The 121896-nt window shown below is 50.2% G+C and overlaps 4 protein-coding genes across 6 annotated transcripts; 3 read left to right on the forward strand and 1 right to left on the reverse strand.

Moving 5' to 3' along the window:
* The first annotated feature begins 19863 nt into the window (after nucleotides 1-19863).
* Nucleotides 19864-21698, forward strand: LOC149311489 (leptin-like). Its single transcript, XM_089526627.1, has 2 exons — nucleotides 19864-20007; nucleotides 21339-21698. Exons 1-2 carry the CDS (start codon nucleotides 19864-19866, stop codon nucleotides 21696-21698), a joined length of 504 nt encoding a protein of 167 aa, XP_089382753.1.
* Nucleotides 21699-44981: 23283 nt separating this feature from the next.
* LOC149311490 (RNA-binding protein 28-like) lies at nucleotides 44982-74033 on the reverse strand. Its single transcript, XM_089527288.1, has 19 exons — nucleotides 73809-74033; nucleotides 70752-70907; nucleotides 69862-69956; nucleotides 69398-69473; nucleotides 68283-68375; nucleotides 67139-67213; nucleotides 66333-66492; nucleotides 65883-66037; nucleotides 64802-64883; nucleotides 60915-61024; nucleotides 59679-59752; nucleotides 58435-58570; nucleotides 56887-56951; nucleotides 55198-55356; nucleotides 53612-53746; nucleotides 49698-49772; nucleotides 47938-48287; nucleotides 46007-46106; nucleotides 44982-45878 (listed from the first exon to the last, which is right to left on the reverse strand). The coding sequence occupies exons 1-19, from the start codon at nucleotides 73954-73956 to the stop codon at nucleotides 45738-45740; spliced, it is 2385 nt and encodes a 794-aa protein (XP_089383414.1). The 5' UTR covers nucleotides 73957-74033; the 3' UTR covers nucleotides 44982-45737.
* Nucleotides 74034-80633: 6600 nt separating this feature from the next.
* On the forward strand, nucleotides 80634-121128 carry PRRT4 (proline rich transmembrane protein 4). Of its 3 annotated transcripts, none has more exons than XM_089527290.1 (4): nucleotides 80634-80776; nucleotides 98676-99405; nucleotides 101221-101301; nucleotides 118553-121128. In XM_089527290.1, exons 2-4 carry the CDS (start codon nucleotides 98724-98726, stop codon nucleotides 120412-120414), a joined length of 2625 nt encoding a protein of 874 aa, XP_089383416.1. In that variant the 5' UTR covers nucleotides 80634-80776; nucleotides 98676-98723; the 3' UTR covers nucleotides 120415-121128. The 3 variants fall into 3 exon arrangements, with proteins under 3 accessions (XP_089383416.1, XP_089383415.1, XP_089383417.1); XM_089527289.1 differs by lacking the exon at nucleotides 80634-80776 and adding an exon at nucleotides 84169-84479; XM_089527291.1 differs by lacking the exon at nucleotides 80634-80776 and adding an exon at nucleotides 84174-84234.
* On the forward strand, nucleotides 106439-108001 carry LOC149311492 (adenylate kinase 8-like). The gene has a single exon (XM_089527286.1). It carries the CDS (start codon nucleotides 106496-106498, stop codon nucleotides 107999-108001), a length of 1506 nt encoding a protein of 501 aa, XP_089383412.1. The 5' UTR covers nucleotides 106439-106495.
* Nucleotides 121129-121896: the final 768 nt, after the last annotated feature.

Below are 121896 nucleotides of genomic sequence, written 5' to 3' on the forward strand. Positions count from 1 at the left end.
GCCCGGGTGCAAGATCCAGGCAAGGAGGCCTCCCTCCGTGGCAGCCTTCGCCAGCATCATAAGGCCTTGTTCTCTGAGGCCTGCCCTGGGCAGGTCCAGCGTTTCCGGCTGCTCCAAGGAGTCTGACTTGCTTGCCTTCCAAAGTGATGAGAGAGTCTCTGCAAACTGGGATGGAGGAAGGGAGCCAAAAAAGAGGAAGGAGGCAGCACCTTTTTAGTTTTTCATGAGCCTTGGTAGCTATAAACCCACTTCTTTGAATGCAGCACCAAGTGGCATGAAGGCCTAGGCCCCATAAAGCAGGGTTACAGCCACAAAATCTCCAGGTAGTCTTAAAGGTGCTGCCCTGTTTTGTTTTTGCCTCCTAATCTAGGGTTGCCATTAATGTAGGACAACATTTTCAAATGGAGGACACAAAAATTGCTGTTTTTTTAAAAAAAATATAGGGTTAGATAGAAGGGGGGTTAAATAAGGGAGTTTGAGAAAGGGGGGCTATAGAAGGAGGGCTAGAGGGGTTTAGGGTTAGATAAAGAGGAGTAAGATAGAGAGGGGTTAGAGGGGGGCTTAGAAGAGACTTAAATAAGGGAGTTATAGAGAGGGGGTTAGAGAGGGCTTAGATCAGGGGTAGGCAACCCTTTTGAGCCGGGGGCCGGGTTGCTGTCCCTCAGACAACTGGGGGGCCGAAGCCAGAAAGTAAATCATTAAATAATTTTTAAATAAATAAATAAATAAATAAACCGGGACAAATGTAGGACAAAATTATAAAATGGAGGACACTTTAAAAAAATGGAGGACATGCAAAAATATTTGCTGATTTTTAAAAAAATGTTAATATAAATGCATGTTTCCGAGGCTTCTATAGACAATTGCCCCCTTGCCCACCGCTTGCCCCCCCTTGCCCACCTCCTCCTGATAGGCCAAAGGCCCCACACCCTCATGCAAGAGGCCAAAGGCTCTGGCAGCAATCGGCGGCAGGACCAGGCTGGGGCTGGTCCCAAAGCCTTGCCAGGCCGCATCTGGCCCGTGGGCCGCAGGTTGCCTACCTCTGGCTTAGATAGAGGGGGTTAGAGGGCTTACATAGAGGGGGGTTAGATGGGCTTAAATTCTAAAGCACCAGAGTTGTTCTCTCTGCAGGGCTCTCAGACTACACACACACATAGGGTTGCCATAAGTCAGGACCTCCAAACCGGGACAAATGTAGGACACATTTTTTTTAATGGAGGACACACAAAAAATTTGATGATTTTTAAAAAATGTTAATATAAATGCATGTTTCTTAGGCATGATCAAAATGGAGGACATTTGGCATTATTTCTAGACAGATGGCAGAAATGTACTTCCCTTTCTGGCCACCACCCCCCCCACCACAATTCCAAAAGACACACAACAGCACATTTGGGCATTTGACATGACTTCAAAGAGGAGGAGGAGGAGGAGGAGAGGAGGAAGAAGAAGAGGAGGAAGAGGAGGAGGAGAGGAGGAAGAAGCAGAGGAGGAGGAAGAGGAGAAGAAGAGGAGGAGGAGGAAGAGGGGGGAAAGGAAGAGGAAGTAGAGAGGAAGAAGAAGGGAAGGAAGGGGGAAGAAGAAAAGGAGGAGGAGGAAGAAGAAGGGGAGGAAGAAGAGGAGGAAGAAGAAGAGGCGGAGAAAGAAGAGGCAAGGCGCTTTTTCTGCTGCCTGGTCTCCGATGCTTGCATTGGGGCCCAGGCAGGAGTCCTGCCGAGGCAAGGCTTCCTTCTCTGCCTGGTCTCTGTCCCTGGAGGCGGGGGGCCAGGCAGGGAAGGAGCCCTCGCTGAGACAAGGCTTCTTTCCCTGCCTGGGCCCCGCTGCCAGGAATGGGGCAGGGCGAAACCCGGGACAAAGGGCAAACCGGGGCGGGACCGTGCAGACCCGCCCCAAACCGGGAAAGTCCCACCCCCAGGCGGGATATGGCAAGCCTACACACACACTGCAGAAATAACCCAGTCTGACAGTACTTTAACTGCCCTGGCTCAATGCTATGGAATTCTGGGAAATGTAGTTTGTTGTGGCTCCAGAGCAGAGCTCTGCTTGTTCAGTGCCAGGAGCTGATCTGCCCGTGTAGTTTGGCTATCTGTGAATTTCACAAACCGCTCGGATTCCCAGTGATTGGGCGGTATATAAATAAATTATTATTATTATTAAATAAGGGGGTTAGGGCAGTGGTTCCCAAACTGTGTCCTTTTAAGAGATTTTGGACTTCAACTCCCAGAAGCCTCAGACATGTTACTCAATAGTCTGAGATTCTGGGAGCTGAAGTCCAAAATTACTTCAAGAGCACAGTTTGGGGATCATTGGGTTAGAGAGAGGGGGGGGTAGATAGAGAGGGGTTGGAGGGGGGTTTAGATGGAGAGAAGGAGGTAGATAGAAGGGGGTTAGAGAGGGCTCAAAGTGGGGTAACAGGGGGAGTCAGAGAGAGGGTTAGAGAGGAGAGGGGTGTGTGTTTGGGGGGCCTTGGGGAGGGGGCTTCCAATGTCCGACGGGGGCGATCCTGGGGGGAGCCTGGGGCCCAGGAGGGGCCTGGAAGGTGCCCTCTTGCCTCTCCCGGGTGCCAGCCCCTTCCTCCTCTTCTGAGCCTAAATGCCGAGGCTCTTCCTCCTCTTCCTCTCCAATGACGGCTGGGTCCCTGAGGCACCCCTCCCCTTTAGTGAGGCAGCTCTCCTGGTGCTTCAGAGCCCCTTCCTTGCAAGAGCAGCAGGAGGAGGAGGGCTGGGGGGCAGGGGTTCCAGGAAAGGGCCCTTTCCTTCCCCAGGCCGGGCTGCCCCAAAGGCCAGCAGGGCCCTTTCCTCCCCTCTCCCAGCGGCCTGCCTGGAAAGGCGGGGGCCACTGCTGCTGCCCACCTGCCTGGCCCTGCTCCTCCTCCTGGCGCCTTGTTGCCCTGCCTGACTAAGCCTGCTCCTTGGGAGGGCTGGCCAAGAGGGGCAAGGCAGAGCAGCAGAGCCCTGGCTGTTGCGCTCATCACAGGGCCAGGAGCTGGGCAGCCACCCGAGGGCCTGACGGGACCGGGAACGCCCCCTAGAAAGCGGGGGAGTCACGCCTCCCACCCGGTTATGGCAACCCTATCCCAATCCCATCCTGCCTTTTATGTTGTGAGAGACTAATAAGGCAGCTACTTGTCCAAAGACTCTCTAAAACTGGCACTCATTGAGTTCATCCCCAACTGCTGCCAAGTGAATGTGGGCTAAGGCACCCAGACACCCGCTGCCAGCCGCTTTGTATTTTATGGCCTCTGGAAAAGGAAGGTCACTCTGGCCGCTGCGGCTGCTGAAGGCGATGCAGAAGGGACAGAAGGGCTGGCCTCGTCCTGCAAGCCTTGCTCCATCAGGGACAACCACAACCACAACACCTTCTTCCCATGCAAAAGGCCCCAGAAAGCTCTGTGTGAGCAAAAAGTGGCTGCGTCCAGAACCGTAATTCCTTGAGCACATCTTGGATCCTCTGGAGGCTTTTCTCATTCCAGACCACTCTGAGCTGCAACTATTCCTGGAGAAAGTACTTAAGGAAGCAGCCAGAATTCCAAGGCTAGTGGGCCTTGGAATGACATTCCAGGGCTGAGCTTCTCAAGCTATCTCTGGCCGGGGAAGAGGGGCACATTTCCTTCCCCCAGTGTGCCAGGGACCGATGCTGCCAGACCTGTGCCCATTTGTTCCTTGCTTTTATTGAAACGCGCCAGGGACCCTGGCAGCGGATGGCTTGCGGACTCTCACCGGTCCAGGGACCACTCCTTTGGGCTTGGATTCAAGCGAACAGAGAGAAACTGTGTTAAATTTGCCACTCTCTGCAGGCTGGTAAATGGACATTGTTAACATGTTTGTGTCCTGCATCACAAGAGCTGAGGGCAGCTTGCAATAAAATCAAAATGGGGAATAATTTAAACAGTTGAAAAGCATATTATGCAAGCTGGAAATTTAAAGCTAGTTAAAACATTGAATTACAGGATCCTAGCGTTGGAAGGGGGTCCAGAGGCCATCTATTCCAACCCTCCGCTGAATGGAAACCTCCAGCTAAAGCATCCCCAGCAGCAGAAAGGGTTCCCCAAAATACACTCACAATCCATATTTACAAGGAGAATTTGGTTAGCAGCTGAGAGGGATCAAGCCGGCGTCTATTGGTTCCAAGGAAGAGAACTCCAGAATGCAAGGTCCAAATGTAGTTTTATTTGCAGATCGGAGGGAATCACTACAGGAGCCCTGGTGGCGCAGTGGTTAAATGCCTGTACTGCAGCCATTCACTCAAAACCACAAGGTTGCGAGTTCAAGACCAGCAAAAGGGCCCAAGCTCGACTCAGGCTTGCATCCTTCCGAGGAGGGAGCTAAAATGAGTACTCAGACTGTTGGGGGCAAATTAGCTTACTTGCAAATTAGCTTACTTGCTGTTCACCACTATGATCTTTGGAATAGCGGTATATAAATAAAACAAATTATTATATTACAGTATTATTATTATTATTATTATTATTGTTATTACTCAGACACAAAAGCACCTCTCGCACACACACTCACAAGAACTAATGATATAAAAGGGGTAGCAGAGGGCAATATTGTCCCAGTTCCAGAAGCAGAGGTTCCAGTCTGTGAAGAGAAATGGATCGGCAACAGATGGCTGTAGCGAGATACTGAGGCGTTTATCAGGCAAGGGGAATGGGAAGTATAACCCAATGGCAATCTCAGCACAATCGTGGGCTTTCACGTTATTGCATGATAGACCGCCACACGCAAATCCGCTCAATGGCATGCTATTTTTGGGCAATGGGGAGCCAGTTCGAATGCAATCCAAATTCAAGTACTTTCGCTAACTAGCGAATTCATGTGAATGCGTTCTGGCCCCACTTTGTTTTCATTCGAGATTAAGAGCAATTCCTCCCGTGGGATAAACTCATAGGTTTCTGTCTGAATCTCAGCAAGACTAAATTGTGGGTGCCTTGGCAAGAATATTCCTAGGGCAAAACATGTCCCAGGACAGATTTTTGGGAGAGAAGACTGAGAAGGGAACTTGGCTGGACAGTCAGTGCAAATGTCTCTGGAGAACGGAGGATCACTTCCAGAGGGGAGGACTGTTAGGTTTTTGTTCATTTGTAAACACAGGCTCTATCTCCATCATCCTCATCATCCTATCAGTGAAGGGCTGGCAGATTCCAATCTTGATTGATCTGTCCTGGCCTTTGAGCTTCCCCCATGATGACCCTCGCAGGTCTCCAAATGTGGCCACGGAGGTCCTTGCATGGCAGGGCTAGTTCCCTGCATTGGGGATGCCCTTAGGGTATCAACTTGATATTGAAAAAGAGAAGAAGGCGCAGATAGCCAGACCTGGGGTAACAGTAGCCCCCAGCCTCTTTTGGGGAAGGGTCCTCCACCGCACTCCCTGGCAATTGCCTCCATTGCTAAACAGCTCTCAGTCTCAAAAAGTCCCTTCTGCCATCCTGGAGTCGGAAGGGACCCCAAGAAGGGCCATCCGGTCTAAACCCCTCTCTCTATTTTGCCATGCAGGAACTCTCAATCCAAGCATCCCCAAAAGATGGCCATCCAGCCTCTGTTTAAAAACAGCCTCCAAAGAAGGAGAACTCCACCAAAATCTCCATTCAGGGATTGTGTTCTACTGTCAGTATTAGGAAGACTCTCCATAATTAAAATGGCAATCCTCCCAAAAATCATGTTTAATTTACCAATGACAGTGGGACCTTGTTATCCTCCGGGGTTTTGGTCCCAGGCCCCACCGTGGATAACAACATCCATAAATGCTCAAGTCCCATTAAATACAATGGCAGAACAAAATGGTATCCCTCATATAAAATGGAAAATCAAGGTTTGCTTTTATATATATTCAATCCAGGGATGCTTGAATCCGTGGATTAAAAATTAAAAATCCATGGATAAGGAGGGCTGCCTGTACAGCTATTGAAAAGACATTTAAAGCCTGGGACAAGGAATGAAAGAAGTTGGTTTGGAAAGGGAACAAACCCAGAATTAAGTGGGGAAACCGGAAAGAGACCAAGAGACAGGAGGATGCGCATTATACCAGGCCTAGGCCTTGGTTTTTGGGCTGGTAGTTTAATTTGGCCACAAGAATGGCTGGCGTTAGAAGATACTAGTAGGGAAGGGTTGGACCTGGCTGTGCTTTGGATGGCACTCCTCCTACCTGGGCTATAATGAAGTCATAATGAATAAGGGCTTCAATAAGCCTCCGGTTCGGAAGGAAGGCCTTGCTAAACGTCTGGAGGAAGATTAAAGAAAGATTCTGGTTTAAGTGACCATTTTGGGTATCGGTTCAAGAAGCCTTTTTGGAAGATGGGCCCAAGATCAAAAATGGTTAACCGGCTGCGGAGATGTAATAAAAGCAGACAGTCAAGGAAACATACAATTAAAAAATAGGGAGGAATTAAATAAGGAACAAAATAATAATATCCAATGGTTTATTTACTTGCAAATAAAACAAAAGTACATGGAAGGCATGAAAAATGTAGGAACGGGGGGAATGGAAAGGAGGTATTATAAAAGGAGAAAAGGGGGGAGGTTCCTATAACGATGTAAGCTTTGTGGTTTTTATTGTAAAAATGACATTAATAAACATATTACTTTTAATCCATTATTTCATTATTAATGTTAATGTTAATAAAAATTAATAATTTTATTAATATTAACAAAATATTAATACAAATTCATTAAAAGGCTAAACAGACCACGAGACACTAGAAAGCACAGCACCCATCAAAAGCCGGCCCCATTCAGTTTCCAAAGGCCTGGTGGCCAAAGGATGCTTTAAGGTGGCCCTGAGCCCCCCGCCGCCATCTTTCCTGCTGCGGGGGGGGGGGCCTTCCGAAGAGGGTCAGCATCTTTGCTTCCAAAGGTCCAGCATTATTGGCTGGATGTTCTGGCCGCCAAGGGGTCCCTTCACGGCTCCTGAGCCTCTGGCCCAAGAAGGGCTAGCAAGAGTGGCTGGGGGCCACAAGGATTTCTTGCAGGACTGGCGCTACCCAAAATACTGGGGTCTCTGGGAGCAATGTGTTCAGCCGTGCCCCCATCAATCGTATTTATAGGGAGACCTATAAATTTAGTCACTCTGCTTGGACATGATCCAGTTTCTTAACACCCTTTTTGGATTGTCCAGGACTGGACTCATTGTGATTCCAGGACAGGGCTGACCAGAGCAGAATAGAGGGGCACTATGACTATTAGTTCATGCATTGAAGCAGAAGTTACCCATCCGAGGTCTTTTGTCGGAACTGAAGGGCTCTTCCCAAAATCGAAGTGTAAAAGTTGCCCTCCCCCACCCCCCCTCCGCCGGGACTTTGATCCCAATCTCCAGCCTTTGATCCAGATCAAAGCAACCTTTCAGGTTGTCCCCTTCTCCCTGTTCTGTTTTATCATTCAGTCTTCCTTAGAGAGGAAGGAAAGCACCCTTCTTTGCACCTCGATCCTCTGGCAGGAAAGGCAGGGTCATCAACCCATAAATCTTCACCCAGTTCCCCTTGCCTGGCTCCTCGGTCCCATGCTCAGAAGGCACCTATGGTCCATATACAAAACACTTTGATATTAGCAATAGATTTGAAAGAAAATGATTGCCAAATACAGTACAAGTGATGCCTGCAAAGTGAAGGAATGAGGGGGGAGTAGAAAACAAAAGGGATGTAAGGCCTCTCAAATACCACCCTGCAGTTGAGGATAGGGAGCATATGTATGTGTAAGTTGCATGTATTTTAATGCATGGCTGTGTCTAGATTTGTCTGTGGCATGTCGTGTCTGGTAGTGTAATGTTGAATTTAAAACAAATAATTGAAAATATAATAAATATAAGTGGAAGAATGCACTTAGGATCCATATACAAAACACTTTGATATTTCCCAGGACCCTAACCATCCTCCCGATAACCCACAATGTCACATATCATCACAGATATCAACATGACTTCCTGACAAAACCATGGGTCTGTGCGATGTTTGCCATGCGTATGGGTCTGACACCATTAATAGCAAAGGCTGACGGGGCGACGCTTCAGCGCCACTGAGCGCCAGATTTATGGCTGATCTTTAGGACGTCCCATAAAATCCATGAATCAATAGCAGTAATGAGTTGGAAAGAGGCCGGCATTGCCTTAGATTCCTGGCTTCTGGTGACTCTTCTTTTCTGGGGGGAACCTGGGCTTTTTGCTGTGATGTGGATCAAGGGCTGCAGCCACATTGGAGACATAATCTGGTTTGGTACCGCTCTCTCTAAGTGTCCTGGCTCAAGGCTATGGAATTCTGGGAACTGAAGTTTGTTGTGGGGTCCAGAGTGGAGCAGAGCTCCGCTCTGGACCCCACAACTAACCCCAATTCCCAGAATTCCATAGCCTTGAACCAGGTCAATTAAAGCAGGTTGTTCCTCCAGTGTGGATGCAGCCAAAGACAGCGACAGTGGGCCAGATCCAGCCATGCACAGGCGCCATGTGCAGCCCTTCCTTCCTGATGTGGGTTTGCATTGAATCATAGAATCATAGAGTTGGAAGAGACCGCAAGGGCCCTGATCCAGTCCAACCCCATTCTGCCATGCAGGAAATCTCAATCAAAGCATCCCCATTGACAGATGGCCATCCAGCCTCTGCTTAAAGACCTCCAAGGAAGGAGACTCCTCTACACTCCGAGGAAGGAGTGCATTCCACTGTTGAATAGCCCTTACTCCCAGGAAGTTCCTCCTAATGTTGAGCTGGAATCTCTTTTCCTGGAGCTTGCATCCATTGTTCCGGGTCCTGTTTTCTGGAGCTACAGAAAACAAGCTTGCTCCCTCCTCAATATGACATCCCTTCAGATACTTAAACAGGGCTCTCATGTCTTTAAACAGAGCTATCCTATCATCTCTTAACTTTCTCTTCTCCAGGCTAAACATCCCCAGCATCTCCCTCAGTCTCTCCTCATAGGGCTCCATGGTTTCCAGACCTTTCACCATTTTAGTCGCCCTCCTTTGGACATGGCTCCACTTTCTCAATGTCCTTTTTGAATTGTGTGCAGTGTTGCCAACATTCAAGCCTTCAAGATAATTCCCCAAAACGTTTTTCCCCCCGATCCCACGGAATATTCAGCCACAATTCCCGGAAGATTCCCATAATGTTAAAATGGCAGATGTTTTGCAAATAAACGTAAACATAATTGAATAAAAATAACTGTAACTTATTTCAACTCTCAAAATCACCATTGAACCAAAGAAAGAATCTTTCAGTCCTTTTAAGATATTTATTTTGACATGAAGGGGGTTCAGGAAGCTTTGTGCCAAATAGAAACGTGTTCGGCTGCAACCGCACTGCAGAAATAATCCAGTTTGAGACTGCTTTAACTGCCCTGGCTCAGTGCTACGGAACCCTGGGAAGTGTAGTTTTGTGAGAAAGAGCTCTGGTGCCAATGAACTACAGTTCCCATGCATCTGAGGAAGTACGCTTAAGTCTAAGAAAGCTAGACTTAAGAGGGAGTCGGGGGCTGAGAGAGAGAGAGAGAGAGAGCGCTTCCTGAGGGCGGGGGCAGCGACCACTCTCCAGTCCTCTCTCTGATTGGCTGAAAACTGTGAGTGTGTGACACTCCAAAGGGTTGGTTGCTCTGTAGCCCCCAGCCTCTCTTTCAGAGTCAGAGCTGGAGCTGGAATGGGCAAAAGTCACCAAAAATGCACTGAAATAGAGCCAGGCACCAAAATCACACCAAAAGCTCTGAAAAGCCCCCGTTTCCGTGTGAAAGTCACCACATTGGCAACTGGACACAATATTATTCCAGGTGGGGCCTGACCAGAGCAGAATACAGTGGCACTATTACTTCTCTTGATCTAGACACTATACTTCTATTGATGCAGCCTAAAATTGCATTGGCCTTTTTAGCTGCCGCATCACACTGTTCACTCATGTTCAACTTGTGGTCTACTTGGACTCCTAGATCTCTTTCACATGTACTTTCATTCAGCAATGTGTCTCCCATCCTATATCTGTGCATTTCATTTTTCTGCCCTAAGTGCAATACCTTACATTTCTCTGTGTTGAATTTCATTTTGTTAGCTTTGGCCCAGCTTTCTAGTCTATTCAGGTCATTTTGGATCTTGATCCTGTCCTCTGGGGTATTAGCTATTCCCCCTAATTTGGTGTCATCTGCAAATTTGATAAGTATGCTCCCAATTCTGTCATCCAGGTCATTGATAAAAATGTTGAATAGCCTTGGGCCCAGGACAGAGCCCCACTGGACACCCCACTGGTCACTTCTCTCCAGGATGAAAAGGAGCCATGGCTGACCACCCTTTGAGTTCGGCCGGTCAACCAATGACAAATCCATGTAACAGTTACCTTGTCTGGTCTGCATTTTAGAAGCTTGTTTGCAAGAATATCATGGGAAACCTTGTCAAAGGCCTTACTGAAATCAAGATCTACTACATCCACAGCATTCCCTTCATTTTATCAAAGAAAGAGATCAGGTTTGTCTGGCATGACTTCTTTCTCTGAAACCCGTGTTGACTTTTTGTGATGATGGCATTGCCTTCTAGATGTTCACAGACTCTCTGTTTAATGATCTGCTCCAGAATCTTTCCTGGGATTGATCTCAGACTAACTGGAGGATCATTGTTGGGATCCTCTTTGTTCCCCTTTTTGAAGATGGGGACAACGTTTGCCCTCCTCCAGTCGGCTGGGACTTCTCCTCTTCTCCAGGAGTCCTCAAAGACTATTATGGCCAATGGCTCTTTCCATGAGTCCAAGGGCTGCTCCTCATCCCCTTTTATTCTCCCCTAAAATACGCAGCAGAGACAGACCCAATGCGCCAAGCGAAGTCATGCGCCAAGGGCCAGCGCCAACAAGGGCTGCTGAGGGATCCTCTGCCTTTCCCTAGAACACTTACAAATCCAGGATCAGGAAAGGAGAGTGAGCCTCAGGAAGACGTTTCACTCTCCCAAGGCCTTTGGGGGCTTAGCTGTTGCCTCTGGCCCATGGCAGCCTTATGGTGAAACCATCACACATTTTACTATGTTTGCCAGATTTGCTCAGAGGGCGGTTTGCCTCTGCTTCCCGCTGAGGCTGAGAGAGAGTGACTTTGCCAGGCTCAGTCTCTGGGTTTGCATGGCGCTGGGATCCTGGTTCCTGGAGCCACTAGGCCTCCTTTCCTCTGCTAGACTTTTCTTGCCCAGATTTAGTCAGAAGATAATTTGCTCTTGCATTTCTCTGGGGCTGAGAGAGTGTGACTTGCCCAAAGCCCAACAATGGAATAATAGGCCTGCTTATCCAGTTGATCAGAATCAAATGTGGCAGGGATTTTGTAGGGGAATTCAAGTTTCCTGAGGCTTCAGCCCTTGTCAAGGAATCCAAACTCTCAAAGGCATCAAAGCCAAGGCTGTGAGGGTCTGGCTTTAGAATCAGCCTTAAGATGCTTCTATAAGGACTGAGGCTGACCCAAGTAGCTTGTAGTTTAAAAAGCAAAGCTTACTAATGGCTTAGATCTCCATGGAAGCTCCATCTTCACCGATGATCTAGAGAATAGTTCAGGTCAAAGAAGGAGTTTGCATCTCAGCATCTTTCGGAGGAAAGAGGATGGAGAGACTGAAGGGAAGCAGGAGAGATCCATTGTGGGAGAGAACTTCCTAAGGAAGTGTCTTAGACCCCATCATCTCTTTTGCAACTTACAAAGGTCTTTGTTGCCCCTGGAATTTAGCAGGACCAAATGGCAGGCAAATGGAGATAGAAGGCAGTAGAGATGCATGCAGGAAACCCTATCTATCTGAGGAGAGGGAGAGAGAGAGAAGGCAATGGTTTCCCAGCAGATCCGTCATTGCTTGACCACAGAAGCCAAAGGGTGCTCAGCCATGGCTCCTCTTCTTCATCCTGGAGAGAAGTGACCACTCTGTCCTGGGGCCAGGGCTATTCGACATCTTTATCACCTGAGAGGCAGGATCTAGACTCAAAAGGACCGCAATAGACTGGAAAGCTGGAGGGGTTTTAGGAAAGTTCCATTCACTTCCAGGAGGAGAAATGCAAAGGGCTGCCAAGGGCTCCGTCTCCAAAAAGGGGGCGAATAAGGACCCAGTCAGAAAAGGAAGGGCAGCCCTTTGCGGGGGAGGGTCGGGGGCCAGGGGTCAGTTGGCGGACCCTTGCTCTGAGAGGTAGATGGGGAGACAGACAGACAGACAGACAGACAGACAGACCAACAAATAGAGATTGAGAGACAGACAGAAAGAAAGATTGGCAAATATATAGATTACTAGACAGACAGATAGACAGACATAGATTAAGAGATAGATAGAAAGATAGACAGACAGGTACACAGGTAGAATAATAGATGTAGGCAGACAGATCGGCAAATATAAAGATTAATAGGTACATAAATAGACTGAAAGTCAGATAGATAGATAGATAGATAGATAGATAGATAATCTGACAGACAGACATCTCGTCTCTTTCCAAAGGATCCGAATTGGAAGGTTGTGTGACTTTTCTGCAAAACGAAGTTTTGTGTGTGTCTATATCTATATCTATATCTATATCTATATCTATATCTATATCTAGTAATATAGCTATAGACAGATCGATATCCGCTCCGCTCTGGAGCCCCCCCACCAACTCCATTTCCCAGAATCCCACAGCATTGAGCCGGGACACTTAAAAAGCGGTGTCAAACCGGGTTATTTCTCCAGTGTGGATGAAAGGGGAAGCCTTGCTCTTTGGAAATCCGAATTATGGGCGGGGGGAGGGGGCTAGGATTTCGTTACAGCCAACGAACCCCCCCCTCCCCCCAGTTTGTGGTTTTGGGAGGGAATACATTCAAGCGACGATGGAGGGGTTTCGAGGAGGAGACCTTCCCCCGCAATTGGTTTTCGGGGGGAGGGCTCTAGGAATTTGGGGGGGAGGTCAGTGCCCCGTTTGGGGGGGAAAGGAACCCCTTTCCCCCAAGAAACTTATCTCCGATGTTGGATCCGATGAGCCACAAAAGGGTTTTATTCGGGAAAGTTTGGGTTTTTTTGGGGGGGAGTGGGGGGGCAGGGAAAAGGGGGGGCTACCCGCTCTGGACCCCTCCACCAACTCCATTTCCCAGAATGCCACAGCCCTGAGCAGCCAGGGCAGTCGAAGTGGTGCCAAACCGGGCTCTTCCTCCCGTCTGAATGCACCCTGAGACCCCCCCCCCAAAAAAAAACCTGCCAGGGAGAGGAAGGGGAGGGGGGCCGGCGACGGAAAGCGGGGGGCTGTCTTCGGGGGGGGGAGGGGCGGGGCGGATTTCGTTTGGGGGAAACTTCCCTCTCTCTTCCGCCCGAAAAGGAAGGCAGGAAGGAAGGCAGGAAGGAAAGGGGCTCCGGAGCAAAGAAGCCCCGCGCCCCCCTCGCGCTTGGCAGCTCCGCACCCAGCTCCAGAGCCCCCCTCCCTCGGGGCAGCCCCCCTCGGACCCCGGAGGAGGTCCCCTCCGCAAAGCTTTTCACAAACGCTGGATGGATGGATGGATGGATGGATGGATAGGTAGGTAGGTAGGGACGCCCTCCGACTCTTCCGAGGGTCACTCTCAGGGGACTCTGGAGCAGCCAGGCGCCTCGGCACCCGAAGCCCAGCCCCAGCGAATAATGTCAAGCCTCCCGCCGTAGATAGTAAGAGTAAGAGTAATAATGCCCCCTTCTTTCCATTCAGTGGGACTTAAGCATCCAGGAAACTTGGTATCCGCGGGGGGGGGGGGGGGGGTCCTGGAAAGAAATCCCAGCGGAGACCGAGGGCCCCCCGGAAGGATTGCAATCATTGTAGTAGTAGTAGTAGTAGTAATAATACTAATAATAATACCCGCTTGTATTTAATGAGCATTTCTGGATGTTGGTCTTGACGGAGGGTCCTGGAACTAAGCCCCAGACGATATCAAGGACCCACAATCCTCCTCCTCCTAATCATCATCATCATCATCATCATCATCATCATCACGATAATACGAATGTGTCTCTATGGGGACTTTGGTCTCGGGGGATTCCACAGAGGACCCTGGAGGCCAAGCCCAGCCGAGAGCAAGGGCTCCCGGGAATACTAGTAACAGCCATCCCAACAACAACGATCTGTCTGGGTCTAGAACAGGACTCTAATCACAAGAAGGAGAATAATCATGATCCTAATGCCCCATTGGACTTAATGGGACTTGAGCATCCACAGAGTTTGCTGTCTTTGGGGGGGGGGGGGGGCTCTTGGAACCAAACCTTAGCGATTCCCTAGTCCCACTGAATTATTATTCTTAGTAGTAGTAGTAGTAGTAGTGGTAGTAAGAAGAAGAGTGGCCCGTTGTCTGGGCGGGGCCTTGGGGCAGCAGGGGTTTGGGTAGATCCAAAGGGGGGGGGCTTAAGGTTGTCCTTTAGGGCCCCAACTCCCCCCCCCCGTTTCCCCTTCCTTTGAATGCGAGGCCAGGAGGGTTGCGTCCCGTCGGGGCTCCGCTCCCGTTCCTCCGAAGCCCTTTTCCTTCCCCAGGGAGGGAGGGAGGGAGGGGGCTCCCTAGGTCCCCCCCAGAAGAGACCCACGGGGGGATCTCCTCCTCCTCCTCCTCCTTTGCCTCCCGCAGAGAAGCCCCTGGACAGAGGAGAGCCCTCTCCCCGGGCTTTCGGGGTCAGGAGGGTGTCTTCCTGGGAGGAGGAGGCGGCAGAGGCGGCGGCGGCGGCGGCGGGGAGGGTGTGTGTGTTGTGTGTGTGTGTTGTGTGTGTGTGTGTCTGGGGGGGGGGTTGTGCAACCTTCCCTCCTCCTCCTCCTCCCGCCCTCCCTCCCTATAAAAAGGGTCCCGGCTGCGATGCGGCTCCAGATTCCGAAGGCAGCCGACGGAGGAGGGACGGACGGACGGACGGAGAAGGGCCAGAGCAGGAGAAGAAGACCCAAGGAAAGCAAGAAAGAAGGAAAGAAGGCAGGAAGGCAGGCCCCTCCTTCCAGGTGAGTCATGGCAGGAGGATGATGAGGAGGATGAGGTTATCCCAGTCTGCCAGGAAGGGAGGAAGGAGAGAAAGAAAGAAAGAAAGAAAGAAAAGGGAAGGGAAGGAAGGAAGAAGGAAGGAAGGAAGGGACGCCCTTCGACGGCCGCATTCCCATTCCCTGCCGGCTCAAGACTGTGGAATCCTGGGAAGGGGGCTTTGTTTCTTGCGGGGCCCGAGCGGAGCGGAGCCTTCCAGCCTTGCCGAAGCGGGCTCCTTCCCCAGCGTCCGAAGGGAGGGCCAGAGTGCCTCTGAGCATAGGCAGAGGGCCGGCAGGGCAGGACTCCCCTTGCCATTGCCATTGCTCGAGTGGGCCCTTCCTTGGGGGTCTCTTGCCCCCCCCCTGAGTTCTTTGGCCGGGAGAGAGGGCCTGCCCCCCAAGGAACCCCCCCCCCCCAGTTTCCCCCTCTTTCTCTCCTTTTCGGGGGAGCGACCAGGGAGGTCCTGAGGGGGGGTCAAGGCAAGGGAACCCCCCAAAAGCTCACCTCAAAGGTAGTGCCCCCCCAGCATCTGTTCCTGAGAGAGACCAGCCCTGGAAGGCGAGGCTTCTCCAGAGCATGTGCAGAGGGCGGCCCACGAGGAGGAGGAGGAGGAGGAGGAGGTGGAGGAGGAAGGGCGGAGGTTTGGGGGCCGGGGGCGGAGGGGCTGGGTGGCTGCCCTTTGGCCCTGCTCTCCGGGGGCTGAGCGGGAGGACTGGCCGGTCGGAGCAGGCTGCCCAGGCAGGGCCTCCTCCTCCATGCCAGCCCCTCCGTTGTGCCCAGAAGGCGCTCCACGAGGTCCTCCTTCCTGGAGGCCTCCCTCCCGTCCAAATGCCACCCTCCCGAGTCCCTCCTTCCCTTCTGGAGGGCAAGGCCAACCCTCGGGCCCAGGGCCTTGCCACCGGCTCCAGGATCGCTCACCCTCCTGCTGCCCTTCTCCTGCGAAGGACCAGGGATCTCTGCCGATCGAGGCCTGATTAGTGCCACCCTCCAGATGCCACCTGATGCCACCTCCTCGCCTGCCTTCGTGGGAAACGGGTGAGCGTGCCCAGGAACAAAGGAGGCCGACGAACAGGTGGCACTGAGCCCCGGGGGACAGGTGCAGCCCTGGGGGCCCTTACCTGGGCAACTTAGATAGGGCAGAGATTTTGCAAGGTGCCAACCTTGCCACCCTCCGGTCTCTGGAGAGGCCAACCCTTTGCTTGCCCTGCGCTGGGGCTTCTCCCTGGCTCTAAAGGCCCTGAAGCATAGTGTAGAAGACACCCCAAGAAGGGCCCTGATCCAGTCCAACCCCTTTATTCTGCCATGCAGGAAATCTAAGTCAAAGCACCCCAGTGACAGATGGCCATCCAGCCTCTGCTTAAAGACAGCCTCCAAAGAAGGAGGCCCCAAGACACTCTGAGGGTGGCCTTCCGCTGCCGGAAACTGTGGAACAACCCTTTCTGCCAGAGGTTCCTCCTAATGTTTTCCTGGAGCTTGCATCCATTGCTCCATTGTCTCTTTTTCTCTGGAAGAGCAGAAAACAAGCTTACTCTATCCTCAGTATGGCATCCCTTTAAGTATCTAAACAGGGCTATCATATCGCTTCTTAACCTTCTCTTCTCCAGGCTGAACATCCCCAGCAATTCCCTAAGTCTCTCCTCCTAGGGCTTCATGGTTTCCAGACCCTTCGCTGCTTTGGTTGCACCCAATCCCACCATAGTTTTGATGCCGCAGTGTCCAGCAGGGTCTGACTGTGGCCCAAGCCCACTCCTCTGAGGCTGCCACTTGCCACCTCCGCTCAGGTTGTGGGTTCGATCCCAGGCAGGGCTCCAAGGCCGACTCAACTTCCATCCTATGTAGGTCAGTAAAGCTGAGTCCCCAGCTTCTTGGGGGCTAAAGCCCTGTAAAGGGCTTAGAGACAGCTGAGTTCACTATGAAGCACTATAGAAATGTAAATGCTCTTGCTCTCAGGCCCTTGGCTCCGTCTGCTCCCAAAAAGGGACCAGACTGAGACCCTTGCGAGCAGAAGGGTTGGCACCGTGGGCCCACTTTCCATGGGCCCAAATGTAGGCAAGGAAGACCACCACTGAGGGGTGGGAGGGAGTGGGGCCAGGCTTCCTCTGAGCCAAACTGGTTCCCAGCTCCTTGGCCTCCGCAGCCGCCTTGGACCTGAACGCAGCACCTCTGAGACCCTTTCCCTGGAAAGAGAACCAAGCAGGCAGAGCTCAGGGGGGTTCCTTTGTGGGACCACAACTCCCATGACCCAATGGGGCCGGCCACAGCCACTCAGTCTCCTCCCAAACACTTTCATAACTGGGCACTGCAAGGCCACCAGCCGGGCCTCAGCAGCAGGCAGAGCCACCGCAGAGAAGGCCCTGTTTAAACACATTGCGGCTTTTTATTTTTTGGCTTAACAGAAAGCAGTGCAATGGGGGCCTGCAACTGGTTCCAGTGAAGGAATGGGTCCCTCAGAGGTTTATTTAGACTCCTTTAGAGAGAAATTGCAGCACCTTTGAGACTCACTGAAAGAAAGAAGTTGGCAGCAGGACCTTTCGTAGACTTAAGTCTACTTCTTCAGATGCATTTGGTCAAGACCTGCGAAAGCTCCTGCTGCCAACTTCTTTCTTTCTTTCAGTTAGTCTCAAAGGTGCTACAAGATCTCTCTACATAATGATTGTACAGACTAACACGGCTATATCTTTGAATTAGAATCATAGAGATGGAAGAGACCCCCAGGGGCCATCCAGTCCAACCCTTCTGCCATGCAGGAATCCACGACCCAAGCCCTCCCTGTGACAGATGGCCATCCAGCCCTTGCTCCCAGGAAGCTCCTCCTAACCTTGAGGTGGAATCTCTTTTCCTGGAGCTTGACCCCATTGTTCCATTGTCTCCTTTTCTCTGGAGCAGCAGGAAACAAGCTTGCTCCCTCCTCAATATGGCATCCCTTCAAATGTTTAAACAGCACAAGCAACTCATCCCTGGGAAAGGCTAGTGCAGCAGTTGTGGGGTGGGCAAGGTACCCCAAAACAGCCTTGGGGGCCACGTGTGGGTTGGACTTGGCCCCCATCTTTTATCCTATTCTGAGAAGCTCCAGGTTGGCCACTGCCTTGGCTCTGGAGGCATCACAAAGCCACCTTCCTGGCCAGCAGATTCCTGCATTTTCCGGGTCATAAAGACTTCTTTGCCCCTCCAGCCCTTTCTCCTCCCAAGGCCCCTGCAGGGTAGGCTTGGCTGAGAGAGTGTGAGGGAACCGGTCTGGGCCCTAGGCCCCCCGGGGCACTTCCCACGGGCGGAGGGGCTTTGAAGTCGGGCCCTTGCCCCCCTCTCCGCGCCACATCCCCTGGGGGCTTCCTCTCGCCGGTTTCAGGCTGGGAATTCTTCTTGCACAATGCGCACTTCATCTGCTCCGGAAGGCAGGACATGAACCGACAGGATCCCAGCTGCAAGAGAGGGAATTTTGGCTGAGCATGAAGGAGAACCGTTCCTGACGGCAAGAAGAACCGTTCCTGATTGCCTTCCTCCCTTGGAAAGCCAGTGGGTTCTCTCTTCCCGGTTTATAGGATCATAGAACCATAGAGCTGGGAGAGGCCCCAAGGGCCCTGATCCAGTCCAACCCCATTCTGCCATGCAGGAGCTCTCAGTCAAAGCATCCCCATTGACAGATGGCCATCCAGCCTCTGCCTAAAGACCTTCAAAGAAGTCTTTATAACCAAGAAACGCAGGGATCGGGGCCTGCTGGCCAGGAAGGTGGCTTTGCATTGCCTCCAGGGCCAAGGCAGTGGCCAACTACCCCAACCCCTGAGGAAAGCAACATGGAGGGCGCTGGTGGTGGGCTTAAGCCCATTGGGGCATCTGCTTTCCTGCTCTTGGAAATGGGAAAGACCAGACTAGGGAGGCCTTCCGTCAGAACTCTGCTTATGCTCAGAAGCTGGGTGGACCACCTGGGAAACCGAGATGGACAAGGAGGCCTTCCAAGTCCCAGGCTTTGTTATTGCATTTTGGCAGGCAAGTGTTGGGACCAAACGCCAGCATGGGTCTGAAAGCTGGACTCAGAGGCCCAGGGAGACCCTGGCCAAGGCCCACTCTCTCAGCCTCAGAAATTGCCCCATAGGGTCATTGCAGGTTGGAGTCACATGAGGACACAGAACACTTTGGGTACAAAGGTCAGGAATTCTTAATTTGACTTGTGAAACTTATGGGACTATTTTTTCCTGGCCAAGGAGGAGGCAGTGCAATGCCTGCCAAGGGCACTTAAGGGATGTATGTGAGAGCCTTCAATTCTCCTCTAGACTTATGGCAACCCCATGAATTTAACAGGGGTTTCTTAAGCAAGGGATCCTCAGAGGTGGTTTTGCCAGTCCCTTCCTCTGAAATAAACCTACAGCCCTTGGTATACATTGGTGGTCTCCCCTCCAAGTACTACCCAGGGTTGACCCTGCTTATCTATGAAGATCAGGTGGGATCTGGTGCCTTTGGGACATTTAGACCCTCTCTAGCTCCATGTGCCTTCAAATTGCCTGTTGATTTATGGCGACCCCATGAATTTAACAGGGTTCTCCTGGGCAAGGCATCCTTCCTCTGAACTATTATCTGCACCACCTGGGGTACATTGGTGGTCTCCCATCCAAGTACTTACTAGGGCTGACCCTACTTATTGTCCAGGATCTGGTGCCTTTAGTGGGAAATTAGGCCCAAGGAAATGTAAAGGCACTGATAAATTCCATATATAAAGCTAAACATCATGATTTCCAAATGCTGGTCCTCCAGGTGTTTTGGACTTCAACTCCCAGAAGCCCCAGCCATCTTGACCAATGGTCAGGAATTCTGGGACCTAAAGTCCAAAACAACCAGAGAACTGAAGTTTAGGGTCACTTTAGCCCTTGGCAGGCAAGGGAACTGGGTAGGGTTTATGCCTCCTTCCACATCCTCGCAACCAGGACCCCCTCCTAACCGGTTGGCCTCCCTCCTTTTTGCCTACAGAGAAGTGGAAGATGCGCCACCCCAGCCTCTCCCTGTTGGGCTTTCTGTGGGCCTGGCTGCCCCTCTTCTACTGCCAGCCAGTGAAGATCGAAAGGGTCATCGCCGACGCGAAAGGCCTCGCCGAGATCATTATTGCCAGGATCCAGGGGCACCAGGTGAGCCACGTGCCAGAAGTGACCACCCTGCACCCCCTGCGTGGCACGGTCTTCCCCTTGCCAGCTGGGCCCTGCTCCTGGGGTCTTCATTACAAAAATCCTCCCCTGCCCAGGTGGACCCACAAAACTGGAAGCGGAAACAAGTGGGGGACCAGTCATCTGGAAAGGGCCCCAAGATCCCGTTGAGTCGCCCGTTTGAGTCTTTCTAGGCAGCATCATCATTCCTTCATTGCTTTTGACATCTTTTGTAGAATCAGTGAATTGCAAAGGAAATAAATAAATAAATAAATAAATAAATAAATAAGATATGCAAAGGGATCTTGCAGCACACTTGAGACTAACTGGAAGAAAGAAGTTGGCAACATGAGCTTTCATAGACTTGCAAAACAACAACAACAACAACAACCAACCAACCCAAAGCCCATGTATCTGGAGAAGTAGGCTCAAGTCTAGGAAAGCTCATGCTGCCAACGTCTTTCTTCCAGTTAGTTTCAAAGGTGCTACAAGATCTCTCAACATTCATCATCATCATTATTGTTAATTGCATTTAAATGCATCTGAGGAAATAGTTTTTAGTCTAGGAAAACTCATGCTACCAGCTCCTTTCTTCCAGTTAGTCTCTAAGGTGCTACAAGATCCCTTGGCGTACTGATTTTCCAACAGGCTAGTCCCAACATCTGCCAACCTAGCAGTTCAAAAGCATGCACATGCAAGTAGATAAATATGTATGACTTCTCAGTGGGAAGGTAACAGCGTTTGGTGCTGCCATGCTGGACACATGACCACCAGAGCAGTCCTTGGACAACGCTGACTATTCGGCTTAGAAACGGAGATGAGCACCAGCCCTTACAGTCGGTTACGACTAGACATTCACATAAAGGGACTATCTTTACCTTTATGTCTTTAACTAAAATGAACCTACTGAAGATTTTTAGCCTATCTGCCCTCGCTGTGCCAAGGCCAGACTGTGTCCACACCAATCGTGGCACTTTGGGCAATTGTTGCATTGGTAGAGCCTTGGAGAAAGCTATTTCTTCTGTGGGGGACTAGAGCTCCCAGAACCTCCAGAATGGCACCCAGAATGGTACCATGTTGGCATGACGTTTCCCAGGAAAGCCAAGGGATGCCCACTCAAAGGCAACTGGCATGCAAATCTGTGGGTGCCCCACTCCATGACCCCAAGCCCTTGGCACAGCCAGAGAGACAGTTTTGGAGAGGATGGTAGTGGGAGACCCTGCTTTAGCTGTGGAGGTCCTGCACTGGCCAAAGGGGATAGCCCTTGAGGGTCCCTTTGAATGGTGCGGGTCTCTGACGCTCTCCTCTCCCCACAGTTCCCTCCGGTGAGCCTAAGGATCCATGGCTTGGACTTCATCCCAGAGGAGCTTCCCATGCAGAGCCTGGAGACCGTGGATGCCGCTCTGGGCATCTTCCACCGCGTCCTCTCCAGCTTGCCCTATGAAGCCCCGGTGGCCCAAATCTCCAACGACGTGGAGAACCTGCGGAGCCTCCTGCGGCTGCTGGGTGTCCTCCTGGGCTGCCCCATCCAGAGACCCCCTTCCTCCGATGACCTGGGCAACCTGACGGAGCTGCTGGCCAATTCTCCGTACACGACGTCCGCCGTGACTTTGGACCGCCTCCAGAGGTGCCTGCAGAGCATGGGCAGCTACCTGGACTATGGTCAGCACTGCTAGGAGTGGCGCAGAGGCCATGGAGCAGGGCACCTTGGCTGGAGAAGGGCTGCTGGGGTCAGGCCTTGTCCACGGGGGGCTCACGGCTCACGGTGCAAGAAGCCATGGCCTCAGGTAGCAAAACCAGCCTCTGAGCGGCCTCTTCCCTTGAGGTGCCAGCGTTGAAGCTGGAGCTGACATATGGAAGGCTACTTTTGCACCACAAATGTAGTCCTGGGAGACGTTCCTGGGATGGGCTTCACTTGATTTGGGGAGGGGGGCATTGCCTCATGCAGGAGGCCGGGTCGAGGCGGTTTTTGCAGGGAGGGACACAGTTTGCAATGGCTTTCCTCAGAGACTGAGAGAGGTCTTCTGGGTGAAGGGAGAGACTTGGCATTTTCCAGAACATCAAATGCAAAGGGCCACTCTGGATCCCTGGCAGTTTCATGCCACTCGCCTCACACAGAAAGGCAAGCCCCACGGATGGCACTGCGCCAACCGGATGTGCAAGTGACTCTCTTGCAAATGCAGGGGAATTTGGAGTAACACGAGGTGCAAGAGGCAGCCACCACCGCAGGGGACAACGGCGTTGGCGCTACGTCATCCCTGTGGAACCGGCAAACCTCATTTTGCATCCTGAGCAGCCTGCAGCTGGGGCGGGGGCAGTGGGGCGGGCGGGCAGCAGGGCTCCCAGATTGGGCAGGGCAGGGCAGGGCTGGGCCCGGTGCCATCCGAGGCGGTCCCTTCTTGCCCCCCGGATACAGACTGCTGCAGAAACGCAGCAGCGGAGAGCAGACGCTGACGCTGTCTTCCCACTCCTCCCAAGGACTATTGTAACCTGGCCCTGCGCCGCAAACCTCTTCCCTCTCTCCCATCGGGAGTGTTTTTAAAGGCTGACAAGCCCAGTAACTCCACTTCTGGAGAGACAGTGTGGCTTAGTGGTTTGAGCATTGGACTATCACTCTGGAGACCAGGGTTTGAATCCCAGCTCAACCATGAAACCCATTGAGTGACCTTGGGCAAGCCACACTCTCTCAGCCTCAGAGGGAAACAATGCCAAACAAACAGTCTTGCCAGGAAAACCCCATGATAGGTTCCGCTTACTTAGGGACATTATAAGTCAGAAACAAAGGCACACAACAACAACAACAACCACTTTGGGGGGGGCAGTCTGCTCTTTGCAGCCACTGCCTGTAATGAAGACCATGCTTTTTAAAAATGTTGTGATTGTGAGGCGCAACAGAACAGGGGAAGTGCAAGAGGCTTTTTCACATCAGCCCTCCTTCCAACCAAAACATACCCCCCCACACAAACACAAACACACTTTCATGCACACATAGACACTCTTTCTCTCTCACACACACAGACAGCAGCTTGCCTTGTTTTACAGATTCACGTTTGTAAATTCAGAAGGGGCCAAAGCGAGTCTTCCATTTTGCACTCCAGAGATGCAAACTCCCTTGGCTTTGGGATCAGGTTGCAACAGGCTCCGGAAAGAGAGCAGAGAGGCAAGGGTGGCTTGAGATTTTGAGATGGAGAGGCCTCACTTCGCATGATGTGGATATGTATTTGCACAGACACGCAAGTGCACACTTGCCTGCATGCATGCCTGGGCTCCTGTGGGTTGGTTCCCATTAGAGTAGACCCACTGAACCCACGGCTGAGTAGTGAGTCAAGACATCAGCATATCCAACTGAGTCAGTGGCCTGGGGGAGCCATGGGATTTCAGCCATGTATCTTTGGTCTCTTTGACACAACACAGTTAGCTGCACTTTTATCACATTTCCATTGCCAGAGTGCTTTCTAGGATTCCTCTGGGAGCCCAGGGTTCAAACCCATGCTCAGCCATGGAAGCTCCTTGAGTGACCAAATCTTAGGACAGTATTAAAGATGGAGCCAGCTTGCGCTCAGCTGCTTCAGAGCAATGGATCCAAACTACAGGAAAAGAGATTCCACCAAAACATTCTGATGATAAGAGGAATACATTGAGACGGTGGAGTCTCCTTCCTTGGAGGTCTTTAAACAGAGGCTGGATGGCCATCTGTCAATGGCAATGCTTTGATGGGGAGTTCCTGTATGGCAGAAGAAGGGGGTTGCGCTGGATCAGGGCCCTTCTTGGGGTCGCTTCCAGCTCTAGGATCCCAATGTCACACTATGCCATTATGGTGCTATTATTCCACTTCAATTGCTATGGTTGCCTCTTGTGGGTTCCTGGGATTTTCAGGGGAGGGGTTGAGGGGGGCATTTATTCATCCTCAGCTAGAGAGCTCTTAGGCCTCAGTAAACTACAAACCCCAGAATTCCATAGCTGTTAAAGAGGAGTAACAGCACTAATGATGGTGTAATGTGACGCTAAGCCTGCTGTCTGAGCCTGAAAGGAAGGCCAGGGCAAGCCTCCCCTGATGCCAAGAAAGTCCCCACCAAGAAATGGAATCAACTGAAAGGCACACAACAACAACAACAACAACAAGGCACCCCAGGCCTTTTGCAGAGAAGGGCCAACAGGAGACCCAACTGCCCACTGCAGTTGTCCCTGGCCTGGAACCAGGGCAGTTGAAGTGGCATTAAAGTGCTGGATCTGTAGGTAATGTGAAAGGCACCATTTTTTCTGCTGAATTCTGGTCAAGCCGGTTTTGGGAACATGACGTTGCAGGAGTGTGTTCGCATTACCTGCAGCACAGGTCCAGTTGGTGCGTAGGTGCAGAGGGACTGTTATCTGTTCGGTGGCGCACTCATTTCCACATGGCATTTGGTTCTCACCATATCCACCCCTTTCTACAAATATATGTATTGCTTCTACAGCTGCACACTGGCTCTGTACCTGAGATTTAACAGGATTCTGGCACCGGGGTACAAATTCAGAATGAATGAAAGCATTTTACCCCTTGTTTCAGGTGTGCAATGCTGCCACTCAGCACAGAGCTTGCAAAATACAATCACTGCATATACAGCAACATAAAGGTTGCACAATACATTGCTGCATGGCTCTGCATGCAGAGATGTATGCTGTGCACTCCCAGTGTAGGATCTTAGCTGGTCTGGATCCACGCTCAGGAAGCCCTGTCTCAAAACCCCCGGACCCTTTAATCCCCCCAGAAACCAAGGGAAGATGGGAGGACCCTCCGCCTGCCTCTGTCTCTTGGGGAGCCTTCCTGACTCCGTTTGGTTGGGGGTCATCCGGGTGCTTGGGATAGGGCCCCAAGGGAGACCCCCACCAACTCCATTGGACTTCAGGTCCCAGCCAGCATTGCCAATAGTTGCCAGGGATTCTGGGAGATGGAGTCCAAACTTGTGGGCCAAAGGTTGAGGACTGAATCCCACTGCCCTCCCTGCATTGGAAGTGACCCCAGGCAGTGGCCCTCAGGGTCTGACCCTCCAGATCAGTGGTTCCCAACCTTTGGTCCTCTCTATTTTGGACTTCAGCTCCAGAAGCTCCAGTCAACATGGCCAACAGTCAGGAATTATGGGAGCTGAAGTCCAAATCATCTGGAGGACTAAAGGCTGGGAACCACTGCTCCAGATGCTGCTGAACTAACTCCTAGTCATCACAGCCAGAGACCCTGGGGATGATGGGAGTTGGGATCTGCTGGGGAAAGGTGCTCTTCTCCATTTACGTTAATTCATTATCTCACGGTTTCTACTAAACCTTTAAAGCTAATTATATCTGATCTAAATCACTTTAATTCCGTCAGTTCAATCAACTGTTCAGTTATTCAGTCATCTATCAGTTCAGCTCCCATTGAGTTCAGTAATTACAAATGCTACTACCAATAATCAATATTCAGCCTATTCACGTACAAATCAACACTTTCAGTTCATCTAACAACAATCTTAACCAGAGTTCGTTTGTTATTCATTAGTCTTTAATCGATTCTTTCTACTAATAAATGCTTATCCTCAAATTAATCTCAGGATTTTGATTTTGGCGCCGGATGGCGCTCCTCCGCCCTTGTTTGCTTTTGTTTTCTGTAAACAAGAACCGGCTCACAGTAATGTACATGAACACAACTGTCGCTTCAGACGAGGGGAATCGGAAAGTTCTTAATTTAAAAAATTAATTAATTTTTAAAAACTTGATGGAAAGCTTGTTCTGATTTGTAGTTTTTCACTGATCTCTCCGTTGTCACCATCCAGATTTACACATTTTTCGCAGCGTTTCCTGACCCTCCGAATACCGTTATTGTAGAAGTCTGCGGATTGCACCTTACGAGGATTTTATACTTCTGGCGCAACCTGTCACAGAAATAAAGGACGCAATGAGCTGAATTTTCTCAACATCGTGAGCTTTAGGGACCGAAGGTGACACTGACAAAATTGCATCAATGTACCATAAAAACCTTCGGGAGATCATTATTACTTTATGATACTCCTCCGTAAAGCGCAATCTGCAAACCTCTTCAATATCCGGTATCCGGAGGGTCAAGAAACGCTGGGGAAATGTGTCAATCTGGACGGTGACGACGGAGAGATAAGTCGGCAACTACAAATCAAAACAAAACTTCCCGTCAAATTTTTTCAAAGGTGATAATTAAAGCTTTACGATACCTCCTTTTATAATATTTGTTATAAAGCATGTGTAAATTAATACTTAGTCAATTAATTAATTAGAAGTTAAATCAAGTTAGCAAGAACCAAGATGTTCAGACTTAATTATGCCTTCTTTTCTTTACCGGTCTTATTACAAATCACTCCTCTTAACGCCCTTCGCCGTCTGATTTAACAGTTTCTTCCGTCTAAATGTTGTCCCGTCCCTTGTTCTCCTTCCTTCCGTTCGGTGTTAATCTATTCCATCTTTTCCATCATCCCATCTCCCTTTCCTCCTTCTGTTGTACCTTTCTTTCTTTCTTTCTTTCTTTCACCCTTAAACGCTCTTCTTCTTCTCCTCCGATTCTCGCTCTTTCTTTCACGCCTCACTTTCTGTTTACTAACTTCTTGTAACTTTCCGTCCCTGTCTCCCTTTCGCTGCTTCGCTTTCTCTTTTGCTCTTTTCTCTCCCCCACTTTCTCCAATTGAAAGTTCAACAGTTGCAGTAACTAAAGACCAGATAACTGTGATTTAGGTAAAACAGTTGAAGTAAAGAATTCATTTTCTGTTTCGAGAAACTAGATCTTAAATCAGGTAAGATTTCTTTGTAAAGAAGAGGAGCAATTAAGAGTAGAGCAGGCAGGGAGAATAATGAACTGGTTGTGAGGGAGAGTAATAGACTGAGTGAATACTGAGCCGGTAATGGATTAAGTCCATGAATTTAGCTGAATTTACCATCGTCATTTGATCAAGGTATAATTTTTAACAGTACTGCTGAACAATAGAGACAGAAATCTAAAATCTTTAAGATGGCAACAGGCTTAAAGAGACCAAAACAAGTAACTTCTACCTCCCAGAGAACAGGATCAACAGACGCGACAACAAAGACAACAAAGACAACAAAGACAACAAAGACCCGTTCCAGGCGATCTTAAAGAATTTCAGAAATTTAAGCAGGACACGAAGAAGGAATTAAACCAATCTAGGAAAGAGGCAAAAGAAGACTTACAAAGAGAATTAGGAGCATATGGGGAAAATAGGTAAGATATCTAATGAAGCAGAAGAACTTAGAAGAGATGCGGAAGACCTGAGAAACAACACTAAGGAACTGAAAGTTAGCATTGAAGGGAGAAGCGAACAACAGAAACAAACAGAAACCTGTTACAAGAGATCAGATACAGAGATAAATGCTTAAAATCAAGAGGAGTGCTGGAAGACCAAAAAGAAGTCTTCTACAATAAAATAACTCTTGCTTTAGCAAACCTTTGTGGGAATTACGGAAGAGGAGGTCCTTAGAGATACAGGCAAGGTCTTCCGAATCTCTTTGGAAGCGGCGCATGAGGAAAACCTCCCAAGGGACATTGCTGGGTCCTTTCTTAGGTCCAGGTTGAAAGGTCAGATTTTGCAAAAGAAAAACCATCAAGACAGATGGCAAAACCATACAAATGTACAAAGATGTGCCAACGGCTGTCGTGAAAACAAGACAGGATCACACACTTTTGGCACAGGAACATTTGCGGAGGAAAATCAGCTGCTCTTGGGAGAGAACTGAGAAGTCTCTTTCTCTTTCAAACCAAGAAGACAGAAAACCCATTCCAAAGGCAAAAGGCTTTCTGAAAAGACTCTGAGGAGCATCAGAGGAAAAGAGAACGAACGAAAGAACGACGAGGAGGTTTTTTCACTTTCACGGGGGTCCCATGGCCCTAAGCCCAGCGGATGCGGAGGGATGACTGTAGCCACACCTTAGAAATACGAAGGAGAGATTTAACAAACAAACCCACGAGTTCAGAGAAACTTTTTCTTTTTAATTGATAAATTACACAGAAAAATAATGACGAAATAATAAATCATCAAAGACTTTGAGAGGAGCAGAGGGGCCTTGATGCCGGGAGCCTGGGAAGAAGAGGGATGAACGGTTATTAATCTGGAATTCTCTAACATAAAAGGGATATGTCTTAGTAAATCTAGGATTTTATGTATATGTGTGTGTGTGTAAGGAGAACAGCTTGTAAATGTGTAAACCAACACTACTACTACTACTACTACTACTATGGTGCTCTCCTCCTCTTCCCTCCTCACCTTTTCTGCCGCTGGAAGGGATTCAGGGATCCCATCATCCCCTCCTAAGGGTCAGCATTGGGGGACTGTCCAGCCAGGACCCCGTGGCCCTTGGGGAAGGCTTTGCTGGAGGCCGGGCTCCGATTTTGGCCTCCGTCCGAGGGATTCGGGACCATTGCTGCTGATGCTCTATTTATTTGTGTTTTGGGGAGGATGGGGCTGTGGGGACTATTTTGTGGCTTTCCTTTCATTCACCTGGAAGAATGTTATTTATGTTTTATAAAGAAGTGATATTTCCTGAATCTGTGTCTGGACTGCCACTTTCCTGGGGTTGGGGGGTGGTGGGGAGGGAGACAATTTGGGAGGAACCCCCACCCCCAGGTTTGGATCCAAAAGAGCGTCCCTAGGGTTGGGGTCACCCGGTGCGGTCACTCATAGGATCATCCCCCCTACTGACCTCCTCCGTACAGAACCCTTAGCAATGTGTTTTTGTCCTTTAGGCTGCTGTCCATGGGACCCTCAGCCCTCTCCTCCAGCCCCACATCATCCCAAATGAATGGCTCCTCTTCCTCGCCGCTTTCTTCCCTGTCCAGCTCTCACATCCCTCCATGGCAATAAGAGGGAATGCAATGGCTTGTGTGATTCTGACGCTTGTGCTAAAATCCTCAGTTGCTCTAACAGCAGCGAAGGGTCTGTGAGGGAGGGCATGCTGGGCTTTCCAATCCCCTTTATTCTCCTGCGTCCGAATCAGACACTTGCATCCCTTCTTGCCAACTCTCTAGAGCCTCTTGGGAAAGGACAGCTCTTTATTGAAGGACAGAAATCAGGACAGACATGGTCAGAACTAAAGGTGAACATAAGCATACAACTTTTGCAATGAATAAAGCACTCCATCCCTCCAAACAACTAGGCAATAGAACCGGATAGGAATTCCCGGGTTTTGTCTTAGGCAACGATGCAACGTTAAAGGGCCCACAGTCCGGGATCCTAGCAGCTTCCAGCAGATTCCTTGAGAAGAGAGATGATCCCAGGCCAATGATCCCAAAGAACGGCACCTGAAACCTTGAGCAGATGTGTCTCATCATAACAACATCTCCTCTTAGTACAACGATCTAACCACATAAACATCTATCTCTAACAACTACCTACCCATATATCGACATGAACATAACCCATTACACTTAACACTATATTATTACATCTCAGCAATTGGCTAATAAAAAGAAATATAAACAATACTAACAAGCCTCCTTTCACAGAAGCCAGCTTTAAAAAGCCAAGCCTCCTCCGCATTCCAACCCCAAAGGGCTCAAGGAACAAACACATCCCCAACTGCAATATCTAACCAGCACCTTCTATCATTTTCTAGCACATTCTATTAAGGCACAGATATTACTTAAACAGCTATAAATCCCATCTTTTAATATCCAGTCCTAAACAGATAAAACTCTTATGACAGGAATCCATGAATGGACCTGACATATGCTTGATAAGGAGATCAGCAATTGCCACTCCAGTGTCACAGTGCTATACAAGTGATGCTATGCAACTGAGCAAGTCCCCTTTGAAACCTCCCTCTTGCCGCCGGATCTCCTCCCATCCTCCCTCGGCTGATAGACACTCAGCGCCAGCAGAAGAAGTGGCAGGCTGGGGTTGTTTATTGTCTGCCCATTCACTTATGGCTTCTCCACCGGAAATGATTAGGTTGCCGCTGGTTGGTTTCCAAGGATGCGGCCCAGTTTGCATCTGCAAAGGCGATCCAAGAAGGCTGGCAGCATCCGCTTGTGATCTGCGCTTCCTTTCAAACTGCCTGGCAACTCTCTCCACTGCAGTTACTTCTCCCATTCTGCATAAAGTCCCAACAGCATTTGCTATTTGAGACCTGGCGAAATTAGCGAGATGCAGACGTTTCCCAGCTGCAGCCCTGTCTTTGCCTACTTCCCCCAAAAGTTTGGATTTCTCAGTGTCTCTTAAGACACTCCCTTCTCTTTGGGATTGACGCATCTTTAGCATCTTTTAGGCCAAGGCACTCAAGAAGACCCATTAGCTTCAGTTTCCGAGAAAGAAATAAACCTCATCCCTGCTCTACGTATTCCAAGATAAAGTAATAATGTCTCCCAAATTTTTAATATCTCCTTCTTGAGATGTTGGTTGCCTCTTCACCATCGGCTTTGTCTTGACTGCAGAGGAAAAGAGCATCAGCATAACTCACAGTTCAAAGACATTGCTGCGTTAGTCTCTAAAACCAGTCTGCAAAGGGATCTTTTAGCACCTTTGAGACTAAAGAATGAAGTTGGTGGATGGAGCTTTCGCAGATTTGAACCTACTTCCTCAGATGTAAATGCTCTTTTCCCCGTTTGCATACAAAACGTTCCTTCCCAGGAATGTGAAATCCTGGAAGCTGCTCCAAGTGAAGTTCTTCATCTAGTTCTCTGCACAGGAAGGATATTTTAACATCCAGATGTCGAACATGCTTTTTCTTGAACGGAGAATTAATGGTTATTTGCATGACTAGTGGAGCAAAAGTCACTTTATAGCATTTACCATATTTTCTGAAGCCTTGCCTTATATCTCTGAATCTCTCGCCGTTTGCATCTTCCTTTGCGGTAAAGACCCACCTTCAGCCGGTTGCCTTTTTGCCTTTGGGCAACTCTGACAAAACCCATGATTCATTTTTATATAAAGATTGCATCTCTTCTCTAACAGCTTGCAACCGCTTCTCCATTTGTGGCTCTGGCAGTCCCTGATCCTTTCCTCTGCGGCTGGATAAGAGCATCTCTCGGAGGCATTCCCCCATTGGATCCTCCTGAGTTTCTCATCTGGGCCTGATGCCTGGCTCTGCCCTTTGCGGGCTGTCGGTTCCTCATCCGTTGCTGGCTTTGCTCCGTCTGTAAACAGGTCCATTGCATTGTGCTGAAATGGCTCAAAGCGCTGGTAGGTTGCAAGACGTCTGAAGGATGAAAGAACACCATAGGCTCCGGTTGCTGGCGGGAGCCTCCTTCCATGCTAAATATATCTGGATAGACATCTTGGCTTGGATTAGCTTTGGGCTTTGATCTTACATTAACATAAGCAACATTTGTTAATTTCATTGTATGTCCATTTGAATCTAGAATCCTGCAATTCTTTGGGAAGTCCGTTCATTCTCCCTCCGCTCCGTTCTGCTCCAGAGGGTAGCGCTGGGGACTCTGATGTTCAATGCTCTCCTACTTCAAACATTCACCACACTGACAAATTCCCTGCCATTGTCAATCCATAGATTCTTAGGATTGTAATTAAATATATTAGATATCAAATCAAAGGATTCTTTGAATTTCTTAAAAGCTTGGTGCTTCTCTCTGAGAAGGTAAAGCCACGCATACCCCTGAAATCACCAATAATAGTCAAAATAAGAGCATTCACCTGCGGACCTTTGACTGAATGGCCCCCAAAGATCAGCTCTCCGAAGATCCTTCAGTTACTGGCAAATGCAGAGTCTGAGTTTCCTTCGGTTTAAATCATTCTATACATCTTTCATGGAAGCTAAAGTCCCTTAAAGGTTAATGCCTGGTTAATTTTTTAATTTACGTGATGCCCAATCTGTCACGCCACAAATTCAGACAGTCTTTATGGTTGCATTGGGCCATGCCTTTTTGCAAATGAATTGATGATTCAAAGCAGGGCTGCTTCCGGAACAGCACAGAGTTATCTCCCACGGTTGTAATATGTACGCTATACAGAGAGGCTCCAAAACCTGGCACAAAGAAAGCATCAGGCATCTGTAAAGTCTCTATCCGGTTAGTGCCACGTTTCTCTTGCAAATGGACTGTGCCTTTTCCTTGTGCATTAACTTCTTTGCCATTTGCAAAACAAACAGCAAGTTCTATATTCATATCAAAGTCTGTAAAGGACTCCTTGCAAATTAACTCCACTATCAATAATACTTACATTGGGATTTTGATTCTCAGCAGTTTGCAGCCATTTCTGTTTAGGCCGACCACCATTATTTGAGATCTAGTTTTCTTTAGTTGCCTTTTCCAGCTGCCTTCGGATCCCTTTTCTGCTGCTGACTCCTAAATTTCCTCCTCATTGTTTTGGAGGCAGAGGAGCCTCGTATATCCAAATCCCTTTCAACCAAATGGGCCAATTCCTCTCCTGAGTCTCTTGTCCGATGGTTAGATTCCCAGAGGCTTTGTCCGTTTGGATATTGTACGATTTCAGAGACAGCTTTCTGCAAAGTCATCCCTTCCTCGTTTAGCCAAGCGCTAATTATCGGAGTGTAATATTTTGGAAGGCTGGCCATGAAGAGCCCAAGTTTTGCAAACTCTGGGAGAGATTCTCCAGGAGACCGAAGTGCAGAAAGCGTGGACATAAATGCGCCAATGTGCTCATCCAAAAACTGAGGGCTGGACAGTTTTGTATTGGCAAGCTTCATGATAAGAGTAACCTGATGGAAACTAGATGGAGAGTCAAACAGTTCCTTCAGTTTATCCCATATTTCTTTGGCGCCTGTCAATCCTCGGATGTGATAAACGATGCTATCCTCCACCGACAGACATAGATAAGCTGCCGCCTTTTCGTCATTCGCGTCAAACTGCTTTTGGGCTTTGCCTGCCTCCGAGGGCCGCTCTTCCTCCACGGCTTCAAAGAGGCCCTTCGTCCTGAGAAGCCTCCACAGATCCCAAGACCAGGACTTATAGTTAGTCCAGTTCAGCTTCTCAACACCGAACACGGAGTTAGAACTAGCCATTGTTGCTCAGTCCTCTGTTGTTTAAGCAGCAAAGCAAGCACCCTTCGGTTGGTTTGGTGAAACGTCGGCCGGTGGTTTCGGAGAAAGCACTCAGAGATTGGGACTGGGCTCCATTAACCCAAACATGCAAGGAAAGGGGATATATCCCAGGATGCTGCCCTTTGGCTGGATCTGATAGGAACCATCGCCTTTAGCAGAAGTAATGGTCTTCCGTAATTCTCTGGAAGCTGAAGCAAAAGGAAAAGCAAGCAAGAAATGTCAAGTTACAAGCTAAACAATTTTGCTAATTGAATGAAAAATGCACATACAATGTGAAGTCGAAGGTTTTCATGGCCGGCATCCATTGTTTGTTGTGGGTGTTTCAGGCTATGTGGCCATGTTCTATGATGCACACGCACTTGAAGCCCCTACTTCGGGCAGAAACAGCTCCAGTGACTTGAACTCACTATTTCGTGGGGTTGGGAGAAAAGAAAAGAGGGCACAGGCTGCATCCACATTGCAGAAACAATCTGGTTTGACGCCACTGTAACTGCAATGGCTCAATGCTATGGAATTCTGGGAATGGTAGTTTGTTGAGGCACCGCTCTAGTGCTACAACAAACGATGGTTCCCAGGATTCCATAGCATTGAGCCATGGCCATTAAAGCAGTGTTAACATGGGTTATTTCTGCAGTGCAGATGCAGCCCAAGATAGAGAAGCTTTTGGTCCTAGGAGTTTCTGAGGTCTGCTGGCTTAGGTACACAAAGTATGGCGGCCTCTCCGCATTCGCTGGGACCCCCTTCAATGTCGGCAACCCCCAAATAAAAAAGCACTATTCTTTTGGCCTGGAAAGAAGGCCTCTCTAGGAACTGCAGGTTCTCCAGTGCAACTCTATGGTCAGCATCTGCCAAAGGAAGATGATGTTGAAGGACCTTCAAATGCCTAGAAAGTGTTTTCTCTAGGAATCTCTCGATCCTCCAGTGCAACTCTATGGTCAGCTTCTGGCAGAGTTGCGCAGGAGGACTAGAGATTCCTAGAGAGGACATATTGATCAAAACGGCGAATAATCAAACCCGCAAAAGTCAAATCCGCAAATGCAGGAGCCGACTGTAGTTCTTGCCATACACTGCAACAGAGAGAAGAGTAAATGGAGAAACCAGGGCTAAAGAACTCAGGATTTGTACAGACATGCAGGGAGCCCTAGACTATCTTAGGCTGCATCCACACTGGAGAAATAACCCAGTTTGGCACCGCTTTAACTCTTTTCTGGCTCAAGGCTATGGCATTCTGGGAGTTGGAATTTGTTGTGGGGCCTTCCTTCCTTAAGCTCCGCTCGGAAGGGCTTTTATTCTCTGCATAGACAGGTGCCAGTTATAGTAGTAGTAGTAGTAGTAGTAGTAGTAATAATAATAATAATAATGCATTTGATTGCTTGCCCATCTCTCCCCAAAGCTCAAGGGGGGGGGGGCAGCAGATGGATTTTCAACAGTTGTAATAGATACACACAATCTTGGATTGATCACTATCACCTGCCTATCAGGGCAAAGGGCAACCTTCCAGGTGTTTTTAGACTACAATTCCCATCAGCCCTAGGACACAAACTGGCTCCTGGATCGATCAATATTGTCTATCAGGACAAAGGGCAGCCTTCCGGATGCTTTTGGACTATGACTCCCATGCTGGGATCTACAGTGCAGCCAGGCCTGCCTGATTCCAAGCCCTGGGGCTACTAGCATTCACCGGGTCCTGGGTCAGTGACGCAATGGGAACTGGTCATTCATTAAAAGGCCATTCTTCTGTGACCTCTTCCACATCACTCCACCTGCACTGGCTTGGCTGGAACTGTGCTTTGGCCACAGGTCCCTTTGGGGTCAAACTGCCCTTTGCAGAACCCTCTGGCCTTAGAGAAGCAATGAGGACAGAAAGAATGCAGAAGACAGGGAAGGGCTGACAGAAGTCCTCCGGGGCCCTGAGCCATTTCTGCAAAGGTTGTGGATGGAACTCCTAGAATCATGAGCCCTGATCCAGTCCAACCCTCTTCTTCTGCCATGCAGGAACTCTCAGTCAAAGCACCCCATTGACAGGTGACCATCCAGCCTCTGTTTAAAGACAGCCTCCAAGGAAGAAGACTCCATCACACTCCACTTATACTGTCAAACAGCCCTTACTCTCAGGATGTTCATTCCGCCTAATGTTGAGTTGGAATCTCTTTTCCTGTAGCTTCTATCTGTTGCTCCATTGGGTCCTATTCTCTGGAGTAGCAGAAAACAAGCTTGCTCCCTTCTCAGTGTGACACCCCTTCAAATACTTAAACAGGGCTATTATCATATCACCTCTTAGTCTTCTCTTCTCCAGGCTAAACATACCCAGATCCCTAAAGGACTACTCATAAGGCATGGTCTCCAGACCTTTCACCATTTTGGATGCCCTCCTCTGGACCCTTTCCAGCTTCTCAACATCCTTTCTGAATTGTGTTGCCCAGAACTGGACACAGTATTGTCCAGCTTTGGGCACCAGATTCCTAGGTGCCACAATCCTGAATGATGCAAAAGTAAAGGTGTTTGTATCTGGCGTTGTGGTGTGGCTTTCTAAACCCCGCTGTATTTGTTGGAGCGGAGGCTGTGGAGGCCTCCAGGGATGACACTGCGAAGGGAAGGCCGGGGAGCAACCCAGGTGCCACTGCCGCCTCCACCTCAGGTGACCTCCCGGCTTCACCTGCACAGCAGCCTCCCCTGTTCCCAGGTGAAGACCTCCTGTCCCTGGAGGCAGCCTGGCTTTGGAGGCGGATCCGGCCCATGGCCACCGCTCCCACCAAGGAGAAGCAGCTGCTTCCAAACCCTGGGGCAGAGGATGGGAAGGGAGGCAGCCCCTTCCTCCTCCTCCTCCTCCTCCTCCCAGCCTTTGCTTTGAGTTCTGGGGAGACAGAGATGTGCGTGCAAAGCCAAGCCAGGCCAAGGTGGGTGTTCCCCGCTTTCCTAAGGGGCAGGTGGGGGCCCAGGTGGGGGCAAGGGAGGCCATGGCCTCACAATACCTGCCCTGGCTCCAGCTGGGAACATCTAAGGTTCCCCCTTTGAAGAGCACCTTGGAAGCCAACTGAAAGGAAGAAGCTGGTGGCATGAGCTTTCCTAGACTTCAGCCTGCATCCTCAGATGCAAGGAGCAAAGCTGGTGGCATGGGCTTTCCTAGACTTGAGTCCACTTCCTCAGGTGTATGGAGTGGAAGGAAGCTGGTGGCATGAGCTTTCCTAGACTTGAGTCTAGTTCAGATTCATGGAGTGCAGATGGTAGCATGTGTGCCACTTCAGATGCCTGGAGCAGAAGGAAGCTCTTAGCATGGGTTTTCATACACTTAAGTCTGCTTCCTGAGATATATGGAGTGGAAGGAAGGTGGCAGCCTGGGCTTCCATAGACCTGAGTCTACTTCCTCAGATGCATGGGATCGAGGGGGGCTGGGAGCATAGGGTTTCATAGGCTTGAGTCGTCTTCCTCAGAGCAGCATAATGAGCTTTCATAGACCTGAGTCTACTTCCTCAGATGCATGGAGTGGAGGGTCCGGGGGCAGATCTGGGGAAGTGGAGCCCAGTCCAGCCAAGCTCCTGCCCCCAGCTTCTTTCTTTCTTTCTTTCTTTCTTTCTTTCTTTCTTTCAGTTAGGCTCCAAGTTGCTACAAGGTCCCTTTGCCAAGTCAGTTTCAGACTCCCTGGCAGCAAGGCCTTTGCAGCGAGCCAGAAGGGAAGGCAGCAGCCTCCTCCCACCCAGTCTGTCCAGGGGCCCCGGGGGCCCAGCAGGGGCTCCAGGCCCTGACCGTCCCATGGTCCACCTCCTGGGCCAATGCCCGGGGCTCCAGCCAGGGACTGGGGAGGGAGAAGGAGGCCTGGGGGTCTCCCTCGGCTGGGACTAGGGTTGGCCAGAAGGGAGGCCCTTCCTTCCTTGGCTCTCAGCCTCCTGGGGCCCCTTCGGTTGCAAACCTCGGCTGAAGAAGCCAAACTCTGGTCCTCCAGATGTTTTGGACGCCTTCAGCTTCCAGAATCCCTCGCTGTGGGCCTGGGGCTTCTGGGAGATCAAGCCTCAAACAGCTGGAGGAGGACCAACGTTTGGGGATCATGGCTTTTAGGGGGAAGGAAGGAAGGAAGGAAGGAAGGAAGGAAGGTTTTATGGGGCCAGAAGTTCACGTGGTCTGGATGCACAGAGAGAGAGAGAGAGAGAGGGAGGGAGGGAGAGAGGGGCTTCCATTGGGGCCAAGCCTTCCATTGAAGCAGCAGGGCTAGGGCCCAAGGGAGCCAGGGATGCCAACTGCAGGAGCAGAGAGTCCAGCTCAAGATTAGGAGGAATGGAAAGGGCTCCTCCTGCCTGGGAGATCTTGCCCTCCTTGGAGGTCTTTAAACAGAGGATGGAGAGTTCCTGCATGGCAGAAGAAGGGGGTCGGACTGGATCAGGGCCCTCCTTGGGGACTCTTCCAGCTCTAGGATGCTGTGCTTCTAGGACTAGGCTCGGATCCGGAGGAAGGCGGCATGGAGACTGGAGGAAGATTGCCTTTTCCAGGGCAGAGGACCCCAGAAGGAACAGCCAGAGCAAAGAGCCAAGGCTTGGAGTGATGGCTGAAGGAAGTCAGGCCAGAAAGCTCAGCAACAACAAGAATGACCCCAGAGGAGTGGCATGATTTTAAAATAGACCACGAAAACATCGAAATAGTCCGTGGTACAGAGAGCTTGCAGCACCTCTAACTGAGAGAAAGGAGCTCATAGAATCCTAGAATCCTGGAGTTGGAAGAGACTCCAAGAAAGGCCCCGATCCAGTCCAACCCCCTTCTTCTGCCATGCAGGAACTCTCAGTCAAAGCATGTCCGACAGATGGCCATCCAGCCTCTGCTTCAAGACAGCCTGCAAGGAAGGAGACCCATCACACTCCATTGAGGGAATGCCTTCCACTGTCAAGCAGCCCTTACTCTCAGGAAGTTCCTCCAAATGTTGAGCTGGAGTCTCTTTTCCTGCAGCTTGCATCCTGCTCCTTCCTCAATATGACATCCCTTTGAATATTTAAACAGGACTATCATATCCCCTCTTGGTATGAGTTGGGAGCAGGAGCTTTTTGTGGACCTAGGTCTACTTCCTCAGATGCACTTTGAATAATAATAATAATAATAATAATAATAATAATAATAATACTATGCAGAGAGATCTTGTGGCCCCTTTGAGACTTACTGACTGAAAGAAGTTGGCAGCAGGAGTTTTGCTAGACTTCTCTCTCCTTCCTCAGATGCATTTGGTGGAGTTCAAATATCGAAAGTGTTTGAAGCTTCCCATCCCTTGGCTCAGCCATGAGTCAGAATGAAGACTGCAGTCAAAAGATTAGGAATGGCAAGGGCAGCTAGGAAGGAAGCAGGCAAGGCCCTGAAGTGCCAAGAGACATCATTCGATGCTAAAGTCAGGATGGATGGGCCATGTCTTGGATTTTCAGTTTCTCTGGATGGATGTGAGAGCTGGACAGCGGAAAAAGTGGACAGGAGGAAAACCAATGCATTTGAGATGCATTCCTGCAGAAGAGTGATGAGGATCCCTTGGACATCCAAAAAGACAAACAAATGGGTCCCTGAAGAGATGGAGCCAGAAATAGCCCTGCAAGCCCAGAGGAGGAAATTAATGCACCTGAGGAAGTAGACTCAAAGCTAAGGAGAGCTCCTGCTCCCAACATCTCCCCTTCATTGAGTGCTCCAAGACCCCTTTCCATACTAAACTGAAGCTGCCATGCTTTGACCACATTGTGAGAAGGGCATAAGAACTCATTGGGAAAGCAGCCAGGAGAAAAGGAGGACCCCGTTGTTCCAGATGGATGCCCTCTGTCCGGGGAGCCTCCGTGGCTGCTGCCCTGGCTTTGCTGGGCCTGAGCTGGGCAGTTGGCGTTGGAGGGCTCTTACTCTTGGGCTCACCGTAAGTCAAAAAGTGGGCTTGAGTAATAAAATAAAGATGGTTAAAAACAAACAACTGTGGGCTTGAGGGCAGCCTACAACAAAAAATGGCAATAGACAGGCAAGCAAATGGGGAAACAATTGCTAAAGCACTCAGAATGGATAGAGGCCAATTCTAACAGCAAGGGCAGTCATTCCCCAGCAAAAAGACTCACCTGTCTTTGCAGCTGCAGTCCCTGCTCCTTCCTGCAAACCCTCCAGGACTGACCCATGGCTCTCTGTCCAGCAAAAGGGGCACCTGGCCTGGGGCAGCAGACCTGGGCCAAGGGAGCTCTCCAGCTGGAAAGGAGGAAAGGAAAGGGGTTCCTTGGAGAGCAGAAAAGGTGGGAGGCCTGAAGGCCAGCCTCTGAAGGCACCATGCCAGGCTCCTTGCAAAAGGGGCAAAGGCCAGCAGGTTGGAGGGCAGCCAGTGGGGCTGGCAGGGCAGCACACACACACACTTGGGGCCTCCCTGACCCTGGCAAGGTCACACAGCCCCTGGATGGAAGATCAGGCCATCCTGGCAAACACAGGTGGGGCAAAATACAGGCAGCAAAAGGAACAAATGGATCAGGCAAGAAAGTTGCCATTCTAGGCTGGATCAAGTGTCCAGATCAAGGGAAGTCATAGTCTTCCACTCTATTCTGCTTTGGCCAGGCCTCCCCTGGAATAACACTGTGTCCAGTTCTGGGCAAAACAATTCAAAAAGGATGTTGAGAAACTGGAGCCATGTCTCCAAAGGAGGGAGACCAAAATGGTGGAAGCTCTCAAAACCATAAAGCCTTATCAGGAGAGACTTAGGGAGCTTAGGGAACTCTTAGCCAGGCTGGGTATGTTTAGCCTGGAAAAGAGTCGGTTAAGAGGTGTATTTGAAGCGGTGTCACATTGAGGAGGGAGCAAGCTTGTTTTCTGCTGCTCCAGAGCATAGGACCCAATGGAGCGGTGGATGCAAGCTCCAAGAAAAGGGATTTCAGCTCAACATTCAGAGGAACTTCCTGACATTCGGGGCTGTTTGACAGCGGAATACACACTTTTGGAGATTTTGGTAAAGCTTTCTTCCTTGGAGATTTTTAAACAGAGGCTGGATGGCCATTTGTTGGGAATGCTTTGATGGAGAGTTCCTGCATGGCAGAAGAATGGGGTTGGACTGGATCAGGGCCCTTCCTGGGGTCTCTCCCAACTCTAGGAGTCTATGATTCTAGCCTAGGCAAGAGACAGTTAAGAAGTGATATGTTAGCCCTGTTGTTGAAGCGGTGTTACATTGAGGATGGAGCGAGCTTGTTTTCTGCTGCTCCAGAGAGCAAACTGCAAGAAAAGAGATCCACCTAAACTTGAGGAAGCACTTCCAGGCAGTGAGAGCTGTTCACGGGTGGAAGGCACTGCTGGCTGAATGGAGGGCGGTGCGTCTCCTTCTCTGGTCTGGATGGCCATCTCTCCCAGGGAGGCCTTGCTTTCTGCTGCCACCAGAGCTCTGCCTTAGCTTTGCCAAATGGACGAATGAATACATGCAAGAATCCGAAAGGCCTCGTGGCCCTTCCTTCCGCTGGCAGGCTGAAATGGGTTTTTCCAACATGGTTTTAATACAGAAGCATTGTGAAGAATGGGTACGGTATTGAACTTTCTTCCAGGTTGGCTGTTGTCGTGTGCTGTCAATTTAGGGTGGCCCTATGAATTCCAGAGGGCTTTTTAAATTTTAGGCCAGGAATCCTCAGAGGTGCCTGTGCCAGTTAGTAGTAATAGGGGAAATGCCTCTGAAATGCCATTTACAGCATGGTCTCCCCTCCAAGGGCCAACCAGGGCTGACCCTAGTCACTTCCAAGATCAGATGGGTCTGATGGCACCTTTGGGGTATTTAGCCCCTGTGCCATATTGCATGTGTGACTTATGGCGACCCCATGAACTTCATAGGGTTTTCTTGGGCAGGTTTTGTCAGGGATGATGGGAGTTGTTGCACTTCACCTCAGGCTGTAACTCACCACCAAGTTAATGAAGCTGAGCTGACCAGTTTTGGTCAGTGGTTATTGCTTTCTTCCAAAGCAGCAGAGTTTCTGAGAATAAGCTGAAGACCCTGACAAACCTCTTCAGGCTTTCTCACTCTTCTTCCTCCGATGTCTCCAACACCATCAGGATTTGCTGACTCTTGTTGTTTTCACTCAAGACACCAAACGACTTTGTAGTCTTAAACAAAAGTACTATTTTATTCTACTATACACTATATACAGTTACAATTCTTGCTCTCAGAATGTGCCCAACTATCCTACCACAATTCTACCCATCAACCACAACCATCCACAACAACCAGCCAGAATCACATTAACAAAACTGGCAATTATTATAGCTATTGTTAGCTGCCACCCACTGGGTTTGTACATTCACATGATTGGTTGACTTTGTTCACCCCAGACTCAAGTCCAAGCCATGAATATGATCTGATTATCTTGTCCATGAAACAAGTCTCAGGTGTTGCCAATATTCATTCCAAAATTTGTCCTTGGCTCCCAAGACTTCCAAATTAGATCACCTTTTACACCTGTGTGATTTCTCTGTCTATACATGCTTCGTCATTTTGCTTCTCACATATTTTATTTCTATAACTGCATATCCCATGTTGCATTTCTTGACAGGTTTCTCAGTCCCTTCCTCTGAAATGCCACCTGCAGCATGTGGTGCTGGCTGGCGGTCTCCCCTCCAAGGGCCAACCAGGGCTGACCCTGCTGAGCCTTTGTCGGGGCTGGGGGGCCTGAGTTTCCCCCTGCAACTTCTCCTGCTGCTGCTTCCTTTGCAGTCAGGCAAGGCAAGGCAAGGCAAGGCAAGGTAAGGTAGGCTGGGGGGGGGTCTTCTGGGGGCACCTGGCGGGGGTCCAGGAGGCCCGGTTCGCAGGAGGACAGGCGGGTGGGGGGCCTGGTGAGACCCCTGGGGCCCAGGAGGAGGGATGGGGAGGGAGCAGGGGCTGGGAATCCCCCTCCCATCTGCCTGCCTCGGGGGGGATCACCTGGACTGGCAGGGAGCCAGGAGGAAGAGGAGGAAGGCTGGCTGGCTGGCTGGCTGAGTGTCTGGGGGCCCTCTCCTCGCATGACCCGGGTCCTGGGGTCCCCCCCCACAATTGTCATGGCAGCAGACCCGAGACCACCGGGCCTTGGACCGGGATGCAAAGAGCAGAGCAGGGCGAGGGCAAAGAGATGGGGGCCCCTTCCTCTGGGCCTGGGCTTCATGGTGCTGCAGAGCCCTTTCCAGAGCAGCATCTCCCACAGTCTAACAGCCCTGACTCTCAGGAGGTTCCTCCGAATGTTGAGCTGGAATCTCTTTTCCTGCAGCTTGCCTCCATGGCTCCATTGGGTCCTGTTCTCTGGAGCAGCAGAAAGCAAGCTTGCTCCCTCCTCAGTATGACATCCCTTCAAATACCTAAACAGGGCTATTATCATATCACCTCTTAACCTTCTCTTCTCCAGACTAAACATCCCCAGCTCCCTAAGTCTCTCCTCATAGGGCTTCATGGTTTCCAGACCCTTCACCAGTTTAGTCACCCTCCTTTGACACATTCCAGTTTCTCAATTTAAATTGTGGTGCCCAGAACTGGACACAATATTATTCCAGGTGGGGCCTGACCAAAGCAGAATACAGTGGCACAATTACTTCTCTTGATCTAGACACTATACTTTTATTGATGCAGCCTAAAATTGCATTGGCCTTTTTAGCTGCCGCATCACACTGTTGACTCATGTTCACCTTGTGGTCTACTTGGACTCCTAGATCCCTTTCAGATGTAGTTTCATTCAGCCAGGTGTCCCCCATAATCCTATATCTCTGCATTTCATTTCTCTGCCCTAAGTGCAGTACCTTACATTTCTCCCTGTTGAAGTTCATTTTCTTAGCTCTGGCCCAGCTTTCTAGTCTTTTTTGAATGTTGATCCTGTCCTCTGGGGCATTAGCAACTCCTCCTAATTTGGTGCCATCTGCAAATTTCATAAGCATACTGTCTATTCCTTCATCCAAGTCATTGATAAAGATGTTGACTAGCCAACTGGGCCCAGGACAGAACTCCACTGGACACCGCACTGGTCACTTCTCTCCAGGATGAAGAGGAGCCGTTGCTGAGCACTCTTTGGATGTAGACCTTTGACCAATGTGATGCTCAAATCCCTCAACTGAAGCAACATGGAACATACCAGTACTGAGGTCTGGAGATGCCATTGACTCCAGTGCTGGCCCCCAAGACACACAGAGCTCTCTCTGCTTGGCTAAAAGAAAGAGAACCCAAGCAGATCCTGCAAAGGTGAACCTGCTTTAGATCATGCTTTGCATGGCAAAGCATGCGCAGGAAGGAATCCCTCCGAACACGTTTGCTGCAAAGGTGGGCTGTACATCCAGGTGGTAGTAGATCAGGGCTAGGAACTTTAGAACTTGGGGGCCACTTCTTGAGTTGTTCACAAGAGAAATACACAAGGCTTATAGACTGTTGTGTGCTTTCAAGTTCTTTCTGACTTAACGGTGATCCTATCATGGGGTCTTACTGGTAAGTTTTCTTCAGAGGATGTTTGTCATGGCTTTTCCTCGGAGGATGCCTTGCTCAGCTGGTGGGTTTCCATGGCAGAGCAAAGATTCAAACCCTGCTCTCCTGGAAGCCTGGTCACATTGTACACCCGCTTGGCTCTTAAAAATTATGCTGGATTACAAATATGAAGTCCAGTCAATGTGTGAATCACTGCCCCAATCCCAGTTTACAGCAGAGGTGGGAACTGGAAACAAGCCCAGCTGATTTTCAGTGCAAACCCAGGGAAATTGGGTGAGAGTATTCTGGCTTTTGCACAAGCCAAAATCAAAAGAAAGTCTGACACTGGTTTGTTGCAACTAACTGCAGTTTAAAATAGGTAGGGCCCCTAGCTTCAGGCATAAAACTGGTTTAAGACTGAAAATGGCAGCTTTCAGTATCTTCCTCCAGTGCTTGAAGTGCAAATAATTGAAAGGTTTGGCCCTTCACATCAGAGTGAGAATAAGTGGCTAGCAATGGGACCAATTAGCTAAAGAGGTGATGGGCCTCTTCCTCTAAGCCAGTGGTCCCCAAACGGTGCCCTTTAAGAGATTTTGGACTTGAGATCCCAGAAGCCTCAGCCGTGTTGGCCCAGTCTGGGATTCTGGGAGCTGAAGTCCAAACCCCCTTAAGGAGCCCAGTTGGGGACCACTGCTCTGTCTCTGGAGAGGCTGGGCAAGATACTTGTTGAGGATGCTCTGGCTCAGTGGTCCCCAAACTTTGGTCCTCCAAGTGTTTTGGACTCCAATTCTCAGACGCTCCAACTATCTTGGCCAACAGCCATGAATTCTGGGAGTCCAAAATACCTGGAGGACCAAAGTTTGGCAACCATTGCTCTAGCTGGAGATCATGCACTGAGGAGCAGCTGGACTCCATGACCTCTGGGGTCCCCTCCAACTCTTAGGATGCTATAATTGACCTTAGTTTGAAGGCAGAGAAACTGGTTTGTGAAGAGGTGAAGACCAAACCTCTTTTCCAGCTGCCAAATTTGTGGGGGGGGGTCAGGAGAGGGTGTCAGAGAAAAGACCAGGCCAGAGTCCTTGTGCTGACCACTTGGCTTTTGGCCACTGAAGCACCGTAACCCTCCTCCAGGGTGCAGCCTACTCTTAATAATAATAATAATAATAATAATAATAATAATAATAATAATAATACTCTTGGTGAAGGGATGGTTTTCTAGGCCCCACCAAGTCCTACTCGAACCCTTCTGGGTGTCCCAAATGAGGCCTGACTGGTGCAGAATACAGTGCGGCTATTACTCCTCTAGACTTGGAACCTGTGCTTCAACAGTAACCCCAAGGTCCTCATTGTAGGCAGCACTGCTGTGTCAAGTAGCCCCCATCCTACATGCACACACACAAGAGAACTACCACCACTACTGCCAGGTTGCACTCCCATGCCCAGCAGTCACTCTCACGCCTCTCTCCCACATCTCCCCACAGTGAGGCCCACAACTACTTGCAAGGAGATTACTCAGATTACTCCTTGTTGTGTGCTTTCTAGTAATTTCTGACTTAAAGAGACCCCAAGGCAAACTTATCATGGCTTTTTCATGGCAAGGTTTATTCAGAGGGCATTTGCCACAGCCTTCCCTGCTCCCAGAGTCCTAGTGAGACAGGATTACACCGCACTGGCTCCCAGATCCCTGCCCTGGGCATGAAATGTACAAACTGAACCACCTCACTCCACTGCCCTGATCTTGAAAAATACACTCGGATTTATTAAAAATGCTTTTAGCCATTGAAGGGACAAACCTGAGCAGTCTCCTCTGGCAAATAGTTTCCTTCGGCCCCTTCTCCTCTCTTCTGTTCAAGTGGGGAGGGGGCTACAAGGAAGCCAGAGACCCCAACCCAAAAGGGCTCCTCTGTTCCTACTCCTCTGACTGAAGGGCAGCCCCCCAGAAAGGAGGCACACAGTGGACTCAGAGCAGAGGACGGGGCGTCCTTCCTCCTTTGTGCCAATGAGGCTCTGACCCACTGGGTCAGACTGGCTCCACACCAGCCTCCACTGGCCCAGCAGCCTCTTGCTCTGCTGACATGCCAGTCCAAAAAGAGCCACTCCTTGCTCCAGGCCCTTCTAAAGGTGGCCTCTCTTGGCTTCTCCTGCAGCTATCAAAGGGCTTTGGGTGCCGATGCGGCACAGGGATAGTTTTCCGTGGAAAGTGCCCAGCCGGCCTTTTTCTTTGCTGCTCCCGCAAGTCTTGCCCAGTCCAGCAGTCCAAGCAGCCGGAGGAGGAAGAGGGGCTTTTGCCAGTTTCTGGGCTCAGTGCCCTGAGTCTGTGCCCCTCCTCCAGAGGAGCCACTCAGCTCTCAAACCATTTGCCCCTCTTGGCTGGCAAGGCATTCGGCCCGCCGCCCAGGATCTTGCGCTTGTACTGCTCCACCAGCTGCTCAAAGCGGGCCTCGGACTGGTTGCGTCCTGCCTGCCGCTTCTTCTTGGGCACCTGCGGAGAAAATGGCCATGTCAGCCCCTGCGCCAGAACAGAGAGGGCAAGGGCACAGACCAGGGCTGTGGCCGGAGGAGCACCGCCTGGTTTCTAGGGTCTTTCTCGGGCTCCTCCGGCCAACTCACCTGCTTGGGCTCATGCAGGAGCTTCTCCTGCCTCTGAGGTCTGCTGGGGGCTGCTGACTTCTTTGCAGGGGGCAGCTTCACCTTGCCCTTGTCACGCCTCCTGCCAGGAGAGATGCCACCATGAGCCACAAAGGTTGCAATGCCAATGTTCTGCTCTGTCCTGGCACTAGCCTCCAAGACAAGCCCTCCTGCTACAGAAGCCAAAGAGGCATGCTCCCGGATGGGCTGCTCCCATCCATAAGAACCCACCAACCCACTATGGCCTTTCTCTCCACCTCAGCAGGCAGATGGTTTCAAATTCGCCCTTTTCTTACTCGGGGAAAACACCACACTCTCCATGGGCTGGACACAGTACAGAATGCAGATGCTACACCCCTCTGACTATAGACTTTGTATTGCAAAGGAAAGTAGTAAGGTGTGTGTGTGTGAACTGTCACAGGCGAGGGCAGAAGAAAAACTGTCTGGGGGCAGGGGACTTCTTAATTGTTGTTGTTCCTTGCCTCAATCCATGGTGAGGGGCGGGTAAGAAATAAATAGTATTTCTCTGAAGATGCCAGCCACAGATGCTGGCGAAACGTCAGGAATAAATTCTTCTAGAACATGGCCACAGAGCCTGAAAAAGCCACAAGAAACTATGGATGCTGGCCATGAGAGCCTTTGACTTCACAAATAGTATTAGTATTGGAGAAAGGAAGGCTATGCTCATCCCTGCAGCAAGGCAAGAACAAAACCAGGGAACAGTTGGCAGGCAGAAACCATTGCAGATCTCAAGATCAGGACCAATGCACTCAGGAAATTAAATTAACCACTTTCTTATATGAAGCCCAATACATACTGACCAATACAGACAGGCATTTATCCCAAAATAAATTCCTCAACCAACAAGGAGCAACATTTTAAAGTAAGGCGTTTTCAGAATTTCCTTGGCGGCGGTGGCAGGGGGGCTTGATTCTCCCCAGATTGTGCCTGGGTTTCATATGACAAAAATGATTGTACTATTGCATTTTGAATTTGCTGTGGCTATCCCAGGATTTCTCTCTCTCTTGTATCTGTCAGAGAATTGTTGCTGTTGTGTGCCTTCAAGTCCTTTCCAATTTTTAGCTACTCTAAGATGAATCTATCAGAGGGTTTTCTTGGCAAGGTTTGTTCAGAGGGGGTTTGCCATTGCCTTCCTCTGAGGCCGAGAGTGTGTGACTCCTTGCCCAAGGGCACCCAGTGGCTTTCCATGGCTAAGTGGGGATTTGAACCCTGGCCTTCAGGGTCATAGGCCAATGCTCAAAACACTGTGCCATGCTGGCAGAGTACAACCTGAGAAAGGGAAGGAAATTATGGAGATCACTGAACGGAGGAGACAAGGAAGGGAAGCTGAACAGCATGAAATCGGTGCTTCCTGCAAAGGGAAGCAGCAGATCTTGCCCCATTATGTCCAGATTTGCTGCTTTTATTTTTTAATCCTGTTGCTTTGAAATTGCTACAGTTAGTATACTTAGTCCTAATATTTTAAAATTTGGTGTATATGAACTTTTAGCTTTATCTGTTTTAATTTTTGGAAGCCAACTTGAGTCCTAGGTGAAGGTGAAACATAGATATCACATAATGGAATTAATGTACTTTATTTTAAACGTAACCATTGTGGTATTTCTCCATGAAACTTCCCCATCTTTGTGTAGGGTTGGGAGGGTCTCCAAAGACCACCAAACCAAACCCTCTGCTGAAGCGTAAATGTGTCTAGGAAGGAGAAAGACAAACAGAAACCAAGGCAAGAGAGACAGGTGTGTGTGGGGGGGGAGGCAGATGCTTTGTGTTTGCGCAGAATTCAAGGGGGAGGTAGAAAGAGCATTATGGCATTTCCCACATCTCTCTGACCAAGAGACCCCCTTCCTCCGTGGCAAAACCCTGGGAGAGGAGGTGCTCCTCTGAGTGCCCCTTACCTGATCTTGGGCCCACGGTGGGAAGGCAGAGCCAGAACCTTCCGCCGCTTCTTGCCGTCCGGCAGCTCCACCTGCTCCACTTCGGCCCGTGTCTGGAACCCCGACCAGGGAATGGCAGATCCTTCTGGTGGAAGGGGCTTTCCTGAAGTATTGTTGGGTTTCGGCAGAGCTGAATTCTTCTTCTCTGTTGCGCTGGGAGGGTCCCTGGGTTCCAGAGGCGCCTTGCCCTCTTCTTTTTTCTTTGGGGGTCTTTTCCGTCCCTTCACCCCTGGCGTTGTGTTTTTCGGGGGGCCAGGCTCACTGGCGCTGGACATGGGCCGTCCGGCAACCTGTTTCTGCCTCAGCTTTTGCTGCCCAAGAGAGGAGAGCCACATCAGAGTGTAAATTTACAGCGCTATATAAACAAAGGTTAATAATAATAATAACAACAACAACAACAACAACAACAACAATAATAATAATAGCAGCAACTATCCTAAGGCCCAGCAGAGGCAGGGAACATGGAAGGGCACCCCACCCATGCACACCCCCAGCTGGACCACTGCAAAGGCCCCTGGGCCTGAGTATGCTTTAGGGTCAGCAACGTAAACTCAGACGAGGTACAAGTATCTCTTGGGGTGCATCTTCTGGATCAAGAAATGTACATGAAGGGCTTGGCAATGACCAAGGGTTGCAGCACTGCACAGGCCTCCCATGGGACACAAACCCTCTAGGACTAAGCCCTGATACCTTCATTAGGTTTCCACTTTTTCCCCACCAAGGTCCATGTTTGCTGTTGTGTGCCTTCACATTGTTTCCGACTTAAGATGACTCTAAAGCCATATGATGAGGTTTTCTTGGCATGATTTGTTCAGAGGAGGTTAGCCATAGCCTTCCCCTGAGGCTGAGAGCTTGTGACTTGCCAAAAGTCACAGAGTGAGCCTCCTTAAACAAGCCTGGATTCAAACCCTGGTCTGCAGCGTTGTAATTCAACACTCAAACCACTAGACCATTCTGGCTCAATAAGGGCCATAAGGGAGGGGCAATTCTGTCATCTCTTAAAGCTCCATTAGGCTATTTCAGGCCCAGGACAAGCCTTTTTCAAACCAGTTTTGAACCAGTTTACTTCCTCATTGGGAAAAAGAGCTCTTCTGGGTCTGCCTCTGCCAAAACATCTTCTTCCCCCTCCTTTGAGGGCATGGGGGACATTTTTAGTAAAAAAACACCTTTCCCACCACTGGCCTCATGTCACCACAGAAGGTGGATCAGGAGGCAATGTGGGGAAATGCGCAACTTTTCCCTGGCTGGAGGGAGGTTCCAGGCAGCAGACATGGTGGTTGGCAGAAGATTCAGCCTCATCTCTGCAGAGACAAGGGCTGGCACTTTGCTTTTTAAAATATTGGAACATTTCAGGCAACGCTTTCTACACCTGCCTGAATCCAGAGAATCTGAGCAATGGGCGAACTTAGCTCTGTCAATGGGTCAAGAGCTGCTCTTTTCTCACAGCTTTGGCAAACACCCCCCCAAAAAATGCCTCACTTTCCCCAAGGCCCCTGTGGAGTGCTCACTAGAAACAGCCACATCCCTCACTCATGGCGTAGCTGAGAGAAGACTGCCCAAAAAACCCCAGGAGTCTCCCAGTAGAGCTGCAAAGGAATGAGCCTTCCTACCCACACACCAACCCAGTCCAGACTGACTTGCCCACTGATGACCAGTCCCTGAGCAATGCAAGCAAGCACCAAGGAGGGAGAGCTACCATCCCAATACCCTCCTCTCCTTACCAGGCTGCGTTGAGCTCGCTGCTCCTTCAGCTTCAGCTTCCGACGATCCTCCAGAGAGAACTCCACAATGGGTCGCTGGGGTGCAAACAGGAAAGCACAGTGTCACCAAGTGGAATCATAAGTAGAAAGAGATCACAAGGCCATCCAGTCCACCCCATGCCATGCAGGAACTCTCAATCAAAGATGCCCAGCTCTATCTCAGGGCAACAGACCAGGGAGCAGTGTGTGTGCGAGGGCCCCAGCCAGATCCCCTTGACATCCACAGCTGGCCTCTGCCGCCAAGAGCATCCCTCTTACATCAGCACAGTGGAAAAACGAAATCCATTTCTCCACTCTGGGGGAGAGGAGACAGTGTCTGCCCCAGAGATGTGGGATGCCCAGCATTTCCCCCAGGAAGCTGGTGCCCAACAGAACTGCTAGGAAAGGGCTGAGGTGAGGGCAACCTATTCCACATAATGACAGAGCTGGAAAATAACCCAAAGGCTACAACCTCAAAATGCTCAGGCAAAAATCCCATTAAAGCACTCCCAAGAGATGGCCCATCCAAGCTCCATTTAATGAACCCCAAAGGAGGAGACTCATTCCACTGTCAAACTGTTCTTAAGAGTCAGGGCGCTGTCCCTTACATTTTGCTGGAATCTCCTTTCTTGTGATTTGAATCCACTGGAGTTCAGGTTCCAACCTCTGGGGCAGCAGAAAAGAAAATCGCTCCATCTACTACATAGTGTTTCTTGGATATCTGAAGATGGCTGTCTCTATTCCCTCTCAATCCCTGGCACTGTGCTCTACCTGGTCCTCCCTCCAGAAGGTTCTTTTCTCAGACTTAGAATCATAGAATCATAGAATCATAGAGTTGGAAGAGACCACTAGGGCCATCCAGTCCAACCCCATTCTGCCATGCAGGAAATCCAATTCAAAGCATCCCTGACAGATGGCCATCCAGGCTCTGTTTAAAGACCTCCAAGGAAGGAGACTCTATCACCCTCCGAGGGAGTGCATTCCACTGTCGAACAGCCCTTACTGTCAGGAAGTTCCTCCTAATGTTCAGGTGGAATCTCTTTTCCTGGAGCTTGCATCCATTGTTCCGGGTCCTGTTCTCTGGAGCAGCAGAAAACAAGCTTGCTCCCTCTTCAATATGACATCCTTTCAAATATTTAAACAGGGCTATCATATCACCTCTTAACCTTCTTTTCTCCAGGCTAAACATCCCCAGCTCCCTAAGTCGTTCCTCATAGGGCATGGTTTCCAGACCCTTCACCATTTTTGTCGCCCTCCTTTGGACACGCTCCAGTTTCTCAATGTCCTTTTTGAATTGTGGCGCCCAGAACTGGACACAATATTATTCCAGGTGGGGCCTGACCAAAGCAGAATACAGTGGCACTATTACTTCTCTTGATCTAGACACTATACTTCTATTGATGCAGCCTAAAATAGCATTGGCCTTTTTAGCTGCCGCATCACACTGTTCACTCATGTTCAACTTGTGGTCTACTTGGACTCCTAGATCCCTTTCACACGTAGTTTCATTCAGCCAGGAGTCACCCATCCTATATCTGTGCACTTTATTTTTCCGCCCTAAGTGCAATACCTTACATTTCTCTGTGTTGAATTTCATTTTGTTAGCTTTGGCCCAGCTTTCTAGTCTATTCAGGTCATTTTGAATCTTGATCCTGTCCTCTGGGGTATTAGCTATTCCCCCTAATTTGGTGTCATCTGCAAATTTGATAAGTATGCTCCCAATTCTGTCATCCAGGTCATTGATAAAGATGTTGAATAGCCCTGGGCCCAGGACAGAGCCCTGTGGGACCCCACTGGTCACTTCTCTCCAGGATGAAAAGGAGCCATTGTTGAGCACCCTTTGGGTTCGGCCGGTCAACCAATTACAGATCCATTTAACAGTTCCTTTGTCTAGCCCACATTTTACAAGCTTGTTTGCAAGTATGTCATGGGAAACCTTGTCAAAGGCCTTACTGAAATCAAGATATACTATATCCACAGCATTCCCTTCATCTACCAAGCTGGTAATTTTATCAAAGGAAGAGATAAGGTTTGTCTGGCATGACTTCTTTCTCTGAAACCCATGTTGACTTTTTGTGATTATGGCATTGCCTTCTAGATGTTCACAGACTCTCTGTTTAATGATCTGCTCCAGAATCTTTCCTGGGATTGATCTCAGAATAACTGGAGGATAATTGTTGGGATCCTCCTTCTTCCCCTTTTTGAAGATGGGGACAACGTTTGCCCTCCTCCAGTCGGCTGGGACTTCTCCTCTTCTCCAGGAGTCCTCAAAGACTATTATGGCCAATGGCTCCGATATTACTTTTGCCAGTTCTTTTAATACCCTTGAATGGAGTTCATCTGGTCCCGGAGACTTAAATTCATTTAGATTAACAAGGTGTTCCTCTACTATCTCTTTACTTATTCTGTGCTGAAATTCCCCTATTCTGTCCTCTGCTCCATTATCCTCAGGTTGAGCTCCCTTTGCCTTTTCTGAGAAGACTGAGGCAAAGAAGGTGTTGAGTAATTCTGCCTTTTCTCTATCTCCTGTTAGCATTTTGCCATCTTCTCCACGCAGTGGCCCTAGCGTTTCCTTCTTCTTCCTCTTGCTGCGGACATATCCAAAAAAGCCCTTTTTATTGTTCTTAACCTCTTTAGCAAGCCTGAGTTCATTCTGCGCTTTAGCTTTTCTGACTTTACCCTACAGATGCCTGCTATTTCTTTGAATTCCTTTTTGTGATTTCCCCCTTTTTCCATTTCTTATACATCTTCCGTTTCAAACTCATCTCCGTTGAAAGTTCCTTAGTCATCCATCCTGGTTTCTTGAGACACCTCCCATTTTTCTTTCTCACTGGAACTGTTTGAAATTGTGCCTTCAGTATCTCCCTTTTGAGAAACTCCCATCCCTCCTGAACTCCTTTATCTTTTAGTATTTCTGACCATGGAATTGCCCTCAATACTTCTCTAAGTTTACTGAAATCCGCTCTCCTAAAGTCTAGGATGCGTGTCTGACTCTGCCTGGCTTCTCCTCTCCATTGTATAACAAACTCCAGGAGAACATGGTCACTTCCACCTAAGGATCCCACCACTTGCACCCCATTAACCAAGTCATCCTTGTTGGTTAGGATCAGATCTAAAATAGCTGACCCCCTTGTTGCCTCTTCCACCTTTTGGACCATGAAATTGTCTTCCAGGCAAGTGAGGAATTTGCTAGACCTTGAGGATTTGGCTGTGTTTGCCTTCCAGCAAATATCAGGATAGTTGAAGTCACCCATCACTACTACATCTCTCTTTTCTGACTGTGTGGTCATCTGTTCTAGAAAGATATCATCCAATTCCTCCGTCTGACTTGGGGGTCTGTAGTAGACTCCCACCGTAACACCCTTGTTGTTTCCCTCCCCTTTGATTCTTATCCAGATGCTCTCCTCCTGGCTTCCATGATTGATGTCCAGGATCTCTTCACTGGTGTAAATATCTCTGACATATAGTGCTATTCCTCCTCCTTTCCTGTTTGGCCTATTTCTCTTAATAAGGTTATACCCCTCTATTTCCACATTCCAATCATGAGACTCATCCCACCAGGTTTCAGTGATGCCTATTATATCATATTTGCTTTGTTGTACTAGGAGTTCGAGTTCATCTTGCTTATTTCCCATGCTCTGTGCATTAGTGTAGAGACATCGCAGACCATGGTTCCCTTTTACTTGCTGCCTGTGCAAGTTTTTTGAGTATCACTGGAGAAGCTTCCTATCAAAACCAGAGCCTACTGGATGAGAAGCTAGCTCTCTACTCCTCTTGAGGAGCAAGGAGGGCCGTCCTCCTCCCTGAGACAATGAGATGAATAGCAGCAGCAGAAGGGCCCAACCTCCCACTGCGCTGGCCTTGGTCCCGCACATCTGGAATGCTGCCGGACCCACCTTCTGGTCCCCAAAGATCTCAGGGTTGTTGTTCATGTGGCGCAGGGCAGTCAGCGCATGCTCGTGCTCCTGGAACTCCACGAAGGCGTAGCCCAGAGACTGTCCCTGGCCCTTCCGGTCCCGCATCACCCGGCACTGCAGAGGGAGGGAGGAAAAGAGGGTCACATCAGGAGCTCACAAGTGGGCCTGCCTGCTGAAGGCAATGCCAGAAGGTTGGGGCTTCAAGAACTACTTCTAGGGCAGAGTGGGGTGCATGCTGCCCTTGGGATACATGGCAATCTTTCCCTCCACCCCGGTGTTCATTTTGCTACAGCAAGAACAAAAATTGAGCATGCCCATCCCAGCTGTTATTTCAAAGTGGGACAGGGGAGGTGGAAGATTCATTTCCCCCCAACACACTGAACTGACTGAGCCCCCCTCCCTCCCCAGCAGAGGAACACGAGGTCCCCAGAGCCACTAAGGGGTCGTCCCATCTATCCTCAATCCTCCAGCTGCCATCAGGTCAAATGTCAACTCAGCCATGAAGGCCAGGGATCCACAGTGTGTCACTGTCTTAAGGAAGAGGAGCTGCAGCCATGCTGCAAGAATGAAAGCTGTGTTTCTCATTCCATCCTACCCTCCAGAGCTGCATATATATTAGCTCTGCTTGTCCAACTCTGCACAAACACCAGATTCCCCAAAGGGAATCAGTAGCACCAGGAAACCCACAGGAGAGATTCCAGCCAGGGGTACTGCTCCCATCATGGCCCCTGCAGGACCACTGAAAGAGAGATATCTGTGAGTTACAACCAATTCTGTGAAAAGAGGGGCATCTCTAGGCTTTGAGGCTGCCTGCCACAGGGAGGAAATTGCTCCTGTGTGGAAATGGCAGAAGGTGAGCAACACCTTCAGTGCCCAGGCAGGGTGTATGTGTGTGTTGCAGGACAGGACACACTAGGGCCAACCTTCCCTGGGCATTCCCACCCCAATTTCACTTTCTCATTTTTGCCAACCAGCCCAAACTATCCACCTCTTTAGTTTTTTGTGAGTTTTTTGGGCTATGTGGCCATGTTTGATAAGAGTTTATTCCTGACGTTTCGCCAGCATCTCTGAAGATGCCAGCCACAGATGCTGGCGAAATGTCAGGAATAAACTCTTATAGAACATGGCCATATGGGCCAGAAAAACCCACAAAAAACTATGGATGCCAGCCATGAAAGCCTTCAACTTCATATCCACCTCTTTGTTTCTGGAAGACAGAAGCAGAACAGAAGTGATCCCAGGACAAGAGATGAAAAGAAAAAGTGGTCCATATTTTGGCCAGGGCTGGAGGTTAAGGATGCCTCACAGGGGAAAGCAGCAATGTCCGGAGAATCCCGTCCCTCCCCCTGAGAGTGGGCTTCCTTCCTTGGCCTTAAGACTGGGACCTGCTAACTTTAGTTTGCCACTCTTGCTGCAGCCACTTTGTGCAGCTTTCAAACTTTCATGGGGGAAGTGACAGAGATGGAAAACCACAGACCTGGCACCAAACTCAAAGAGAACAGCCCTCCTCCCTTCCTCTTGCACCCAGGGACAGCCCAGCAGCCCAGGGCCAAGTCAAAATTCACCTCCTTGATCCGTACTCCACGGGCGCTGCCCATCGCTTGTAGCATCAATTTCCTGAGGCGGGCATCATCGACGCTCTTGGGCAGGTTGTGGACACAGAGCCTCGTCCGGGACACAAAAATGTTCTGGTCCTTCAGCTTCTGTCGCTTCAGGTCCTCAAACTAAAAGAGGGAGATGGGTATGTGGGTGAGTTTTTCCAGGGCATAGAGATGGCAGAGATGCCTGGTGTCCATGTCTGTTAACCCCTGAGAGACTTGGCCCACAGAAGACTAGGCCTTTAAACGCCACTTGCACCTGGCACATGGACAGTACTTCTCACACACTCAGCCTCAGCTCTTCCTTTCAAGGTTTTACTTAAAACTACAGCCAAGCAAGGACTAAAACCAATCACAGCTTAACATGGGGGCAGGACTAATTTTGTCTCTGTGGATGGAATGGAAGGGGCTGTAGCATCATGGGGCTACGAAAATGTCCCCAAGGGTCATCTAATCCAAACCCCTGCCAGCACAAGAGGAAGTCCACAAAATGACAGTTGCCATCCTCACTGATAGAAAAGAGTGGCTACAGAGCCTCACTCATGCTTTCACAGCATCCCAGCAAGAGATTCCCATGGTTGGCAAAGGAAAGCTCATTCTCCTTTGCCCTCCAGCTATCTACCCTGGCACAGCTTTGGGAAAGGGACTGACATCCTTCCTTTGTCTCAAGTGCCAGTCAAACGAGGAAGGGACCAAGCAGGGGTTGAATTCACACCACACAGACCACCCTGACGAATTGAATAACCCCTTCATCCAGACACCCCTCAGGCCATGGAAGGTCTTTCCTCTAGGAATTCACAGGTCTCCCCAGTCCTTGTACCCCCACCAACCAACTGTGGAGATGCGGCATGGCTAACTAGGTTGAGAGGGCCTGGCTCTCCATCTGCCACTGGCCAGATTTCAAGGACCCAGAGCCAGAAAAGCAGACACAAACAAGGGAAAAGAGGCTACATCACTTGCTGGACTTGACCTCTTTTGTGTTGAAGAAAAGGAATGGCAATTCCTTAGAGGTGACACTGGGCCAACTTTTCCAGACCTCTTCATCAGAATCCAGTGCTGGATGCAACACAAGGCAAGTGGCAATACACTCATATGCTGTTCCCAAACGCTGAGCACAAAATACCACATGGTGCATGACAACATGCAAGTAGAGAGGTCTCCCCACCTCTGCCACCTGCTAATATGAAGGACCCCATGGGAGGATTGAGACAGATGGAGAGAGATGCAGGAGAGATTAAAGCAAGCACCTCTACACAGATAAGATATGGAATCCATCTCACAGAGGGGGATTCCATATCTTATCTGTGTGGAAGTGCTTACTGATGGGGTTTTCAAAAGAGGATTAATGACGGCTGCATGGTCAACACACCTGCGTGCTTCCTACAGGACCAGAGGCCACATACTCTCCAACACCACCCGCTGCTGAGGACACAAGAGGGAAGACAGAGCCACTCTCCTGCTCTGCTGGGGACTGGCATTCCCAATGGGGCATTCAGCCAGCAATTCAGAGTAGAGAAGAGGGACTTGGGAGACCCTTCTGGGTCTAATTCAGGGAGACAGGCAAAACACACACTTGGACAGAAGAGCTCCCTTTGCTGGCTCACAGCCCTGAGGCTCAGACTAGCCCCAAATACACCCAGATGTCTCCTGACTCACCCGTGCCCGCTTGGCCAAGTCGGCAGCACTTATGCCCTCCGCAGCCTTTGTGCCAGCACGGATTACTGCAAAGAGAAAAGTAGAGCATTAAATGGTGCCTGAATAGGCAAGAAGAGTTTTGGGATTCTCAAAGCTGGAAGTACATTTTACAGCAGGCAGGTGAGGCCTCAGGTGGCTTTGAGGGGCTCCATCCCCTTCACCCCTGCTCTACAGGAAGCTCACTTGCCACCTACTGGACCCACGAAACTGCCCACCCTTTGCTGCTTTTAACAGAGGAGACAATATATGGTCCCAAATTTGCTGAAGCAGAAAGGCAAAGTAAACCAATATAAATAAAGCTGGGCTAATAAACATGTCAAAGGCCTGGGCATGAAAAAAATTTTTTTTTAATTATTTAGCTGGAGAGATGTGAGAGTTGGTGCCAGGAGAGTCTTCCAGGGGCTGCCAGAGACAGATAAATGAGCCAAAACGAAGCAGGCCCTGCTTGCCACTTCAGTTTGCCTCTTTTCATTCTTGTTTGCCAGCTTATCAGAGAATTCTAGAATTGAATAGCAGAGCAGATGCCAGTAAAGAAATAAGAACAGGGCTGTGTTCTGAGTGCCGCCAAAGGCATGGGCCAACCTTTGGTTTCCCTCCCCACGGGGAAATTGGAGGCACTAATTTCAAAGGGGAGAGGCTTCTCCCTAGCTGAACCCTTTGCCAGGGGAATATGCAAAACCATGCAAAACAGAGACAGGCAGAAAGAGCAAGCAAGCAGTGCTGAAGAATCCATAGGCCAGTATGTCCTTTGGCACAAGAGGGCCTCCCAGTGTGACATGTCCCTAGTTGTGAGAACCTCACATTGAGCCACTGGGGAAAACCCCACAAGTTGCTCTCACGGATGCTCCAGGCAGGAAGGCAACAAGCATTCTTTAAATACCTGAAGGGATGTCATGTTGGAGATGGAGCCAGTTTGTTTTCTGCTGCTCCCAAGAAGAGAACATGAATCAATGGATTCAAATAATAAGAAAAGAGGTTCTTGATGCTCAGAGCTGTTTGAGAATGGAATGAATTAAGTCCAAAGAGGACAGCAGAAATTGGATGGGCATCTCTCAGAAGTGCTTTCCCTGTGTCTTCCTGCATGGCAGAGGGTTGGAATGGATGGTCGTTGGGGTACCTTCCAACCCTAGGATGACTCTATGCAGAGCTAGTTATATCCAGAGAACCAAGCAGAGCCCAAGGCACACTGAGAGAATGAGTTCTCCCTTCCAAAACTGTTGACCCTTCCACTACTGCTCACAGCATTAATCCTGAGCATTGTGTTTCCCTTCCCATGCTAGACACACAGGCAACAAGGTGCAATGGGGAGGCCAAGGCAACAGGACAGCTGTCTCTGCAAGCCTGGGGTCAAGACAAGTTGTCTGTGACTTCCACAGCCAGTCAGAGGACAGGCAGCTCTGCCCCTGGTCCATCCCCACCTTCATTCCTGCCCCACGGCCCCATTCCTACCACATTCTTGGAGGCCCTGTTCCAGCCCCTGACCAGTTCCCTCCTGCATGATCCACTCACAGCCTTCCCGTGCCAGGTACAGGTTCCGGGTGCCAGTGAGTTTCTTCGTCTTCTTGCTCCGCAGCTGCTGGGCTTCCTCACGGCTGACTGCAAGGTCGACCCGAAGCCGGCGGTTCTCCAAGTACAGCCCACCACCCTGCCAGGGTGGAGAAAACAAGCTGACAAAGACAGACAGATGGATGGAAATGAAGTACATCCCCCTGCCAGGTGTTTATGCACACATGTGGTGTGTCCCAATGAAGCTGAGAGTGTGTGTTCTAGGCTGAAACTGGCTGCAGTTCCTGGTGTCCTTAAGGCTTAATTTGAAAGTTGACATCCATCATTGCCAAACTGGCCTAATGGCAAATAGATGTAGCAGGTAGTCTACAACAATGGTAAATATCACAACATTGCATTAGTTGACATGCTCCACCATCGCCTCATAGCAAGTGGTAGAGTCAGGCCTCTGAGCAACTAATTCTACCCAGACTCCCCCCTGACTGACACTCCATCACCGTACAGCTGGATAAAAAGCCCAGTGGATGGGGACAGGGCACAGTCCAGGGCAAGGCTACTGGAAAATGAATCTGCTGGTGGGTTTATACAGGACAGATGCAATCAAAAGCAACAGAAACACACAAGAAATGAGAACATAACAATCAAGGTATTCACTAGAAGATTTACCCCTATAGTCTGCTCTTTGCTGCCTCTCTAGCCTTGAACTGCCAAGCTAAGGCCTAAACCAACTAGAAGGGTTTTAAGGTAAAGATAGTCCCTTGATGTGAATGTTTAGTCGTAACTGATTGTAGGGGCTGGTGCTCATCTCCATTTCTAAGCTGAAGAGCCAGCATTGTCCGAGGACTACTCTGGTGGTCATGTGGCCAGAATGACTTCACTGAACACTGAACACTTACCTTTCCACAGAAGTGGTACCTATCTATCTATTTGCATCGGCGTGCCTTTGAACTGCTAGGTTGGCATAAGCTGGGTCTAGTGACAGGAGTTCACCCTATCACGTGACATCTGGGCCTCGAACTGCCAACCTTCTGATCTTCCAAATTGGCACCTTAACCACTAAACCACTGCACCCCCTGAAGGGCTTACCAAGTACAAAATAGTCTCTTATACCTCCGGATAGCTGTTAACATTTGGCCATGATGCTGATAAGGACTCTAGAACCCATCTAGCTGGTGGAAGGGGTCCGCATTCACTATAGGGAGCACCCATCCTCCTTCCAGCCCCACACTTGCCCAAAGGGTTTTCACCTCACTCTCATCTTGAGCCGTCTGGAGGCATTTCTGGGCATCTTCCTGGGTCTTGAACTGGGCAAAGGCACAACCTGGAGGGGAGGAGGAGGGAAAGGTGCAGAGTTATTGAACAGAAACCACAGTGTGGCAGTGAATATATTTCAAAGAGAGAATGCAGACATTATACTCCCAGATGGAAAAGCTTGGCTGCAGGGTGGTGGCAGCGGCAGCATATGTTGGTTATCATTCTGACACCAAGCACAACATGGATCCTATTATTTTGTGCCCAGTTGATTTAATCCACATCTGCACATATTTTAAACTGAACTGGTTTCAACTTGTCAGGTTGCTGAATACATTAATACAGTGGGCCCTTGTATCCACTGGGGTTTGGATCAGAACCCCCCCCCCCCCCATGGATACCAAAATCCATGGATGCTCAAGTCTCATTATATACAATGGAATACAACAAAGTATTTTAATTATTCAAGTATTTCAATGATTTCATTTAAACTCAGAATAGTGCAGACAGAAAAAATGAGAGGCTATGCCATGACATCCCCATGTACCCTGGCAGAGGTTGCTTTGGCATGGGGCTTGTACTGGCTGTTTGAGAATGGAACAAGGAGCTTATGGTTATGATGGAAAATACATATACTGTATGTGACCACTTCCATCTTGGGGCCTGGCATTTCCCTGATTAAGTCTCTCTCTCTCTCTCTCTCTGTCAATAGACAGGTCTAAGGATGCTCAAGAGGGAAAGAATTTGATTCTCATCGGAGCTGGTTTCTCATGACACCAATGCCTGGGAGCTCCAACAAGATGACACTCCAAAATAGGCAGCTTTGGGGTACTACTACTGAGCTCCTGAGCATTTCTGGTTGCTGCCCTCCATACAGTGAGTGGAACAGTGGGATGCAAAGGGCCACTGTTAAGTCTGACTGTTTCTCCCTACAACACTGCAAGGTTGGCCCACAAACAGGTCTCTCCGTGACCTGCATGTGGTCAAATCATGAGGGATTGAATCCAGACCTCCCAAACTTACTACACTGCCCTTTAAAAAACAAACAAACTCAGGTGGCCATGTGCCAAGAGACACTTTAGCCATGGACTCCTGCTCTGGCAGAAAAGGTTGGACTAGGTGTGCCCCAGGGTCCCTTCCCATTCCCATGTAAGGTCATGCTGGGTCACAGTACACACACACACACAAACAGGTCCCCTCCTTTCACCCAGCTCTCCTGCCATCTGCTTCACCTTTGGAGTGCTCTGTGTCGTGGTGCATCACAATCCGCACATACTTGAGGTCTCCAAATTGCTGCAGCAGCTCTCCCAGTTCTTCCTCTTCTGTATCGAAGGACAGGTTCCTGGGGGAGAGGGAAGCAAAGGATACGTGAATGGGAAGGGAGGCAACTCAAACATGGCTGGACCAAGACTCCTTGCAGCCTGTGAGCACCAAAAGTGCCCCCTGGGACTGGGAGACCTTTGGGACTATAACCCATCAATTGTGGGACTCACACTTGTAGCCAGAGCAATGGGTTACATCAAGCCAGCTGGGGAGGGGAAATCAAAAGAGAAACGCGGCAAAAAGATACGCTCCAGAAAAGCTGACTCTCTTTCTAAGTTTGTTCATGAAAAGCAAGAACCATGCAACATCCCAGATTCACCTTAGGCCTTCTGGCAGGGTGTTTAAGTGGAATGTCTGATTGTAATGTTTATGTTAAGAAAAGAAAGTTACATTAAGCCAGTCTCTGAAGACACTGAGAATATTTGCTAGAATTATATAATGCCTTGCCCTTCTATATACAATAGATGCTGCCCAATGACCCTGTTTGGGGTCTCTTTTCTTGCAAAGCTTGTAGCCGCTGGAATTGTGCTCAGAGGAGGAAGCAGGCATCACCAGCTAAGACGACAGCTGGCATCTTCCTGGTCTCAGGGAGACGAGGAACAAACATTGTCATTGTCAATGTGGTACAGTAGAGTCCCGGTTAACCGACACTCTGGATTATCCAATGCCCCTCGCCTCCTCTCCCCTCCCCTCTCCCTCCTTCTTCCTCCCTTCCCTCCCTCGTTCCCTACTTACTTTCGCTGAGTCCTCTCCTGCCCTGCCTCCTTTCCCTTCCCCTTAAAGGACTCTGAAGACCCCTTTGGAGTAAAGGAGAGGTCCGGGAAGAGGAGGACTGGCCGGGGAACCCATTGAGGGAGAGGGAAGGCCTGGAAAAGAGAGGTCTGGGCCCATGCCGAGGCCTCTCCCTCCCTGCTTCTCTTTCCTCTCCCCGAATGGACTCTCAGGAGTCCGTTCGAGGGGAGGAAATGCCCGGGAAAGGAGGCCTGGGTGCTCGGCCTGGCTTGTCCTCTGCGGCCACGGAGGACAGGCCAGGGCCAGGCACCCAGGCCTCTTCGAGGAGGCTGCATCCAAGGACTAAGGTAAGCAGGGAGGGAGGGAGTGGAGGCGAGGGACTTTTGTCCTCAATGGCGGTGCGGGTGCGTGCGCACTGCCATTGAGAACACTGAGCCTCGGATTATCCAACATTTTCGGCTATCCGACTGTCAGTTGGCCCGTTTATGTCGGATACTCAAGACTCTCCTGTATTTGCAAATCAGCAATAGTTTACCCACCAGGGCAGTACACTTCTGAGGCAGTGGGGTTGCATGCTCTTATGGAGCAAGAGGTTATGCTGAGGATGGCACTGCTGCTGGTAAAACACAGACTTCTTATGAGGAGCCAGAAAATCAACCTGTACTTTACAGCAAAACCTTTGACTGATTACATCATGAAAAACTAATAGATTATGAAATAAATATAGGTGTACCACAACATTCGATCATCGTGATATATGACCTACATTCAGGACGAGAGGCTGCAGTCAGGATAGAATATGGGGAAATCGAATGGTTTCCGTTTGGCAAGGGTTCAGGCAAGGCTGCATTTCATCACACTCTCGGTTAAACTTGCACACTGAAAATATCATACGTAAAGCAGACCTAGACTCTGAGAAAGGAAGCGTGAAAATTGGAGGAAGGGACATCAACAATTTAAGGTATGCGGATGATAGCATCTGTAGACAGTAACAAAGACACGGAATGGCTAGTGAGGAAAGTCAAGGAAGAAAGGGTAAAACTCGGGTTACTGTTGGATATTAAAATAATGATCGCAGATTGTTTTAAAAACTTTAGACTATGAAGAGGCTGAGATAGTCAAAGATTTCCTTCACCTTGTCTCAATCATTCATCACAATGGAGACTGTAGTCAAGAAATGAGTGTAAAACTAAGGCTTGGAAAGGCAGCCATGAAGGAACTAGAGATAAGTTCCTGAAGTGTAAAAACCTATCCCTGAATATCAAAGTCAGGATCATCTGAGGTAGATGGAATTTCAGCTGCAATAGACTTGTAGAAAGATGGAGTCAGTTTGGTCAATAGAATTGTGCAGTTTGAATTGAGGTCTGGAAAATGTAAAGAGAGAGTAGAGTAAAGCAGTAAAAGGCACAGGCTGACCTTAAGTGAAGGGCCCTGGAGTTCTCTGGTGCCTGGTGCTGGTTGGGAGACATAACTCATGATAAGGAGGCATCTCTGATGAAGGATAAGGGGGGCTAAAAGCCAGGAGGGTATGGAATGTGGCTTAAATGATATTTTAATGTATGCACGTATCTTTGCCCTGACTGCAAGAAAGTTGTATGTTTTGAACTTTGAACCAGCCAACAGAATATGCTGAAGAAGCTTCTTTGTTTGAATTACTATAAAAATAGCCATTTTGTTCTGCTCGGGGCCTCAGTTTTTGGAACTTTTAATTCCACTGGGGATATTTTTCCTTTGTCGGCAATTGGAATGAACTTTGAATGCTCAGCACATTTTCTGGGTCCTCTTGTCATCCTGCTTCGTCAGACCTGTGGCTTAGAGAGAGAAAGTCTTGGTTCCTGAGATTTCTGTAACTATCCATGCCATGGTATTTCCACTTATGGCTGGGAAAGCTGGACAGTGAAGAAAGTGGATAGGAAGAGAACCAATTCATCTGAGATGTAGTGCTGGAGGAGAGTTCTCTGGATACAGTGGGCAGCTAAAAAGACCAACAAATGGGCGAGAACAGATCAGGCCTGGACTCTCCTTAGAAGCCAAGACAACTCGACTGTCCTACTTTAGACATATGATGAGAAGAAAGGACTCCCTAGAAAAGACAATTATGCTTGAGAAGCCAGAAGGAAAAAGGGGGAGACTGCCTGACAGACAAGAGGATTGCATCCATCAAGGGAGCCACAGCTGCTGCCCTGAGCTTGCAAGACCTGAGCAGGGCTCTTATGGACAGAGGGTCTTCTTTCTTTCTTTCTTTTACTGGACAATCTCTTAGAGGTCCCTCATCGATAAGGTTGCTGTAAGTTGAATATGACATTACAACAAAGAAGAATAAAAAACTAGAAACATTTTTTAAAATCTGAGAAAAAATTAAGACATTTCACTGCAGGGGAATTCAATGAGAGAAAAGAGATTCCACACATGAGACAAACCAAGGGAATGTGCTCTGCACATGCGTCAGACCATTGCTCTGACTGGGTTGGCATTCAATTCTTGAGAGAATGGAAACTGGGCAATCTGGGAGTGCCTTTGGCCTTTGTCTTCGCTTCCCAGAATACTCCAGCGTGTCCCTGGAGGATTCTGGCCCCGGGTTCTCCCCAAATTCCCCCCATACCTGCTCTTTTGCTGCAGGTTACATAGTCCACATTCGTTGCCCGGCCTGCTATTGAGGTCAGACCAAGGCACCCAGCCAGGTTATCAATGCTGGGCACCTTATTCTGACCTCAGAGTGATTCACACCTGCAGCAGCAGTTTCAGGCAGCTCAGAGGGACTGCAAGTGAAGGCAGCCACTGTTATAATAGTAATAGCAACATTTTCACTGCAAAGAGCTGGAAACCTGCTGCAAACAGTGAGTTATTTAAATGTGGGTGAAGTGGAAGAAGCCCCGAATTAGGTGTGGATGTCACGAAGACAGGCTGCACCAATTTGGGGTTTTGGCCTTTTGCTATGTAAAACAGGATGCAGTGAGCCTGGGAGGAGGGGATCCGGTATAAATTGTCCATCTGGACAAGTCCATCACCTTTCCTTCCTGGGACTCTGCTGAGCCCTCAGCACAAACTGGAGCCTAAAACCCACCTGATGAAGACCGTCCTCCCTTCACCGACATCTGAGGGGAGCTTTTTCTGGCCCTTCTTCTGTTTTGAGGGGGCTTCATCATCTGAAACAGGAAGGAAGCAGGAGGGACAATTCACCAGAGTATGAAGGACCTCTAATCTGAAGACAATGTCTTTGTGAACAATACACCAGCAGCACTTGGTGCGGTAGCAATGTGTGTCTGCGTGTGTGTTCCTATGCTTGGGATTAATAATAGGATTCACACCTCTCTCTCTCTAAGGCCCAGCAGATCCACTGCTACCAGTCAAAATGAATATTACGCAACTGGTGTGTCTTGGCCTTCAAGTTTAATTAATTAATTAATTAATTTAAGGAATTCATATCTCGCCTTTCTCCGCAGTTTTGATTCAGGTTGCCTGTCGACTTACAGAGACCCCATGAATTTCACAGGGTTTTCTCAGGCAAGGAATCCTCAGAGGTGGCTTTGCCTGTTCCTTCCTCTGAATTATAGCCTCCAGCTAAATTTCAATGGTATTCATTGAAGATCTCCCATCCAAGCCCTAACCATGGCTGACCAAGCTTAGTTTTCAAGATCAGGCACAGAGTATCCTATGTCTAAATGCCAAAGCTAAGAAATGGGGCTTGCTTGCAGCCTCAAAAGATCAAGGCCAAAGGACTGCTGTCAAGATGTTAACTCATCTTTTCCTCTCACAACAGCCCAGTTTTAGGTCAGAACTTGTCAACCGCTATATATTTGGGGGGGGGGGGGGAGGGGGGAGTTTACTAAATGAGATGGCTTGACAAAAATGGAAAAGAGGTATGTCATGAGCAATGAACAGTGGGAACACATCACAACTTCCAAATCTAGAGGCAATCTATCCCTGAACATCATCTGCAGGAGGGCAAACAGAAGAGATGTAGCTCTTCTGGTGGGCCTGCCAGTTTTGCCATGTGGCAAAAGGATGCCACAAAATTAAAGTCAGTTTTGGCCAGGACAGCATGGCTCTTCTGATCTTTTGAGGCCGCAGCTTTTAAAGTGAAAAACGGCACCCCACCCCACTCCTGGACAAATGCCTGGCTCCTCAGAAAAGAGGAACCCCACCTTCTCCTTCCTCCTCAGAGCCACCATCTTCTTCCTCTTCCTCCTCATTGTCTCCTGCATCTTCCTCAGAGCTCTCATCCTCGGATTCCCTAGAGAGCTTTGCCTTGTCTTCCTCTTCCTCGCTCTCCACAGGCGGGATGTGTTTCTCAAAGTACCTGCAAGCAGAGAGTGATCAGCAGCAGACAAGTGTCTTTTTGTGTGAAAGGAGGCCAGGATAGCCCCACTTATGACCCTTGCCAGAGGCACCTGCTTGGTTTGGCAGGGAGGTGAGGCCCACCTTTGCAGCTGGCCATTTGCCCAGAGCAGGTCATGGCCCTTTTGTGGCAGGAAGTGTGACTTGAGCCACACTTTCATACCAACCACACAGAGGCACAAATCTTCTGCCTGTCAGAAGCAAACTTGTTTTCTGGCCAGACAGTCAACCCACTGCATGTCCTCCTTGCTACATACCTGCTCCTCTTCACTGGTTTAGCAGACACCATACTTCCTTCTTCTTCCTCCACCTCCTCCTCCTCCTCCTCCGCTTCGCTGTCATCCTCCTTCTCCTCACCACCACCTCCATCACCGGTGTCCTCCTGCGGGGCTTTGCTGAGTTTCTTCTCTGGCACCCCTGGCAACAATCACAAGTAAATACGAGATGGAGATGCCTCTGCCTGGCTTTCTTGCACTCCAGGGAAGCCCTTGCCTCCCAATTCTCCAGCTCCCCCAAATAACCTGGCCCTCTCAAAGTGACAAGGCCACCTTTCAGGCCCAAGGATGGTGCCAAATGGCCCACACAAGACAGCGACAAGGCATCTGAAGTGACAACGAAGCATTCACAAAGTCTCAGGTAACAGGGCCCACAATTACCAAACTAAAGCTGGACAGGTTTCCCATCCCTTTGGGGGTGGGTGTTGTGAATCTCACACGGGTGTTCTAGCCAGTATCTCTTTACAATGAAACATGGCAAGAGGGTCAAAGACACCTTGGCTCAGAATGCTTTGGATGGGGTTTGATAACCCAAAATCTCTAAGAGCTTGCAACTTTGTCTGAGGCTCACCAGACATTTTCTTCAGCAGGGCTCTACCTTACTTTGGCTTTATGCTCACTTTCTGACCCTTCCTCTTCAACCACTCAGCCAGTGGCTCTGCTGACAGGATGAGGCCTCCCTGCACCCACCACCACCCAGGCCTGCAATGGGCCCTCCTAGTCTGGGCCCCACACTGTCTCTTGAAGAATGCCAAGTGGAAAGGGACTCCTCTCCCAAGAAGACTCACCAGCAGGAGAGGCCACAGCCTGCATCGCTTGGTACTTCTCCCGGGCCACAGCCCAGTCCACAGCCACTGGGCGCTCTGGAAAACAATGGGAAGCTCTGAGACCGGACATGGCCCCCTGATATGTAAGCCATGGGTGTTTGTGTGTGGAGAAACCGGGGCCAGGAGACACACAAAGAATGTCTGAGCATTTGAAATCCTGCTGGGCCACCCAGCCTAGCTTAGGACAGGTTCAAAGCCCTCATGTTTATTTATAATTGCCATTTTAATAATGTTGAATGTTTTTAGCCAATATTTGTGGAATTAATGGGTATTGATGTGTATTTTTAATATGTCATTTGTTTTGTATTGTATTTACCTCTATACTGTACACCGCTTTGATCCTGGGAAAAGCAGTTTATAAATAAACAATTTATTATTATTATTATTATTATTATTATTATTATTATTATGTTTATGTTTAGGACTATATTATTTTATATACAACACACACACCTCCCCCACCTCATCCCACCAAAATCTAATTTTACAATAAAAACAGTTTAAACAATTTGAAAAACATACAGAACCATGTCCCAGTTTGTAAACACTTTGCAACCATCTCCCCGCAGAGATCTGGATTAAACCACAATGCTCCAAAGGCTTTAATGGCTACATTTCAGCACATGTCAATGATGCCAACATCAGAGCCAATGGGGCCCCCACAATTAGGGTGCCACAGCAGAGAAGGTGCCCTTCCTACATCCCCCCAAAATGTACTGCCCCCTCCCACAGACCTCAACTCTCAGGCAGGCATAGACAAAAAAGAGGGGGCTCCTTCTAGTACTAAAGACTTTGAAGCCCACTTGGGCAGCTTTAGAGTCTGAGAGCTTCAGAAAACAAATACACCCCCAAAACAGGAATCTCATGATGCTAGAAACAAGTCTCAAGTATGCAGATGTTCCTTAGTAGCCCAGCAAACCTTTGCCTGAAGCAAAATGCCTAAGCCAGGGCCTGTCAAGGTGCTGCACCTTCACCTCCAAACATCGCCAACATGAAGAAAGAGGTTTCAAACCAAAATCCACAAGGCTAGAGGATCACCAAGGCCCAACTATTCAACCCCCATTCCATTAATAATAATAATGATAATAAAAACCTCCAAACTCACCTTTGATCTCCTTCATGTTCATTCCCTTCAGAGCCTTCCCTGCTTCCAGGATATTTTTGAACTGGACAAAGGCAAAGCCTCGCATCTTTCCATCTGAATGAAAAGACCACCCTCAGAAAATCAAAAGTTACCAATGCTAGTGTTGCACAACCAGGAGAAGAAAATCAGAATCCATCTGAAGCCCAGTGTTCTTCAAAAGGATTGCTTATGAATGCATTGGAACACCAGCTTCTCATCCCCTGCCACGTCTGGCCTGCCTGCCAGTTTGTAGAGCAAGACAAGACAAGAGAGACAACCGACTTGGGCCTGAGCAGGAGCCCTCTATTTGCCTCCAACAGTCCATCATGTCAACAAGAGCAGGTCTCTTCTCTCCAGTTTTCAGAATTTAAAGTTCCAACAGGAAATATAGGGATCTGTGAACAGCCACCCGGCAATTCCTCAGCCAGCATGAGGCTCAAAATGTCTTGGGATTCCAGGTTTATTCTCCAGGGGCATCACATAAAAAGAGGGGCATTGGATTGGATCAAAGGCCTATCCAGTCCAGCTTTCTGTGCCCACACTGGCCAACTGGCTGTTCTCATGTAGGGGTGGGCAAAGCGCAGACTGAAGGTCCCCCAGGGTTGAAAAAAAGTTTTCTTCAACCCAAAAGTTTTAGCTCCCAAATACATTCTGTTGTTAAAAAAAAGCCACATTTTGCGACACTCTTAGACCAGTTTATGTCCATTACAGGTCTTTTCTACAGAAGACGTGAACAGGACGTGACTACTGTTTGCTTCTTGTTGTTTAAAAAAGCCTTCTGCTGGGCCTAAATGACCAAGGAAGGACCAAAACCATGGTGAGAATACCCTCCATGTATGTCCCCTACAGGTCATTTGGGGGCAGGTGCAGCAAGGGTAGGGTCCAGCTCCCTAGCCTTCCACAGCTGCCCACTCCTGCTCCAATGAAAGACCAGGCCCAGCAGGACAGGAACGCAACCTCACCCTCCATCTTGCACTTCCCAGCAACTGACATCCAGATGCATACTCCTTCTGATACAGGAGGGGACACATAGCCATTTTGACTCCTCACACTGATGGTCTTGTCATTGCCCCAAACCCTGCTCTAGCTAGCCATACCTGGTTTTCTGGGTAGGGTTACATCCAGTACAGTGCCGAATGGAGCAAAGATGCTCTTCAGGTCCTCTTCTGTGCACTAAGGACAGCAGAAAGAACACCAATGGTAGAAGGTATGTCAACAGAATGAAACCAGCAAGTACCGCCCAGAGATCGAAGTCTTTTGAAGAACCCTGAACAGAGCCGGCTGGAGTTCTGTTCTGTGAGCTCACGGTTCTCTCCAACGGGGAATCTCAAAGCCCATCCTGGGTGTTCAATTTGACCCCTGAACTTTAATCCCCATTATAACCAACAAATAAACAACATGGCAACACACAAAGTGAAAAGCAAAAGGAAACTTGAAGACAGATACTTTAATTCTGTCAGCCCACTGAAATGGCCCCATTCCATCATGCGCGCGCGCACACACAGACAAGACAGAGAGGGGGCTCCATGGTGTGGATAGCTTAGAAACAGAACACTCTTACCTTGAAACTCAGATTGCGAATGATCAGCCTGGCTTTCTTTGAGGGTCCTTTTTTCTTTGGTGGCTTCTGGGCTTCCTGAGGACCTTCAGAAGCATCTGAAACCAAAGATCCACAAGAGCAAATCAGAAGGGGCAAAGAGGAGGCAACAACATACAAATAATACAACCAAAGCAGCATCACCAGGCCTGATACATATCTGGAACAAATGTCAGTTTGGGGCAGGCCTGGATGCTTTGTGCTTTGCCAACACAGACAGGCAAAACTGATAAATGCATGAACAAAGCTAAGGTCAAGAATGACTGGCTGTCATAACCAGGACAAAGGGCTGTGAACTCTAGCCTTTTGCTTATGCAAAAGAGGCCATCTAGCTCCACATGCAGGACATGAGTGCCACTGTACCTTCCATCTTTATCATAGTACCTCAGGCATTTTATCCCACATAAGTACTTTGAAAGCCCACCCAGAAGGAAATCACACTACATCACTGGGTAGTTTGCTCCACAACCAGAGTCTTCTGACAGTAGGGAGTTGACTGTTTATGTGCTCACTGTGCCTCCAATCTATCTCCTAACAGTTCAAAAACACTGCTTCTTCAGCTTGTCTCAGTAAATGAGGTGAACAATTGCCATCTCACTCTTTATGAGATGCCAATAAATGTAAATGTTAACAAATCTTCAGGAAATCTGAATTCATCTTCTAGGCAAAGGACATCCAGAGGAAATAGCAAAACATGGCATGAAAGTTATCTTTCTGGGCACTGGAAACTACAGAGCAGAATGCCCTGCATTGGAACTAACACCATTGCTGTGCCTGATACAACGGCAACTCTTGGAAGCGCAAAAGGTAGGCAACAGTGAATCTCTCCCTAGCACACAGGCTCTTGCGCTTACCTGCTTTCTTCTTCTTCCCTTTCTGCCTTGGCTTTGGATTGGCAAGAGTCACGCTGATCTTGCGGTTCTCAAAAGTGGTGATCTCCTGGATGGCTCTCTGAGCATCCTCCGACAAGGAGAAAGTGACAAACCCAAACCCACGACAGGTCTCGCTGCCTACCAGAGAGATTTCAAGCAACGAGCAAAGATTAGCAACTCACCCAAACTATGATTATTTTAAATTACTATTATATATCATCAGAAGCAAGATGAGAAAAGCCAGCCCTCTCCACCCAACCTGCAGCTGAAGAATAAACAACCTTTTTGTCGCCTATTTTAGGCAGGGTAACCAGAATTGTCCAAAACACCTTAAGTGTTCGCACAGAGAACATTTGGAGGAGATTCCTTCACAGCATGATAGCATCTGCTTATACCTGGGTACCTGACCTTAACAGGAAAAAGTGAACCTGAACTTCCCTAAAGTTGATTATGATTATCTGTGGTCAAGCTAAAAATCTCAAAAGATCCTCTTCTGCTCTGTTACTGGGTTGGTTCAACAGCAGCAAAGGAATGGATCTTTCCTCTATATTGGGACAGGTCAGCAGATAAAGCGGGACTTCTCTGAACCATGTCAGTGGTGCCAAGCGTGGAATTTCGAGGGGACAGTTCGCATTCAGAGTGCCAGGATGTGATTTTGTCTATACAGAGACAACTCTTGCTAGGAAATCCTACAGGCAGGATGTCAATGGAAGAATCCTTGTTGCCTATGGCGCTCTGGTGTTTTATGGACAAAATATAGGATACATTTAGATGGCTGGATGGCCATCTGTCAGGGATGCTTTGATTGTAACTTCCTGCATGGCGGGGTTGGACTGGATGGCCCTGATGGTCTCTTTTAACTCTATGATTCACTGGGATGTGATCCCAGAATAATAAATAAATAAATAAAATTTATTTGTATCCCGCCCCTCTGAGCACAATCGGGGCGGCTAACAAGTTAAAAATACACAACATATCAAATCCCTGGTACCCTCCCCCCCTTAAAAAGGTATTAAATCTAATAGAAAATTAAAACCATACAGGTTAAAACTGACCGAAGGGTCAAACAACAAAACAATACAACAGAACAATAATTAATACAACAATAATCAATGGGAGCAGTGGTATCTCTTTATAGGAGTTTCCTGAGGCCGGGTTTGCTATTCTGGAAAGGCCTGCTGAAGAGATCCGTCTTAACAGCCTTTTTTAAAGCTGTCTAAGGATGTAAGTAGACATCAATGGGAGAATCTTCACAGCCGAAATACTTGAGGTGAATACAAACATCCTCTACATTTTAGCCGTTCTGGGAGCCGTGAGTCCTCCAAATTACTTTGAATTGTTGTTCTCAACTACCCTTGCCATGATCTAGACCTAAAGAGGACAAGAAAGGTGGCCCTGCATTTGTCATCCTTCCTCCCACCCCGGCATATTTTACACTCCCCCAAAACCTTAGCCAGCCTGGCCAAGATCTCATGGTAAGAGACTGTGGAAGCTGAAACCTGAATTCATCCCTGTGGATGTGACACCTCTAAGGCCTCTGTCGCTCTGCTTAGGCCATGCAGATTGAGGCCTGTGTCCTCTCTGACTGAGTCCATTCACCTGACGTGGGGTCTTCCTCTCTTTCTGCTTCCCTCCACCTTCCCTACTACTTTTTTCTGGTGAATCATGCCTCCTCGCGATGGGTCCAAAGGACAATAGCCTCCGTTTGATTATATTAGCTTCCAGGGAGAGTTCTGGTTTCATCTGTTCCAGGAGCCATCTGTTAGTCTTTTGGCCATCCACAGTATTCTCAGCACTCTTCACCAGCACCTCATCTTGAATGAATTGATTTTCTTCTTATCCTCTTTCTTCACTGTCAAGCTCTCATATTTGTAGACGGTGAAGGGGAATATGATGGCTTGGTCGATCCTAAACTTGGTGCTCAGTTGTATCTCTTTACCTTTAGGCTATTGCCCAGTTCTTCCATAGCTGCCCTCCCATCCCTAGCATGACGGAATGGGGTTGGACTGGATCAAGGCCCCTGCGGTCTCTTCTCACTCTAGGATTCCATGATTCCTTCTGGCTTCTTGACTGCAGTCTCCGCCCTCCTCTATATTTGATCCCAGGTATGGGAACTCTTGGACTGTTTTGGTTTCCTTGTTGTCTAGGACGAATTCCTGTAGCTCTTCTGGGGTTACTACTTTTGGTTTCCAGCTCTCGCAGGCCTTTACTGTGACATCTTGGGCCAGGCTGACTGGGGTTTTGGGGAGAGGAAGGGAATAGGCAATAAATGCAGGGCTTCTTGCCCCCTCAGGGCCCTACAAACCCACTTTGGGGGTTGGGGCTGTGGCTCCTGCTCAATGGAAGGGGGGCAGGATCCAACTGCCTGGAGCCCCGCTCCCCAATTACTGCACTACTTCACCCCCTCCCTCCCTCCCTCCCTCCCCCACCAATTGTGCCCTGGGGCAAAGGCGCTAGCTATTCCCTCTCCCTGATGGATGGGGGTGGGAAGAACCCCCTCAGTTGGGGGACACAATTCACCCAACCTTCCCCAAAGGGAGCCCCCTTGCCATGGGGGGAAACCCCATCAACTGGGACCACAACACAGCCTCCTAGAGGTGTCCCTACCCCAGCTGCAAATATGGGGTCCACTACTGCCCCACAGACCCCCACAAAAGGGACCCCACCCTCCTTCCTGTCAAGGGCTGGCTCCCCTGCCATGAGGGAACACTCCTAACATTGGGGTCAAGCCCAAGTCCCTCCCTGCGAGAGGCACCCCCACCCCACTTGCAGATGGGGGGCTCTTCTCTACCCACCCCCTTGTCCCCCCTCCCCTAAAAGAACCTTCTAAAGCAAAGGACCCAAACCGTGCTCTTCAAGGGACTTTGGACTTCAATCCCAGACGACTGGCCAACAAGGCTGAGGCTTCTGGGAGCTGAAGTCCAAGACCTCTTAAAGGGCACCGTTTGGGGGCCACTGTCCCAAAGGGAGCCCCTCAGTCGGGGCCACAGTCCAACCAGAGGCCCACTCCGTCTCCGTCCCAAAGGGCCTCCCTCTCACCTGGCCGAGTGACGGCCACCGCCCTCCGGACGGGTCCCGCGCGGCCAAACTCCCTCTCCAGGTCCGGCGCTCGGGCCGAAGGGGGCAGCCCCCGAACCAGCACCGTCCGGCCCCCAACCGCCTTCGCCTTCGCCTTCGCCTCCGCCATGGCGGCAGCAGCACCCGCCGAAGTTCCTCTCAAACACGCTACGCTGGCCTGGGCGCCGCCATCTTGGGTCCGCTCCCTAAACGGGTCCGGCCGGAAACACGAGAGAGGCACTTCCGGCTCCTTGCGCCATAGAGTGCTGGGGGAGAGCGGGGCAGAGCGTCGAGGAGGAGGAGTCGGCTAAGGAAGGGGAAGCGCGCGGCGAGGAGGAGGAGGAGGAGTCAGGCCGGCCGGCCGTGCGCATGCGCACTCGCAGTCTTCCCGCCCAACTGCCAGCGAGAGGGAGGGGTGTTCTGCTGCGCATGCTCACACGGTGCCGCCCTCCCTGAAGGCGCTTTCCTTGAGGGCAGGGGCGCTCTGCACATGCTCAGAGGCTGATGTCGCCTAATTTCGCCGGGACTTTCGGAAGCACGTGTTCCTTGTTATGGCTGACTAATAAAGATAAACAGATGGAGAATTTGAATTGTTAAAATAAAACTGAGCCAAATGAAAACCGTCTCAATTAAGTGAAAGTAGATCAAGGGTGGCTGGTTCTTCAGGGGCGTCCTTTTTGGCTTTTCTGGACGGGAGGCTTGCCATCCCTGCCTCCCTCTGAGGCTGAGAGAGAGTGACCGCTTGCCCAAGGTCACCCAGTGGGTTTGGGTGGCCAGGCAGGATTCGCACCCTGGCCTCCCCTCCTTCTCCCTGCGTCTCCGGCGCCTGAGGCTTCAGGCCTGCTCTTGGCTTCTGAGCTCTCCTCCGTTAGTCCCCTCCCTGGGCCTCCAGGCCTTGCTTCCCAGGGAGGCTTTCCTGCCATTTGCCCAAAGCCTTGACCTCAGCCGGAGAGGCTTTCATAAGCCCTGAAGGAAGCGCCTTCCTTTCTGCCGGGCTCCTTGGGTACCCCAAAGCTTTCCCTCAGAAGCGGCCTTTGTCTTCCTGCCTCAGGCCTGAGACCCTCGGAGCCTCCTCACCAATCAGGATCCCTTCGCGTTGCCACAGCATTGGCCTCAGGAGGAGCCAGACTGGGCTCCTCTCACATTCTGAATTCAGTTCTGGATTGTTCCTGCTGTGTCTTTTGGACCTGTATTTTGACACCGCAGCAACAACCCTTTGTTGCCCTTTCTGTTGTGTGCCTTTGGGTCGTTTCTGACTTATGGCGACCCTGAGGCAAACCTATCCTGGGGTTTCCTTGGCAAGATTTCCTCAGGGGGTTTGCCATGGCCTTCCTCTGAGGCTGAGAGAGTGTGACTTATTGCCCAAGGCCAGCCAGTGGGGTTCTATGTCTGTGCCAGGATTCCAACCCTGGTCCCCAGAGTCCTGGCTCGACTCTGCAGAATTAAAACGAATGAAGCGCCACGGCGAGAGTGCGAAAGTTAACTGCGCTTCGCCTGCGCAGCAAGGGATGCCCAGAGTGCAGCCCGTTCTCCTTGGCAGGATCAGCTTCGGAGGGGAGTCCAGTCTTCCTTTGAGGCACGGGGCACCATTTTGTTTACACTGGATTAAAGCAGCGTGAAGAAGGAATAGCTTTTATTTTGTTGCCTTTTATTTTCTATGCTCCCTGATCCAGGCCTCGGAGGTAGAAGACTGCTGGCCCCATCCCCTTCCCCGCCATCACTCCCTTCTCCTCTTGTGTCGCCTCTTCTTAGATTGTAAGCCTGAAGGCAGAGAACCGTCTAATTAAAAAGACTGTGTGTACAGCGCTGTGTACATTTACAGTGCTATATAAATAAAGGTTAATAATAATAATAATAATAATAATAATAATATTATGCTGGATGGAAACATGGGTTTTGAGACATGCGCCGTAGCACCAAAATGGCACATGCACAAAACAATCAATTCCAATGTGCTAATGATTCATTTGTGGATGTGTGAGAAATGCGATTGTGATATTATATGTCACAATAACCACGCAATTGTGTGACTGTGTGAAAATGTTGAGCGCTATAGCGCTACTGTTGCATTGGCTTTCAGTGCTGTGATTATTGCCAAATTGGTCCTGGTGTGATAATCTCCATAGAGAAGCCCTGGAGGACCGTGGTCCAAAACACACTGCAGAAATAACCCAGTTTGAAAGCACTTTAACTGCCCTGGCTCAGTACTATGGAATTCTGGGAACCGTAGTTCTGTGAGAAGACACTTAGCCTTCCCTGTCAGAGAGCTCTGGTGCCACAAGCTGCGCATCCCAGAGTTCCATAGCCCTGAGCCCTGGCAGTTAAAGCAGTGCCAAACTGGGTTATTTCTGCAGTGCGGATGCATCCATAACTTAATTCTAAACTTAAATAATTAAATTAAATTAAATAACTTAAACAACATAATTCCCTCCCTCCATAACTGTCATCTTTCGGCGCTGAGGGAGAGAACAGGCTGGCCAGCGTCATCAGAGGCGAGCCTGAAGACAGTGTATCTTAATGTGTATTTTATCCATAATTGTAATGTTTTATTAGTTTTATATATCTATTGTAGATTTTTTCTTGTACACCGCTATGATCTATTTGGAATAGCGGTTTATAAATAAAACGTATTATTATTATTATTATTATTATTATTATTATTATCATCATCATCATCATCATCATCATCCAAGGGCTGAGGATGGGACCGTTCTAGAAAGTGGGTGCTCTTCCTGCTATTCACCGCTGCAGCCAGAAGAGGGCAGCAGTGCCTTCTGGACCAGCTGTTGCTAGGCAACATCCCGCAGAGGATGCTCAGGTGCGCACACTCACATCTCCACAAAAGTGTGAGTTTGGATGCTGCACACACTGTGCAAAAGCACACAGGCAACACTTGCAGCGACCCCCGGCTCCTCAGATAAATTCTGAAGGGGTCGACACAATTAATGATATCCGCATTGGCTGTGTTGCAAAGGACAACAACAACCAAAATCCACAAAACAGTGGCCAGCTAAACTGCACAAAATTGCAAAAGCTTTGGAAGCTTGCAACGTGTGTTTTGTGCATTTCAGTTGGCCCAGAAAGGCACCACGATGTTTAATGCTTGGCTTTAAGATCACAATAAGATTCTATTGTTTTTAACTTCCGTTTGTCGTTGTGTGTCTTTGAGTCATTTTCGACTTATGGCAACCCTATCTTGAGGTTTTCTTGGCAAGATTTTGTCAGAGGGGGTTTGCCATTGCCTTCCTCTGAGGCTGAGAGAGCGTGACTTGTTGCCCAAGGTGGGTTTGTATGTCAGAGCCAGAATTCGAACCCTGGTCTCCAGAGTCCTAGTCCAGTGCTCAAACTTCTTGCCACAGTATTAAATAAAGTGTGTGTGTATGTGTATATGTATATATGTATGTATCCAATATTTCCACATCCCCGTGCAAAACCTGAATCCTTCCAGCTGGCCTTATTACGCCTCCCTTCCTTTCTCTCCCGTATTTATCACCGATTCACCGTTAAACACAGAAAAGGCGGATTTAAGCCTCTTTGCCCAAACGTCTCACCTTTGTTCCGTCAGTCCTGTTTCCTTCTGCTATCTTGATGTACATACTCCCAATCCTTTCCGTATTTACGTATTTCTGGACCCCTTCCCAAGTGTTGAGTATGAGGTTTTACGCGGAGCTTTGAGCGTGAGCCGCTCCGATTGTCTTGCGACAGAAGAGCGGGATATAAGTAAAAGTTTTCTTTCTTTCTATGTTCAAGTAAAGATGTGAATTGATGGTGGACTCAGGCAGAGCATCCTAAGATGATGCCTCCCGTTGCAAAGCCCTCCCTTCTTCCTCCTCCTGGGTTGCACCAAGGATGCTCAGGGACCATGCCAAGTTGCAGCAGTGATGCTCTTCATTCACAGAGATGTTCCTCCAAAGGGTAATGTTCAGCCCCTGGTCTGACCCCCCAAAACCCTGGGGGTGGCCCTGCCCTGCCCAGGCCTGGCTTGTGTGTGTTGTGTGTGTTGAGGGCGTAATGATGATTCCCTCGGTCATGCCACTCCACACCATTCAGCTGACTCTGTTCTCCTCCGCCTGGTCTGCCGCCCCCTATTCAGCCTTGAGCCCCCCCATTGTCCCCTGCTTCCAGGGCGTCTGCCCAGGAGGAAGCCAGGCCAGGGCCTGGGATTGGCAGACACATGCCTGGCTGCCTGGCCAGGGATGCTTGGCCTCCCTGCAGAAAAGGCAGGCCACGGGGGGGGGCCCAGTCGGCTTCCTGGAGGGAAGACCCCAGCCCTCCCAGAAGGGTCAGAAGGCCCGGCAAGGGATGCCCAGGGGATGGAGGGGGTGCCCTGGCCCAAGAAGCAAGCCCTGCAGGGCAGCTGGAGGGAAGATGGTTCCATCTGCTGCCAAATAGCCCCAAATAGCAAGGTCGATGGGGGGTGTTTATCCCCAACCTTTCTGCCAGCCTTGAGCCCAAGGGGGTCTTGGGCATGCTCCCATCCAGCGGGAACGTCTTTGGGGGACTGTAGCTTCCATGGGTTTTGCACCCAAAAGGTCCCAGGTTCAGTCCCTGGCGACAGCAAGAAGGGCTGGACATCATGGAACTAGGAGGGAGCCCAAAGGCCATCCATTCCAGACGCCTGAGGCCCCAGTGCTGGAAATCCATGGCTTAAGCCTCCCAGAGAGTTGGGTCGGCCGGACTCTGCTTGACTACTTCCAATGGAGGACAGTCCGCCCTTTTCTTCTAAGTCCCCCAAAGAGCCCTTGCTGCCTGGAGGTCCCCCCTTGGATGTGTTTAGCCCCAAACTCCTTCATCCAGCCTTCCTTGGGACGCAGCAAGAAGTCAACTTGCTCCATTTTAGTGTCTTCCATGTTCTACATTTCCCACTCGATGGCAATCCGGTCAAGATGGCTTTGTCATATCACCTGTCCGTCTTCTCCAGGATAAACTTACTGAGCTCCCTTAACTGGGGCTGCATCTACACTGCAGAAATAATCCAGTTTGACACCGCTTTAACAGCCTTGGCTCAGTGTCATGGAAACCTGGCAATTGTAGTTTTGTGAGACATTTTGTGTTTTAGATTTGGGTTTTGTTTTTTGAATACCTGTCTTTGCATATATGTACATAATGCAATGCCTTGGAGATGAAAGCCAAGCCTAAACACAATATTCAGGCCATGTCAGAACACTCTAGTGCCACAGCAAACTACAATTCCCAGGAATGATCTCATGTCATTCTTATTTCAATGCAATGCCTTTATTCAATTGATGGAGTGGGCATGGGAAGGGGCACACATCCCCCCCCCAAAAGTCCTTGGGGGCACACAAGGCAAGTGAGGTGGAAAGTAACCAGAACCCCCCTGGGACCTGGCATTTAAAAGCAGATTCCAGGGCTGGGCCTGGGCTCGAATTCGGCCCCTTCAGCCGCTCCCAAGAGCCAGAGAGCTCTGCCTCAAGCCTTGGCATCCCACTGGCAGCTGCTGCCATGTTCCAGCCCAGCATATGCTGCATGCCAGTTGTGGGTGAAGCCAGCCATTTTGGGATGCAATGTGTTTGTGGTCAACGCTGAACAGCTGGCCCCCTTTTGCTCCAGAGGCCACCTGTCACCTGGAGCCCTGGCATTGCCAGCTGCAGCGCAGATGCCTCCCTCTGTCATGCTTGCAATTGGCAAGGGCAGCAGATGTTGGCCATGTCCTGCTTCTTCAGTGCATTATGTGCAGGGCATCTGAGGATGGAGAAGGGGGTTCCTGGGCATTGCCAGTCAAAGGGCATGGCCCCCACATGGGAGAGTGGCTCCAGGGGGGCAATGCCAAGGAAGAAGGGGGTCTGCTTGGGACACCTCTCTCATGCCACCCCTTTGCCCCCAAAGGGTTGCCCTTTGTCCATTCCGCCCCCTCTTCCCCCCCCCCCCAGGGATGATGCCCAGGGGGCCTTCTTTCTGGACCTGAATCCCACCCACAGGCTGCTTCCCTTCTGTTTGTCCTTGTGCCCCTTCGAGAAAGCTCTCTTGGGGCTCCTGCAAGGTTTGTCCAGAGGGCTTTGCCCCGAGGCTGAGAGAGTGTGACTTCTTGCCCAGGGTTCTCGGTCGAGCCCTGGCTCCCAGAGTTGTAGCCCAGGGCTCCGGCCCCTTCTTGTTGCCAATGCTATGACTCGTTGATTGGTCTCCTTTCTCTTTACATGGTGGGTCCCCTTTATCTGGAACCTTGGCTTTCGGGGCTCAGGGCTCTCCAGCTCTGTCACTTGCCCCAAAGGGCCTCAGCTAAGCTAAGCCAAGAGGCTGGGGGGCTTGGGGGGCTTTGGGGGGCTGGGCTCCAGGCTCAAGGGGCCAGAGGGGCCAAGGCCTCCTCCTCCTCCTCCTCCTCCGCCGGCCCCCTCCCCGAGCCCTGGCTTCTGCCGCCTCCGCTGGCTCGGCTGGCTGCCCAGGGGCGCTGCTTGGGAGGGAGGCAGGCAGAAGGAAGGAAGGAAGGCCGGCCGGGGGAGCGGGGGGGCTCCCTGCCTGCCTCTCCCTCCCTTTCTTTTTGGGGGATGGAGGGGGCCCGGGGGGTCTTGGCTGGGGCTTCGGGAGTGCTGGCTCCAGGCACCCGGCCCAGGGCCCTCCTTCCCTCCCGAGGAGGAGGGTCCCCCCAGGCAGCTCCCCTCTGAAACGCCCCCTCCTCCTCCTCCTCCTCCTCCTCCTCCCAGACCCTCCGTCTCCAGAAGCAGCAGAAGGGAGGAGAGCTAGGGCTAGGGCTAGGGCTAGGGCTGCTGCTGCTGCTGCTGCTGCTCCCGGAGGAAGAAGCCGGGAGGCTGCGCTTGGCTGCTGCTGCTGCTGCTGCTGCCCTTTCTTCCCTGCAGAATCCTGGGCACTTTGGCAGACTACAAATCCCAGGCTCCCTCGCCTGCTCCCCAGTCTAGCCTCCCGCTGCAGCCCAGGCTCCAGCAGCCAGAGCCAGCCCCTTGGGAAGCCCCTCCAGGGCCGCCGCCGCCGCTCAGGTAAGGCTCTCCCGGGCAGGAAGGCAGGCTGAGGAGGAAGGGGGCAAAGGGCCCAGAAGAGCAGCCAGGAGGGAGGGAGGGAGGGAGGGAGGGAGAGCGCCAGGGCTTGGGCCGGCAGGGAAGGCGGCCAGGCTGGGGGCTTAGGGCTAGCAGCCTGAAAGGCGGGGATGCTTGCATGCCTCTCTTGCCTCGCCATCCCGGCCTTTGCGAAGCTGTGCAGGGCCATCATCATCATCATCATCATCATCACATCCAGCCAGCCCTTCAGGATCCTTCCAAAGGGCCCCGGGCTCCCTGGCTTTGGAGGGAGGCAGCCGGCCTGGGGGCCCTTTCCAAGGCAGCGGAGGCCTCTGGATGCCTTGCTGGCGGTGGCCTTCTGGCTTGGCTGGCCTGGCAAGGAGCAGTGCTGCTTGCTTGGGGCAATGGCAGTCGCAAGCCCCTTCCTAAAGCCGCTTATGATCGGGGCACTTAGGCACTCCCAGCCCAAGGGCCTTGCAACGCTTTTAGCCAGTTGCCCCCAACTAGCTGGGGACTCATTTTAGTGACCCACAGAAGGATGCAAGGCTGAGTGGACCTTGGAGCCCGGCCTGGGATCCAAGTCACAACCTTCAGAGTGAGAGGCTGCGTTTTAACCAATGCGCCGCCAGGACGCCAGTGAATGCAGGAAGCATACAATCGTAGAAGAGTTCAGACTCCATGTCAAAGGCATCTAGCACTCCAAGTAGACCACAAGTGGAACATGAGTCAACAGTGCGATGCGGCAGCTAACAAGGCCAATACGATTCTAGGTTGCATCAATAGAAGTCTAGTCTCTAGATCAAGGGAAGTCATAGTGGCACTCTATTCTGCTCTGGTCAGGACTCACCTGGAATAATCCTGGGTCCAGTTCTGGGCACAACAGTTCAAAAAGGACATTGAGAAACTGGAGCCATGTGTCCAAAGGAGGAAGACTAAAATGGTGAAGGGTCTGGAATCCATGGAGCCCTATGAGGAAAGACTGAAGGAGCTGGGGATGTTTAGCCTGAAGAACAGAAGGTTAAGAGGTGATATGAGAGCCCTGTTTGAGTATTTCAAGGGAGGTCATCTTGAGAAGGAGCAAGCTTGTTTTCTGCTGCTCCTGGGAACAGGACAGAATGAAGCAATGGAGGCAAACCAAGGACAAAAAGAGACTCCAGCTCAGCATCAGGAGGAACACACTCCCTTGGAGTCTCCTTCTTTGGAGGTTTTGAAACAGAGGCTGGATGGACAGCTGTCAATGGGGATGCTTTGATGGTGAGTTCCTGCATGGCAGAAGAAGGGGGTTGGACTTGATCAGGGCCCTTCTTGGGGTCTCCTCCAACCCTAGGATTGTATGAAAGAGACTCCAAAGGTCATCCAGTCCAGCCCCCTGCCATGCTGCATTCCTGAAAGATCTGGCCTCTGTTCAAAGACTTCCAAAGATGGAGAGTCGGCCCGTGGGGTCACAAGGGGTTTGGGGGGGATACGGACTGCACCAATGGCACCCTAAATGGGGGTGGCACCACTGCGCCTCAAAACGCCTGCTTTTTAGAAGAAAGGGGCTGTGACATTTGCCTTTTTCCCATTAAAATGCCAGAGAGATGGGGTGAGGGTCAATGGAAAAAGAAATGTAGGCTCCTCGGGTGTTTTTGCTTTTAATTCCAATTTGGACTGTATCATGTCACCCCTGAACCTTCTCTTCTTCATCTCTTTCCCTGTACCCTTCATCCATTGTTCCATTGTGTCCTATTCTCTAGAGCAGCAGAAAACAAGCTTCCTCCATTCTTAATATGGCATGCCTTCAAATGTTTCAAATGTTAACCTCCTCTTCTCCAGGCTGAACATGCCTAGATCCCTAAGTCTTTCCTCATGGGGCTTTATGGTCTCCAGACCTTTCACCATTTGGGTGGCCCTCCAACTTGTCCATATTCCTCTTGAATTGTTGTATCCAGTGGTTCCAGGTGAGGCCTGACCAAAGCAGGACTTAGGAAGAACCTGAGATGTTCTTCCTAAAGTTTAGGTGGGGTTTGAATGCCTTGGTTTGCCTCCTTGTCTCTAGAGCAGCAGAAAACAAGCTTCTACATGACGCCCCATCGGAGATTTAAAGATAGCCGTCGTGTCGCCTCTCAGTCTACTCTTCCCAAGCAAAACAGGCCCAGCTTCCTCAGTCATTCTCCCTAAGGCTTGGTTTCCAGACCGTTGGTCAGCCTTCTCTGGACACGTTCCAGCTTGTCAGTGTCATTCTTGAGCTGTGGTGCCCAGAAGTGGACACAATAGTCCAGGCGAGGTCTGACCAATGCAGCATAGAGAGGTACTTGCTCAGTGGGGCTGAGCCAGGGAGCAGTGGGCCTTGGGCTTGGCTCCCTGCCTTCCTCCAGGACTGGCACTTGCTCCTATGGCCAATGTGTGCTTTGTATTTTGTTACTGGAGGTAACGAAAGAGGATCCTGTGGGCATGATGCCCTGGCATGCTCAAGAGTGGCACTCGCATAGCAAGTGCCTGCCTTTCCCATTGGAATGCCACATTGCCACAGATGCCTCCCATTCTTGTTCATTCCACAAAGGGACTGTAGAACTACTGTATTTTGGGAAGTGCAGCCCCAGTCAGTACCTTTTCCAAGCTTTGGTATTTTGTAAGGAATTGCCCTGAGTCCTATGGGTGCCATATGCAGCAGATGAAAGATGCACATGGAGTGACTTCTTTGGACTATGTGAGACAGACGTGTCCAGCTGATGCTGGAGGGACAAGAGTTCCACATTCAGAATCATTGCAAACGTGCAATAATGTGGCTGGAGCAGTGTGCCTTGCGCAGCGCTGCCTCTGTGCATTGTGCAATGAGGTGACAGCTACATACACTCACCATTTCATGGATGTTGCTGCACAGTGGTGTTCAGAAGAGGGATTATGTGGCGCCAGTGTTGTGTCACTCCAGTTATGCTGTGATGAAACAATCTAGGCTCTTGGCTGTTGTATGCAGAAATTTGGCATTTTGGCCATGTGGCTAGAACATGGATGGTTGGATGGCCATCTGTCAGGGATGCTTTGATTGAGAGTTCCTGCATGGCAGAAGGAGATTGGAATTGGGGTCTCTTCCAGCTCTAGGATTCTGCTCCATGCCGTGGCCCCAGAATGAGACCCTAAGTCCAAGGGAGAGCATCGCCTTTCGCAGCGTGTGCAACTGAAAAGAACTGGCCTGATTTAGTTTGCACTGTGCCAATAAAAATGGACTGAGAGTCGGTCAGTAGAGACCGAGAGTGTCTCAAGGCGCACCCTCTCCTTCACATTCCCTTTCTCGCTCAGGTCTCTTTGCAAGGAATCCTGGCCTCCAGCCCTCTCCGCATGCCAGAGATAAGAGAGAGGACCCAGGTCTTGTTTACATGGCTGCTTCCTCCAGGGCAGCCCAGGCTTTGTCCATCCGCTGGCCTCCCTCAGACTCCTCCAGCCCTCTCAGCTGACCCCAGGTTCGGATTTTGAGTTGGGGGCCGTGCTTAGCCTGCAGAAGAGAAGATGGAGCAATGGGGATGTGACATCTAAAGTGTGGTTGTTCTGTGGGTGATGGAGGAGGCTTGTTCTCTGCTGCTCCGGAGGGTAGGACCTGAATGCATTGTGGATTCAAATGACAAAGCAGGAGATTCCAAGTAAACATTTAGGAAGGACCTTCTGAAAGCATAAGAGCAAAGCGGTGGAGCATCTGCCTTTGCCACAGGTAGGATGCCTGTCTTTGTCAGGGATGCCCATGAGTTCTGGGCTTCTTGCACTGGCATCAGCAGATTGGACTAGATTGTCTTTGGGGACCTTTCCCCAACTCTCTGATTTAATGGCCTGGATCCTGTTGTGGTTGTTGTTGTTATTGTTGTTGTGTGCCTTTGAGTTGTTTCTGACTTATGACAACCCTAAGGCGAATGTATAATGTGGTTTTCTTGGCAAGGTTTATTCAGAGGAGGTTTGCCATGGTCTTTCCCTGAGGCTGAGAGAGTGTGACTTATTGCCCAGTGGCCTTCATGGCCAAACTGGGAATCGAACCCTGGCCTTCAGAGCCATTGTCCATCACTCACAACGCCACACTGGCTCTGAAACCTGTCACTTTATTGATTGTATTAAAATATTGATATACCCTTCCCTCCGGCTCCAGGGCTCAGGCTGGAGGTGCGCAGAAGAATCACTGGGCTCCATTTAAAGCAATGCAAGCAATAAAAATGCTTCTAAAAGGCCAGAAGTGTATTACTCAATTCAACAAGTTAAAAAAAGACAGATTTAAACTCATCAAAATATTTTTTAGCTATCTAGTACCATCTGGATGTGTGGATTTTGCAAAACCAATTTAAGTATTATATACAGACGTCTGTGACACATTTGAGACTAACTAAACTTAAAGGAAGAAGTTAGCAGCATGTGTTTTTGCAGACTTTACTTCCTCAGATGCGTTTGGAAGTAGACTGAAGTCTAGGAAAGCTCATGCTGCCAACTTCCTCCTTAATGTAGAGAGATCTTGCAGCATCTTTGAGACTCAATGAAAGAAAGACGTTGGCAGCATGAGCTTTCCTAGGCTTCAGTCTACTTCCTCAGATGCATTTAGATGCAATAATAATAATAATAATAATAATAATAATAATAATAAATATGTAGAGAGACCGTGTAGCACCTTTGAGACTCACTGAAAGAAAGAAACTGGCAGCATGGGCTTTCCTAGGCTAAACTCTATGTTCTCAGATGCATTTCTTTAGTTCTTCTTTCTTTACTAACTCAGAGGTGCTATAAGATCTCTCTACATCTCTCATTCTACAGACTTATGGCTATATCTACCAATTTGAGCAGACCCATCAAATCCATATGAGTGGCCTATGTGTTGGCCCACCATTGAGCAACTAATTCAATGGGCCGGTTTTACTTGAGAGTAACCTTGAGGATCCAAGTAGAGCCACGCAGAAGACGAAGGGAGCTTGTTTTGTGCTGCTCCAGAGAGTAGGAGAGGAATCAGTGGATTCAAATAAGTAAAGGGGATTCCAGCTAATGAACCTCTTGACCATAAGAGCTGTTTGACCACCTCAGGGTGGGTTGACTTGGCCTTCTTTGGAGGCCTTTAAACACAGGTTGGGTGGGCATCTCTTGGGAGTGCTTTCATGGGGTTCACCAGCATGGCAAGGGGCTCAACTAGATGCCCTTTGGGGTGCCTTCCAGCTCTTCCAGCCACATGGTGGACTGTCCTTTCCTGGAGGTCTTTAAACAGAGGTTGGGTGGGCATCGTCAGGATTGCTGTGGCTCTGTTTTTCTGCATGGAGCTTAGACTAGATAGAACCATAGAACCACGAACGCCCCGATAGAGTTGGAAGACCACCCATGCCCCTTATGGTCCCTTCCCGTTCTATGATTGTATCGTACATTCAGTATTTTGGGGCTGGTGAGACCAGGAGCCTTTGCAGAGGTTGGCTCTCTGTGGGGCTCTTTTCTGAGACCTGCCTGGGCAGCCTGGGCCTATAGACACAACACCCCCAAAACTGTTTGTGGGTCAGTGGGTGCTTGTTCTAACACAGTCTAATGTAAATCCTTCTTTATATGTCCTCCTGCATCCCAGCCACATCTTCTCTTGGGTGGGTCCCCCTGAAAGAGCCTTTGCAGGGCTGGGCTGGGCTGTCAAACAGCTCTTTTAAAGACCCCCCCAAAAGGGGATACGGTGGCTTAGGGGTTAACACGCCAGTTCTGACGATTGGAAGATCGGATGGTTGGCAGTTTGAGGCCTGGGTGCCGCATGTTGGGTGAGCTCCTGTCATTAGTCCCATCTTCTGCCAGCCTAGCAGTTCGAAAGCATGCAAAAATGCAAGTAGATAAATAGGTACCACTTTGGTGGAAAGGTAACAGCCTTCGGTGCAACCATGCTGGACACATGACCATTGGAGTTGTCTTCGGACAATGCTGGCTCTTTGGCTTAGTAACGGAGATGAGCACCATCCTCTACAGTCGGTTACGACTAGACCAGTGGTCCCTAAACTGTGCTCTTTATGGGATTTTGGACTTCAACTCCCAGAATCCTAGAGTACTGGCCAACATGGCTGAGGCCTATGGGAACTGAAATCCAAAATCTCTTAAAGGGCACAGTTTGGGGACCACTGGACTAGACATTCGTATCGAGGGACTACCTTTACCTTTAAAGAAGGAGAGCCCACCACCCTCTGAGGCAGTCCATTTCACTAGCGCTTTTATCAAAGGGTAAAAGGCTGGTCCCATTCCTGCCTTGGCATGCGCACCCCTGGCTGTGTCTGGGGCTCATTTGGGGCAGACAGGGAGGCAGACTTGTTTGTGGGAATAGAGAGAACGGTTTTCTGCTCTTGCTGCTGGAGGAAAGGGAGACTTGCGTGGGACTTGCCAGCCAGGCAGCGCCACGCGTGTGGCTCACGGGAGCATCCATGCATGCATGCGTGTGTGTGTGTGGCGGGGCTGTGCCATCCACGTGAGGCCTCCATGCTTGGCACTGGGCTGTCAATCCCGTCCCCACACCTGTCGTCCAGCTGGCCGCCCCGGGGGAAGGGGGCCGCGGAGGTGCCAGCCTGCATTGGGCCCTGTCACTTCACATCCTTCCTTGACCGGCTGCAGGACGGGCATTTGGGCTGCCTTGATGTGACACTGCTGAGAGAGGGAGCGCCCGGGGCTCAGCGATGGGTGCCCGCTTGGCATGGTTCTTGCAAAGAGGATGGCAGGTGGGGGGGCACTGGAGATGAGGCGATAAAAGACAGGATGGGGGCCTTAGTCCTGAGCGCTTGGGAGATCACCTCTTTTTTCAGTCAGTGTCCCTGGTCGGCACATGAGTCCACCTTGCCTCCCTCCATTCTGACCCCCATGTGCCTTGTGGGAATGATTCCAAGACAGTGAAGGGTGAAGATGTGATTGCCATGTGGGCAAAGGGAAGCAGACCCTGCTTTCCCATCCCTCACCCCACTTTTTCAGGGGGACCCACCCAAGGGAGGATGTGCACCTTTGGCTGGGGTGCAGGGGGGCATCCAGAGCAGGATTTGCATCTGGGCCTAGTTAGAACAAGCACCCACTGGCTCACAAACAGTCATGGGGGTGTTTAAAGTCCCAGGCTGTCCCAGACAGGTCTTAGAGAAGAGCCCCCCAGACAGCCAAATAAGGTTGGGACCCCCAGCCCCCAGTCGCATGGCAGTGTCAGTGGACGAGAGGAGGACAAGGAGGAGAACTGGGGGTCTTGGGGGGCAGGAAAGAGCAAAGGCGGCCGAAGACTGACCATTCCAGAGGGGGAGCAGCTTCTCTTAATCTGGGTCTCCCAAGAGAGGACGACTTGCTGCCTCTTCCTTTTCCTCTACAGTTTTTGCCTCTCCGTGGAGCTTCTGTGCCACTTTGCAGACTTCTCTCAGCCGGAGTTCCTGTTGCAGTCCAGTCCCAGGGTGAGACTCATCGGTGGTGGCAGAAGCAAAATCTGCACATGCTCAGAGGCACTCTCTCCTGATCCCAGGTGCCAGCCATGACAGCACAACAGATTCATCATGCCGCCCCCACCATTTTCAGTGCCCATGCTGCCCATCCTCTGGGTAGTGTTTGTTTTTCATGCCCCCCACCTCAGAAGAGACCCTCATCCCTCATCTGGGTTGCAGACTCTCCTTTTCCCCATTGCAAAACCTTATTTGGAGACCCTGAACTGGCCTTCAAAACCTGGGTATTTGCAGGGACCTTTCACCTCGGCAGGGGGTGGTCAGAGGCCCCTTAAGGAAGACTTGATGCCAGCTTCCCATCTCGGGCAAGTGAGTTCCCACTCTAAGTGGCCACAAGGTGGTCAGTCGGGGGCTGTGGGCTGGACTGGGTTAGGGAGCTGGCTGTGAAAAATTGCTCATCCTACAATCAGATGTCAGATTCTAGCACAGAAAAGGCCTGCTGCTGGCTAAGCCTGCCTGGCTCCATCCAGACCGCTGACCGGGAGGGCCCTGGCCTGATCCAGGCGCAGCCCCAGATGGGCCTCCCCACTGAACCAGGGAAGGAAGGCCTCTGCCTCTCCCCAGGACAACCGGACCAAACACCGCAGCAGCTGCCGCCGCCATTGCCAAGCAATGCAACTGGGGCTGAAGCAGTCTGGCTTTCTTTTGCTGTGCTCATGCTCAGTGCCAGGAAGTTCCACGGGTACATTTTGCTTCTTCCTGTGTGGCGCTTGTGTAAATCTATACTTGGCGTATTTCAATGGCAGTTGTGCTGACACTGTGCAACCAATGGTGTCTCTGCCCATGTGCTTGTTTATGGCCCTTTTCTGCCACAAAAAGTATTTTTGTCACCTCTCTGGTGGGACACTGAAGGCACAACTGAGCTGAAGTTACACACCATCCAAGGATGCACAGCTGCAGGATCTGGATCCTCCTGATTGAACCCAACTAGAGGAGAACCAGAGCCAGTGGGGTCTAATGAATCATAGAACTATAGAGTTGAAAGAGACCCCAAAAGGGGCCCTGATCCAGTCCAACCCCCTTCTGCCATGCAGGAACTCTCCATCAAAGCATCCCCATTGACAAGTGGCCATCCAGCCATCGCAGCATGGTCTGAGCATTGGACTACGACCCTGAGATCAAATTCCCCACTCAGCTATGGAAACTCATTGGGCCACATTAGGCAAGTCACACACTCTCAGCCTCAGAGGAATGCAATGGGGGCAAACCCCTTCTGGACAAATCTTGCCAAAAAAGCCCTGTAACAAGGTCACCTTCGGGTCTCCATCAGTCGGAAACAACTTGAAGGCACACAACAAGAATTGCTGGATAATGAATTAACACTTGGGTATGATTCGATTCCAGTGTGGCATAGTGTTTTGAGTGTTGGATTACAACTCTGGAGACCAGGGTTCGAATCCCAGCTTGGCCATGAAAGCCAAGGCAAGTCACACTCATCCTCAGGGGAAGTCAATGGCAAACCTCCTCTGAAGAAATCTTGCCAAGAAAACCCCATGATTGGTTTGCCTTGGGGTCGCCACAAGTCAGAAATGACTCGAAGGCACGCAGCAGCAGCAGCAGCAGCAACAACAACAACAACAAATTATTCAATGGTTCTCCTCTATGCACGTAATCTGATTATAGGATGGGGGCCTACAGAGTGAGATGGTGGCACTTGGAGAACTCTGCTTTTGCAAGCATGAACTGAGTGCATCTTTTGTGCAACATCCCTGTGTGAAAAGGAGCTTGCACAGGACACCCCCAGGATGATCCCAGCCCATTGGCATCCTTCTGAGAAGCTGGATTTCTGAGGCACAGGTCAAGCAGGCAGGAGGAAACTGGGCAGAGTGGCTGGTGCCAGTTCTCATCACTGCCCAGCTCCTCCTCATTAGCGAAGAGCTGGTCCTGGGCAGCCAGCTGCTTCCATCAGGCTGAGGGTCTCCTCATTATCTGGCAGCAGCCAGGCATGGATGGATGGATGGATAGCCAGCCATTAAGAGAGCCACTTGGCCTTGCAAACAGGCCAAAATCCCAAGAGAAGTCCATGCTTTCTCCCCATGCTTGCCCCAATGTTTTAATTAGAGCAAGGTATTGTCTCAAGGCATCGGACATTTGAGATCACTCAAGACTCTGCAGTACACAATAAGTACAGAGGTAGTATAGGAATATCTGGTTAACTTAAATGAATATAAATCTCCAGGACCAGATGAACTCCATCCAAGGGTATTAAAAGAGCTGGCAAATGTAATATCGGAGCCATTGGCAATAATAGTCTTTGAGGACTCCTGGAGAAGAGGAGAAGTCCCAGCCGACTGGAGGAGGGCAAACGTTGTCCCCATCTTCAAAAAGGGGAAGAAAGAGGATCCCAACAATCATCATCCAGTTAGTCTGACATCAATCCCAGGAAAGAGTCTGGAGCAGATGCTTAAACAGAGAGTCTGTGAACATCTAGAAGGCAATGCCATAATCACAAAAAGTCAACACGGGTTTCAGAGAAAGAAGTCATGCCAGACAAACCTGATCTCTTTCTTTGATAAAATGAAGGGAATGCTGTGGATGTAGTAGATCTTGATTTCAGTAAGGCCTTTGACAAGGTTTTCCATGACAGTCTGGCAAACAAGCTTGTAAAAGGTGGGCTAGACAAGGTAACTGTTACATGGATTTGTAATTGGGCATCTATGACTCTGGCATGGCAGTGAAGAACAAGGACCTACAGATAAGGGAGTTCAGGACGGATGGGAGTTTCTCAAAAGGGAGATACTGAAGGCACAATTTCAAACAGTTCCAGTGAGGAAGAATAATGGGAGATGTCTCAAGAAACCAGGATGGATGACCAAGGAACTTCCAACTGAGCTAAGTTTTAAACGGAAGATGTATAAGAAATGGAAAAACAGAGAAATCACCAAAGAGGAATTCAAACAAATAGCAGGCATGTTTTGGGGTAAAGTCAGAAAAGCCAAAGCACAGAATGAACTCAGGCTTTCCAGAGAGGTTAAGAACAACAAAAAGGGCTCTTTTGGATATGTCCGCAGCAAAAGGAAGAAGGAGGAAACGGTGGGGCCGCTGCGTGGAGAAGATGGCAAAATGCTAACAGGAGACAGAGAATAGTGGAATTTCATAGTACAGGAATACCTGGTTAATCTAAATGAATTTAGGTCTCCAGGACCAGATGAACTCCCTCCAAGGGTACTAAAAGAACTGGCAAATGTCATATCGGAGCCATTGGCCATAATAGTCTTTGAGGACTCCTGGAGAAGAGGAGAAGTCCCAGCCGACTGGAGGAGGGCAAACGTTGTCCCCATCTTCAAAAAGGGGAAGAAAGAGGATCCCAACAATGATCCTCCAGTTAGTCTGAGATGGATCCCAGGAAAGATTCTGGAGCAGATCATTAAACAGAGAGTTCTATGATTCCTTGATTCCATGGTTCCATCTCTTATGATTCTGTGATGCTTCTCTGTGGGGCAAGAGGAGGACTGGCATCGCCTCCTTGCCCTTTGCTGCTCCTGGCATCCTGGGACCCAGAGGTACGCCGAGTTCAGAAAATGCATTGGAGGTTTTATTCCCCCAGGACAAAGATAGGGGTCCCAGCAGCCCCCATAGCCAGCCTAGCCAAGAGTGAGGGATCATGGGAATTGCAGAGCAGCAACATCTGTGGGGAGACAGAGGACTCCCACCCTTCCAACAGGCCTAAATCCAATTGCTAGTCTCAACCACAGCAGACTTATTGTATATGTCTATGTATGGAAAATTAACATTTTTGCACAAACCCTTGGGAGGAGGTAGAGTCTCTTTTGCAGCAGGTTTTAAGACAGACATACCTTTTAGGGATGCTTTAGTTGGGGACTCTTATGGTCAAGATGTTCCTTGGGGTCCCTTCTAACTCTGATTCTATGAAATCCCAGTGATTCATTGGGTTTCCTCCAGTTGGGTCTAGCAATTGGATCTGGGTGACATATGCCTCTCTCCCATCTGCACCTCTGTGATAAAATAATAATAAGAAGTTAGTTCCTTAGAGGCGAAGTTGCCAGCTTTCCAAATGATTTCCGTTTTGCCCCACGCTTATGGGTGCACAGATGGATAGGACAATGGGGAAAATGTTCTGAATGTGTCCTAAAAGAGAGAAGAAGGGCACAGATCCCTGACCCCCATCCATTCCCAATGAAGTGTCTTCCAATGGCATAACTTTTGGGGTGTCATTCTGCAGATACCCTAGATGCCCCAAAAGACAAATAAATGGGTCAAAGAGCAAATCAAGACTCCCTACAAGCCAAGATGACTGAACTGAGGCTGTTTTGCTTTGGCCCGAAAAGTCCTAGAAAAGGCCTTTTCTTGGCAAGGTGGAAGGGAGCAGGAAAAGAGGAAACTGCATTGCAGGTGGATTGGCTCCACAAAGGAATCCGTGGCTCTGAGTTTGCAAGACCTGAGTGGCATTGCTGGTGCCAGGGGGGCCTGGAGGTCTCCCATTCATGGGGTTTCCATTAGTCAGTGTTGATTTGACAGCAGTCCGCAACTGCATCAAAGACAGAGGAATGCTCTTGGGACCAGGGCTCATCCTTGCATCCCAAGGGAGCGCAGCCAGGCTGGTTGAAAAGACACCAGTTGGACTGGCAGAGCTTGGAGGAGACTCTGGGGCTTTGGGATGTCATTTCTGGTGCCTCCTTGCAAGCCTAATCCAGGGAGACTGAGAAGCCGAGAGAGTCTCCTTGCCACTCTTCTTCAGTGTGAATCCGTGCATGAGCATCTCCACTCCCGCCGCAGGAAGAAGACTTGCCATCCGTCCGTCCATCCATCCATCCATCAAGAGACACTTCTCCCGTTTGGAGGATGGAGCAGAAACGGCCCTCGCGCGTCTCCTGCTCTCCTTGTCACATCGATTGCACAGCGGCTTCTCAACAGGGAAAGCTCCTCCAAGTGAGTTTCCGGGAGCTGCTTTCCAAGTTGTTTGTCGTGTGCGACTCTGGTGTGTGGCAATGCGGCAATGTCACAGGAGTGGCCCCTGAATATTCTCTCTCTGAGCCACTTTGGAAGCCAAAGGGACCTTGCTGGTAAGCAGCCAGCAAGGAGCATTGGGCCAGGGCCAGGCCTCTCTCCTCTGGGCCTCAGGGCAAAGGGGGAAATCTCAGGGCGAGAGCATTGCCTTGACAATCCAACCCTCCCTGCGACCCACAAACCCTGCTGTGCATCCTTAGACTCTCATTGCTGCCGACTGCTAATGGACTCGATATGCTGTTCAAAGCAGAGGTTTGGAAACTTTATTTGGCTGGACTACATTTCCCATGTGTTCTTAAAAGACCAGTGTGCCCTTGGTATCTGTTGGGGTTTGGTTCCATGACACCCCCCCCCCCCCCAGTGGGGATGCAACCTGGAGCAGGGGACGCATCCATATAGTTGCTCACCCTAGTTGTTGTTTTTGTTGTTGTGTTGTGGGTTTCATGACTGAGCTGGGAATTGAACCCTGGTCTCCAGAGTCATGGTCCAGCACTCAAACCACAATGCCATGCAGGCTCTTGTGCACACAGAAATTGTGGCACCCGCACTCAAGGGATGTTTCTGCAGTGTTCAGAGAAGCCTGCGCCTTCCCCCAATTTTGATGATGCTGGTGGTTTTGGTGCTTGTTTGCATGGCTCTGGGCCAGGAAAGAGTCCATTTTGTGGGGTGTGGGGTGTGTGTGTGCGTGTATTATGGATCTTATCTCCCTCCCCTCCCAAATGATCTTCATTGCCATCCCAGCAAACATTTGAGCTCCTTCCTGGTTCTGTTTTTCTCCGATGTATTGCCAGGACTGAGGGCACACAGGAGTGGGCTGCCTTTGCTTCTGACTTGGGCTTTGGCCTTCTGGGTTTGCAAGTTTTGGGGTTTCCAAAAAGAAGACGTGGATGGAGCCTTGGAGGAAAAGCTGCAGGCAGATGGAGGGGGGAGGCATTCTTTGTTGGGTTTGTCCCCCATCACAACAACAGCCCTGCAAGGTCAGCTGCTGGTACAGGCAGAGTCTCCCTTACCTAGGATTTCAAAACATAAGTGGCTGAGGCAGTGTCACCTTTGCTTTCTGATGGTCCAGTGTACACAAACTTTGTTCTGTGCACCGAATGATTTTATAAATTGTACATAAAATTAGCTTCAGGGTATGTGTGTAAAGTGCACACGGAATGTAAATGAATGTCATGTTTGCACTTGGGTGCCACCTCCAAGGCCTCTCATTATGTGGCTGCAAATGTTCCAAAATACAAAAATTAAAATTAAAATGTATTTTTTAAAAATCCCAAATATTTCTGGTCCCAAGAGATAAAGACGAGGGAGACTCACTTTGTATCTGCCTCTTCCCATAGGAAGATGTGGGCCTCAAGGCTAAGCTGCTAATGATGAGAAATGCACCCTTCCATTGAGTGTGCTAAATTTGGGGGTTTTAATGCAAACAATGGCCTGTTACAGACTGCCAAAATAAAGCTGCTTTGGGTCTCTTTGGAGGTATGCTATTTAAACGATGCATGGGTCCTAAGAGTCCGGAGGTCGCACCAAAGCCACACTCCATTCCTAAGCACTCGAGTGCAGCTTTGGTGCAGCTTCCGGATTCTTAGGATGCATGCATCGTTTAAACAACATACCTCCAAAAAGACCTGAAGCAGCTTTATTTTGACAGTCTGTAACAGGCCAATGTGTGTGTGTGCGTGCGCATGGGACGGCATGTAACGGCCAGGGTGGCTGCAGGCCTGGGAGAGGGACGAATGAGGCCAGTCCTCCTCTGAAGGGAGCATGGGTGATGAAATCGCACCCTTCTGCCAACATTTTGTGTTTTCAGGTTCTGTTCCGGGTGCAAGAAATGCCAACGAGGAAGACCGACAAAACGCAGAACAGGGCAGCCCCTCTCTAATGCCAAAAATGGAAGCGCATGAGCTCCTTTAGCCGGTCATTTTGTAGAACGCAACACTCTTCAATATGAATAGAAGTATAGTGTCTAGATCAAGAGAAGTAATAGTGCCACTGTATTCTGCTCTGGTCAGGCCCCACCTAGAATATTGTGTCCAGTTCTGGGCACCACAATTTAAAAAGGACATTGAGAAACTGGAGCCATGTGTCCAAAGGAGAGCGACTAAACTGGTGAAGGGTCTGGAAACCATGAAGCCCTATGAGGAGAGACTGAGGGAGCTGGGGATGTTTAGCCTGGAGAAGGGAAGGTTAAGAGGAGACATGAGAGCCCTGTTTCAGTATCTGAAGGAATGTCATATTGAGGAGGAAGCAAGCTTGTTTTCTGCTGCTCCAGACAACAGGACCTAATGGAGTAATGGATGGAAGCTGCAGGAAAAGAGATTCCAGCTCAACATTAGGAGGGACTTCCTGAGAGTAAGGGCTGTTCAACAGTGGAAGACACTCCTTCCCCGGAGATTGTGGTGACCTCTTCTTCTTTGGAGGTCTTTAAGCAGAGGCTGGATGGCCATCTGTCAATGGGGGTGCTTTGATTGAGATTTCCTGCATGGCAGAAGAAGGGGGTTAGACTGGATTAGGGCCCTTGCGGTCTCTTCCAACTATGATTTTATGATTCAGCTGATTTCTGATTTTGGGCCACAGAAAGAATTTATAATAATAATAAAGAACATACTTTAAAGAAAACAGAATGGATTCTAAAACTGAAATCCTTGGTGCCTGTAGGTTCACATGAAGATGTGGACCTACAGTCTTTAATTTGACTATGACAGAGAACTTATACATGAGAACATGTGTATGAATGTAATGTAGCTATATAAAGACATGGACAGAATGAGCAATTGTCAGGAGAGGTTGCACCGGTTGCCGCTGTGTCCTCTTCTCCCAAGACTTCGCATCGGTTATGCCTTTCCAAAGTCATCTCGAATATATGCCTAGATACGGAAATGCAGTGCTGCCGGCCCCTTTGTCCCTATGGCTCTGCCATAGGGATAAACTGTTGTGCAGCTGCAGTGATTTCTCTCAAAGTGTATGTCTGACTTCGATAAGGTTTACAGGAATAATTTTGTATCATAAGACGATGAGTGTTGTCCTGTCTTTTACAATGTTTATTCTAAGTGTATTTATATTTGTTTCCAGCCCCCGAAGGAGGCCTGCTGTGGCCAAAACCCTTTGGGCTTTCTAAACGCTGAATAAACACTGAGCAAACAGTTGGCCATCTTGGAGCACTTGGAGTTTGTCTCCTTTCTGATTCCTAGTAGGACCCCACTTTGCCGCACAACAAAGGAGTTCATCACACGAAGGCAATCAGGAGTTTATCCCGTGAATCGCCCGGGAAAGTTGCATAACTACCCAAAATGATTTCGCATGACGTTGCACAAAACCCAGCATGACAGTGGTCGCAATAATGTGCATCTTTTTACTTTTAGGATTTCAGCGACAATGGATTTCACTTTATTTGCGCAATTGTGTGTGATAACCATTTGTGCAATTGCTCACCATTTTCGCTTTATTTGCAGGATGCTTTAAATGTGATTTAATCTCTCTTGAATGCTGAAATTAGCCCCAGTGTGATAAACTCCATACACACACTGCCCAGGCTTCTGTTGTGCTCCTGTGTTCATGTAAGAAGCCTCCAAGGGCAGCCGTGTTGGCCATAGAGAAAACCCAGTAACATCCAAACAACGAGAGCTTTATGGGGCCAACCAAAATGCACAGTTACATGTTGCAAGCTTTTGAAGTCACGCTGGCTTCTTCTTCATGGGCACCACAATTCAGAAAGGACATTGAGAAACTGGAGCCATGTGTCCAAAGGAGGGCGACAAAAATGGTGAAGGGTCTGGAAACCATGAAGCCCTATGAGGAACGACTTAGGGAGCTGGGGATGTTTAGCCTGGAGAAAAGAAGGTTAAGAGGTGATATGATAGCCCTGTTTAAATATTTGAAAGGATGTCATATTGAGGAGGAGCAAGCTTGTTTTCTGCTGCTCCAGAGAACAGGACCCGGAACAATGGATGCAAGCTCCAGGAAAAGAGATTCCACCTGAACATTAGGAGGAACTTCCTGACAGTAAGGGCTGTTCGACAGTGGAATGCACTCCTTCCTCGGAGGGTGATAGAGTCTCCTTCCTTGGAGGTCTTTAAACAGAGGCTGGATGGCCATCTGTCAGGGATGCTTTGAATTGGATTTCCTGCATGGCAGAATAAAGGGGTTGGACTGGATGGCCCTAGTGGTCTCTTCCAACTCTATGATTCTATGATTCTATGATTCATCAGGCAAACAGGAGAAAGAAGTGGAAGAATTTCATCATTAGGACTGCATTTCCTGTTTCTTGCCTTAGTTCAGATGGTAGAGAGGGCTATCTGACTGCAGGCCCTTTTTTGGCCAAGCGGTCACTGGGAGATTTTCAAAGGCAAGGAAACTGAATGTCCATCTGCAACTCAAAGAAGGTGTTTCCTTGGAGTCCATCCAGTCTCCTTCCTTTGTGAAGCCACAGGCTCCACTGAATTTTTGCATCTTCTTTGAATTGCAAATGGACATTCAACTTCCTCGACTTTGAGAATCTCCCAGTGAGCGCATGGCCAAAGTGGGAGATGAGGGCAGCAGGGACATAGCCAGGATTTTGGGAAGGGGAGGGGTCCAGACTAAGTACCACCGTCATCATGGGGCTTGGGTGCGGCAGCGCAGAAGCACGCACCATTCATTTTATCTAACGGAAGGGGGGTCCGGACCAGACCCCAAGGCCCCCCCTTGGCTACGTCCCTGAGGGCAGCAGATTGAACCTGTTGGCCCTTCTAACTCTTATGATGCTAGGATGATATTTCAAAGCACATCATACAGTATTAGATTCATAGAGGTCAAGCTTGTTTGGAAGCTGAACGTTAGGAAGAACTTCCTGAGAGGTCTGAGCTGTTCAACAGTGGAAGGGGCTGCTTCAGGGAATGGTGGACTCCCCTTAAATGGGGGTCTTTGAGCAGAGGTTGGCTGGCCTCCATCTCTCTTGCTTTAGGTATGGGCTCCTCCATAGGAACCCATAGGAGGCTGGAGTGCATGACCCAAGGGGTGCCTTCCAGCTGCACGATTCTGTGAAAGAGTTTGAATAGAGCAGTTGGGGGGAAGGGGCTTAAAGACTTCCAAAGCCACTTTGGGCAGCAAATAAATGAAGTCAATAAACAACAATAGAGAATTTCAGAGCCTCTCCCCCAAAGTGCAAAGCCCAGGATTGTACAGGATGGAGCTGTGGCAATAAAAGTGGTATGGAAGTGCAGTGCAGACGCACCCTCACTTTGCATTGGCCAGCTGTGCATCTCCTGTGTGGGATTTGGGAATTGGGGTTTGTTTACGTATGTGAGGGAGAGGGGATGCAGTCTGCCCTTGCTCAGAGACACTCTTTTTACAAATACCACCTCACCCTCATGGACTTAGCTCCAGGGCTTCCTCAGAGGAGGGACGCTACAACTGTCTTTTGTCCTTAAGCCACCCCATGGCTCACAGCCCCCATTATGGATGACTGCTATGACTGACCAGTGACCACCCTCTTTTCCTTCCTCCCTCCCTCCCAGGTGCTTCTTGCAAGTGGCTGCAGCTGGGGATCCCTGAAGCGGAGGCCAATGTGGCCCTGGCCGCTCTTCCTGCTCTGCTTGCCCCTCCGTGCCCACCACTCCCTGGCAACCTCCGAAAATGCATCCAGCCCTGGACCCCAGAGCCCTGGCGCTTCCAAGGCAGCCCCTCCGGTGACCCCCACCCTTCCTCAGGCCACGTCCAGCGATGCCCCGGCCCTGTCACTCAACCTGGGGCTCAACTTCAAGATCAAGGTGCGCAGCCAAGGTAAGGGTCGGCCGGGGGAGGGGAGCGGGGCGGCCAGTGCCAGGCCAGGGCCGCCTCCCACCCGGGCAGCAGCCTCCGGCCACCCCAAGGCACCGTCCGGCCGCTTCTGGCCAGAGGCTCTGAGTGGCTCTGGGTGGCCGGGTCCTGGAGTGGCTGAGGATCCCCCTTCCTCAGGCCCCGGCGCCTGGCCCTGGGAGACCTCTCTGGGCTCTGGCCCCACTGCCCGCGCCCCCCTCTCCCTCTGGCCGAGGCTGGTGGACAAGGGTCTGGATGCGGAGGACAATGAGGACGGCCGGGGCAAAGAGCTGGAGTTCAAGATCGACATTGACTTGACGGCCGGACTGGGCAAGGAAGGGGGTCCCAATGGCAGCAGCAGCAGCAATGGTGGCACCAGCAGGAGGTACCCGCTGCTCCCCAGGCTGAGCGTGGGCATTTCAGAGATCGCCAGCAAGCTGGGGGCTCCTGGTAAGTAGCCTTTGCAGGACAGAAATGGCTCACAGCTGGAGGGGTGTGAGGGTGGGGGATTGGGGTGGGGGTCTGTCTGTTGTTGTTGTGTGCCTTCAAGTCCTTCTGACTTATGGCCACCCTAAGGCCAGTGGCATCACTAGGGTTGGGGTCATCTGATGCACCCCATCACCTTTGACCTTCTCCAGTGGCATCACTAAAGGGGTGCGGGGGGCATGGACCACACCAAGTGACACCCTAAAAGTGGGGGGTGACCCCACCGCTCCTCTAACACCTACTCTTTGGCAGAAACGGGCTGCGGCATTCATCTAAAGCTTCCCTTCCAAAGGCTTTAAAAGATGGTGGGAGTCATGTGAAGCTCGGTGGGAGGACAAAGGAGAGACCCCAGAATGTTTTACAATTACAATTTCAACATTTTAAATTTAATTTTTTAAAAAAAAAATTGAATTTTTAAAAACAATTATTTTTTTAAACTTTCTGTGAAAACATCACATTTTAACCCAGTCTTCCCTATGCATATATACATACATTTAGGTGGCGCATATGATATTGTAATTTGAAGGTATACTTTTAATTTTGCTAGTTGTTTATGTCACAGCTATTAGCATGACACTCATTGCTATCTGGGAACTGTGATTTACGGGTGACATTAGTGCAGCTCCCAAGATGCCTTGAGCTGGAGCCAGGATGGCAGTTAAAGTGGTACCAAAGGGCTATGATGGTATGTATGCGTGAGAGTGATCTTAGTTGCACCATTTGTGGGAGGAGCAAAACGAATGCATCCCTCCCAAATAAGAATTATCCTTCAGCCGCACAAATTTCCGGCGTTGCAATAAATGGAAAACTTCAGTCGAAAATTGAGAAATTCAGGTCAGACGCTGGAAGGAAATATGTATTTCTTTCTAGGATTTATATTCCACAAAGGGATTCAAGGCGGGTTACAAGTATTTAAACGACAGAATAATATAAAAAGGCAGAAGTAAAAAATGTTAATTACGAAAGTGAAAAAGTAATTAAACATTATTAATATTACAACATAAGTTAAAACACATACACTCCCCGTGCCCCATTCGCTGGGGTCAGAGGCGTAGGACCGCCGTGGAAAAACCACAGATAGCAGAAACGTGATCTTTTTACCTGAAAGAACACCTCTCTGGGAACCTCTAGGTCCTCCAGGGCAACTCTATGGTAGACATCGCCAGGCACTGACCATAGAATTGTGATGGAGGAGCTACAAAGGCCTAGTAGAGTATTCTCTCTAGGAATCTCTATAGGTCCTTAGTGCAACTTTTGGTTAAAGTTGACCATAGAGTTGTGCTGGAGGAGGACCTAGATATTCCTAGAGAGAACATATGAATCAAATCCATGAATAGTGAAACCCGCAAAAGTCAGAGCCACAAATGAGGAGAGACGAGGGCAGTTAAAACCAGTAAAACCTGTAAAAAGCCTTTGGAGGAAAGCAGGAGGCAGAGGGACCCAAGGAAGGCCAACGCAGCCAAAGGCAGAGGGCTTTGGAGGGGAAACGTTTTCGGTGCCACACACTTTGCAATGCTAGAAATTTGGGGAATGAAGGAACACTTCATGCGGGGCGGAGGGAGCAAGGCCCCTGCAGCTGCGCACCTGGATATTACTTTTGGGCCATCCCCCTCCGGATGTTCCATCTCAAATGAGCCCCCACCTTGGCAAAGAAGGTGCCCCCATTGGCTCTCCTCTCTCAGGGGTCTCAGGATTTCCGTGGGTGCTGCGGGGGGATAGGAACTGGCCAACCCCACTGAAAGCCCCCTCCCCATTTCCATCCCTCTCTTCTCTGCCCAGGTTTCTTTGGAGCCACACTGCCCCCCAAGATGTGGGAGCCCCCCGAGTGGAACAGCACCGAGGAGCCCCCCACAACCTCAGGTGAGGGAAAGGGGTCTCCGAAAGGGGGCTGGGCCTCTGCCAAAAAGAGGGGACTTGGGGCTCTCTGGTCTTCCCTTCTCAGTGGTGACCCCCCTCCCCAAAATTTATCAGGTTGGACGGATCCATTTGGTGGAAGCTGGGGGAATAATGGGTGGGTCGGGGGCAATGGGGAAGGAAGGGGCTGGAGCCTGGCAGATGGCAAATGCAGAAAAATGGGGCTGCCCAGGGAGTTGTGCAAAGGAACCAGAGTGTGAGTTCACCAGAGAGTTCACAACAGCTGTGGAAGGAGCTGTTGTTGCTGCTCTGTTGTGTGCTTTCGAGTCGTTTCCGACTTACGGCAACCCCAAGGCGATCCTCTCACAAAGGTTTCTTGGCAAGATTTCTGCAAGCGGCTTTGCCATCCTTTAAGGCTGAGAGAGTGTGACTTGAACAAGGGCACTCTGAGGGTTTCCATAGCTGCTCCAGGATTGATCAGAGAATGCAATAAGATTTGAAAAGCGTCCATCAAAGGTGCCCCTTAAAGTGCCATTAAAAAGAAACATTTAAACATAGGGTCCTAAATGCACTGTGGAGATAATCCAGTTCGAGACCGCTTTAACGTACCCGGCTGTCCTGGGCTGCGGCCAGCACTCACAGACACACGCCAATAAGGAGCTGGAAGTATTCCCCAAACCTTGAAGGGAGAAAGAGAGAAAGCAAACCGAAAGCCAAGCCGAAGTCAGGATAAGAGAGGTCTCAATAGTCAGTCCAGTCCAGGGTCAGGTCAGCCAGAAGGTAGCAATAGTCCAGTCCGTTCCAAAGTCAAGAGTCAAGGCAACAAGGAGTCAAGATACAGGGAGCCAGTGCAGGCAGCAGTCACACCAAAGGATCGTGCAATACACTCTGGCCCTGAGTTGGTGTCTGCCAGGTGGTTAAGTAGGAAACTCTCTTCTTGTTTGCCAGTTGTCTCTCAGCAGTTCTCCTGGACCGACGCAGGCAAGCACCCTCAGCCCTGCGTTGCTTAAAGGAAGGCACCTCCAGGCTTGGCTCTTCCCCGGAGTCACCTCAGGAGGATTCCCACCAGCACTAGGACCTGGCTGAGCCTCCTCCTCTGGGGCTGGGAGATCGCAGCTGGGATCTGGCAGAGCAGGATCAGGACCTGGTGGAGCCTCAATTTCCCCTTGCACTAGAGGAGCTGCATCCTCCTCCTCCTCCTCCTCTGAGACTGGCTCAGTGTTAGGGAATGCTGGGAATTGTAGTTTATTGTGGCACCAGAGCCCTCTGACAGAGAAGACAGAGGGGCTTGACAATCCCAGTCCAACTGGGGCTGTGCCAACCGCACACCGCAGCCCCAATCCAGCCTTTCAAGGGCGCAAAAAGGAGCTGTGTTCTATGGATGCAGCGTTGTAGGAGCATCATGATGCCATGCGCCGTGTGGAGCAGCACATGGCATCATGGCATCCTGGGGGCGGAGTCAGGGCATGCCTCATCTGGATGCGACACCCGGACTCTGCCCCCAGGCCAGCCTTTCAGGCCAATCTGTACAGGGCCTAAGTGTCTCACAAAACTACAGGTCCCAGAATTCCCTAGCCTTGATCCAGGGGAGTTAAAGTGGACTCAGAGTGGATTATTTCTGCAGAGTGTTTGGGATGCTATATATACACTGTTTTCACTTTTTGACACTAAAGTAACTTTGCTCCTGTTTGTTATGAATTGCTTTTGAAACGTAACGTCATTATACCCCTATTACCAAAGGAACAAAGGAATAGCCAAAAGTAATTCTGTGGCAGTTTTTTGTGGGTTTTTCAGGCTCTGTGCCACGTTCTGGAAGAGTTTATCCTGACGTTTCACCGGCAGCACCTGCGGCTGGCATCGTCAGAGAACGCTGGCATGGAAGAAAGTTGTGTGTGCGTGCGCACGTGCACACACACACACACACACACACACACACACACACACAGTGTGGCCCTGGCTTGAGAGGAAGCAATTTCCATGTTAATCTGTGTCTTGTTCAGTTGCAAATGACAAGGCTTCATGGAGGGAGGATAGGCAAGGAGGATTAATTAGAGATCCATTGCTTGCTGGGAACCCCCTGAACCTGGGTAGTTTTCATTTGCATTTTGCTGGGTCCTGACTAATTCTTTAAACTAATGCCAACCAACAAATGGTTAATGCCAACCTTTTGGTGCCTCTGCCACTTTTGATGCCACTTTTTGTGGGTCTGCCTTGGGCAAGGGGTGCCTGTCTGGAGAGCCTCCAGTTAAGTCCAGAGGGATGGATGGACAGGTACAAAGGAGACATGCACACACAAGGACATGCGCACACGCAAGCACACATATACACCAGCCCTCTCCTCAATGGGAGAAGCAATTCATGGCTGTCAGCCCTCTGACAGGGCTCTGCCCATCCTGGCTGATGGGTTGCCAAGTGGCATTAATGTCTAGGCAGCCCAACATTGCCATCCAAACGCCTGGGGCCTGGCACAGTGGTTCCACCTGGTGACCTTGTCACTCCACTGAGAGCCTTCATTGTGTGGAGGCTCTGATGGAGGAAGACAGGCAGTGCCCAGGTGCCCAGGTTTTCAAGGATGCCCTCTTCCATCCTCCTCTCTGGTGCCCATTTCCAGAGATCTGGGTTGGCCCTTGGCATCTCTCCAAGCTGCGCAGCCCAGAGGCCACTTAGTCCACTGTGTTTGCCAAAGTAGCCCTGTTCGGTATAAAATGGCACACAGAGGCATACAGTCGCCCCTTCAAGTCCGCAGACTTGAAATCTGTGGACTTGAAAATCCTCAGAGGGGTGACCGCCATTAACCCCAATGGGGCATGCCCCCCGCATGCATGTGCCCCATTCAAGTTTTGAGTTTTGGAGGAATGTCACATTGAGGATGGAGCAAACTTGTTTTCTGCTGCTCCAGAGAGTAGGTCTTAGAGCAATAGATGCAACCTACAGAAAAAGAGATTCCAGCTCAACATTAGGAGGAAGTTCCTAACAGCAATAATAAATATTTGAAGGGATGTCATGTTGAGGATGGAGCAAGATTGTTTTCTGCTGCTGCAAAGAATAGGATTTGGAACAATGGATGCAAGCTACGGGAAAAGAGATTCCAGCTCAACATTAGGAGGAACTTCCTGAGAATCAGGGCTCCTTCCTTGGAGATTATAGTGGAGTCTCCTTCTTTGGAGGTCTTTAAGCAGAGGCTGGATGGCCATCTGTCAGGGATGCTTTGTTGGTGAGTTCCTGCATGGCAGAAAAATGGGGTTGGACTGGATCAGGGCCCTTCTTGGGGGTCTCTTCCAATTCTACACTTCTAGGATTTTAGGAAGCAAATAATAAACATAGCAGTGAGAACATAACACAACATCTAGTTTCAGACAGAGAGACAGATAGGGAAGGCAAAAGGAAAAACCCTCCCCAAAGACACACAGTATTTACAGTTCAATCCCTTACATTGCAGCCACCTGGACTTTCCCAATTAAGCAAGGCTATACAAGAACATCTGTCTCAGGTGGTGACATTCATGGCAACACAGCAACACCTGTAGCTTATCACACCTTTGTCAGTCATGAAAGGGCTATGCATCCCAGCATACCTTGACAAGCCCTGTGCCCTTTCTTCCTCACCTTCTACAGTCCAGCTCTGGTTCCAGGCCATGGGCACAGAGCAGCAGGTGGGCATTCGGAGGTCATCTCAATGCCCCCAAAGGTCATGCAAACGATCCTAGCCCCACTGTCTGCTGGGGAAGCTCTGAGAACATCAGCCGTTTTATAAGAGATTCCATCCATCTCCAGAATCAGGGATGCCTCCAGTTTGGCCCAAATAGTTCATGCAGAATGGTACGCCTGTTTCCTATTGATTAGTTCCAGCTAGAGCAGACCCACCGGATCAATGGGATTTCCCTCTGGGCTGGCAAACCACCGCTCCACACTTAATTCCCTGGGTCTCTTCCAGCTGGGGCTGATCCATAGGATCCAGACAGCAGCGCCAGTGGAAGGGGAACACCTGATGCATTTGTTTACTTTCTTAATAAGTGTGTGTATTGTGCACCTTCAAGTTGTTTCCAGCTTATGGCGACCCTATGGTAAACCTATCATGAGGTTTTCTTGGCACGTTTCTTCCATTAACATCCTCTGAGGCTGAGAGAGTGTGACTTCATACCCAAGGTCACCCAGTGGGTTTCATGGCGGAACTGGGATTCGAACCCTGGTCTCCAGAGTCACAGTCCAATGCTCAAACAACAGTATCCTGCCCTTTTTTTCTGATGTGGGAGGCAAGGCAGCTTACAACAAAATTAAACCAAGACAATGCAGTGATGAGAAGGTTAAAAGATAATTAAACAAGGTCACTTATTAAAGGACCGTCGATTTTAAAAGGGCAACATCGTTTAAAAATGTGGCATCAAAGATAAAAATACACCATACACATCCATAAGGAATCTAGGAGTCCTAGTAGACCACAAGTTGAACATGAGTCAACAGTGCAATGCGGCAGCTAACAAGCCCAATGCGATTTTAGGCTGCATCAATAGAAGTATAGTGTCTAAACCAAGGGAAGTAATAGTCCCACTGTATTCTGCTCTGGTCAGGACTCATCTGCAATAATCCTGTGTCCAGTTCTGGGCACCACAATTCAAAAAGTACATTGAGAAACTGGAGCCATGTGTCCAAAGGAGGGCGACTAAAATGGTGAAGGGTCTGGAAACCATGAAGCCCTATGAGGAACTCCTTAGGAAGCTAGCGATGTTTAGCCTGGAGAAGATAAGGTTAAGAGGTGATATGGTAGCCCTGTTTAGGTATTTGAAGGGATGTCATATTGAGGAGGGAGCAAGCTTGTTTTCTGCTGCTCCAGAGAACAGGACACAATGGAGCAATGGATGCAAACTGCAGGAAAAGAGATTCCAGCTCAACATTAGGAGGAATTTTGTGAAACTAAGAGCTATTTGACAGTGGAACACACTCTTTCCTTTCAGAGTGATGGAGTCTCCTTTCTTGGAGCTCTTTAAACAGAAGCTGGATGGCCATCTGTCAGGGATGCTTTGATTTAGTTTTCCTGCATGGCAGAAGGGGGTTGCACTGGATGGCCCTTCTTGGGGTCTCTTCCAACTCTAGGATTCTATGATTCTGTGGATGCTGGGCGTTCCATGGATGGTGTTCTGTGGATGGTGACCTCAGCAAACGCTGCCAGGCAACCCTGGAATACCAGCTCTGTTTAGGAACCCATGAAGCTGAGCTGGCTCTGGGCAGGAGCAATGGATGCCTCCAGCAAGCCCCACCGCGTCCCCCCGGCAATGGGCGTCTACGCTGAGAGGCACAACATCTTCCAGCTCATGCAAAACATGACGGAAGCCCTCCTCATCTACCAGCCTCAGGATCCCATCGAGTTCATGATTGAGCACCTGAAGAAAGACAACGACGAGGTGCCCTCCGTCTTCGTCCTGGGGCCGCCAGCCTCGGGGAAGACCACCATTGCCCTCTGGCTCTGCAAGCACCTCAGTGCCACCTACCTCTGCCCAGAGGAGCTCCTGAGGAACAAACTCCTCCACAGGTCCCAAGAGGCTTTGGTGCACCAGAAGCGCGAAGGGAAGGTCCCCAGTGACCTCTGGGCCTCCATGCTGGAGGAGCGCTTGGGCGACGTGGACTGCGTGAAGCTCGGCTGGGTCCTGGACGGGTTCCCCGAGACACGGAAGCAGGCCCTGCAGCTCCAGTCAGTGGGCATTGCCCCCCGCCACGTGGTCATCCTGAAGGCCCCAGACATGGTGCTGGTGGAGAGGAACCTGGGCAAGCTGGTGGACCCCCTCACCCACGAGGTCTACCACACCACCTTCGACTGGCCCATTGACTTCACGGTCCAGAAGCGCTTGGTGCGGCCTGACGGCATCTCACCCAAGGCCACTGCCCGGCGCCTGCTGGAGAGCCACCGGAACATCCCAGGCATTCTCCAGACCTACCCAAATAACCACAAGGTCATCAATGCCGACCAGCCCTGTGCGGACGTCTTTGCCCAGACCCTGAACTTTGTCCAGAGCCGGCCCCACTCCGAGGCCCCCTACACCCCCCGGGTCCTGCTCCTGGGACCGCCAGGCAGCGGGAAGAGCCTCCAGGCGGCCCTCTTGGTCCAGAAGTATAGACTGGTCAATGTCTGCTTTGGGGACCTTCTGCGGGAGCAGGTTGCCGGCCGGACGGCCATGGGCGACCTCATCAAGCCCTTCTTTGGGAGTGGCTACCCGGTGAACGACAGCATCGCCCTACGGGTGCTCAAGGACCGCCTGGCCCAGCCGGACTGCTTGAGCCGTGGCTGGGTGCTCCACGGCTTTCCCCGCGACGTGGACCAGGCCGTTCTGATGAAGCAGATGGGCTTTGAGCCCAACCGGGTCTTCTTCCTCAACCTGCCTACCGACGTGGCCATGCAGCGCCTCTGCCAGCGAGCCACGGACCCTGTCTCGGGAGAGCGCTACCACACCGTCTTCAAGCCACCTTCGGACGAGGAGGTCCACTGCCGGCTGCGCAGGAACCCCCGGGATACGCCGTCCCGCGTGGAGAGGAAGGCCGAGGTCTACGCCCGCCAGGTGGTAGACCTGGAGGAGTACTATGAGCATGCCATCTTCCTTAATGCCGACCAGGACCCCTACACCATCTTCGAGAACATCGAGAGCCACCTGGTCAAGCCCCTTCCGGTCACCCCAGCCAGGATGCAGTTTGCTGCCAGCCCCGAGGGACACCTGTGACAGAGGCCGGCTGGGCACATGGAGGTGACTGGTCAGTGTGGCCCATCTCCATGGGTCAGCACATCCAATGCATGCATGAATGCCAACACCGTCTCTCAGCGAGGGCACAGTTAATGTTTTTGCAGTCCTGAACGTCATGCGCCCCTCCACTAAACCATGGGCCATGAGGGTTTCCCACAGCTCTGTGTTGCCACGTGGCGCGTGGGTGCCAGTTTCCCCAGAAAAATGATGCTGAAGAGGGAGGGAGGGAGGGAGGGAGGGAGGGAGGGAGGGGGCAATATCTGTAGAGTTGGGAAAACCCACAAGTTTTTAATTAAAGCATGGCAATTGCTGTTTTCTTCTTCAAATGGGCTGCTCTGCTTTCCTGGACTCTGGCATCTCGCATTCGGAGGCTCAAGCTGGAGGCTCAAGACTGGCTTCTTGGAGCAGAAGGGGGAAGAGGTCCTCTGCACTTGCTCAGAGGCACTGCTGTCTTCAGGTTGGCATCCCTAGATCTGCCCTTGCATTTGCCTCACCATAGAAAAGCAGTGCTGGGAGTTACCTGAATCCTCCTCCTCTTCCTCCGCTGTGTTTCCTCGCCTCAATTGGTTTACAAAAATCACAACAATATATATACAGTTGGACCTCCACATCCACGGATTCTTCATCCACAAATCCCACCAGGGCTTGAAACTATCACACACACACATACTCCAAAAAGCAAACCTTGATTTTGCCATTTTATGGAGTGGTTTGAGTGTTCAGCTACGACTCTGGAGATCAAGATTCAAATCCTCTCTTGGACATAGAAACCACACTCTCTCAGCCTCAGAGGATGGCAATGGCAAACTCCCTCCGAAGAACCTTGCCAAGAAAACCCCATGACAGCTTCATCTTAGGGCTCCCATAAGTCAGAAATGACTTGAAGGCACACAACACACACACACACACACACACACAGACACACACATATAAGGGACACCATTTTATTACATCACTGTATTTAATGGGACGAGCATCCGCAGATTTTTGTATCCAAGGGGTTCCTGGAACTAAACCTCAGCTGATACCAAGGGCCCCCACTGTATAAAATACAAACAAAAGGGAAAGCCATCCAAAAGGTGATTCTGAATGTTCAGTTAAACCGCCATAGAATTAAAGCCCTGAAGACGAAACCATTAAAAAGACAAAAGCTAAAAGGTCAATAGAGCAGAACAGAATTCAGCAGCCCATTCCTAAAAGCAAGTTGGAACAGAAATGTGAAGTCGAAGGTTTTCATGGTCAGCATCCATAGTTTTTTGTGGGTTTGGGGGGCTATGTGTCCATGTTCTAGAAGAGTTTCCATTCAACCACAGAACAATACACAGATTAACATGCAAATTGCTTCCTCCCAGTCAACAGGATATATACCCCACTCTCTTCCGTGCCAGCATTCTCTGAAGATGCCAGCCACAGATGCAGGCGAAAGGCCAGGAAGAAACTCTTCTCGAACATGGACACAGAGCCAAAAAACCTACAAAATTTTTTGGAACAGAAACATTTTTGCTTCAGTGCAATGCAAAAGGTGCTGTATTTGCATCCTTGGGGACCGAGTGCCAAAGGCACCAAGAGGGTCCCATCTTCTCTCCAGATGTGCTTTTGAAGGTGGTGGTGGTCCTAGCTGCCAGGCCGGCTTCTTCCAGGACCCCCATCCTGGGCAACCTCCCCTGAAGCAGACTGCTGGAAGTGGGCAGAGCCATGCAGCAGGGGAGCCAGGGACCTGGTTTGTGGTCCCCTGCATGCAGGATTTGGGTTTGCTCTTTCTCTGAGGGGTTCTTTGGGGTTCTTCAGTGCCCAGCAAAGGGCAAAGGATCTAAAGGGATTTATTTTTCCTATGGGGAGAGAGTTGAATGAAAGGAAACCTGGCCCGCCTGCCCAGCACTGCTTTGTGGCAGCATCACTTGTATGTCGCTCTCTTGAAAGCCACATGGGTTTTTCCAAGGGAGAGCCAATGTGGCACAGTGGTTTGACTCTTTGAACCAGGATTTGATTCCCTGCTCAACCAGAAAACCCATTGGGTGGACCTTGGGCAAGAAGTCACATGCTCTCAGCCTCAGATCAAGGGAATGGCAAACGCTCCTCTGAACAAATTTGCCAAGAAAACCCCATGATAAGGTTGCTGTAAATTGGAAATGGCTTGAAGGCACTCAACAACAACAAATACTGGGGTCAGTTGCCAGAAGTGGTGGGAACCCGTACCATCATAGGATCATAGAATTGGAAGAGACCCCAAGGGGCCTCCATGCAGGAACTCACAATCAAAGCATCCCACTGACAGATGGCCATCCAGCCTCTGTTTGGAAACCTCCAAGGAGGGAGATGGATGGAATCGTAGGGATGGCTCATAGGGATGGAAGGGTTTCCTAGGGGTCATTTTAGAGTCCAGCCCTCTGTGGCCGGTGCAGGAAACCCACCTCTGAAGTACCCCTTCCGACCTTTGTTTGAAAACTTACAGTGAAGGAGAGTCCGATGCAAAGCCCTGGGATAAGGTGGGGGTGGGGGGTTCCTCTACTTTATTGTTGCAGGTCTTGGGGTGGGGCGGGGGTCATCCTGCAAAAGGTCAGAGGTGTAGGTCCAGTCCTCTTCAAGGAGGCAGCTGTGTCTTCTGTGCCCCATTGGAGCCAATTGGGGCTGCTCTGGGTCTTTGGGCTGCAAGATTAGGAGGGACTGATCAAATAGCAACGAAAAACCACGCTCCTTCCCCCGTGAAATGAAAGGAGTGTTTGCTGACTCTCTGAGCCCCTCAGAGCCCCTCAGTATCCTCTGGAGGGGCCTTGGGACTCTGCAAACAGCACCAGGTGGGGCAGCCCCATTGTGCCTCTGGCCGGGCTGCAAAAGACGATTGCAGGAGGCCTTGGGCAAACACTTGAAGAAGGCCATCCCGGGGCCAGGGGTTGCGGAGGGGGTCCGCTTTGCCCCATTGCCAAAAAGCGGGTGGAAGTGGAGGAGCTTTGCAGGCTGGGTGGGTTTCCTTCTTTTCTTAAAGAGACCTTGCTTTCCCCATTGAAACTCCCTGGAGACAAGAAATCATCCCTTCTCTTTCCTTTGCTGCCTCAGATCAGGGGAGGTCTTCTTTAAATGCAAACCCACATGGGCCCTTCCAGAGCAAAACCTGACCAAGAAGAAAAGAAAAGCAGCTGGGAAATATGTGTCCCCAACCCCAGGACTTTAGAAAGTGGGGCACCGTTTCAGGGCTGTGAACCTTCCAGAAAAGCCAAGATGATGGGACATAACTCATTAGAAAAGATGACGATGCTTCAGGGTGACCAGACGTCCTACCTATAAAAGAGGACAGGGCACTGTAAAAATGTAAGATGCTACAAAATCATAGAATTGTAGAGTTGGAAGAGACCACAAGGGCCCTGATCCAGTCCAACCCCATTCTGCCATGCAGGAAATCTCAATCAAAGCATCCCCATTGACAGATGGCCATCTAGCCTCTGCTTAAAGACCTCCAAGGAAGGAGACTCCTCTACACTCCGAGGAAGGAGTGTGTTCCACTGTCGAACAGCCCTTACTCTCAGGAAGTTCCTCCTAATGTTGAGCTGGAATCTCTTTTCCTGGAGCTTCATAGTTTCCAGACCCTTCACCATTTTAGATGCCCTCATAGAATCATAGAGTTGGAAGAGACTACAAGGGTCATCCAGTCCAACCCCATTCTGCCATGCAGGAAATCTCAATCAAAACATCTCAATTGATAGATGGCCATCCAGCCTCTGCTTAAAGACCTCCAAGGAAGGAGACTCCTCTACACTCCGAGGAAGGAGTGCGTTCCTCTGTCGAACAGCCCTTATTCTCAGGAAGTTCCTCCTAATGTTGAGCTAGAATCTCTTTTCCTGGAGCTTGACCCCATCGTTCCTTGTCCTGTTCTCTGGAGCAGAAGAAAACAAGCTTGCTCCCTCCTCAGTATGACATCCCTTGAAATATTTAAACAGGGCTCTCTAACAACAACAACAACAACAACAAGTTTTATTTATATTGTCCCGCTTCTCCCGACGGATCGAAGCGGGATTACAGTCAAATTATGCAATCAACAATAATTCTAATAACAATTATTTCAAATCACAATATAAACCATATGCTACCTAAAAACAGTTAATACAATATAAAATCTCATTGACAACCTGAGGTAGACTCCTGATTGGGAGGTAGTATTTTTCTGGGTCTATAAAAGACCAGGGGGGTATGCTTGCCGGAAGAGGTGAGTTTTCAACGCCTTTTTGAAGGCATCCAGGGTAGAAATGAGTCGGAGCTCTTCCAGAAGATTGTTCCAGTGCATAGGGACCGTGGCCGTAAATGCTCTTTGGTGAGTAGTTGTTAGTCTCACCTTGGGATGCTTGAGTAGATACTTCCCTGTTGTTCTGAGAGTGCAGGGCGGATTATGTTGGGAGAGGCATTCCCTCAAGTAACTCGGGCCCAAGCCATGTAGGGCTTTAAAGGTAATGACCAACACTCTGTATTGGGCCCAGAAGCTAATTGGCAGCCAGTGGAGAGATTTTAGTCCCGGTGTTATGTGATCTTGCCTTGAAGATCCGGTGACCAATCTAGCTGCAGCATTTTGAACTAACTGAAGCTTCCGGACTTGGTACAAAGGTAGCCCCATGTAGAGCGCATTACAGAAATCCAAACGAGAGGTTACCAGTGCATGTACTACTGTTTCTAGGTCCTTTCGATCCAGACAGGGGCGCAGTTGGCATATCAGCCAAAGCTGGTACCAAGCACTCTTGGCCATCGCGTCCACCTGGGATGATAAATGTAGAGATGAGTCCAAGAGTACTCCCAGACTATGAACTTTGTCCTTTGGGGGAGTGTGACCCCGTCCAGGACTGGGTGACAAATTTCTCTGTTCGGACTTGGGGTACCTATCACGAGTACCTCTGTTTTCTCTGGATTCAGCTTGAGTTTGTTTTCCCTCATCCAGCCCATTACTGACTCCAGACAGGGGTCCAGAGGAGAGATGCCTTCCTTAGTCACTGTCTCAGTCGGAGACATGGAGAGACAGATCTGGGTGTCATCAGCGTATTGATAACACCGAGCTCCATGACTCCGGATGATCTGTCCCAGCGGCTTCATGTAAGTGTTAAATAACATGGGGGATAGAATGGTGCCCTGCGGAACGCCAGATGTCAGCTCCCTTTTACGGGAGCAGCTGTTCCCCAGCCTCACCATCTGGAACTGACCCAAGAGGTAGGACCGGAACCACTGGAGTGCAGTGCCCCCGATATCCAACTCTCTCAGGCGTTCCAGAAGGATACCATGGTCGATGGTATCGAAGGCCACTGAGATGTCCAAGAGCACCAGCAGGGTCACACTACCCCTGTCAATGCCCAGACGAAGATCATCAACTAAGGCGACCATGGCAGTCTCAACTCCTTATCCCGCTCTGAAGCCAGTTTGAAATGGGTCTGGATAATCGGTTTCATCCAAGACAGCTTGGAGTTGAAAGGCAACCCCCCTCTCGATCACCTTGCCCAAGAATGGTAATAAGGAGACCGGTCTATAGTTATTCCTCAACAGGGGGTCTAGGGAGGGTTTCTTCAAAAGCGGCCTCACTATCGCTTGTTTTAGGGTAGATGGGACTAGTTCGTCCCGAAAGGATGCATTTATTATAAGTTGTAATGATATTTTTATTGCATCTCCTCCCTGGACGGTCAACCAAAAAGGGCAAGGGTCAAAGGGGCACGTCGTCTTCCTTACGCTTCCAAAGACCTTGTCCATGTCATCGGTATCTACAAACTCAAAGTGATCCAGCCTAATCCTATTTACAGAGTTACTGGCTACCTCTCTTATTGATTCTGTCAAAAAGCTGGCGTCGAGATCAGCCCTTATCTGAGAGATTTTGGTGGGATACAAACCGCCATATAGTACATATTCTATACGTACTAGGGTTAGGAAGGGGCGGTGCTTCCGCACCCCCCTAAACCTAGTACGTATAGAATACGTACAAGATGGCGGCGCCCTTTCCACATGGGCGCCGCCATCTTTACGTACTGGACGCATAGTGTCCAGACGTGTCGCGGCGCTAATGACGTCACGAATGCGCCCTTGGCGCTTCGCGACGTCATCAGTGCGCCGCGGAAAGAAGCTCCGAAATGGAGCTTCTTTTTTGCTCCGCGCGGGAGCCGCGCGGTTTGGCTGCTGCAGCTCCCGCGCAGAGCAAATGGCGCCGGCGGGAGACCGTCGCAAAGCAGCAGTCTGTATCCCGCCTTTGTCAGAAAAAAAGTCATTAAAAGCATCGCAGCAGCCTATAGTTGGTTCTAATAACGGGTTCAGGGTGGCAGGTAATTGAGTAAGTTCCTTAACCACCCTGAACAGCTCTGCTGGGCGAGACTCCGCCGACGCAATCCGTGCAGCACAGAACGAGTTCTTTGCTGCATCGATCGCCACTCCATAGGAACGTAACATGTTCTCATGGAGTTTCTTAGATATACGCTGATGTTTCCGCCAGTGGCGCTCTAGTCGTTGTGCAGCCCGCTTCATCTGGCGAAGATCTCCCGTATACCAGGATTTTCTATTAGGAGCGGGCTGGAAAGGACGCTCGGGAGCGATAGTGTCTATTGCCCCAGTAAGGTTATTATCCCAGATACTAACCAGGGTTTGGGAACCTTTTGGGTTCCATCAGCCTTCGAGGGCGGACCATCCTAATAGGTCCTCCACCCCTCTTAGCCTTCTCTCCTCCAGGCTAAACATCCCCAGCTCCCTAAGTCATTCCTCATAGGACATGGCTTCCAGACCCTTCACCATTTTAGTCACCCTCCTTTGGACTCATGGCTCCAGGTTCTCCACATCCTTTTTGAATTGTTTTGCCCAGAACTGGACATAATATTATTCCAGGTGGGGCCTGACCAAAGCAGAATAGAGTGGCACTATTACTTCCCTGGATCTAGACACTATACTTTTATTGATGCAACCTAAAATTGCATTGGCCTTTTTAGCTGCCGCATCACACTGTTGACTCATGTTCAACTTGTGGTCTATTTGGACTCCTAGATCCCTTTCACATGTAGTTTCATTCAGCCAGGTGTCCCCCATAATCCTATATCTGTGCATTTCATTTTTCTGCCCTAAGTGCAGTACCTTACATTTCTCCGTGTTGAATTTCATTTTGTTAGCTTTGGCCCAGCTTTCTAGTCTATTCAGGTCATTTTGAATCTTGATCCTGTCCTCTGGAGTATTAGCTATTCCTCCTAATTTGGTGTCATCTGCAAATTTGATAAGTATACTCCCAATTCTGTCATCCAGGTCATTGATAAAGATGTTGAATAGCCCTGGGCCCAGGACACAGCCCCACTGGACACTCCACTGGTCACTTCTCTCCAGGATGAAAATAACAGCTAAAAACACCAATACTGGATACTGTAAATATAAATGCATGCTCCTTTGTGGGGCTCAAAATTGTGGAGGACGGTGTGGAATTCCTCCTGGACAGAAAGTTGAAATGTAGGACTGGTCCTGGAAAAGAGAACCTCTGATCGCTCTGATAATGCTGGGGAAAGTGGAAATAGGAAAAGAAGAAGGCCAAGAGAGCAGATGGACTCAATCCAGAAAGCCACCGCTGCTGCCCTAAGTTTGCAAGACCTGAGCCTTAAGAGCAGAAGAAGCCTGTTATTTGGGGTGGGGGCTAAATATCAAAACCAATGTGACAGCGCTCAGCAACAGATTCCTCTGGGCATTTCATGAGAAGACAGATTGGAAAGGACGACAGTCTCCAGTCAGGTGGAAAGCAGTAGGTAAAGAGGAAGGCCTCATGACAGATGGACTGCCTCCATTGAGGAAGCCATGGCTGCTGCTCTGAGTTTGCAAGACCTCGGCAGGGCTGTTGATAACAGGAGGCCTTGGCAGTCTCTCCTTCGTAGTCCAAGCTAGCTTGATGGCACATAATGCCAACCACAATACTAACTGCTTGGGGAAAAGTGACTGCAGTAGTAAAAGAGGAAGAGGGCATTGCAGAAGGCTGGTTCCATCAAGGAAGCCCAGGCTGCTGCCCTGAGTTTGCAAGGCCTGAGCTGGGCAATTGATAACCAGTGGTCTTTGAGGTCCCCATTTCAGAGAGTTGCCATCAACTGAAGCCAACTTTGTGGTTTCTCACAACAAATGTGAGCACACACCTTCCCACTCAGCATGATGCTTATTTGGGTCTCCACAGCTGAATCTTTGGAGCCCAAAGAGGGATTAAGCGTTTGAGTAGCTCAGGTTCAACCAAGTCTGCTGCTGCTGCTATTTCCCCAAAAAATCAGGGCAGGTGCTTCCCGTTAAACCCCTTCTGTCTGGAGGTTGCATGGATGGTGCCCTTGTTCTGAGGGAAAGGCATGCCATCTGAATGCAGGGAGATCTAGCAGTTCTGAATGAGAGGCCTCTGAGACTCCTGATCATCCGCAGCCCTGTTCAGGGTTTGCAAAGCCAGGGCAGCTGCCAGGCCATGGTCAATGGACTCAGCCCTGCAACCTCTCCCTCTTCTTGCTTCCTCCCACTTTACTCTGGAAACCAGGGTTCAAATCCTGGCTCAGCCATGGAAACCCACTGGGTGGCCTTGATCAAGTCACACTCTCTCAGCCTCAGGGGATGGGCATGGCAATGCAAACCCCCTCTGAAGGAACCCCATGATTCGCCTTAGGGTCACCATACATGACTTGAAGGCACACAACAACAACCCATTGTCTTTTCTGTGAGCGGCGTCATCTCATGGTGTGCCCAAAGTATGACAGCCTCAGTTGGGTCATTTGGGCTCCTAGGGAGAGTTCAGCCTTGATTCTGTCCAGACCCCAAAACTCAAGGGAAGCACCAGGTGCGAGATGACCCCCTTCTCATGCCACCCCAGTTGCACCCCAACCAGGAAAATGGTGCCAAGGGCATATATATCTGCGTCCTTCCTCTTTGTGCAGCCCCCCACCCAGACCTCCCCTCTTCCAGGAGGACAGGGCACCACATCAAGAAAAATGTAGGACATTAGAAAGTAAAAGCTAAAAACACTTAATAGCCATATACATTTGTGCTTGTTAGTCATGCTCCTAATGGAGGACATTTTGGAATTCCTCCTGGACAGAAGGTGGAAATGCAGGACATGTCCTGGAAAGGGAGGATGCCTGGTCCCTCTGCCCACTCCGTACCCCACTTGGGTGGCCTGGGGAACTCCCTGCTCTTTGCTCCAGCCTTGGAGGGAGGGTTGAGGGGGATTTGCCAGTGTTTTCTGTCTCCTTATCAGCTGTGGAAGAGCAGAGAAGAGGAACAGGACAGGCCTGCTTGGCTGGACCTTAAGGCAACTTGGAGGAGGAGGAATTGGCCTGCGGTGGTGCAAGGGGCCAAAAGGTCACAGCAGCTTTTCTTCGGATGGGTCAAGCTTGAAAACAAGAGCTTGGAAAGTTACAAATGCTTGGTCATCATTATAGTTGAATTTTTGGAAGTCTCTTTACATTCCAGATTCTCAGAAGTAACTAACTAAGGCCCTGTACACACCGGCCATTAAGGCTGGCATGGGGGTGCAGATGGCATGTAGCATCCTCACAATGTACACCTTGCCACTGCCCCCATGGGCACACCTCATGGCACACGGCATCATGGCGCTTCTCCAGCGCAGTGCCAAGGGAGCACCACCAAGCTGTGAAAATGTGGCTATTGCACCCCTTTCGGGGTGCAAAAAGGAGCCGCTTTTTGCGGCGCCTTTTTCCGCCCTGCAAAATCTGAATCAGGACCGCATTGTGCGGTTGCTGTGGCCCAGATCCATCTAGGAAAGGGGCAGCGGCGCACTGCCATTTAGGGGCTGAATGTACAGCCCCTAAATTAGCCCCTTGTTACTTGAGAGACTCCTAAATGGCTATGTGGCATCAAACAAGAGAAAGGGAAAGGGAGGAAACTCTTTATCACCTGACTGGTAGAGCCACCAGACCTTCCCACCAGAACACTGGGTGAAAACCCCTCTGAGGTGTCCCCCAGTGAGGTCCACACTCTCTGCACATCGCTAGTGACGCCCCTGGACATATGACAGTAATCCAAATGGGATTTAACCAAGGCATGTGCTACAATGGTGCCATTTTCCTTTAATCATCTGAGAACACATAGGCAAAGAGTCCTTTCAATTAATATCTTGAAAGCCTCTGCAGATCCAAAAAACATCTGCAAACAGGTGCATAAAAACGTGCCAAAGAGTGGAACTTCTGTGCTTTTGGGACTAGTGGTTTCCAGACCCCACCATGGCAAAGGATCCAGGTTTCAGAGCTGAAGGTGGGGCTCCTTGGAAATACGGTTGGGACCCCTTTGCATGCCCCCTGGGTCAATTCCCTCCCCACAGCCTTTGCACTGGTTCTGTGCTTTGCCCTTCATTAAAGTGCTGCTGGTCCATCTGTCTTCCAATAATTAATGCTTCCTGTGTTTTTCTTCTTTGGAGGTCTTTAAGCAGAAGCTGGATGGCCATCTGTCAGGGATGCTTTGATTGAGAGTTCCTGCATGGCAGAATGGGGTTGGACGAGAGGGCCCTTAGGGTCTCTTCCAACTCTAGGACTTTATGATTCTATGTGTCCCCCTCTTCTCTCCTCACAGGGTCTGAGTCCAGCAGCCTGGCTGCCTCCCTGGGGGACGAAGGGTCTTTTGCAGCCCTCCCCGGCTGCCTGCCTGACCATCCCGAGGACTGTGGCTCCCCGCTGCCCGAGCCTGGTCCACCTGCGCTCTCCTCGCTCCTCCCGCCGGCTGTCCCACTCTTTGTGCCGCTGCATTCAGACTGGAACTCAGCCCAGGCAGAATGGGGCCTGGCATGGGAGGCCCACATCTATGGGGCTGGCTCCCTCTTTGCTCTGCTGGCCCTGCTCTCGCTGCTGGGCCTGCTGGCCTTGCCATGCCGCTGCCCGGCCGGCTGCAAGCTCCTGGCCTTGCTCCACTTGCTCCTGGCCAGCGCTGGTGGGGCCCGGGCCTTCCTCCTCTTCGGTGACGCCTGGGGCCAGCTGGAGCTCTTGCCAGACTTTGCTGTGCGGCTGCTGCATGACCTGGCCCTCCCCTGTCTGACCTCAGCCCTGGCTGTGGCCTTCCTCCTGCTGGCCCTCCGCTCCCGGGCCAAGGGCTCCACACGCGCCGCTGGACTCCGGCACCCGTGCCTGCTGGCCCTCCTGGTGCTGCTCCACTTCTCAGTGGCTACGGGGGCTGCCTTGGCGGCTGACCTGCTGAACCAGCTCTCCTTCCTGCTCCTGGCGTCCCGCGGCCTCTATGCCCTCCTCTCTGCCATCCTCTCCTCCTCTTTGCTCGTCTTCTACTGCCTGGCCCGAGTGGACGCCGCCGGGCAAGTCTATGACCTCAAGGCCACTGCCACCCCCACTTGCCGCTGCCCGTTTGGTGACACCCGGAGGTGGAGACGGGCAGCCCGGGCAGCCCTGCCAGCCGCCTGCTTTGGGCTGCTGAGTGCCGGCCTGCACACCTACGCCCTCCTGCATGCCCTGGGCTACGGCCTGAGTCCTGAGCTCTTTGGCCCCTGGCCCTGGTGGGCCCTCCAGCTGGCCTGCAGGCTCTGTGAGGCCGGGATGGGGCTGCCCCTGGCATGCCTGGGCCTCTGCCCGCTCTTCTGCTCGCCCTCCGAGCCCTGGTGCCGTTGCTGCGGGGGATTCCTCAGTTTGACCCCAGAGCATGGCGGGGCTACCACTGCCAAGGCCCAGCTTCTGCCCAACAACTTCCAGTGGGCCCTCTCCCAGCACAGCGAGAAGCTGGTCATCTGTGACACCATCGCCCGCAGTGAGTCCGACTACCTCCCGCTGTACGCCATCCCCGAAGCGGAAGTCTGGCCTGCTACAGACGGTGCCGTCCTGGATGCCAATGACCCCACAGCTGACTTCCGCCCGCCCTCGCCCATTGACCTCCGGCGCAGCATCGATGAGGCCTTGTGCAGCGAGGGGCTCTTCCAAGAGGGGGGTCCCCTCTACACCCCCAGCACCTTCTCCTCCCTCAGCCTGGCCAGGGAGCCCTCGGTGGGGAGCAGCCTCTCTCGGGCGGCCTCCTGCGTGGAGCTGGTCCCTGTCCTAAACCGCTCACCCGATGAGGGGGAGGCCTCCCTGGAGGCCAGCGTCCCCAACACCACCCTCTCCTCCCCAGGGCCCTGGAGGGCTGGCAGTGCCCCCACCACCGCCACCAGCAGCGCCACCTGCTCCCCGTGCAAACGCTCCACAGAGGACTCCTCTTTGGCACTCTGCTCCAGCCCTGGACGAAGCATTGCCTCTGGTGTGTCCACCCTCTCCGAGAGCCCCCCGCGCTCGCCTCCGCCCCCGGGCCGCCAGTACTGGGTGCTGACGCCCGTCTCCCAGGAGTCCCTGGCCTCCGTGGGGCAGCCGGGGACGGACACGGTCCTGCTGCAGAAGGAGTTCATGGACGTGTGCCGGCAGATCGACACACTCAGCGTCAGCAGCGAGACCATCGACTTGTAGCCCCCGCGGCCCCCTGGGTTTCCTCAGGACAGGGGTCCACTTCCTCCCAACCCCCTTCCAGGCATGTGCAATCTTGACTTCCGGAGGGGCAGGAGGTGCTCTCCCAGCCCCATAGGGCACTGTCTGCCCCTGGGCCTCCATCACTAGCCCAATGAAGGGCGCTGTCCTTTTGCAGGGTTGTGGGCTTGTGCTTTTTGGTGGATTGGTGAGGGGCGTGCCAGCAGAGAAGACCATAGAACCACAGAGTTGGAAAGGACACCAAAGGCCATCTATTCCAAACCGCTGCCAAGCAGGAAGAGGCAGCTTAAGCACTCAAGACCCCCAGGTGCCTGGTCTGCCCTGAAGGAAGGCTGCCCCAGTGGGGCAATACCAGTGCCAACACACAGAGCCCCACTCTCCCTGCCCTTTCGTTTGCCCTCCCTCCCTCGGGTCCGTTGCTATGGTCTCTGTTGTGGTAGAAGAAAAGGGGTCATTCCATCCTTTCTCCAGAGCCCACCCTGCTGGCACCCCCATCTCTGACCTTGTCTTCAGCTAGGGTTTACCTTGCAAAAAGATTCCTCATTTAGTAGCAATGAAAGAGACCCTGACTGTGTTCTGTGTTGTTGAATCCAAAGGAAAGGAAAGTGGTGTGTGGATCCCCCCATTCCCCAGGGCTGGGAGAGGGAAGGTGGGAGACAGGACTTTGCACCCTTAAGATATCAATAAAAGGATTATATGGAGAGCAGTGTCTGAGTGTTGTATTTTGGGGAGGCCCTCTGAAGAACGGGGGGGGGGGGCTTAAACCTGTAAGGAGAAACCCCCTTCTGAAAAAGAAACCCCTTTTTGCAAGAATGGAAAGGGCAGTGGATGGCAGAAGCAGGACCTGAACAATTGGCCCAAGCCTCTGGTCAGCATCATACACAGGAACGCCTTAGTTCAGAAAGCCAGCCTTTGGTAGTGAAAACCCAGAAGAACCTTTATTCAGAAACTGCAAATGTTCTCCATAGACGTACGCTTTCAGAACTAACCAGCAAGCACTAGCAAAGCCTAGTTAAAGCATACACAATTTCAAATCTTAGGTGGGCTACCTTCTTATTCTTTACAACATCAAAACATTATTTTCTTTCCCCAAAGGAGCCCCACTTCTTTTCTCACTCCAGGCTTTCTCCTGAGACTGACCAGCGCAGCCTCAACTCACTTCCCATCTGCTTAACCACAAAGGAATGTGGTCCAACAGTTTAGCAACTGACACACTACTACCTGTCCCATTATTTAACAGCAGTACTACAAAACACATTGTAGGCTAGCAAATAACAAGCAAGTGATGCTATGCTCCAACTCTGTAAATGGCAATCCAACTCATCTGGCATGCGCCTGAGACTTTATAACTAGAAAAGGCTAGAAATGTGGAATCTGAACAGGACAAAATCGTGTTTGGCTGGTACTTATCACACAGCGTCAGATCTGTCTTGCTGCTGCCTTGCATTCCATTCATTACTGTGG

This window comes from Sceloporus occidentalis, unplaced genomic scaffold, assembly GCF_023333645.1.
Source record: "Sceloporus occidentalis isolate IW3139 unplaced genomic scaffold, rSceOcc1.0.p SCAF_5, whole genome shotgun sequence".
Taxonomy (NCBI): domain Eukaryota; kingdom Metazoa; phylum Chordata; class Lepidosauria; order Squamata; family Phrynosomatidae; genus Sceloporus; species Sceloporus occidentalis.

Coding starts and splice junctions, on each gene's coding strand:
- LOC149311489 (XM_089526627.1), top strand. CDS start 19,864: ATGCGCCACCCCAGCCTCTCCCTGTTGGGCTTTCTGTGGGCCTGGCTG. Junction 20,008..21,338: donor CCAGGATCCAGGGGCACCAG/GTGAGCCACGTG, acceptor CTCTCCCCACAG/TTCCCTCCGGTGAGCCTAAG.
- LOC149311490 (XM_089527288.1), bottom strand. CDS start 73,956: ATGGCGGAGGCGAAGGCGAAGGCGAAGGCGGTTGGGGGCCGGACGGTG. Junction 69,474..69,861: donor TTCGCAATCTGAGTTTCAAG/GTAAGAGTGTTC, acceptor TGCTGTCCTTAG/TGCACAGAAGAGGACCTGAA. Junction 56,952..58,434: donor GTACCTGGCACGGGAAGGCT/GTGAGTGGATCA, acceptor TTCTCTTTGCAG/TAATCCGTGCTGGCACAAAG.
- PRRT4 (XM_089527290.1), top strand. CDS start 98,724: ATGTGGCCCTGGCCGCTCTTCCTGCTCTGCTTGCCCCTCCGTGCCCAC. Junction 99,406..101,220: donor CAGCAAGCTGGGGGCTCCTG/GTAAGTAGCCTT, acceptor TTCTCTGCCCAG/GTTTCTTTGGAGCCACACTG. Junction 101,302..118,552: donor GGAGCCCCCCACAACCTCAG/GTGAGGGAAAGG, acceptor CTCTCCTCACAG/GGTCTGAGTCCAGCAGCCTG.
- LOC149311492 (XM_089527286.1), top strand. CDS start 106,496: ATGAAGCTGAGCTGGCTCTGGGCAGGAGCAATGGATGCCTCCAGCAAG.